General features: G+C 36.8%; 1 protein-coding gene across 1 annotated transcript; it reads right to left on the reverse strand.

The window, feature by feature from the left end:
* Positions 1–28,689: 28,689 nt before the first annotated feature.
* Positions 28,690–119,499, reverse strand: Snoo (Sno oncogene). Its single transcript, XM_090372223.1, has 5 exons — positions 118,112–119,499; positions 65,721–65,947; positions 58,358–58,569; positions 39,495–39,697; positions 28,690–29,160 (listed from the first exon to the last, which is right to left on the reverse strand). Exons 1-5 carry the CDS (start codon positions 119,057–119,059, stop codon positions 28,756–28,758), a joined length of 1,995 nt encoding a protein of 664 aa, XP_090228349.1. The 5' UTR covers positions 119,060–119,499; the 3' UTR covers positions 28,690–28,755.
* Positions 119,500–138,741: the final 19,242 nt, after the last annotated feature.

Below are 138,741 nucleotides of genomic sequence, written 5' to 3' on the forward strand. Positions count from 1 at the left end.
GTTTCATATTTCATTATTTTGTCCTAAACTTTTTATGGAACAAGATTTTCCCTTTTATTAATTGGCTAATCTTTTGAAATACAGGGTGTCTCAAAAATATTGGTACAAGCGTTTGGGGGAGGTAGGTAACATCTAAAGGAATGTGAATTGCATAGGAACCCATAACCGGAAACGTCACCGTAAGTCGGTAGATGGCACTGTTCATCAGTTCGCGCGAGAAAAAATTTCTGGTTTACTCATTCAAGCAGTAGTCACCGCACGAAGAGCATGCATCGATATACGAACTGTTAGCTTGCAGACATGCACCTAGTGTATGGATTAGCAGAGGGCAATGGACGAGCCGCTCAACGAATTTATGGAGAATGCGTCCCAGACAGACATGTACCGGACCACCGTTTGTTTCCGTGTGTGCATCAAAATTTGTGCGATTATGGGTCATTTAGAGGTAACAGGAGCAGTGCAGGCAGACCACGTTCGACATGAACTCCCGCCATTGAAGAAAGTGTGTTGAATGAATAATCCTACTACCAGCACACGTGCCGTTGCCTCTGCCCTAGGAGTGTCTCGTTGCAGTGTACAGCGTGTCTGGCACGATTCCTTACACCCCTTTCATCTCCAAAGGGTTCAGTTACTGATCCCCCAAGATCATCCTGCACGTGTGGCTTTTGCGCAGTGGTTTCTCCAAGAAAGTGTTCAAGACTTGAATTTTCCAGCCTATGTTTTGTTCACGGATGAGGCTTATTCAATCAGCACAATGCTCATGTGTAGGTTCACGACAACCCACACGGTGTGCACCCCCATGTGACACAACATCACTTCTCAATAAATGTGTGGGCAGGTATGGTCGGTGACTGCTTAGTTGACCATACCTGTTACCATCCCGCATGAACTCCGCTAAATATCGGATCTTTCTTGAACAAGTTCTACCAGGGTTATTTGATGATGTTCCAGCAAATGTGAGATGCAAAATTTGGTTTCAACATGACGGGGCACCTGCCCATTATGGAAAATGTGTTCGTGACTATTTGAACAGGCTTATGGGCGTCAATGGACCCGTTTCCTAGCCCCCACACTCACCTGATTTATCGAGCCTTGATTTCTTTCTGTGGGGGGCTCTCAAATCTATCGTGTATGAATCGCCTGTGGAGACAGAAATGGATCTCGTGGCGAGACTCGTCTGTCAAAGCTGCTGCTACTGTCAAAGAAGCTCCAGGTGTGTTCGACCGTGTCCGCCAATCCATGCTGCGTCGGTGTCACACATGCATCGCGTCTCGTGGTGGAACCTTCAAGCATCTGTTGTAACGTCATGAAATGCATCCATCTCATACTTCATTGTTAATATTATGTCAAATAAATGTTTGCCACTAATTACTGTCTTGTGTCATTTCTGCTTCTTGTGCCTCTGCTACTACTTTCTCGTGAAGTTTCCGGTTATGGGTTCCTATGCGATTCACATTCCTTTAGATGTTACCTACCTCCCCTAAATGTTTGTACCAATATTTTTGAGACATCCTGTATATTCAATATGTATACCAACTGATTGACCATTAATAAAAATTAAAAAAATTGTACTTATCACGTTGTTTTTATTTTTTAGAATCTTTACAACTAATTAAAAATTAACATGTGTCACAGTAGCAAAATGTGAAAAAAAAAAAAAAAACTATAGGGTACATTTACTGAGAAGTTCAAGTTAGTCAGTTTCATTCCTCCTAACTTGAACATTTACTTGGACAGTTTTGTAAAAAAAAATATATCAGTAGGTATTTTGAACATAAAAAATATAAATAAGGTAAGCTAGAGAGGTATTCTAGTTTTATCCATGGTTAGTATCAAAATTCATGCTCCTATCAGCATCATCAGACACCCACAAAAGACTGGAAATAAACTGCTAGGGAAAAAAAAGGCCATTTATATTAAAAAGCATTTTTCAGACTTCACAGTATTAATTTTAGCCACTGAATTTTTAAAATCCTATTAATGATCACATTTAGAGCCCTGGAACAGGTTGGGTAACCATGAGTCACCAGCAATGTGTGTTGGGTCTTCAGTAATTTTGTAGATCATGTATTGGGTGAGGTTTTTTGTGGGTGTGGTTCCAGTTTTTGAATAAATAATTTAATACAATAATATCCAAAATTAATATCTCCTTAATCATGACTTTAAATGAGCATTTAATATATTAAAAAAAATTAATATATTAACTCAAAGTAGCTATTTTTATTAGTTTTTTTTTTTTTTCCTAGGTAGTGTATCACAGGTTTATTGTGTAAACTGAATTACACACTATGCTACTACTGATATCATTACAAACTGCATACATTTGCCTGAAAGGCAAGCATTAGCATTAGCAGAAGTATATGACGCAAGAAAGCAAGCTTATGTAGCATCAGCCAAAAAAAAAAAAAAAAACCCTTCCCATTTCACCCCTCCATTCGTTCCAAATGCCTGTCCAGCTCAGACTTAAATTTATTTAGGCTATCAACTCCCACAACAAAAGATGGAAGTCTGTTCCACCCATCAACTACCCGCTGGCTAAAGGCAAATTTCCACACATCTATTCTACAACTGTCTTTCCTCAATTTGAATCTGTGCCCCCTCAGGTTCTTATTCTGAGCAAGAGGAAGAATCCCATCAGCATTCAGCTTGCTCAACCCATTCAAGGCTTTATACACCTCAATCAGATCACCTTGCAGGTGCCTACTCTCCAGGTGCTGCAATTTGCAGAACTTAAGCCTTTCTTGGTAAGAGCACCCCTTTGTTCCCCTCACCAATCTTGTTGCCCTTCTTTGTACTCGTTCTAGCAACTCTACATCCTTCCTAAAATGAGGCCTCCAGACCTGTACACAGTACTCTAGGTGTGGCCTGACCATTGCCTTGCATAACGGGATAACCACCTCCCTGTCCCTGCTAGCAAAATTCCTATATATCATTGACAAGGCTCCATGACCTGCCCTGGCAGCCCATCTGCACTACTCAGCAAACTTCGTATTTCACTGCACAATTAACCCCAGGTCTTTTTCACTTTCCACTTCCTGAGTGTAGAACCACACAGTTTGTACATTTCTCTTGGGTTATTGCTACCCATATGCAGTACTTTGCATTTGTCAACGTTGCCCAACTTATCTAGATCCAGTTGGAGTAGCATACTGTCTTTACTGTCTTTAACAACCCTACCAACCTTTGTATCATCTGCAAACGTGGACATTAAACCTGATATACCTTCATCAATATCACTGATAAATATACAAAACAACAATGGGCCCAACACTGAACCCTGGGGAACTCCAATAATAACATTAGTCCACGAAGAACAGTGTCCATTGATTACCACTCTCTGTCGTCTCCCACTCAACCATCCTTTTATCCATTGTTGTAACTTACCCTTAATGCTATACCTCTCCGATTAAGGTTAGACTTAAAACTATTATTCATCTCGCCCACTCCAACCCAATATGGCACTGACAGACATAAAAAGTAGAGGGGGGAAAAACCCTCTTTTGATTTCCAAATTTTCCAAATTACCTCTTATGATATTATTATTAACATTAACGTGCTAATAACAATAACATCATAATAAGATAACTAATGTACCATTGCCACCATATAAAGTCAGTGATGCAGAATTAGAAATTGAATCAACACTAAAAATGATATCTTTCAATACAAAACTGAAAGAAGAATATCACTGAAAGTTTCCTAAAAATTGCAGCTTAAAAGAACTCAACATTTTAGGATTGCATGCATTATGAGAATTCAGAATTACTGTACAATTTAAGAAGCATAGGGACATGTATGCAAAATCATCTGGAATTTAAATTTTTTACTGCTTATTAACATTATTTTTACAAAGTGTATATTCACATCCATACTACTTTGATGTAAATAAGGATATAAAGATTTGATTTGAATTTTTATGACACATGGATAACTTAGACCATGACGCACCAAGTCAAAGAATACAAATAAGTGAACTATATGAAGATATAAAATAATAATAATAATAATATAGTAAACAATTAAGAAAACAGAGTATGCAATTAAGAAAAATAATGGGTATTTAGTTTGAAATCGGGGCTGAAAACTGGGGGGGGGGATTTGGGTGACCATCCCACCCCATTGCGAACAATGATTGCAGTTTCGAGTGAGTGATTCAGCAATCTGCATAAAATTATACAGGTCATCAAGGCAGGTAACATTTTAGGGTATACAGTTTCATTAAGTCATTGTCGGTTACATTCCTCCTCTGATTTAATTCTTTCTATCTCTGACAACAGTGTAGCAAGTGAAAGTTTTCAGTATCTGGATTTCTAATTCAAGAAATAAGAATACAGCTGAACCCAGAAACCAATGATGTCCTGTTTCTGCACAGCAACTTACTAATTTGTAAAATTATATTATTCATCAGATTTCATTTTTCCCTCAATTTAATTATTTATTTTTTTTTTTGTATTATAATATACAAAAAAGTTAATATTACCAATTGATTTATTTTAATTTAAAGCTAACTATCGTATTATTAGAAACTGATGTATAGAAAATTTAATACAAATTTTCTTAATATTCCCCCACTGAGTGCAAGCAATGTGGGTCAGATGCAGGTACAGTTCCAATTACTGTGGGTACAGATCTAATATGGTGTATCTGCACAGGACTCTAATTGTACTGCAGGACTGCCACTAAGTATTAACATTATCTCTACACAAACAGCCATATAAAAAATTTCTTGTTCAATTATGTTAAACTTCAGATTTGAAGTATTTTTATGCAATAAAAGCATATTATTAAATGTTTGCCAATCAAATGAATGAGGAATAAGGCAACAAACATGTTACAGTATAAAATCTAATACATAATTTCCCTAATAAAAAATATTTCAAATTCATAAGTATTTAAAATAATTAAATCACTCTTGATTGTTTTAAGAAGTCTTTATGTGCTGTAATGTAATAACTAGATCTTATGTATAGCTTAGCTTAATTTTCAGCACTCACCTCATAGTAATCCGCTTAGCTGGTGGAGGGTTTTACCACATACATAGTGGTTATAGGATTCTAATACTTCATGGGGATTATGGGTTTAAATTAAGTTATGGGCTAAAAAAATTTTTTTAAGAATGGAGGGTGCACCTTCCATGGTTGCCTAATTAAATTAAATTAAATGAAGAGAAAAAAGGAAAGGAGAATATTTTCCACCAGCTAAGCGGATTACTATGAGGTGAGTGCTGAAAATTAAGCTAAGCTATACATAAGATCTAATAATTAAATCAATAATATTGCAATCTATTTTCATATGGTATTTAACATGACCTAAATTTGGAATGAAAAAACTGAAGCCTGGTGTTTGGCAATCCGTGGGTAGCTACGGAAAAAAAAATGAGAATCAACAAATGTAATTGGCCTCAATTTTTTTTTTTTTTTTTCCCTTTCCACAGTTTGTACAAATTTTGTTCACTTATCCAAAAACATGATAAACATATACAAAGATAACATATGTGCTAGCATATAAAGGCTCAACTGCAAATAAAAACATTTTAATCAGACCACATACAGTTGCTGTTAATTTTCAATATAGTAACAATTTAATATTTTAAATACAGAATTAGACTTCCAAATAAGTTAAAATGATTAGCTAAATATATTTTCCAGTGCAATTTATATTAGGAAAATATGTTGCATTATTTATAAATCTTATTTATGCACTTCGTTTCAAATGACTGAAAGAAACAAAACAGTAGCTAATAAGTATTCCAATTTAACAAGAAAACAACGACTGTGATACAAGCATCACTTGGCTATATCAGTTATCTTAAATTCATATGTTTATCACTTCTTTGCACTTCAAAAAATCCAAACAGTTCAATATTTATTCTTTTATACACAAAGGCAATATAATAAGATGAATAGAAAATATTTTAGTTTCAAAATCCAAATTTACCCACTCATACAACCTTCAGATGTGTTTTAACCAAGTCTATTCAATACTACAATTAAAAATAAGTTACAAAACACTATATATGAACATCAACTGCTTATGGTTTCAAATGCAAAACTTCTAGGTCATCATATTAGAACATGACCATGTTTAAGATGAACATGCTAATGAAACTGATGTGTTTTTATAATGAATATAATTATTAAAAATATCAAGAACAACAAGAATATAAGCAGAAAAACAATATTAATTTAATTACATATATGTTACAGAGTTCAGTACTTCAAAATCAGGCAGTGATAACATTTATGAAGCACCTTTTGAGCTTATTTGAAACATCCATTTTGTACAGAAAAACAAACAGCAACAGATCTTTATGACGTCCACAATGACATGCCTCGGAAAATGTTGAATGTATTTGAACAAACTACATCATGGAAGATTCAAAGTTTGATGATTTTTAAAACTCAGCACTTGTGCCCTGAACACCGTTGAAGAGTGTCAGTTTAACTTTTTTTAAGAATAGTTTTTACATAACATGTAACATGTGAATTCTAAAACATATTATGAAAAGCATTTAAAATTATTTAAAATCACATCTAATTTTATAATCTATATTAAATTAACTAAAAAAAAAAACAACTAGAGAAATGATTTTGGTAGTAAAATAATCCTGCTATATTGTGCGCTTGTAATTCAATGACCTAACTACCAAACATAAGTTAAATTGGGGGAATTCACTGGCAGATTCAAAACAATAGTTACTGACTTGCAGCTGCTATTGCCAGCTGAGCCACTGCCAAAAATACTCCAATTTGAACAAGAAAATTGCAATAATTTCTCAATAACAATTATCTGAATACAAATTATCACTTCATTTACCAAACAGTCTTCTATTTTTATTTTATTATTTAGGTCCAGTATCCTGTACTGAAATTTCATTTTGAAAAATTATTACAGGGCACTGAATTTTTGAGACCATAAAGCAACCTATCATTACATCTTCATTCTAAGACAGAAAACTTTTTTCAAATGCCTTACAAGTTTCATTAGAATTCTGTATGAAAAGTTTGTTTGTTAGTGATTCTTGGCTGATGCTTTGACTAAATTCTGGTGTTTCTTTTTTAATTTTATATAATTATATACAGTTTGTCAAGGTTATTCAAAATATTACACCACTGCTACAAGCAATAGTTTCCCTGCTGGCTGCCACTTACCATTAGAAGAGATTATTTCAGGGAAATAATAAAAAAAGAAAGGAAAAAGAAAAGCAATAAATCAAAGAAAATATACCCAATGGCATTTATCTGGTAGGAAAAAGAAAAGCAATAAATCAAAGAAAATATACCCAATGGCATTTATCTGGTAGTATCAGTGTTTGCACATAAAATGCCCTTGGTTCTCCAATTTTGAAGGATGCCCTAAGAGCAAAAGCTTAATTTTCTTTTACAGAGACTACTATACTCCCAAATCAAAATAATGGTAAGTTATGCATGAAAAGCTGCTTAGTGAAGAGTGTATGCTGCACTCTGCAATTTTTTGAAAGTAGTGAGCAAAAGGACAATGATCAAGATTTTGTTTCAAGCTCAGTAAAAAGCTCTGGAAACATGTTATGAACTGCTTCTGGAGAAGTTGCTTTATCAAAAGCTGAAAAGTTCCAGTAGTTTTCAAGATTCAACCTACTCATACCATCCTAGCAATGCATTTCCAAAGATGAAATTGAAGATTAAAGAAAGAGGTTTAACAACTTGGAGAATTTAGAAAAAATTGCACCTCATGGTATTATGGAAAGAACAGCTTCAGACATGTGTCCTTATCACATACTGATTTTTTTTAAATACATTTTCATAACTTTTAGGCAGCCGAATGTTGTCACGAGAGAGAGAAGTCAAAAGTTTTGCATTTTACACTGTGAAAATGTAGGTATGAATGAACTCTATTTTTACTCCTTAGTCAGAGAGTAAATTCTCCAAGGTGTAATGGACAGTCAGAAGATTGATGTTAAATGTTATCTTTATAAATTATTCAGTTCAAGAGTTGGAAGTTACAAAATCTTTACAAAAATACCCACCTTATAGTTTGCAGTTCAGCATTTAAAATATGACATTTCACAATGTAAATCTTAAAACTTGCATAAAATAAAATATGGATAATATAGGAGTGGTTTAAATATGAATGAGAATTTTTTATATAAAATTCTATTGGCACTAAGTGTCGATAATACAACTATTGTTACCTCAAAACAGTCTGCTGCTTTATCTAAATACTTTTGCCAAGTTCCAAGTGATATTTTTGAAGAATTTTGATTGTTGTATAAACCATAATGCAGTTTCGATGACTTTCTTGTTATTTTGAATTTTTTTAATGCCTAAACTCAATGGTAACTAATGAACAAATGATAATCAGAAAGTGCCAAAGTCTAGAATACGGAGTTGGGGGGGGGGATGAGAATGAATACCAAGGAATATGCAATCTTGTATTGTAGATTCCCCAAGGTATTCACTCACTGCAGCTGTGTGAGGTCTGATATCATCTTGGTGGGAATAATTTTTGTTTCAACAATATTAATGGCTTTACCTTATCCTTCCATAACTTGCAATAGCATATACTTTTGATGAACATTTATATGACCATGCTGACCTTTAAGTTTGGTATATATTTTGCAAAGTTTTATGCTTTTGGATAAAAAATTTTTTTATAACAATATGCACTGTGAAACAAACTTGTGATCAGCACTTCTTTTTCAGATATGATGGCGAGTACTGATTAAACTAGTCTCACATGCCTACTATAGTATAGTAGGAATTGTGAGATTAGTATTAATTTAGTATTAAAGACACATTCAAATGAACAAACATTTAATTATCTTCTGGAGGAGCACAACTTGGCTTCCAGTCATGTCAAAATTGTAAATCTTTATGATATTCTAATAATTAAATTTAGGAATACCATTAATTGTCAAATACGGTCTGTGTACTCCCATAACACACTACAATTATCAGAAATAATGATTATATATTATGTCCTTAAAACTATTGCCACATTTATAAAAAGATTCCATAATTTAGAAATCACTACGATCATTTTGTATGTTTACAGTACTGCACATCATATATATATATATATATGGCCACATTTACCTTTTTTCATTAATAATTATATATATTCAGCAGCAAGCGAAAATGACAATAATGCCATAATACTTAAATAGGGAGATAAAGTTTCATACTAATAAAATGAGATTATGATGTACCTCATCTCCAAATTGAGACAAAATGACTAATGGTTCTCAATGTCTTGTGATGACTGGGAGGTTCTCCACAAGATTCTGTTTGAAATCTAAGGTAATCAGTTATTTAAATACAAGGCTTGGCTAGAAAGTTCCAGGAATGACTAAGTAAATTAAAACCAAACTATCAAATAATTTGCTTTTGTCATCTTCAAAATAGTTCCCCTTCATAACTTCTACATGCAGTGATTCTCTTCTCCCATTAACTGGAAGTATATGTGGAATTCATTTACTGATATCAATTTTAGCACCTTGATGTATACTGTTGGACTTCCTATAACCTACTTTCTTAATCTGGTTCCATTTGACTTCTTTCTATTCCCAAGTTCAAAAATTTGCTGAAAAGGGATGCATTTTGGAATGGCAGAAAAGTCCAGCAACATATACTGTCACTAAAATTAACATCAGTGAATGAGTTCAAGAAAAGATTCTGGTTTGTGTACATCTGCCAAAGAGAACTACTCTGAGAGGGACAAAAGCAAATAATTCACAGGTTCAATCTGAAACTACTTATAAAGTCATTCTAGGAACTTTCTAACTATACTTCATATACAGCATAAGAACTGATTCACTGTTTGAAGTAGAATAAAAAAACAAAAAACATAACATTAAAGATAATATGGCATTGTGTGATAGTGATGCCAAGATGAAAAGACCATATTTCTAATTCCTATTTATGTTGGAATTGCTTTATTGTTAGATGGTGGAACAGTCATTAATTCAAGTTCTTTTGAAGTCCTCACTAAAGATTACATTAACATATTTAAACCATTAACATATTTAAACTGGATGTGACTAGAACATATTTCAATAATCCTTTCATTTTGATGCTTGAACGTTATATAGACTGCTTGAGATCCTTAACTATGTTTCTTATGCTGTAATAGCATGAAAATGATGAAAAAAAATTAGATATCTTTAGAATGTTTGAATTTTGTGTGTAATTCTAGTGGTTAGCATTTATTCTCTGGCTTTAAAATAAGAATATTTATTTATTGATGAGAGTATTTTCATGAAATCAGAGGGTTGTTTTCACTTTTAATAGTAATTTTAAAGTATATGGGTTGATGTATACAGTTCGTGTGTTGATGATTAATGATATCGTGAGAAAATGTTATTCAAAAGCATTACTATGAATTGAATCATCAATTATTATTTCAGTGCAACATTAACACTCAAAACATAATTTACTTAATTCTCTGAATTTGTAAGACTGTTTCAAGGCAAGGAAGTAGCAACAGACTTTTAATCTAACTTAAAATCTTGCTCTTACTGAAATAAAACAAATTTAAACTAAACTGCACTATATCTATCAGTATTGCATTACTAATAAATGGACTTTAGTAAATATGACTAGATCAAGTTACTGAATTAGACTTTTGTTTTGCATAATACACTTCAAGGTAATAAGATTTAGCATTTACAACATGGAGAAAACAAATTAATAAACTCTGTTAACAGAAATAAACTGATGGTGAATGCAATTGAAATGTATCAATTTTCATTAATATATTAGCTTTGAACATGGCAGTTTTTAAATCATTCACAAAAACTTTAAAGCATTTAAAAAAATAATGATATTCAGGTTATATTTTGAGTGTATCTAAAAAATTTTCTCTGTACAAAAAAATTTAATGAAAAATAAAGTACTGCAACATTAATATCTACATTTATAAAATTATACATTTATAACTATTGTATAAAATGAGAATGTAACTGTTGAAATTTGAATGTCACGATACAAAAAAAAAAAAAAAAAAAAAAAGACAACACATTACATACATTAGCTAAGTGGTTCCCAACCTTTTGACTGCAAGTTTCATATGAAATGACTTAACATTTTGTATCTCACTACTTGCTTGCTTCTTTCACACAGTAATGGTAGAACTGTTTTGAATAAGAACTAAATCAGCCAGGTCATCAGTATATATTTTATACTGTCTGCAAATTACATGCATTCTAGGGCCAGTATGCCTGTTTTGCAGGATGGGAAAATATGAGCTGATGGGAGAAAAACTCTACAAGTGGTCCCCAATGCAGTGCCTGTGGGCACCATGGCACCTGCCAAGGCTTTTTTGGGTGCCTACAAAAAAAAAGTCAATGAATAATGAAGGCTGTAATATGAGTAGGAAATGCACATAAAATTAAAAACTAGCAAGTACATCAATGCTATTCGTGTGCTAAGGCATATCAGGACGTTTGTAAGCAGTAGTTTACTTCCTGGTGAGATGCTGGTATCACATAACATGCACTACGGAATCCTGCTTATCAGTCATTACTAGTAAGTTTGTGAGATCATAGCATGACCGTGTGCAGAATGTGGGCTGTACTACCATATTGCGTGTTGCACTTTGTTGTTTATTATACTTGGTGTTCTCTTCACTAAATGTGCTACAATCTTCACTCAACTGAGCAGTTGAGTAGTAGTCTCATAAACTCTTAAATGTAACCACAGGCACAAAAAAGTTGGAGACCACTGATCTACAAACTCCACCTAAGACTTCTCTTGGTAATAGTAAAAAGCTTAAACTATTATTCTTAAATACACACTTACTGATAAGAATAAAAATAGTTTCCCATTGATTTTAACTTTAAAAAAGAATCATTTAAAATATGATGCACAATTAAAAAATAATGCATCGACTATGGAAATGCCGCTTATGGGCACAGTTTCCTTGTTTATGGAACCTCTACTTATCAATGAGTCAAGGTGACTACACCTTGGCTTTTCTAAAAGCAAGTTTCACAGTGAGACACACCTCATAGGTTGGGAATCACTGTATAAAATCAATTCTTAACTTATAATTAAACAATATATCTACTAAATTGGCAGTTCAGTAGCTTTTAATGGTTATGGGTATATTCAAAATTTTGGATAATCTTGAATAAAATACTTAAGTAGAGTTTCGCTATTTCATTTTGTACATCAGCATTAACATATTTTCCAAAAATATTCACACAAAAATCATGTTTGAGTTAAATCTGCTATTTGCACAATCATCAAATTAATCTTCACTGATTCAGGTTCTATTAATGAGGGATCAGAGTGAATGCTCTGCCCAACAAAAGATATAAACATAATACTAAGATATTCAAAAGATCCAAATATAGAATTAAAACTGTTTTATTTGCATTCAAAGTAGAATTAGTTTTATTTCTTAATTTTATGATTTCACGGTCAAAAACTATATGAAATAAATTAATGCTCTCAACAAACTTTTGAGGAAAAGTAGTATGGCAAAACAGCAAATAATTTTGGCCTTTATCTGATGGTTTATAAAAACACAACTTGTTTTTATCAATAATTAAGTTATTCATTTATGAAGCACACATCAAATTCTAGAGCCTGCCTGCCTACCGCTTGAGGAACAATACATACAAAATATCAAATTGAAATTAAATACTAGGAATTACAAAAAAGGATTAAAAAGCAAAAAACAAAGAAATCACAAGGCAATAAAAAACAAATTTAATGCATATTTCTCAATGTTGTATTACTGAGAATTCTATATGTTGAATATGGATTTATTGTAGGATTCTGAAGAGACATTTGATGATCAAATTCTGTGTCTGATCATCAGTACAGTAAATATCTTTTTATTTACTGAACTGATGAAAATCATTACAGAAAAATCAAAATGGAAAACCAAAAAAATATGAGCTCTGAATGAGAAGAAATTCCAAAAATTATGTAATAAAAATCTATACACGGGGCTGATTTATTATTTAAAAAAAAAATTTTTAAAAAACTAGCAAGTAATAAGGACTGGCTTGGGTCCTGGAACTAACACATACTGCCATAAAAAAGATGCCCACTGTCAATTTTTTGTTGGTATATCAGCAGAGATAAAACAGTAACAATGGAGTTGTAAACTCCTTTGGTCCTGGCCATATAGAATATAAATACAAATTTGTTTATTTGAAAAACAATCTATAAATTGATTAAACTGATTTAAAAAAATAAATAAATAAAATAAATAAAATAAATATATATATATATATATTTTTTTTTTTCCTCCCATTTTTCTTATTTATTTTTAAATGTGTCTATTTTGGATTAATTGGATTATATATATATATATATATATATCTGTTTTAAATAAATAAAATGGTCTAACCATGAAACAGAAAAGAGAGTTTTATATATAGGGAGAGATTAATCCTCCAAGCATTCTGCTTAAATATGGCACAGTGCATGCACATCAATACCACCAATTGCCACACGACATGTACGTATGTCATCCACAATAGCAATGCAGGATTTTCAAACTTATATTGAAATCTGCTCTTGGAAAAAATTCTATTATAAACACTTTTACTGAGTAATGACGTAAATTATTTAATTACTCATAGCAGATACTGCAAAATTTTTCCTGTGAAATAGATATTTCACCCATTGTTTTTTTTTTTTTTCCTGTCAAAAATCATCATCAGTACTTTACAAAGAAAAACAAAAATCTAGAAAGGAACACAAGTAAGGTATACAGATAAAGAACTTATCTTCCACCTTTCAACTACCACTTCTTTGAGTGGTCAGAGATTAGTGGCACTTTTTTGAACTTACTAAATGGTAAGCACAAATGCACATATGGTTGAAAACACTGGTGCATGAACTACACATTTATTTATCACCCCATGTTTACCAAAAAGGTGATGTACAAGTTTCCAATTATTAGTTTTAGTATTCAAAAATTTAGGGCAAAAGTCTCATGCTACAGGAGTTATAAAACATTACTGGAAGTAGGACATAAAAAAAAAAAAATCCATTATGGATGTATGTATTAATTGGTGGCAGACACTCTTCTACAATGTTCATCATCCATGTGGGCCCATATGAAACTCATAGGGCCATGTGGATGACAAACATAGTAGTAGCAGAGTGTCTGCCACCAATTAATACATACATCCTTAAAGTAGAGCATAGTTTCCTTTTGTATATGTCCTACAATATGAGATCGATGCACTAAGTAGTAAACCTTAGTAAATGTTGTTTGCCCATTGCATTTCAATGCCCTAGTCAAGAAATTTCAGGTACACTTGTATGAAATTTTTTCAACGGCAATTTTTCTACATGGTGTTCATAAATTAATTACATATAACCAGTTGTTTCAGGTAACATGAGTTTTCCTTCATAACTTTCTATCTATAATGCCAAATTTCATCTCTGAGTGATTCATGGCTTGTACCTTCAGATGGCTAACATGATGTACTTTAATCACAATCACTATTTTCTACAATAGTCTGTGTGCGCACAAACTACTACTACTATGTTATAATATTTAGTGCTATCTTTTATACTTAAAACATTGTCTAATTATAACTGCATAAGGAATTTGTATGCAGTATAATATCTCAAATCTACTGTTACACTAGTTAGTTATAAAATTATTTTCATTTTAACCATTCACTTTTTTATTACTTTCAAATAAGTTTAGTTAACTATACCTATGATAAAAATTTACAAAATTTGCTTAATTCTCTAGCAGTAGGAATATACAATGATAAATATATTCACTATGTAGGATAAAAATATTTGAAAGGAAATTGTGTTTTAGAGGAATGGAAAGTGCTTATTAATTAAATGTAGGAGAACTTTTCCACTGAAAAAAAAAAATAATAATCTTGTAAATCACTAAAATTTCTAATTAGATTTCTTTATCCTATACAGCAAAGTGTGTTTTAAAAGTGAATGTTTCTGACCATGTGCCAATTGAACCACGTGGAGAAATACCACGTGTGGAGGTACCGTGAGCCTGCTACTTAAGGAGATGTTGCAGGAAGTCATTTCACTGTTGAAGAAGGGAGCTGACGCTCCCGAAAGCTTCAGGTTTTTAGCGCTTTTAATGTTTTATATTTTAGCAAATTTTATTGTAAATGATCTTTTATTACAGTTTTTAGCATTCCGCAATAGTTTATTGTAAATATTTTTGTGTAAAGATTGTAGTCATATTAAATTTTAAATTTTATTCAATGGTCGGTGTATGAATTTATATATATTTTTAGACATGAATGTTTGCTTGCTTACAACAATGCCTTACTCAGATCACATTAAAAGTTCGTTTAAGGTCATTTAACAAAATGGTAATTCTAGATAAATCAATAATTCTCGATATTATAAGAAGGATAATAATAAATAACATGCACTGAAATTAAAAACTTTTGTAACTTAATTTTAAAATTAAAACCAAAAAACACAGGTAAAATAGACGGATTTCATTAATACTTTTTTACAAAAAAAAAAAACATGAGCATGCTTAACTCAAATTTTAAGGAGAATTTGGAAGCCAAATAAAAATTAGGAGAGGAAAAAAAAAAATCAAGAAATTAGAACCCAAACTGTCATTATAACTACATAAAGTTATATTCATCAGATATAAAAACTTAACATTTTTAATGTTTTCTTCCAAGATGAACGTCCTTGCACATTGAGTAGAAAAACAAAATGAAGAAATAATTTATACGAAAAACTTGAAAGAACCTCTGGTTTTTTTTTTTTTTAATCTCCTTTTGATTTAATTATACTATCAGTTAATATCTAACATAATACTACATGTGGTTTTACACAATGCTGAAATGCTCTGAGCTGTATAATGCAATCTTCAGCTACCAACATCTCTGTTTAGTATGCTAAAAGATAAAAACTTCTTTAAAATATTTAAATATTTCAGTTTTCACTTAAAAACAGTGTTCATTTTTACTGAGTTACGACATTTTAATACTGACATTTTTAACTTTTATACCTTTCGAAAATGTATTTAACATGTGAATTAGATTGATTGTGAAAGTCACTATTTAATCTCAAATTATGAGATTTGTTTATAAAGAAGTTCTGTTGGGTAATTTTGATCAACGTGATGAGCATTAGTCCTCTTGGAGTTAAATGGCAAATTTCTAAATTTGTTTTTGTATTTTAAAAACCAGTTTTTTTTTTTTTTTGATTAAGGAAACACTCTGAATTCCACTCTTCAGAAAATGTGTCTTGAAAAAACAATGAAATTCAAAAGAGTCTTGAAAAAGTCATTAGAAGTGTGGGGGAGAGATGAAAATACTTTATATCTTTGTGATGGGCATGAACTATAATTCAGAACTGGCAGCCAATGACAACTTAGGCGCCTCCGTAGCCAGGTGGGAAGGAGCAGCAGTGTGTAGCACACGCTTCTTGATTAGACCGGGGTTCGAGCCCGTCACCACCAAATACGGAGGATGCGGAAAGGTCAGGGAATGACCACCGCATATCCTGGAGTAATATGGCCTTAGTAGCTAATGCTCCTAAAAACCAAAATAACATAACAATGACAACTTCTTTATTCTGTGTGGCAAATGGTGAACTAAGATTTCACTTTATAAATTATATAAAAGTGGGCTCACATCAATTGTTTGAGATGGGACTCACCAAAAGAATACACGACTACTGTGTTCAAACCTAATGTTGATCAAACATTGATTATCCTTCAAGAAGGGCAATATTGACAAAAGCCATTTGATTTCCCTTCCTAATACTGTCTTAATTTATACCTATAGTGGGTTATTTTGGTTTTTTTTTAGGAGCATTAGCAACTAAGGCCATATTGCTCCGGGAATATGCGGTGGTCATTCCCTGACCTTTCCGCACCCTCCGTATTTGTTGGTGACAGGCTCGAACCCCGGTCTAATCAAGAAGCGTGTGCTATGCACTGCTGCTTCTTCCCACCTGCTATAGGTATACTCTGACACAGATAATACAATTTTGTGAATGTGAATACCAGAACTATCAAAAAACAAAACCAGAATCAAAAGTCAAAGTATGGTCCGCAACACAAAAATTGCAGTACTGGCTATCACTGGAAAGGCAGACAGCCCTAAGCAGTCCTAGTCAGACAGCCACTTACACACTGCTATGACAACTAGTTTCTAAATTTACTGGTCCCTCACTGGTAGCAAGTTGTCTCTTAAATACATGGCAAATTAACATTTTGATAATGCCATTTGTTTGAAAGTAATGCAACACAAGGGCAACTTATTGTGAAGGATTTTTTTTTTTTTTTTTTTTGCTATGAGGATAAGACCATTTCACTAACTAGGCAGTTTAAATCCTGGTGGCCACAAAAATACATTACAGGACAAGACAGTCCTCCCATCTTCATATAATTTGATGAAAATTCCTGCATTGATGTTGTTTACAAAACAGCAATCTACTGTGAAAGTTGTAAAAGTTTAGTGCTCAAGGAATGCACCCCAGGGGCTCACATCTGGTGAGCCCCTGGGGTGCATGGTGAGTATGGGCTTGGCATACCCAAGTTCCTGAGTTGAATATCATCATTCTCTTTCTTGGTGATTTATTTCTACTTTTGTCTCTCTCTCTTTCTCAGGGTAACTCGGGAATTTTTTTTTTTTTTTTTTGGCTGGTGCAGCATAAGCCTCAGGCTTCCTTGCACCATATAGCTAATAATAATAATTACATCAGCTTCATCCCTATGCCATAAATGTAATTACACATCATAAACATTAAGGTTACTGCAAGTTGACTTTAAAGTGGAGTATTTTTATGGTTCTGAGAAAAAGTCCCTACCATGTCAAAAAACATCCAAAGGAGAGGAAGTGGTTTGGTAATCTGGCTGCCACAGTTCCATGGATGTTAGATTATTGGACTCTGTACATTACTGGCTAGCCTGTATAGATGCCAGATTACTGAATTTTCCAGAAAATCAAATGACCAATAATAATCAGACTACTACTGTAAATAAATGCACAAATCTAGGTATTTGTCTTCAATAAGGATAATTTCAGAATCACACACACACACACACACACACACACACACACACACACACACACACACACACACACACACACACACACACACACACACACACACACAGTTTCAAAAGTGATGGTCAATAATTTAAAGGTGACCTGTACAGACTACAATATGCAAAAAAAAGCCCAGTAAACATGGGTCCTTAAGTGAATCATTTTCTAGATATTGCACATTTCTAGTTGGGATACACCACTGACTTGTTTGTTTAGATTAGGTTATGCTCATTCTCTCCGATTTCCCTCTCTCAATGCTCTGAGACATAGCAAGCATACTAGTACTTGTCAAAGGACAGTCAACATGGAAAGCGGTTACAGCAACAAAGAGTATGTGGTCATGCATTACATGTATGGTAAAGCCAACAGCAGTGCACTCGAGGCTGCACATCTGTACCAAGAAGCATTTCCCCGCCGAAGGTAGCCAACAGGCGCACATCATCGGAGTACATCAACGCCTTAGAGAACATGGGTGTTTTGCACATGGAGTAAGAGGGGGTAGGCCCAGAAGCATAACATCTGATGTTGAGGAAAGGGTGTTAGAAAGAATAGAACAAAATCCAGGAATTTTGACAAGGAGGGTTGCTTTGCAAGAGCATGTACTGAGTCACAGCAGTGTGTGGCAAATTTTACATCAACAATTACTGTACCCCTACCATATCCAGCGTGTACAAGGTCTCAGTAATACAGACTACCCTTCCAGAGTGAACTTCTGCCAGTGGAAGCAACAACAGCGTGTCCTGAATCACAAATTTTTAAACAACATTTTGTTCACTGATGAAGCTGGGTCTACTTGTGATGGTATTTTTAATTTTCAAAACTGTCATGTTTGGTCCGACGAAAATCCTAATGCAATTCACGAGTCACGACATCAGCAACGTTTCTCGTTGAATGTCTGGGAAGGACTACGAGGAGACCATCTAACTGGGCCACACTTTCTGCCAAACAGGCTAACAGGAGAGTTGTAACTTCAGTTCCTGCAGAATGTTCTTCCAGACCTCCGTGATGATGATAATGTTCCACTTCAGCAATGCCAGAACATGTTTCTGGCATTTCTGGTTTATGCATGATGGTGCACCGGCACATTTTGCTCGAGTTGTGACTCGGTATCTTACTAGAAGGTATGGTCAATGGTGGATAGGTAGAGGAGGGCCTGTAATCTGGCCTCCCAGATCACCAGACTTAAATCCTATGGATTTTTGTATCTGGGGTCATGTAAAAAGCTTGGTGTGCACTTCTGACATTAACACAGTTTAGGAATTGCAGTGTTGGGTTGGAGTCTTTCGGCAAATCAGAAATGATCCAGGAATGCCTGAGAGGATTCACAACTCAATGCAGAGAAGAACTACAAAGCTGCATATGGATGCAAGGAAAGAGGACAGCATTTTGATCACCTTCTGTAACATCCTATAACATCTGTAAAATCCTGTGGTGTTGAAACCAAAAATTAAAAATGTATTATCTTATGTTTAATAAAACCACCCTTAGCAAAGGATTCACAGCTTTTTGCTAAACTAGTGCTCCCATAGTAAGTGGCGGACCTTAACAGAAAATGTGCATTATCTCGAAAACAGTTCATTTACGGCCCGATGTTCACTGGGACTTTTTTTGCTTATTTTAGTTTGTACTTTTCACCTTTAAATTATTGGCCATCATTTTTGAAACACCCTGTGTGTGTGTGTGTGTGTGTGTGTGTGTGTGTGTGTGTGTGTGTGTGTGTGTGTGTGTGTGTGTGTGTGTGTGTGTGTGTACACGCACGAAGGGGTATTAAAAAGTTCGTACCCTGACCTAGATAAAACATCAGTAGCAAGATGTGATGCCGTTTTTAATATAAGTTGTCTACATGTTTAATAACTAGCGTGAAATTTCATTCCAGTAGGTGATTGTACACAAGAGGTGGAGTATCAAGCAGTGATCAAGTTCCTGCATTTGCAGGGAAAGAAAGCTCAGGAAATTGACGAAGAAATTAAAGCTGTGTATGGGCAAAATTGTCCATCCTATGACACTGTAAAAAAGTGGAAACAGGAGTTCCAGTGCGGTCGTACAAGTGTCTTTGACGAGCCAAGAGAAGGTAAGGCCATCAACATCCACAGACAGTTGCAAAGGTTGAGCAGCTGGTGCTGAGTGACAGACGTGTGACAATTCATTTCATCGCAAATGCAGTGGGAATTAGTTATGGGTCTGCCCACAGCATTTTACATGACCACCTGCACACGTCTAAGGTCTCCACACGATGGGTTCCAAGACTGCTAATGTCTTTGCAGAAGCCCCTGTGCATCACCAACTTTGTTGCCCAGTGCGGCTTTGAACTACTGCAGCACCCATCCTATTCTCCTGACCTAGCACCGCCAGACTTCTTGTTTCAAAAAAATGAAGAAACCACTGCATGGACATCACTTTGATTCATCTCAGGACATCATCAATGAAGTGGAATTGTGGTTTCAGGCAAAAGGTGCAGACTTCTATGATCAAGGCATTAAACAACTGATCCATAGATGGGAGAAATGTGTTGCTATATATGGAGAGTGCATAGGAAAAGGATTAAAGTTCCTGTAAAGTTTCACCTTTCTAGGGCTATTATTTCTAGCTAAGGGTATGAACTTTTTGATATCCCCCCTTGTGTATATATGTAATATTGATTTAGCATTGAACTAAAATTTAGCCTACTGGATCGTCAAGAAAAGATGCAGTTTTGAATGCCTATAACTTTAAGTACAATTTGGGTGCAATGAATGTTCGGAAAGATTAACAATTTTCAGATTAGTAAAGAAGCTTGAACACTCTGGTTATTTCTGCCAAGTATCCTGTTGGCAGAATGAAGTTTGTGAGGGCATCTGAAAATACTGAATGCATACAGAAAGCAATCATTTGTAGCCCAAGGAAATCTGTGAAATGATTATCATAACTGTAAAACATACATCCATTTCAAGCATTGTGAAACAAGGCATATTTTCCTTACAAAATGTAATAATCCTTGATCACTGTTGAAAAATGTTATTTGCCTTTTGTGATTCATTTTGGCAATATCTTGGAAACAATGCAACAGGTATTCACCTCATATGGCTCACCGATGAAGTGCACTTCCACCTTAAAGGTTATGTCAATAAACAAATTATGCATGTACAGGGCAGTGAGAATCCCCTGTGCAGCCTTCATATCCTAAAAAAAAAAAAAAAAGTTTTGCACAATTTCATCAGGTAGAATCATTGGACAGGTCTTAATGGACAACACAGTTAATGCAGAATACCAGTGAAAACACCTTTAAGACCACTTTGTTCCAACTGTTCAAAGCATGGAAGTGAATGAGGACAAGGACAAAACCTTTTTCCATCAGTTGAGGCAAGGTGACAAGGCAATAGGGTTCTTCATTTCCTGAAGCATTTTAATGAGACAATCATCTCTAATTGACATTGATCTAACCTGAACAACGTGGGGTTGAATGATCTTGACCAGAACATACTTGCCAGAAGTGAAATTTCTTATTATATCCTGTGGGATTCATGAAGAGCAAAGTGTCCATAGGAACAACCATGCTCCTATAGACACTTGGACTGTTTCAGCTTTAAACTCTTGGATGCACAGGAATCTCACATTAAATATATTTTTGCTCGAATAATTAACTTCTATGGCTTATATGTTTAACAACACCTAACTCACCCATGCCAGCACTATACATAAAAAACTATAAGCATTCAAAAGTGTTGTCATTTCTGATGACCATGTAATTTGATCAAGAGATAGGAAAAAAATTCATTCCACTAAAAATACATAATTCTTCATAATAATATGTTACATATGCCATTCATAAATGCTTTGTTTATTTTGTATGTGCTTTTTTTTGTTCTTTTCATGATAACTAGAGCTTTTCAAAAGTGGTTTGGATTTCAGTACCATAGTTTAAGAATATTGCATAAAATACAGTTTAAAGTTATCCTTAGCAAAGTAAAACTGAAAAATATAAAAATCTTATTATATCCTTATATCTATCCTATTAATAAAGCAGAATGCTTGTGTGTGTGTTTATTTATAAAATGATGAGATATCTAATCCTCAACAAATTTGGAAATAAGGTCAGGAATGGACAAGAATAGGATTTAGACAAAATTATTTTTACACCCAGCAAAAATATAGCAGACGAAATGTCAGCCAGGAATGAAACGAATTCTTATCCAATGGCAGCCACACTATGCCGTAATTAATCAGGTAATCAAGTAATGACTGATAAATACATTATGTAAATAAACAACGTAATATTGGGTGAACAATGCTTAAGGGACCAGCAAATACTTACTGGACAAATGACAAATTAAGAACTTTCCAGTTCTTAATTTGTCACTGTCATTTGTCAACTGGAAAGACACAAGAAAAAATATATACAGAAATAAGTTTTTTTTTTTTCATCCAAAATCTTGAAACATGTCACTGGTAGATTTAAGAAAAAGGATGGTTGGTTGACTAATACATATTATAAACCTAACAAACTGCTGAATATGGATATAAACTGCACAGAATATTAAACTGGCTTCAAATTGTTGGGTACCGAACCAGATATGAGAATTATAAACTTAGAAACATGAAATAGGATTTTCTATTTATTTATTTTTTCAAAATTTTACATTTTTATAGTTCCTATAAACACCTCTTTAAAGGTATTAATAGGAACTATAAATACCTCTTGGTTTTGCTGTACTTTTTATGTTGTTTCCAACAAAATGAAATGTTCAATGGTTGTTTGATTTGTCCCAACTTTGACTCCTAGCAATTCTCACATAAACAAGCTCGCCACTGTTACCTTCTATTTTCATGTAAAACTTAATTATTAACATACAGGTCAGATATCTATTATTCAGTTATTTTGCATGTACAGATAAGTTTAGTAGTCTCTTGAACTAAAGATGTTTCAAATCAACATTCAAAAGTTATCAGTTTCATGTGCTGAAACTGCATACAAATGCATCTAAAATTACAGGAAATTAAAGAATTGGTTCAATGTTATCTATCTGTAAATAGCCAAATAACCTTTAAATGCAGAACATTTTTAAACTTTTAAAAATGTTCTGCAATGTAAGGACTTTGACTTTTCACTATTCTGGAATGAATAACATTATTATATATTTATTTCCTCCCAGTGTGAATTTAAAAATTGATTTTGTCACTGTTTATCATTCTTCTCTTAGATTACTTAAATTATAAATTTATTTTCACTTTACATTACTGCTGAATTTTTCTTTCCTTCTGCAGCAGCAGGCAGCTTTAGAATTTGATTTTGAGAGGCACTATAAAATTCCACTGGGGTTCACACACCTAGGTGTCTAAATTTCATTTACTATAGATTTTCTGAATAAACATTGAGTACACTTTTTCATTCTTCACTTTTACCCAAGATGAATGAAACATTAGTGAAATTCTACCCCTTATTAATAACCACAACACTTAATTTTATTCAGGAAACTAAGAAAGAATTATACAATGGTATAAAAACAAATTTAAATATAATGTATCTCTTGAAGTGGTAAATGACTACAGAATACTGATTTTCTAAAATAATTTTAGAAAGTGAATTGCAATAAACTTGAAAAGTTATTCAAATTTTTATTTTGAATAACTTTGTTCTTAAAAAAATAATAATAAATTATTATTTTAAGAAATATTCTCCTTTAAAGACTACTCTGTTTTGTTAGTCTATGTAGATAAACATAAGCGTAAATAAGTAAAAACATAATTTTGCAGTTACTTGTTAAAATGAGCCAAAATCTTGGAGAAATGTTCTGTTTCACATGCAGTCTAGATTACTGAAGGCAAACCTGCATTCCATTTCTGGCCACTAGATGTTAACATGATTAACTTCTACTATGCATTCAATATGAGCAACACTGATATGATAACACATATATATAACATGTGCCCAAACAGTTCAAGGACTCAACTAATATTTAGGAAATTATGAAGCTTACTGGCTATTCAGATGGATCTCCTTTGTATATATACTGATTACAATACTTCTACAACTTCGGAAGCATTTCTGATAAGCTCCTTTTGGAATTGATAATAGTTCCTGTGTATTGTTCTGAATAGTTTCCTCAGTTGTTGCAAATCTGTGACCTTTCAAGAGGGCCTTAAGCTTTGGGCAGGGGTTGAATCACAGGGAGCTAAATACAGTAAGTGTGGTGGTTGGAGGGAACACAGTGATGGAGTGCTTTGTGAGGAATTCTTGAATGGAAAGTGGTGTGTGTGTGTGTGTGTGTGTGTGTGCGCGCACGCGCAGAGGGCATTGTCACAAAATGCAAGTGCTAATTCCATGGAGCCCACTTTTTCAATCATTTTCTCCAAACAGCACTGCACAATTGCTGTAGAACTGTTTTCTAGTATTCCTGGTTCACTGTTTGGCCATGCAGGATAAATTCATAATGAACAATGCCCTGTGAGTTAAAAAATGATACACACGATTGTCAAATTTGATAGAAATTCTCTTGTTTTTTTTTAGGCCTTGGAGAAGACAAAAGAGTTATCCATTGAGAGGATTGGGCCTTTGTTTCCAGGTTACAGCCATATACCCATGATTTGTCACTGGTAATGATGAAAGAAAGAAAGTGTGGGTCAGATGTGTTATGCATTGTTAACAACATATCACCTCATTGTGCAATAATAATGAACGTTTGTGGTCTTTCTTCTTTAAATACTAGCTTAAAAGCCCTTCAGCACTGATAGAGGGAAAAAAAGCACAGATAATGCTCTTATAAGATTTATTGTCACAGTTATTTTTTGAAGTCATGTGGCTGATCTTCTGGAACTGCAGTGATCTAAAATCAATGCAGTGAGAATTGCACAACTGATAAGAGCACACTGGGAAAGTATTAATCCTGGATTAACTATATAGGGCTTGCTTTTTAATGATGCACAAAAGTACTCGATGTTTATGTCATTAACTGTAAATGTTGCCCAGCACAAAAATCCTGATTGTGTAAAAAAATTTAAAAAGTAACTTTTTGTTGGAAAATTCATGTCATCAAAAAGTGAGCAATACTATATAAAAAAGCATAACTTTCTGTACACATGCTTTGATCCATTTAAGCTTTCAATAGTAGCATGATTTTTCATAACACCATTAGTCACTTGGATGACTATTGTTCTCCAATTTAAAAGCTCATTTTTGGTATTTGCAGATTTCTTTTTAATCTCATAATAGGTGCTTGGTAATCTATTCAGACATATATAGCTTTTAAGTTAATGGGAGAAATAGTACTGTCATAAATAATTAAGTCATCTCGTGTTCAACACCAACACAAAATTTCTTAGTATTTCACATACGTTGGACAAAACAAAAAGATGTTAAAGTGATGTGGATATGCATGTTAGGCATAGTGCATATACATTCTAAGGAAACATTTATATTGAAAAATAACTGCATGGATTTTATTAAAGAAAAAAAATAGAGAAACACCACCCCTAGGTAACAAAAGGGAGACTTAGAAAGAAGCTAATTTTTTGTTCAAGTACTACATCATAAAATACTACTATTATTATTACAGATCATGTTTATGAGATAAAGATTTAAAAGAAATTTAACCATTGAATGATATAAACAATCTTTCAATTGAATTTTTTTTCTTTTTTATATTGATGATGATAAAAAGATATTGATTCATTTGTGACCATTCAAAGAGCTTGCTGTTGTTGTTATTTGGTTTTTAGGAGCATTAGTAACTAAGGCCATATTGCTCCGGGGATATGCGGTGGTCATTCCCTGACCTTTCTGCATCCTCCATATTTGGTGGCTCACGGGCTCAAAATCCGGTCTAATCAAGAAGCGTGTGCTACGCACTGCTGCTTCTGCCCACCTGGCTACAGAGGCACCAACAAAGAGCCTGCACACACATCATTAGCATGGAGGAAAATTCACCAAAACAATTTTTTTGTCATGCTGTCTTGCTGTAGCAGAATCACTGTCACTATATCTAATACTGTCAGCTTCAACATAATTTTTCCATTTCCAGAATTCTTTCACTCAGTAGGGGGGGGGGGGGACAAGAAGCAGATACTCAATGTCAGGGCCCAGGATAGCTGACTCACCTGCCCCTCCCATCCCAATGCCCAATTTTGTTCATGATCTGTGCATTCAACAAATCAACACTAACAGCTGTTTCACTCTCAACATTAAAATCACCTACACTAATTCTTTCAGAAGGTAACAAGACAACATATATGCATTTACATATATATATAAAATAACCGTACAATTACACTGCAAACAGGAATGCTGGACTCTGAAATTGAAACCAATATCAAAATCATAACACGATCAGAATAAAATAACTGTATAATCACACAGTAAATATGAATGCCATACTCTGAAAATTGAAACTGGAATTTTAATGAGAATGGCTGCATGAATGACTGCTGTCTTCCAGATTAATTCGTGCACAAATTACTTACACTAGTGACCCACAGTTGATCTCAAGTCACAATGAAATTATGAATCAGGATAAGGTTGGAAGATACAAAGAGGAGATCCTTGCAAGTGCAAGTACCATTCATGGGCAACAATGTTAAATATTTGGTGGACTACTGTCATCCACACAATGACTGAAGGGTTAAGCTATTGCATGAAAAGCTCAAAACAACAATTAAAGTGCATAACTTTTTATATGGTGTGTGATTTTTTTTATCAATGGCCCAATAAAACAAAACAGATGATTTGTAAAACTTTCACAATAAAATGCAAAATAATTTGGGAGACAAGTGATTAATAACAAACCATAAACAATACAATGTGGTCAACAAACAATCAACTTTTGTATCTAAGTGATGTGGTGGATTCAAAGCTTATCGCTACTATGAAACCACAAACTGCACCCCATCATTACTTTATCTTGGGGGGGGGGATTTTCACATGCAATGTGCAATGCAGGTTCAATTATGTCTAAATGATGAAATTCTTATGTTCACATCTGATAGCATAAAATATTATTGAGCCAAAGCTCATTTCCTTCCAATAGTATGAAAAACTGTAGCACAACTCAAGACACATTGATTTACTTTCATGAAGAACTCCGAATTGATAATTAGTAAAGAAATATCTTTAGGTTTGCTAAACAGCTTCCTGCACCATGGACGTAAGGAAATTACATTTGGTATGCATACTACTGAATCTATTTGAACTGGTAATTTCTTTCTGAAATGTGCTTCTGCACTGATTCCTTCAGCATAAATAGTTTCACTCAACAGAAATTACTAAATGGGAAAGCAGCATAACGGTTAACCGTTTATACTGTTTCACTGTCACTAAAAATGGAAATGACATACTTAAAGCTTCCTTCAGAAATCTACAGAACATATAGAACAGACTGTACCATCAAGATTTCTGCTGTATAATAAGTAATTGCAGGTAAAACCTAGAAGAAATTTTTAATCACTCTGTATATTCCAGAGAAGATTAATGAATATTACTTTTAACCCTAAATAAATGAGTTTAACACCATAAGGCTTAAGCAGCAGTAGAAATACAAATTATGAATATTTTTGAAATCTACTTATAATGCATTTATTACTGTGAATATTGTGACTACAATTTAATAACCCATGTACAATTTGCCCACAAGCAAAAAACATCAAGTGACTAAGTTTTATTCTTCACCAAACCCTGAAAATAAGAGTAGCTTCACAAATATTTGTACTTGAGGACTAAAGAGGGAAGGTTAAGATTTAACATCTAACAGCTATAACTATCTTTTTGGACAAAGCAAATTTGCTCAGATGGCAGCCTGACTGCGAGGCAGTAGACAATATAAAACATAAATAATTCTTTGAAATAATGGCAATTCATTTTGTTGATCTGGTTGATGGCAAAATAAAAAATTAAGTTCTAAAATTGAATTCTGAGGAGAAATTTTTCAGAACATAACTTCCTGAATTTTAATTTAGTATATTAGGTCAATGATTTTACATGGATATTAATAAAAGATTAATAAATATTCAAGACCAGTTTTATGAAAGTTACTAAATCGGTCTGATATGAGAAACCAAATTTCTGTGTTTTAGTTGTTCCTTTCTGAAAATGATGATTACTTGCAAGTAATTATGAGTAACTGGTGCACTTCACCCTGTGTAGAGTCAAAATCTCTCTGTTTCTTGCTAGGAATAATTACAAATACTGCTCAGACATTTTGGAATACTTTCTGTACCAGTTCATCAATGCCTGGGTTGCTACCTTTGCAATACCAACAATTCTCTCTCTCTCTCTCTCTCTCTCTCTCCCCCCCCCCTCCCACACACACACACCATAAAACATCTGAGTGGAATCTATAATTATTATGGGCAAGGAAAAAAAACAAAAAAGAGAGAGAGATTTTTGATTCTACATAGGGATGCAGTGTTCCATTTCCTCATAATTTTAATCTGTATGTTTTGGTACTAATTTTGATAAGGGCATAAATTAACACATTTTAAAAAGCCAGTGCAGGGGCAAGAGGATAAAAACAGGGAGGGAAGGGAGCACCCTGAATGGCTTTTTCACAAGCTTTTGCTTTAACATAAACAGTTTTTATTTTGTAATGTCAGCACTCTACACAAAACACATGATGGAGTGAAGCAATTCTAAGCAGAAATACCACATGATTTCATATGCTGATATATATACCGTATCAAGTTCCTCTGGTTGACAATCAAAATAAGCACCATCAAGAGCTGTTGATTTTTATTTACAACTAGATCAACAGCATACAATCTAACTTTTTAAGCACCATTTAAGCATTTTCTTTTGTACTGGGAGAAGACGACAGCTCATGTGACATCTCTATTTTGATGTTGCCAATGGCTGTTTCTGAAGATAAGGTACAACCATTGTCAGGATGAATACTTTCCTCTGTCAATTTACCTTGGTCTTTCAATGTTACACCTTTCTGGAATTTCACAGTTTTATCTATCAACATAGCATAATTATCAAAGTCATCTTCATTAATTTCAGAATCCTTGCACTTATCTTGAATTCTGTCCAGTTCCTTTTTTAATGCCAGTTCTTTATCCTGCATCTCCAACATATGGCCCTCATAATCAGTCTTTAATTTTTCACCTTCTTTCTGAACAGGTTTTTTGATTTCATTAATTTTACTGTTTTTTTCACTCTGTGTAGAGTGCATTTTCTCTAGTTCCTGTTGAAGAAATTAAAATATGGTCATTACTGAACAAAATACAAAATAGCAAGACAGTATATAATTTTTATGGACAGAAAAATCTGAGTTAACTACATTATAGACATCTTAGCAACAATTACAGCAACAGCTCCAGCTGCTAGAACTGTTAAAGAGGTAACAGAATTAGTCTAAAGGTCAGAATGACAGCCTATCAAAAATTGAGGTGATAATAAATTCTATTAAACTAACTATCAAATAGAATCGGAAATAACAGAAATACACACAGTAAATGAGGATTGTCTTATCCTTCTATATGTTTGGCAGCCAGAAGACTTTTGACTGCTTTAATTTAATGGATACAGAACTGGCAAAACATTATCTTATTTTAAACAAACAGCAGAATAGCTGTTGTGATGCAATTTGTTTAAAAGTAGGGCATCTTAAGGAAACTCACAGATATATGAGTTTTATTTTATAACAAGAACTACATTATAGTAATTAGAGCAGTTGGAAGTACAGTGGCTGCCACAGACAGATGGGTAGGACAACATTAAGTAACAAAATTTCAAAAAGGGTTTATCTGCATTTCTTTGTGAATTTGGGTATGCTGATTCCAAACAGGACCTTGGTGTTTGTAAAGTAGAAATTGTTTGCCCGTAATGAAAGAAAAGTAAATGTGCAATAATTACACAGCATATCAGATTTATTAACAATGTTTAATAAAACAGAGACAATCTTTTCTATAAGTAAACAATTAGTGAAAGATTAAAAACTGGAAACCTTCCTAAGGATAATAAAAAAAAAAAAAAAAAATTCAAAATATAATTAAATGTTTTTGTCCATTGTGGTCAGTATGATCACCACTAGATATAGTCACCCACTATAGCTTCAACCTACCTGGACACAGCCAATGGATAAGAGGTGCCAAGTTTCCTTGGCACCTCTTATCCACTGACTATGTCCTGGTGGAATCTCTCTCAATGCTCTTCACTAACATCGTCTAAGTCCAAGTGAGGCTGAAGTAGCATTAGCATTAGTTGAGGCATATGATGCAAGAAAGCAAGCATATACAAAGCCAAAAAAAACAAAAAAACTTCCCATTTCATCCATCCAGTCACTCCAATTATGTCTAGTTCGGCCTTAAATTTATTTAAGCTATCAACTTCCACAACAGATGGAAGTCTGTTCCAGCAATCAACTACCCGCTGGCTAAAAGCAAAAAGTAACGGAGCTTGACTGACATTCCACATCTCCATAATTTTCAATCAACCTCTCAACTAGTTCTTTGTAATTTTCACTCTTAATATATTATTAAAATAGCCACTCATTACAGGGTGAAACAAATGCCAGGAATTTTGTTCGGCATGCCATTTTGTCTTCAAACACTTGTAAAGTCAATATCTGCTTAACTTGTGGAACAATAAATATGCCAACTTACACTTCTGCATCACAAAATTTTGGAAACAGATCGTATTTGCTTGAAAGTGTCATCTTGGAAATTAATAGATTAACAAATTGTATGACCATTGCCAGTTTGATATCGGACAGAAGAAGCAAGACTGTTTCTTGGAACAAAGGGAATTGTTTAGTTCACTATATGTGCCAGGATGCAACTCAATTCTGACAAACCCTTCTCTTCTCCTGTAGTGCTGACCTACCACTGCTACCTACTGTCAGAGGCAGAGAAAGCAAGGAATTTAGCAAAACCAACATGCAAGCACAGAAGGAACCACAGCATTTTAATGTGCCCACAAGCATCTCAATTTATGCTACTCATACTTGATCTTCTCTAAAATTTCTAGAGTAATCTTTAATACAAACAGTGTGCAACAAAAATTAATGGGTGTATATTATTAGCCATATGGTGCAAGGAAGCCTGAGACTTATGCTGCACCAGTCAAAAAAAAATTCCTGAGTTACCCTGTGAGAGAGAGAGATTTTGTTTTTGTTAAATGGGTTTTAGGAGCATTAGCAACTAAGGCCATATTGGTCCGGGGATATGCAGTGGTCATTCCCTGACCTTTCTGCATACTCCGTATTTGGTGGTCACGGGCTTGAACCCCGGTCTAATCAAGAAGCGTGTGCTATGCACTGCTGCTCCTGCCCACCTGGCTACGGAGGCACAGAGAGAGAGAGAGAGAGAGAGAGAGAGAGAGAGAGAGAGAGAGAGAGAGAGAGAGAGAGAGAGAGAGAGAGGAATCACCAAGAAAGAGAAGAATGATGATATCCAGCTAGCTCAGGGTGTGCCAAGCCCATACTCACTGGATGTGAGGCTCTGAGGTTGTATATATTCCCACTGTGAAGAAACACAGCTTTAAAAATTTTCCTAATGATTTGTCTATGAAAGATGCCACTATTCTGGAATATGATTCATAACAATAGCACAGGGCTATAATGGAAAAATAAACATTAATTACTTTGAAACAAATACAGCAAGTTAATCAAGTTAATACTACAATTAGGGTCATACTTGGCAATGTGTGATTCTGCTATATGTGTACCAAGATACCGTAATATTTCAAAATAAAATAATGAGAATAAAAAAAATTAAAAAAAAAAAGAGACAAAGCAATGCTCACCCTCAACATTGCAAATGCATGATTCCTAGCCCAAGAAGAATGCATCCTCACATCCATCAACAAAGCATGAGTGCCACTTTCATAATAAAAATAAATATGATCAAAGATAAGGAGTTTACATGCATTACATCTTCAAAGGGACATCAGCACTTGTGAACTTCAAAAAGGATCATATTTTGGTTGTGGTCAGACAGAGCCAAATGTCAACAGATGGCCCTATATAAGCTGAGCACTGAAAGAAAATAACCAAAATCAAAATAATAAAGTATGCCATAGACACGACCCTCTAGGTACCACACGTTGCATGCTTTATTATTCTGACATTAGTCCTTTTGCAAGTGGGCTTCCTCAAGCACATGGGCTCCCCACACACTTTCAGGAAAGTGAGTTTAGTGACTTTTAGTGAGTTTTCTATAGGGATGAGAAGTGTCATAAAAATAAAAACTTAAAATAAATGCATTTAAATATTAATTTCATCTTATTCAGTTGATTGCCCATCATTAAAGTAAAATTGTCAAAAATATGACAATAATACTTCAATGGAAGTTTAAAGAGCAGAAATCAAAATCATAATAAAAAAAACTTGTTACTCTTTATTTTGAAGCAATAATATCCTTTGTATCTTTCTGTCTATCACTTAATTCAATTTCATGAACTTCTGAATCTAAATTCCAGAAAATTTTAGCTTTTGTAAGTCAAAATCAGATAAGAATGGCCGACAGTTGTCACGTACTTTGATTTTCATGCTGTTATTTATTAAAACCATCTATTATTAGCTGAAAACAAATATGAGATGGCAGCATGTAATGGAAAAAGTTCAAGACAATTTGTACAATGATGGATGCTTTTTCTGAAATATCCTTAAATTTGACCTTCAAAATCATAGATCTATATAGGTAATCCCAGAGTTCACACATATATAATGTAGATCAGAGTTAATAACACTGTGAGAATACCTAGTTCTCACAGTTGTGGAGATATTTTGGTTGTTTAGGAAAATACAAAATTGAATGACAATATTTAATTTGGAGGCAAATCTATTGTCCAGTTATGAATGTCCACTGTGCTACATTTTAGTTAATGGATACATACAGAAATTCATTAATATTATAACTGGGACAGCAATATAAACTACCATTACTACAATATTCTAGATATAATATATCCAAAATATGAAATAACTGCATTACTGCATACTGGTACTGCTTCCATATAAATCAATGTCATTTTCCTTTAGTATCCTATAACTCTGCTATTTTTTTAATGGAAGTCCTTGAAGACTGTTCTTTCAATCCTTAGAGAGAAATGCAAACTCTGGGCGAGATTTTATAGTTATTAAAAACAAGCCACTTAGCATGTTCCCTGCTTCCTAATGCATATATGTGGCATCAGGTTTTTAATCCACTTAGAGGAAGGGGGGGACCAACCTACTTTCAGAACTTTCTTCCAATTTGACAGAAGAAAACCAGATATTTTTGTCAAGCAACCTTCACCAGAGCCCGACTAATTAGCATTAGCATTTTAGCATTAGTAGAGGCATATGATGTAAGAAAGCAAGCTTATGCAGCACAGCCAAAAAAAAACACTTCCATTTCACCCCTCCGTTTGTTCAAAATACCTGTCCAGCTGAACCTTAAGTTTATTTAGGCTATCAACTTCCACAATAAGGGATGGATGTCTGCTCCACCAACCAACTACCCGCTGGCTAAACGCAAATTTCCGCACATCTATCCTACATCTGTCTTTCCTCAATCTGAATTTACGCCCTCTCAGGTGATTATTCTGAGCAAAAGGAAGAATCCCATCGGCATTGAGTATGCTCAAACCATTCAAGGCTTTATACACCTCTATCAGATCACCTTGCCGGTGCCTAGTCTCCAGACACTGTAATTTGCAAAACTTAAGCCTTTCTTCATAATTCAGTCATAATGAGAAGAAAGCCCAAAAATGTCTGTCCTCTCCAATCCAGATTGAATCAATCCAGTTGTTTTCAATCCAGAGTCAAAAAAGGCTGCTGGAAAAGGCAGCAGTAAAAGTTTAACTACAGAGTAATATTACTGTATATGAGTTAACAAAATCTGATTTGTATATATAACTAAGCATGAAGAGACCCAGGGACCATTTTTTTTTATATAAAATTTTTTCATTGTCTATTTGAACTACCCCAATCTTCCTACCTCTACTATGCCAGATAGTGACTGGAAGGAGTCCGAGTAGTGTATATGCGGGAGGGGGGGGGCATTGTTGAGGCCACGTTATGTCAAGGATCTGGGTATATTCTTACCATGTGTGTGCCATAACTAAAAATTTCATTACTTAATACAGCATCCCCCCCCACCTTTTCTTACTATTGAATACACCATGAATTGTCAAACTAATAAGCTTGCAAAATAGGGATGACCTGGAAGATTTCTTTTCTTCTTTTACTTGTTTGGATTACTTTTTCAAAACTTCTGATGTCAACGTTTGCTCAGATCATGTTAGTGAAATTATTTGTGTAGGAATGGAATCCTTTATCCCACATTCCACTTTAAAATCTCATCCTTTATCTAAACCTTGGTTTTCCAATAACTGTGCTAAGGCTGTTCAAGAGAAGAATGTTGCATATCGTAATTGGCTTGTTTCCAGTTCTTCAGTTTCATTTTCTGCATACACCAAAGCTCACAACAATTGTAAAGCAGTTATTAATCAGTCTAAACTAGATTTTGAACAGGCTAAAATAGAAAACTTGCTTCTTGCCCTAATGGTAGCCGAGCATTCTGGTCTCTTGCCAAACCTATTGGCCGCAACTTTTGCCCATCTCTGCTCCCACCTTTGTCAAAACCAGATGGTTCTGTTGTCACTTCAGCCAATGATAAAGCTGACCTTCTAGCATCCCATTTTTCTTCCAACTCATGTATCAATGACCTTGGCAAAACACCTCCCACCATTCCCAACACACTCCATTCAATGCCTACTATGGTCTTCCGATTTCTCCACTTGTTCTCAAAACCTGTGCTCCTGAACTTACTCCTGTTCTTTGCCGCCTTTTTTCACTTTCTTATTCCAAAGGTGTTTTTCCTTCTGCTTGGAAATTTGCTCATATCCAGCCAGTTCCTAAAAAGGATAACAAATCCCTCCCATCCAATTATCGTCCCATTGCAATTACTTCTACTCTTTCTAAATAATGGAGTACTCAATTAACCGCCAACTCTTAAACTACCCAGAAACCTTCCGTCTGATCAACAATCACCAATATGGATTCCATCAGTGTCGATCCACTGGTGATATTCTGGCTTATGTTACCCATTTATGGACAAATTCAATGGAAAAGTTTGGTGAAACACAAGCAGTTTCTCTTGACATCTCATAGGCTTTCAATCGTGTTTGGCATAAAGGTTTTCTAAACAAGCTTCCATTTTATGGTTTGCCAACTGTTTTTTGTAATTGGTTATCCAGTTTTCTCTCTGATCGATCACTGAGGGTGATGATAGATGGCTCTCTGTTTTCTAACTTATCCACGAATGCTGGTGTCCCCCAAGGTTCAGTTCTTTTCCCCACACTTTTCCTCTTGTATATTAATGATCTTCTTCCATTGACTGGAAATACTATCCATAGTTTTGCCGACTAAGATCCAAGTATATGATATCAAAATTATTTTGTGCATCCAGTTCCTTTGTGACCACATCTCAATATCCAATCAAATTGGTCAGACAAAACTTCTCCTTAACAAACTCATGCTGTGTCCAAACTATAACCGAAGTGTTATTTAGATGATCCTGCAGTGCTTCTTTAATCAGTGCCTCCATTAATTTCCCCAGAACATAAATTAAACTAACAGGTCTGTAATTACTTGTGTCGCCATTTGGTCCTCCTTTGTGAACTGGAGGTCACATTTGCACATCTCCAGTCCATGAGTACTTCCCCTGAGTTCAAGGAAGCTCTCATAATTATGGCTAAGGGTTTGCTTGCTTCCTATGCCATCTCCTTTAATATAACTGGATAGATCCCATCCACCCCAGGTGCCTTTTTTATGTTTATCTTCAACAATTTCTCCTCCACTTTGCTCTTAGTTATTAAAAATCATTTAACTCATTACCACAGTTTAATAAATCTCTGGTATTCCCCTCCCTGAATAACTCCTCATGTGTAAATGTAGATTCAAAACACTCATTTAGTTTGTTAGCTACCTGAGCAGGTTCATCAACAGTTGAATCATCGATATCAAGTGGACCAATCTGATTCATCCCCTTCCTTCTAGAGTTTACATATGTAAAGAACTCTTTGCTGTTTTTCATTACATCCTTTGCCAAACATTTCTCATAATCTGCCTTGCCTTCCCTTCCCTTACCTAACCGCCTTTGTGACTTGATTACAGACCAGCTTATACCTTCCATAGGCTTCTGTGCCACCTGTTAATTTATATGCATCCCATGCATTTTTCTTTTCTGCCACATGTCTCATTAGTTCATCTGACATCCATTTAGGCCTAATATTTGCCTAAATGGATGTCAAGGCCTAAACCTTGAACAATATTTCTTAGTTGGTATGAAAAGCCTAGTAGCTTCCAAGATTAATTGAATGCTTCCTATTTAGAATTTGCTGTTGATAACATCATCAGTTGGTCCCACTGTATAGACTTTAAAAACTGTCTCAGACCTCCATAGTTACCTTTACGAAAGCAAAAACTCTTCCCACTACCTCTGATGGTAGTTACCTCTTTGAGTAAATCCCACATCAGCAAACTGTGATCACTGCCACCTAGTGGTTCCTTTACCTACAGATTCTTAATGCATGAAGAATCACTATTGATAATCAGATCAAGAGTATTACTCCCTCTAATTGCCTCCTGAACATGCTGCTGTAGAAAACAATCATCCAATAAATCCACAAAAGCCTTTCTAGTGTACGAATGACCAACTCAAGTTCCAGTCAATATCTGGGAAATTAAAATCCTCCATTATAAGACAATCTGATTTTCTGGCCCACTATTTCTCTGTACAGTTTTGTTATACTCATCAGAGTCATTAGGCCTATAGCACACTTCTACTCTCAATTTTTCTTTCCCAGTGTCACAGCAAATTGATTAAACACTGCACTGTCCACCCATGTCAACTGGATGCACTTCCTTAGATTTTATGTTTCTTAACTGATAGCACAACCCCTCCCTTCCTATCCTTCCTGTACACATTGTACTCCTCAAATTCCAATTCTGCATTCTTTATATCTGTGTGACACCACGTCTCTAATATCCCAACAATATCAGCTTTTGATGTTTTGACCAGCACCTCAAATTCATCAAATTTATTTACTACACTCCTAGCAATGGTGTACATGCAACTGTTCTTACTGTTAGCTACCCTAACATAGCCCATGCATTTACTTGTTCCACTATGACTCCCAGCAGTCCTGGAAATCCCCATTGCCTTGCTTTCCAGGCTGCTCCTTAATTGCATTTCAATAGAAGCAGTGCAAGAATCACTTTCACCTCAAACAGTGGCTACTGTTAATCTATTAGTCCGTGTATCCCCACCCCCAAGTTAGCAGTTTTCCAACCCACCTAACACTGCCTCGATAGCATCAGCAAATATTCTTGCACCCTTTCTATTTAAGTGTATCCCATCCCTGTAGAAGCAGTCTCTCCTGTTAACAAGCACAGACCAGGCTGAAAAAATTTCTACCCCATGAGCCTTGCACAATTTCTTCAGGGACAAATTGATTGACAAGGCTCTCGTCATATACTCCCTCCTATCGCGTCTGGGCAGAATTGCAGACACCTTCAAATTCAACCCTAACTCACGGCTTTTTTTCAACATTGACCTGCACTTGTTGATGTTGAGGATAATGATGAAGTCAGTAATGAATCTGAAGTTGAATAATACTAAAATAATAAGAGTATTAATCCTATACCTTTCTTTATAGGCTTTTGGGTTTTATTTTTATTGAATTTTAAATTTCCATTATATTAACAATAAATTTTTTTCAAAAGTTTTTTTTTTTTTCCTTAAATTTACCATTCGAAAATTAGGGCACATCTTCCACGCCTACAAATATGGTCTATATATAAACATATAACAAGGGGGGAAAAAAATCGCAAAAGATCTCTATCACTATGTTCACATCTGTTGATAAGTTGAAATTAGATAAACTCAATTACTCCCACATAAAACTTCTTATAACTGGTAAATAAAGAAAATGCTAAGTAAAGTGTTTAACAAATAAAAGTACAATTAAGAGAGAAAAAATATAAACATTAAAATTAAATTTAATAACAACATTTCAGAAGAAATTGGTAAACCACTGTCTACCTTTTGACTCTGAGACAAATTCTTGAGGGGAAAAAAAAAAAAAAAAAAGTGTGAAATAACAACGTAACACCCTCATAGAATTTTATGAAAATATGTAACAGCATATGTTAAAAAGCTTATGGAATATCCTATATGAATTTCAAAAAAAAAAAAAAAAAAAAACTAATTAACATCAACAAAATGTATGTTGAGGAAAACAGAAGGAGAATTCTTATTAACAATACTGTAATGGAACTTTTCAACACTGCTACTGGATTGAAATAAGGAGATGCTCTCACACATATTGTTCAGAAAAAGTGATAAGAAAGAGAGAGAAACTCAATTCTTATTTTGGGATATGCAGATGATTTTGATATCACAGGAGAAAGGAGGCAGCATTATAAAGCTTTTTCTGATCTATTCACTCAAAAGGCAGGATTGATTACAGTCAAAGATCTTTATTAACAATGTCCTACAAGTTATAATGTCCTATGTGGTTGGTCCTGCCAATTTTAACCAAATGCTATTTCATGAACAATCGATATAATGCCCATCCAATGTAAAGACCATTTTCTCATTCCCCTCGGGGGTCATTATATAGAACTTCGACTGTATTAATAAAAGAAAAAAAAAGAATTTTAAATCTCAGAAATAAGGAGAACATTCAAGTGCTTTATATCTCTTTCAATAACATGAAACCCAGACAATCTATTAAGTTCTAATATTTGGGGTCTGTAGTGATACTCTGAAATGATACTAGCATGAGCACAGAAATTAAGGCTACACCATAAGCTTGAAACCAATCCTATTTTGAAGTGCAACATCTCTTGTTTAGATTGCTATCACACATATCAGAACTTGATATCTACAGAACAATACCCAGACTGACCATCCTATACAATGCAGAGATATGGAGCACAACTAAATCTGACAATCACATACAGTTGCTTTGAAACAAAGTTCTAAGGAAGATTTTTGGCCCAATACAAGACTCTAGCAGCAATAATTGAGCAAGGAGAGCAAATAAAGATCTTTACAAACTCTACAAAAAACCACTGATTCTGGATAAAATTAGAGCAAGTTGATACAACTATATCTTTTTGGTTTCAGATGATTGAACCTAGAAAGAATGGCAGAAAAATGAGTGAAGAATGTTTTTCAGAAGCAATCAGAGGAACTAGCCCAGGAGAAGATATCACAGCAAATGGATGGACACCACTGAAAACGGCTTGGAAAAGATGGGATGAGAGAACTGGAAGGACATTGCCAATGACAGGAGAGAGTGGAGTCCAGAAGTTTTCCATGTTGCTATCATCAAATCCATAGATTTGATGATAATGACATTTCTCAACATTAAAATTGAGAAACCAGTATACTTTTTTTAATATAATATTTAAGCTGAAATTCAGTATAAAAAAGATATGGATAAAGAAGAAGCCCAAGAATAGTTTATTTAAATTAAAACATATTTGAGCCTAACTCTAAAATATAAAATTTTCATATTCACCTTTTTCAAAACTTTCCTACTATGTAATACTGTTTTCAGACATGTATGGTATTTTGAAACAATAGCTTCTACTTTTTTTAATATCTTGCTCTGCAAACTTAGCTCAACATTATTACTCTTCATTAAGGACTGTAAATCATGGAGCTCACCATCTACAGCAGATATTGATTCTTCTTCTCTGCCAACCACACTATCTTCCATTCCTTATAGATGGAAAGAGAAAAAATATATATACAAATAAATATATACATTAATTAAAATGATGATGAGGTAAATATATTTGTTATTTTTTTATATTAATGAGACAGTCCTGATGACTGCAATTAAACTGGCACAAGTCAAAAACTTCCAAAAATGATTGATAAGTACATATATGCAATATATGTAAAACACGAATAGGTAAGAAATTTTTTTTATTTGAACAAAAGAGCAATTTCCAATAATTGATGTTACTGGAGATTGCTTCATGTTGACCTAGTGATATCTGTGCAAGGAAGTTAAACTTCAGCTATCTTATTTAATGTGATAAAATACTCAAACACAAAGATGAATAACAATAATTAATTAGATAACTAGCAGACAGGTTAGTGCCACTGCATCATGTTTGTATGCAGTGAACTACCAGAGCAGATAAACTGGCATCGTTTTAATTATATCTCATATTGTGAAAACCTTCACAATGAGTTGCCGTGATATTGTACTACTTTGAATAAGTAACATTTCACCAATGGAGAAGACTAATGTTATTTATTCCTGGTGAATACCACCACCCAGATGGCACCATTTCAATGCTCATTGGCCTCTTTGTCTTTGGTGGGTGGGTAGGTACCCTGCTGTTGCAACAGTAACAACCCAGTTATGAAGTATAGCTTCACAATATGAGAGATGTTTGATGGTGTGCAATAGTATAGACTACGGCAATTTTTTGGGCTATAGCCTCAAACTACGTGGAAGTTTCACTAGCGGAAAAGTTAGTGCCATTGCATCATGTTTGTATGTAGCGAACTACTGAAGTAAAAAGATTAACAGCAGCCACAGGCAGGGGCTAGAGTGATTCTTGCACTGCTTCTATTGTAATGAGCAGCAGCCTAGAGAACAAGTTGCTGGGAGTCATCATGGAACAAGTAAATAGATGGGCTGTTTTAGGATAACTAAGAGTAAGAAGAGGTGCATGTATACTTGCATGTACACCAATGCTAGAAGTATAGTAAATAAATTTGATGAATTTGAAGTGCTGATCAAGATATCAAAGGTAGATATTGTTGGGATATCGAAGACATGGTGTCACACAGATAAGCAGTACAGAATATTGGAATTTGGGGAATACAATATGTACAGAAAGGATAGACAGGGTAAGAAGGAAGGAGGGGTTATGCTGTTAGTTAAGAAACACATAATCTAAGGATGGTTGGTTGGTTGTTGGGTTTTATTGGCGCATTAGCAAATAAGGCTATAATGCGCCAAAACCAGGTGATAATCTAAGGAAGTGTATCCAGTTGACATGGGAGGGCAGTGCAACATTGAGTCAGTTTCATGTGACATAAACACTAGGAAAGAAGAAAATGAGAGTAGGAGTGTGTTATAGGCGTAACGACTCTGATGAGTATAACGAACAATTGTGCAGAGAAATAGAATGGGCCAGTAAATCCGAATGTCTTGTAATGGGAGATTTTAACTTTCCAGATATTGACTGGAACTTGTGGGTTGGTCAGTCACACACTAGCAAGACTTTTGTCGATTTACTGGAGAACTGTTTTCTACAGCAACATGTTCGAGGGCAACCAGAGGGAGTAAATACTCTTGATCTGATTATCAGCAGTGATTATTCATGCATTAAGAATTTTCAGATAAAGGAACCACTAAGTGACAGTGATCACAGTGTACTGATGTGGGATTTACTTAAAGATGTAACTACCATCAAGGGTAAAGGGAAGGGTTTCTGTTTCCGTCAAGGTGACTACAGTGGTCTCAGAGTGTTTTTAAATTCTATACAGTGGGATCAACTGATGATGCTAAAAACAGCGAATTCTAAATGAGAAGCCTTCAAAGAATTAATCTTGGAAGCTACTAGGCTTTTCATAACAAATAAGAAACACTGTTCAAGATTTAGACCTAAATGGATGTCAGATGAACTAATGAGGTTCATGGCATAGAAGAAAAATGTGTGAGATGCATATAAATTATCAGGTGACACAGAAGCCTATGACAGATATAAGATGGTCTGTAATCAAGTCACAAAGGAGGTTAAGCAAGGCTGATTATGAGAAATCCTTGGCAAAGGATGCTAAGAAATACAACAAAGAATTCTTTACTTATGTAAACTGTAGAAAGAAGGGAATGAATCAGATTAGTCTACTTGATGTTGGTGGTTCGACTGTTGATGATCCTGCTCAGATAGCTAACAAACTGAATGAATATTTTGCATCTACAAAATACTCATTAAAAGATTTTGTAATAATGGAGAGCAAAGCGGCAGAAAAATTGTTGAAGTTAAACATAAAAAAGGCACCTGGGACAGATGGAATCTATCCAGTTATATTGAAGGAGGCAACGAGGGAAGTAAGCAAACCCTTAGCCATAATTATTAGAGCATCCTTAGATTCATGGGAGGTTCCCATGGACTGGCGACGTGCAAATGTATCCCAAATTCACAAAGGGGGTTCAGAGCGTGACACAAATCATTACAGACCTGTTAGTTTAACTTCTGTTCTGGAAAAATAATGGAGTCACTGGTTAAAGAAGTGATGCAGGATCACCTAAATAAGATTGCAGTAATAGTTCACACAGCATGGGTTTGCTAAGGGGAAGTCTTGTCTGACCAATTTGATTGGATACTGTGATGTCGTCACAAAGGAACTAGATGCAAAAAATAATTATGATATCATATACTTGGATTTCAGGGGACCTTTTAATACTGTTGCACATGGAAGACTGCTGTACAAATTGGAGAAGGTATGGCATTAAGGGCAAGTTGCTGCAATGGATAAAGGGATGGTTGAGTGGGAGACAGCAGAGTTTTAATAAATGGACACTGCTCTACGTGGACTAATGTTATTAGTGGAGTCCCCCAGGATTTGGTGCTGGGTCCATCATTCTTTTGTGTATTTATCAATGATATCTGGTGAGTATGGGCATGGCACACCCAGGGTCCTGAGCTGGATATTATCATTCTTCTCTTCCTTGGTGATTCCCTTCTACTCTTCTGTCTCTTGTGTAACTTCGAAATTTTCTTTTTTTTGGCTGGTGCGGCAAAAGCCTCAGGCTTCCACGCATCATATGGCTAATGATAATAATAATATTGATGAAGGTATATCAGGCTTAACGTCCAAGTTTTCAGATGATACAAAGGTTGGTAGGGTTGTTAATGACACTAAAGACAGTATGCAACTGCAAAAGGATCTAGAAAAGTTAGGCAGATGGGCTGACAAGTGGCAACTGAAGTTTAACATTGACAAATGCAAAGTACTGCATATGGGTAGCAGTAACCCACGAGAAACGTACCAACTATGTGGCACTACACTCGGAGTTGGAGAATGAAAAAGAACTGGGGGTAATTGTGCAGTCAGATATGAAGTTCTCTGGGCAGTGCAGACAGGCTGCCAGAGCAGGTCATGGAGTTTTGTCAATGAGATATGGGAATTTTGCTAGAAGAGACAAGGAGGTGATTATCCCTTTGTGTAAGGCAATGGTCAGGCCACACCTTGAGTAATGCGTACACATCTGGAGGCCTCATTTTAGGAAGGGTGTAGAGTTTCTAGAACGAGTACAGAGAAGGGCAACAAGATTGGCGAGAGGAACAAAGGGATGCTCTTACCAAGAGAGGCTTAAATTCTGCAAGTTGCAGCATCTGGTGACTAGGCACCTGCAAGGTAATCTGATTGAGGTGTATAAGGCTTTGAATTGTTGAGCAGGCTCAATGCTGATGGGATACTTCTGCTTGCTCATATTAAGAACCCGAGGGACATATATTCAAATTGAGGAAAGATAATTGTAGAATAGATGAGCGGAAGTTTGCCTTTAGCCAGTGGGTAGTTGATTGCTGGAATAGACTTCCATCCCATCTGTTGTTGTTGTGGAAGTTGATGGCTTAAATAATTTTAACACTGAACTAGACAAACATTTGGAGTGACCGGATGGATAAAATGGGAAGGTGTGTTTTTTTTTTTTTTTTTTTTTGGCTGATGCTGTATAAGCTTGCTTTCTTGCATCATATGCCTCAACTAATGCTAATGCTAAAATTGGTATCATTTTAATTATACCTCATTGTGAAAACCTTCACAACAAGTTGCCATGATATTACACTACCTATATTGTGGAGTTATACTTCATAACTGGGTTGTCACTATTAACAATACCAGGGTACCTATCCACCCACTGAAGAGAGGCCCAACGAGCCTTAAAACGGTACTATCTAGGTGGTGGTATCCGCTGAGAATAAGTAACATTAGTCCTCTCTATTGGTGAAGCGTTACTTATTTGAGGTAGTGCAATATCATGGCAACTTGTGGAGGTTTTCACAATATGAGATATAATTAAAACAATGCCAATTTATCTACTTCGGTAGTTCACTATGTACAAACATGATGCAATTGCACTAGCTTGTCCACTAGTGAAACATCAACATAGTTTACAGCTTTAGACCAAAAAATTGCTGTAGTTAATTAGATAACTTAAGAGGAAGACTTTTTTTTTTTTTTCTTTAGTTGTTGGCGCATCATCTTCTATGGCCATATTGCACCTCCCAAGGGTTTTTTTTTTTTGCATTTTCTACTCTGTAGTTTTGGAGTTTTGCATTTTCCACTCTGTAGAAAATGCAAAACTCCAAATCCAAGGCGGGATTCGAACCCACAACTTTTGGGTTGCCAGGCAGGCACTTTACCCACCAGGCTAGCCCAGTCGGCGGAAGGCTATCACAGATGACATCAAGTAAAGTAGCCTCCAATAACATCACCACACTAAATAATCTGTTCCCTATATAATCTTAAACCATCATTCAGCAAACAAAATGCTTGTTTTCCAGCAGTAGCCACCAGACCACATTAAAAGGACTCCCAATCATGCATGCCAAGTGCAATTTTAATTTAGCAATCCTGATTATTCCTGTTTTTCTTAGAGTTCCTTACTTCTGAACAAGAGAAAGAATTATTATCAAAACATCTGTTTTATCTGTAACAAAACAGTTTCTAAACTTTCTTACTAGATAATACTGTTTTCAGACATGTATGGTATTTTGAAACAATAGCTTCTACTTTTTTTAATATCTTTCTAAAGACGCTAAAGCAAGATACTAAAAACAAAAGTTTCAAAACTTTCCTACTATGTAATACTGTAGGAATTTGTCAAACAGACAAATTTTCATTTGTCAAACAGAGTCAGTGTTAATATTTATTAAGCTATGCTGGTGGGCTAAAGTTAAGATATAGTCAATTTTATATATTTAACCATTTGAAATCGAACTAAAATTGTGCGTGCATACATACAAGTTAAATGATGAAAATGCAAATGAGCACATGTGCATTGTTCTGACATGCATCATTCATTTTGTTGTGCAGAGATATCAACCACAAATGAGTAATATTTTATGGTTTAACAGTACAGATTTTGACCTCTTTGGAGACTGGAATCAGATAGCACATGACTGATTTGCTATGGTGAAGAGCATATGGCAAGATGGAAGAAGGCCAATCAAAGGTGGCACTAACACAGGTCCTGAATGTCCATCCAAATAAGAGCTGCATGAGGTAAACCCAGAGTCATAATAACAGCAGATGTCCAACGTCTGGAACTTCTGCCAGATGACGGGAAGATGAGACAGTGAAAGCACATTCCCCTCCCAAGTTCACAGCTACATTATGATAGAACAGCTTCTACCAAACTATACAACACAGGCTGTGTCAGTGGGAGTAAAAAGAGAGAGATCCATATGTAAGGCAATCCACAAATTTGTGTTCCTTTTGGCTATCACAAAGAAAAGCTAATTTAAACTGGTGTCATGATCATGTCAATTGGACTCAAGAGCAGAGATCCAATGTGATGCTTACTGACAAGTCCAAATTCAGTATATATCTACAGTCAATTCCAGATTATCATAAAGAGACATAAAACTAGTCCAAAAATATACAGGGAAAATAATCTGGGTAGAAGGTGCAATGTGCTTATAGAGCTGCCAACCTTCAAGAAACTACCTGCTATATAGTATGGGGGACAAAATCCTGGAATCAAGTGTCAGATTTTTTAATTGTGCAGTAGACTCCTCAGGCTCAATAAGCACATGCAATTGAATTCCTCTTGAATTCCCTCCCCTTTAACAGCAGGCCAACCTATTATTATAAGTATGCTCACAGGCTTTAGAAAAGACAGTAGTATGATTGTGAATTCAAGATGCCTCAAGTGATGGAGCTAGGAGACTTCCAAAGTTAAAGTTAATGGCACCAACAATCTGTTAAGTGAAAGTCAAATGGCACCAAAGATCTGTAGGTCAAAGATTGGTGATGTGATCTGCAAATGGAAACAGACTGTTGCTGAAACTGTCATGAAATTACCCAGAAAACTTCTGGAGCTGACACGTGTGACAGAAAAGAGCTACAAAAAATCATCTTCTCAGAATACGGGCTGACATTGCAGCACACTGCATGACATGGGTTACCATGGCTGTGCAGCTATCCATAACCCACTAACAGCCACGATTAATGCCATTGCTGTCCAGTTTGATGTAAGGCTTGCCATTCTTGGACCACAGACCAATGGAAAGCTGTTTTGGAGTGATGAGTCACAGTACATGATCTACCAGTCTGGTGACTATGCCTGTGTGTAGCAAGTGCCCAGAGAAAGCTACCTACCAGGGATGAGTCACAGTACATGGTCTACCATGTTTGGTGACTATGCCTGTGTGTAGCAAATGCCCAGAAAAGCTACCTACCAGACCACATTGTCCTGAAGTTAGGTAGGAGAAGCATGATGGTCTGGAGCTGTTTTTCATGGTTTGGCCTGAGACAATTAGCTGTTTTGGACAAACTATTAATGCTGGGGTTTATCTAGATGTCCTGGACAACAATGCATTATATACGTTGTGGCAGCATATCGGAGAAGGCCCATATCTGTATCAGCAGGATGATGCTCCACATCATATTTCTCGCATTGTGATGAATTGGATTGGACTGGCCAGCCCAGAATCTTAACCTCAATCCTATAGAGAACTTTTGGGCTGAACTGGATCATTGGGTACTTGTGAAGAAAGACTGAAAAAAAACAGATCTCAACTGTTCACCACTTTGAAGACCAAATGGCAGGGAAAAAAAAAAAAAAAAAAAAAAAAAAACCCAGGCAAAGATTGTTCCACAAATACTAGAGGCTGTCGTAAACGCTAAAGGTTAACACACTTATCACTTTTCCTGTAAATAAAAGTTATTTGAAGACAGCAGGTGTCTGAATTTTAATTAGCATTAGCAAAGGCACATGATGCAAGAAAACGAGCTTATACAGCATTAGCCAAAAAAAAAAAAAAAAACTTCTAATTCCGCACATCCACTTGCTCCAAATGTTTGTCTAGTTCTGCCTTGAATCTATTTAAGCTGTCAACTTCTACAACAACAGATGGAAGTTTGTTCCAGCAATCAACCACCTGTTGCTAAAGGCAAACTACCACACATCTATCCTACAACTGTCTAGACTCAATTTGAATTTATGCCCTCTCAGACGATTATTCTGAGAAAGAATCCCATCAGCATTTCACATGCTCAAACCATTCAAGGCTTTATACACCTCAATCAGATCACCTCACAGGTGCCTAGTCTCCAGACACTGTAATTTGCAAAACTTAAGCCTTTCTTTGTAAGAGCCACCCTTTGTTCCATTCACTAATCTTGTTGCCCTTCTCTGTACTCACTCCAACAGCTCTACATCCTTTTTAAAATGAGGCCTCCAGACCTGTATACAGTACTCAAAATGTGGCCTGACCATTGCCTTATACAAGGGAATAATCACCTCCTTATCCCTGCTAGAAAAATTCCTGTATATCATTGACAAGACACCATGAGCTACTCTTGCAGCCCATCTGCACTGCTCAGAAAACTTCATATCTGCCAGCACAATTACCCCCAGGTCCTTTTCATTCTCTACCACTGTCAGTGTAGTACCACAGAGTTGATACATTGCTCTGGGGTTACTATTTCCCATATGTAATACTTTACATTTGTCAATGTTAAACTTCATTTGCCACCTCTCAGGCCATCTGCTCAAACTTTCCAGATCCTTTTGCAGCAGCATAGTGTCAGTAGTGTTCTTGACAACCCTGCCAAACTTTGTATCGTCTGCAAACTTGGACATTAAGCTTGATATACCATCATCAATATCATTTATAAATACAGAAAATAACAATGGAGCCAACACTGAACCAAGGGACTCCACTAATAAAATTAGTCCACGAACAGCAGTGTCCATTGATTACCACTCTGTCTTCTCCCACTCAACCATCCCTTTATCCATAGCAGCAATTTGCCTCCAATGCCACACTGCTCCAATTTGTGCAGCAGTCTTCCATGTGCAACATAACAGTATCAAAAGCCTTCTTAAGATCCAAATATATGAAATCAAAATTATTCTTTGCATCCAGTTCCTTTGTGACTACATCATAGTATCCAGTCAAATTGGTCAGACAAGACCTTCCCTTAACAAACCCATGCTGTGTCCGAGCTATAACTGAAGTCTTGTCTAGATGATCCTGCAATGCTTCTTAAACCAGTGCCTCCATTAATTTCCATGGAACAGAAGTAAAACTAACAGGTCTGTAATTACCTGTGTCTCCCTTTGATACTCCTTTGTGGATTGGGGTCACATTTGCACATCTCCAGTCTGTGGGTACCTCCCCCTGAGACCAGGGAAACTCTCATAATTATGGCTAAGGGTTTGGCTTACTTCCTTTGCCGCCTCCTTTAATATAATTGGATAGATTCCATCCACCCCAGGTGCCTTTCTTATGTTTATCTTCAACAATTTCTTCTCCACTTTACTCTCAGTTATTACAAGATTATCTAGCTTATTGCCAGAGTTTAATACACAACTCTGACATTCCCCTCCCTGAATAACTCCTCATGTGTGAATGCAGATGCAAAATATTCATTTAGTTTGTTAGCTACCTGAGCAGGATCATCAACAGTTGAACAATCGATATCAAGTGGACCAATCTGATTCATCCCATTCCTTCTAGAGTTTACATAAGTAAAGAACTCTTTGCTGTTTTTCTTTGCATCCTCTGCCAAAGATTTCTCATAATCTGCCTTCACCTGCCTAGCCTCCTTTGTGACTTGGTTACAGACCAGCTTATATCTATCATAGGCTTCTGTGTCACCTGTTATTTTATATGTATCCCATGCATTTTTCTTCTCTGTCACATGTCTAATTAGTTCATCTGACATCCATTTAGGCCTAAATCTTGAACAATATTTCTTAGTTGGAATGAAAAGCCTAGTAGCTTCCAAGAATAATTCTTTGAATGCTTCACATTTTGAATTTTCTGTTGGTATCATCAGATGGTCTTACCGTATAGAATTTAAATACTGTCTCAGACCACCGTAGTCACCTTTACGAAAGCAAAATCCCTTCCCTTTACCCTTGATGGTAGTTACTTCTTTGAAGAAATCCCACTTCAGCACACTATGATCACTTCCATCTCATCATCATCATCAGCCATTTTCAATCCACTGCAGGATGAAGGCCTCTCCAGCAACTTTCCAGTTCCTTCTGTTTTGAGCACTGGCCATCCATTTACTACTCAAAAACTCATGAATTTCATCTATCCCTCTCCGCCTTTGTCTTCCAGGTTTTCTTCTAGCTCCTCTTGGGTACCATTCTGTTATTTTCTTAGTCCATCTGTCATCATGTCTTCGAGCTATGTGTCCTGCCCAAGACACTTCCATCTAGTGGTTCCCTTTATCTGCAGATTTTTAATGCATGAAAAATCACTACTGATAATCGGATCAAGAGTATTACTCCCTCTAGTTGCCTCCCGAACATCTGCTGTAGAAAACAATCATCCGATAAATCCACAAAAGCCTTGCTAGTGTGTGAGTGACCAACCCACAAATTCCAGTCAATCTTTTTTTTTTGTAGTTATTGGTGCATCGGCTTCTGTGGCCATAGTGCACCTCCCAAGGTTTTTTGCAGTACTTTGATCCAAGCCCGAGGCGGGATTCGAACCCGCGACCTTTGGGTTGCTAGGCAGGCGCTTTACCCACCCGGCTAGCCCGGTCGGCCCAGTCAATCTCTGGGAAATTAAAATACCCCATTATAAGACACTGATTTACTGGCCCACTCTATTTCTCCGCACAATTGCTCATTAGATTCATTAGGCCTATAACACACACACCTATTCTCATTTTGCCTTTCCCAGTGCTTATGTCACACCAAACAGACTCAACATTGCATTGTTCACCAACATCAATTGGATGCACTTCCTTAGATTTTATGTGTTTCTTAACTAACAGCATAACTCCTCCTCCCTTCCTGTTCTGTCTATCCTTTCTGTACAACTTGTACTCCCCAAATTCCAATTCTGCACTGCTTATGTCTGTGACACCACATCTCTGATATCCCAACAATATCTGCGTTTGATGTCTTGACTAGGAGTTCAAGCTCATCGAATTTATTAACTATACTCCTAGCATTGGTGTACATGCAAGAATACATGCACCTGTTTCTACTCTTAGTTATCCTAACACAGCCCATGTATTTACTTGTACCACTATGACTACCAGCAGTCCTGGAAATCCCCATTGCTTTGCTGTCCAGGCTGCTGCTGAATTGCATTTCACACTAGAAGCAGTGCAAGAATCACTTTCACCTCAAACAGCGGCTACTGTTAATCTACTAGTCCATGTATCCCCCCAAGGTAGCAGTTTTCCGACCCACCTAACTCTGCCTTGATAGCATCAGCAAATATTCTTGCACCCTTTCTATTTAAGTGTATCCCATCCCTGTAGAAGCAGTCTCTCCTGTTAACAAGCACAGACCAGGCTGCAAAAAATTCTACCCCTTGAGCCTTGCACAATCTCTCCAGAGCCAAATTGATCGACAAGACTCTCATCATATACTCCGTGCTATCGTGTCTGGGCAGAATTGCAGACACTTTCAAATTCAACCCTTTTCAGCATTGACTTGTACTTGTTAAGTAATTCCGCCGGTCTCCTACTCTTAATATCATTAGTGCCAACGTGTACAACAATACCACCCTTTGTACCATTAAAAGATGACATCTGCTCTACAATGTCATCAACCTTTGCCCCTGGCAGACATAACCGGTCCTGCTCCATCTATCCTTTTTGCACAATATGTTCCCTGTTCCCCTAACAATAGATCACCTACAACAAATAGTTCCTTTGGGGCCAGTGCATTCTGCATTGGGGGTTGCTGCTGTGTTGCTTGATGTCCAAGTGCAAGCTCGGCCAATGATGTGGGCAGCTGAGAGCTTGATAGGCCCCTCAATTTAAATCCTTTGAGGGCATCCATCCTGTCCTTCAAGCTCTGATATAAGCCCATAACATTGCTGAGTTGGCACCTGATTTCTTCACACTCCTTACATCGTGCACACACAAAGACATTCCCCTTGGCAATATCATGTCCCATTCCTGATTCATCCACAAACATCAAACAAGCAGTGCATTTCAATAGATTGTTATTCAGATGACAACCACCCCCCCTCAGTTCTCCCCTGAGCCACAGAACTTCCATTAGTTTGAGCCTTTTAATTTGCTGCTCTGGTGTGAATCATGATTTCTATTCAAGTTCAATAAAATTCTAATTCAGCATGTTCGGGAGGCAACTAGATGGAGTAATACTCTTGATTTGATTATCAGTAGTGATTCTTCATGCATTAAGAATCTGCAGATAAAGGAACCACTAGGTGGCAGTGATCACAGTGTGCTGAAGTGGGATTTACTTGAAGAGGTAACTACCATCAGGGGTAAAGGGAAGAGTTTTTGCTTTCATAAAGGCGACTACGATGGTCTGAGACAGTATTTAAATTCTATACAGTGAGACCAACTGATGATGTTACCAACAGCAAATTCAAAATGGGAAGCATTCAAAGAACTTATCTTGGAAGCTACTAGGCTTTACATACCAACTAAGAAATATTGTTCAAGGTTTAGACCTAAATGGATGTCAGATGAACTAATGAGACATATGGCAGAGAAGAAAAATGGGATACATATAAATTAATGGGTGACATGGAAGCCTATGATAGATATAAGCTGGTCTGTAACCAAGTCACAAAGGAGATTAGGCAGGAAAAGGCAGATTATGAGAAATCCTTGGCAAAGGATGCAAAGAAAAACAGAAAAGAGTTCTTTACCTATGTAAACTCTAGAAGGAAAGGGATGAATCAGATTTGTCCACTGGATATTGATGGTTCAACAGTTGAGGATCCTACTCAGGTGGCTAACAAACTAAATGAGTATTTTGCATCTACATTCACCCATGAGGAGTTATTCAGGAAGGGGAATGCCAGAGGTGAAGTAAACTTTGGCAGCGAGCTAGATGATTTTGTAATAACTGAGAGGAAAGTGGAGGAGAAATTGTTGAGGATAAACATAAAAAAGGCACATGGGTTGAATGGGATCTATCCATAAGGAGGCAGCAAAGGAAGTAAGCAAACCCTTAGCCATAATTATGAGAGCTTCTTTGGACTCAGGGGAGGTACCCATAGACTTTAGATGTGCAAATGTGACCCCAATTCACAGAGGAGGATCAAAGGCTGACACACAAGTAATTTTAGACCTGTGAGTTTAACTTCTGTTCCAGGAAAATTAATGGAGGCACTGGTTAAAGGAGCACTGCAGGATCATCTAGACAAGACTTCAGTTATAGCTCAGACACAGCATGGTTATGTTAAGGGAACGTCTTGCCTGACTAATCTGATTGGATACTATGATGCAGTCACAAAAGAACTGGATGCAGGGAATAACTTTGATATTATATATTTGGATCTTAGAAAGGCTTTTGATACTGTTGCAAATGGAAGCCTGCTGCACAAATTGGAGCAGTGTGGCATTGGAGGCAAATTGCTTCTACGGATAAAGGGATGGTTGAGGGGGAAAAGACAGAGAGTGGTAATCAATGGACACTGCTCACTGTGTACTAATGTTATTATTGGAGTCGCTCGGGGTTCAGTGTTGGGTCCATAGTTGTTTTCTGTATTTATAAACAGATATTGATGATGGTATATCAAGCTTAAAGTGCAAGTCTGCAGACGATACAAAGGTTGGCAGGGTTGTTAAGGACACTACTGATGCTATGCTGCTACAAACAGGATCTGGAAAGATTGAGCAGATGGGCTGAGAGGTGGCAAATGAAGTTTAACATTGACAAATGTAAAGTTCTACATATGGGAAACAGTAACCCCAGAGCAATGTATCAACTCTGTGGTACTACACTGACAGTGGTAGAGAATGAAAAGGACCTAGGGGTAATTGTGCAGGCAGATATGAAGTTCTCTGAGCAGTGCAGATGGGCTGCAAGAGTAGCTCATCGTGTCTTGTCAATGATATACAGGAATTTTTCTAGCAGGGATATGGAGGTAATTATTCCCTTGTATAAGGCAATGGTCAGGTCACATCTTGAGTACTCTATACAGGTCTGGAGGCCTCATTTCAAGAAGGATGTAGAGCTGCTGGAACGAGTACAGAGAAGGGCAACAAGATTAGTGAATGGAACAAAGGGTTGCTCTTACGAAGAAAGGCTAAAGTTTTGCAAATTACAGTGTCTGGAGACTAGGCACTGGCGAGGTGATCTGATAGAGGTGTATAAAGCCTTGAATGGTTTGAGCATGCTGAATGCCGATAGGATTCTTCCTCTTGCTCAGAATAATTACTTGAGAGGGCATAAATTCAAATTGAGGAAAGACAGATGTAGGATAGATGTGCAGAAATTTGCCTTTTAGCCAGTGGGTAGTTGGTTGGTTGAACAGACTTCTATCCCTTGTTGTGGAAGTTGATAGCCTAAATAAATTTAAGGCTCAGCTGGAAAGGTATTTCGAATAAACAGAGGGGTGAAATGGGAGTGGTTTTTTTTTTTTTGTTTTTGGGGCTGATGCTGCATAAGCTTGCTTTCTTGCATCAATATGCCTCTACTAAGGGTAATGCTAAAAATTCCAGTACAAAATATAAATAACCCTAAACCTATATCCCAATGCAGTTATAACACTATATGTATGTATTTTGGTAATGAATATTATCTCCGAGTTGTGTTATATGACTTTCTTATCCCCTGTCAACTTATACGTATTGATTTATGATGTTACGGTTGTAAAAACTAGGTGGCTATATTTATTTAGTTAAAAAAGTATAATTCAATTGACAATGAAATTTAATAAGATTACTAAATTTTACTGATTAATTGATACTACTATACTCGCTAACTAGTTTTCTGTTAAACCTTACGCTATCTAGTTCGGTGCACAAGTTGGATCGTATAAAAATGGCGGCAAGTTATGAATGGTTAATGTACGGACACGAGGTATAATTTAATTTCCAAATCGCACTATCTAAATTCAAAATAAACCACGGAGCTTGCTAGGTCTATAAGCTACTTATAGAAAATAATTTAATCTAACAATTAAGTCAATAAAGCGGCAAAATATAGTTAAAAACTTTGCGATAGCAGGAGCTGCCAAACTTGTCCAACACGTGAATTTGATACCCTTACCGATACTAAGTAATAATCTACAAAATCTCTATCTAAATTCAAATTAAATTAGAGTATTGTTACTAGGAATATAAAGCAGCTCTAAAAAATAAATTAATGTGCCAATTTAAGTCAATAAAAAAGCGAAAACTTCTCTATTTGCTGGAGCCATAAAATCTTCGCCTGTTCAAAGTGGTATGGTAGTGTATATATAAAAAAAAGTAATTAAATAAACACATATATATATATATATATATATATATATATTTTTTTTTTTTTTTTATTATTTATTTATTTTACGAAGTTAGATATTAAAATACATGTATCTTAACTTCTTGAAATTAACATATTTCCTTTGCTCAGAGAACATTATTTGCATGCAGTTGTCAAACCAAACACTAGTACTGCCACAATATGTACAACAGGGATTCTCAACAGTTCATCTCCCTTAGACACAAAACCTATTTTAGAACAAGCAAACAGGCAAAACAAACCATAAAAACATAAAATTTGCACATTCCAGAAATAACATGCTTTACGCATTATAACATAATATACTTCCATGCCAAATTTCATTAGTTTATATAAATTATTTACTTCTATCATTCTGTAATTTATAATTGCACTTTTGTCTTTTATACCCCCAATATATTTGTTGTAAGATATATCTGCATTATGAGAAGAGTAAAGTTATTTCCCTGAAAAAAAAAAAAAAAAAAAAAAGGAAAGGGCACCAACAATTATCAAAATCTTATTTTTGGGATCTTATCTGCACAGATTATTAAGTGAATTTTGTATTTGTTGCTTTTAATTAAGAAAAAGAAGGTTTTTTTTTTTTTGTGTTCAATTATTTGCATCATTTTCTTGGGATTAGAAAAGATTGGATGGATTATCCCATCTTTTCTAATCCCAAGAAATTCAAAAAGGTGAAAAATTTCTAGACTACAGGTGACCCCCGCTTAACGCTGATCATTCGTTTCAGAAAAACAGAGCGCTAAGTGAATCTGTGCTAAGCGAGCGCAGCTTTCCCATAAGGTAACATATGTATTTGTGAGCTGCGGTCGGTGCCACAGGATACTTCCTAATCAATAATAAACGGTAATGAAAAGATGCACAAATGTCGGTCAAAATATTTAATATTCAAATATTTGCACATATAAAATATTCTGCATTACATACGTATAATTATGTGGTAACTACTTGCGTATCAAAAGTAAACTTAAAATTCCAATTAAAATAATGAATTTAATTGATTTAATTTAATGGATGAATTTAATCATGAAAAATGTGTGGATTTTGAGTTGAACTCTGGCCTTCTTCCAAATAAACTAAAAGGGGTATTAATTTTAAATGGCCCGCAGCGTTACCACCCAACAATAAAGTCAACTGATCCTTCGCCGCTTTGAAACTTGGCATGTTTTTTCTTCTTTCAATATGAAACTTCTTTTAGGCATTCGTTTCCACAAAAGTCCTGCTTCATCTATGTTAAAAACTTGTTGAGAAGTATAACACATAATACCCCTCTTCAATAATTTTAACAAGTTCTTTTTTGAAAGTTTCGGCTCCTTGATCTGCACTAGCGGCTTCTCCCTGGATTTTAAATCTATTCTACCAGTCCTTACCAGTTTTAAATGGTTCCACATTTTTTTTTTTTTTTTTTTAGGCGAGTTTTCTTCAGATCATCATATTGGCTAATCTCTTTCTTTCTTTCTTTCTTTCTTTCTTTCTCTCTCTCGTTTTTTTTTTTTTTTTTTTTAATATTTAACTTAACTGAATTCTGCATTGGAATATTATCTTCAATAAAATTAAAGTGTTTCCATTTCAATCCTAATAGCCGGCCTAGTCCTAGTTGCTTGCAGTGGAACAGCTATCTTTCCCGCTGCTAAAATTAATTCTTTATTTTTTTATAATTGTTCTTACAGTTAAAGTTGCAAGTCCTAAATTAAGGCACACATCCGCTTGTCGTTGACCAGAATCGATTCGCTTCAAAACGTCTAATTTAATTTTCAAATTCAGTCTTTTTCTTACATTAATAGTCTTCATACTGCGCCCAGACGTCGTTGCTTTTTCATTCCTTATTAGCTCTTCAAAAATGTAACTGCATTGGTTGAATTAATTATGATACAATGTTCAAGTAAACTGTCCGTTACGCACAATGTCTAATACTGTACTGAGTGATGACTAGACTTCGGATAAATGCATATAACGCAAATATTACGAGAAATATACTTGATCATTTTTTAAAATGTTGATCTCGGAACTACGTAAGAAGTCACTGTACTGCAATTAAATTAGCGTGTGAGAAAATTTCACTGAGTGTGGGAAAATTTCTCAAGTCGGCGTGGGAAACGTTTTAATGCTGTTTTGCTATTCATTTTCAAGCTATCGACTCCATCAAATGAAACGATTTCGTTAAATACGTCAAAAATGTAATCTGTAAAAGAGCGTTATAGTGATCTGTGACAGCGTTATAGTCAGATACTGGTTTTAATATAAGAACGGAGGTATAGCGAATCAGCGTAAAGCAAACCGTGTTATAACGGGGGCCTGCTGTATTTATTCCCAAGTATTTTTTATGCCACTTGTGCACTTATACAAGAGGCATAATATACTTGAGAATTAATAGACTAATTAATTTAAAAAAATACCTGTTTGCTTGTTTCAAATTGTTGGTTTTTAAGTGAGGATATTTACAGAGAGCATAAGCAAGAAAACTTGGTCTTGAGTAGATTTTTTTATTTTATTTGTCAATGATATCTCTAAAATAGCACAGCATAACATACACTAACTGGACACCTGCATATTTCAAAGGACCTTTCACTGATACAATATTTAATAACATGTCAACCAAACTTTGATCTTAATTACACACTATCCTCGTTGGTATTTTTATCCATTCTACCTTCAACATGTCAGTCAATTCAGCTAATGATTTGTGGCCATGTTGGCTGGGCTTTATCTGTTAAGGCTGGGGAATCAGGGCAGGCCAACGAAGCTTTTGCATACTCTGTCTTTAAACGAAGTCTGTAGAAACAGAAAAAGGTTCCCCCTCTCCATAGTGCTGGCACAGCATAGGAAGAGCAGAATCATCCAGTTGTTTGTACAGTATGGCATTTGTTGTTCCAGAAACAACAACCAATGGCTCAAGCCCAAATTGCCAAGAAGAAACCTAAAACAGTGATGGCATCTCTGCTAAATGTCACAGTTTAGCCAATGCTTGGTAAATAATATTCTCCAGGCATCCACTAGACTCAAACATGGACAGCATATCAGAAAACTGTGTACCATGATTTGTCACTCCATAACACAGCTGTCCAATATTACAGGGGACAATCACAACAGGTGGTGCACCAAGCAAGTTGATACCGTGCATTGCATAATGTGATATTTGGTTTGTGTGCAGCAGCTATCTATGTATTGTCCTAATACCATTTCCTGTAGCCTTCCAAATATTGGTTGACAGTATTTGACAAGGACTGATGGGATCCATATATCACTCTTCTGAGTGTCATCTGGCCATCCCACCTCCATCAATTTCTGTGGCGTAATTACCACTGTTCAGGTGGTAATTACGCCAGCCACCATCGATCTAGAGTGCAGTTTTTCTGTAGTGGCATGAATAGACTGATTGCCAATTTGGCACCCTATATTGACCCCCCCACTGGAAGTCACACTAAGCTCAGTAACTTCCAACGGGAGTCAACCCATCTACTGTATTTCATTAATCTGCTTACTTCTAGCATGAACAGTTACTTTTTTTACCTATTCCGAACATTTTTATGGTTGATATGGTTCATTTCTCACAAATCCTTGGGTATGGTCCAGTTACTTTTAGCAATATAGTGTTCATCCTGCAATTGCCTGCATGCAGACAAACAAACTATGTGTATGCATGTGGGATGAATTTAATCTATCTATAGCCAGGCATTTTAGTAAACAAAGCACTTCCAATTCTTTCTTTTATGAATTGATACTAAATGTGTTTTCTGTTCCAGCCAATGAATGCTGAATGGTGGCTACACTCACAAAGAAAGAGCTATGAAATAACTTCCAGCTTTTATGTTACAGATGGAGACCATCCTGTAAATCAAAGTAAATCAAGGGAAAGTTTATAAACAGCTAAGAAGGTATTATGATTTTTATAAGTAAATATATAATAGCAAAAAATTAACTTAATTACAACTTACCAGATAGTGTACTGAAGCTTGAATCAGAAAGAATATCTTCAGAATCTAAAAAGGAAGAATGAGAATTGTCTTCCACATTTTGTTCATCTTTTTGTAAATCTACTATGTAATTACCATTATCTCGTTTAACCAATCTTTCAGTTACTAAAAACCTTTTTTGCCTTTGTATTGCACTAGTCCCAAAAACATTGTATTGAAGGTGACTGTCAAAACTGCAAAGAAGAAAAGCTAAAATAAGTCTGTGGTGAAATTTAGCAAAATGCATTTAAGTTAGTGTATTATAAATTTCATTTATGATATCATAATAATTTAAAATTAACTTATCAGGGTGAGCTAAGAGATAACAAAAATATTTAGAATGAATATAAAATAAAATTGCATTAACTTTAGATAACTACAACACTGAAACATATCATAAGATTACAGCACAGGAGTTACCAACACAGTCTACATTCCACAGGTCTAATGTCAAGAGACTCACTCATGCTCACATTTATTCTAACAGGTGCGACTTTGGATTTTGCTATATGTGTATTCCGCTCCTTGCTAAAAGTTCAAACCATAGAAATACATTCCCAACAACTACATTGAGAGTTCCTGGAATATGAAGCACAGCTTCAAAAAGACATCAAATTCAAAAGTTTGCTGTCATCCTCATGATAGTATAGTGGGCTTTGCTACTTGTTATTTGTTTGGAGAAGTCTGGATTTGAATCCCATTGGAGACTAGAGAAATTTTTAAAGGAATCTTCAACTAGGGCTATACTTTGCTGTCTCAGAAGGGAGAATTCTTGGTTTTCAGACTGTGAACTATATAGACATAATATGAAATAAAATGATCACATCTAGTACCATATGAAAAGGTGCATTATAACCAAAACAGATGATACATCAAGGAACCAAGATCAATGTTCAATTAGCTTTTCCATTGTCTCAGATTTAGTAAAATCAACCATGTATACTTTATAGTTCTTCCAGAAGACAGCTTCAGACCAATATTTCTCATTCATAATAAACAAATCATAATTATCTACTTTAAGCTTTCTAACATTACTAAACTGATAATAAATATCCATTTATTATATTTATTAATTTCTGTTGCTTTTCCTCACATTAGTCTTCTACATTATCGTCTGAGTCACTTTCTATGTCACTCACTGACCTTCTGTTTGTCGATTGTCTTCCCACTATTTACATAGGCTATGATTTCTTCCTAACTCAGGTAATGTGAAACTGGAGCTTCCACATCCACTTCAATTCAATCAGTCTCTGCTTCTTGTTCTGCTAATTCAAGGTAATCTCATGTAATTAGTGATCTCTTGTTTTCCAATACATTTTTTCCAGCAGTTTTCAATTGCGGTTGGGCTTACTTTCTCCCACGCTAATCCAATATTGCATGATACCTCTTTCAGTGATAATGTACCAAAGTGAAGTCACATGATTTCTCCATAAATCATTTCTCACTTCATGTATATTTTTGTCTTGTTTAGCTCTTAGTAGTTTTTGCTATCCTAAGTGTAACTTCTAGTTGAAGAAAGGATATCATACGCTTGTTGTTTACAAAAATTTACTCTGCAATTAATGTAATGAACAGTAGACATATGCCCCTTCAGCAGTAACTGTCTGTAATTAGCGTTTCACAAATATTCTTTTATTGCATTTTTAGCTGAGGGGAGAAACTGGATGGCTACAGTAATTATTGTGTGATGCATCCCATTGTTCACAAAAATTACTCTGAAACTGAATACAGCCACTCCCCGATTTATGTAAGGGTTGCATTCTGTGGAATACTACATAAGTCGAATTTTACGTAAGTTGGAATTTCCCTAAATGCTTATGCAGCACTCGCAACTATTTGTGCTGAATTTGATTGAAGCAAAAAAGAAATGTTCGACGAACATGTAAATAGAATTATTTATTCAATTTTTTTTATCTCATGTGCAGGAATAATTACAAAAGTGTACAAAATTACAAAAAGAGAGAGAGGAAACAGGCATAACATCAACAAGTTTTACCTTTTGAGCATTGTTGCCAGAATTAACTTTCCAGCTGATAAGCACACCACTGCAGCAGTTGAGGGCTGTGGAGATTTAGAAGAGGTTTTTTCCAACACATCAAAAAATTTCTATGCAGCTGCAGAGTCAGCACTACCGACCTCACCACATACTTTAATGTTTTGAAAACCAGCGTGATGCTTGAATCTATTAAACTTTTTGCTTTTGCTTGAATGGCTATTGGACTCAAGGGCACTTGCTTCTGAATCTGATTTTCCACCCATATTATTAATAGCTTTTCCATCTTTGATATAGCACCTGAATGCTGTTTTGTAATCATTGTTGATCTTAAATCATTAAATACGTCGATCCTTTTACACGTTCTTTTATGCGTTCACTGTCCTTTAAAATAGTATTCACTGTTGAAGCAGTGAGACCTAATTCCCGTGCAATAGATTAGCATTAGCAGAGGCATATGATGCAAGAAAGCAAGCTTATACAGCATCAGCAAAAAAAAAAAAAAATCACTTCCATTTCACCCTTCCGTTCACTCGAAATAACCGTCCAGCTGAGCCTTAAATTTATTTCAGCTATCAACTTCCACAACAAAGGATGGAAGTCTGTTCCACCAACCAACTACCCGCTGGCTAAAGGCAAACTTCCGTACATCTATCCTACATCTGTCTTTCCTCAATTTGAATTTATGAACTCTCAGGTGATTATTCTGAGCAAGATGAAAAATCTCATCGGCATTGAGCATGCTCAAACCATTCAAGTCTTTATACCCCTCTATGAGATCACCTTGCCGGTGCCTAGTCTCCAGACACTGTAATTTGCAAAACTTAAGCCTTTCTTCGTAAGAGCAACCCTTTGTTCCATTTACTAATCTTGTTGCCCTTCTCTGTACTCGTTCCAGCAGCTCTACGTCCTTCTTGAAATGAGGCCTCCAGATCTGTATAGAGTACTCAAGGTGTGACCTGACCATTGCCTTATACAAGGGAATAATTACCTCCTTATTCCTGCTAGAAAAATTCCTGTATATCACTGACAAGACACCATGAGCTACACTCGCAGCCTGCCTGCACTACTCAGAGAACTTCATATCTGCCTGCACAATTACCCCCAGGTCCTTTTCATTCTCTACCACTGTCAGTGTAGTACCACAGAGTTGATATGTTGCTCTGGGGTTGCTGTTTCTCATATGTAGTACTTTACATTTGTCAATGTTAAACTTCATTTGCCACCTCTCAGCCCATCTGTACAACTTTTCAGATCCTGTTGCAGCAGCATAGCATCAGTAGTGTCCTTAACAACCCTGCCAACCTTTGTATCGTCTGCAAACTTGGACATTAAGCTTGATATACCATCATCAATATCATTTATAAATACAGAAAACAATAATGGACCCAACACTGAACCCTGAGGGACTCTAATAATAATATTAGTCTACGATAAGCAGTGCCCATTGATTACCACTCTCTGTCTTCTCCCCCTCAACCACCCCTTTATCCATAGCAGCAATTTGCCTCCAATGCCACACTGCTCCAATTTGTACAGCAGTCTTCCATGTGCAACAGTATCAAAAGCCTTTCTAAGATCCAAATATATAATATCAAAGTTATTCCCTACATCCAGTTCTTTTGTGACTGCATCATAGTATCCAATCAAATTGGTCAGGCAGGACTTTCCTTTAACAAACCCATGCTGTTTGAGCTATAATTGAAGTCTTGTCTAGATGATCCTGCAGTGCTTCTTTAACCAGTGCCTCCATTAATTTTCCTGGAACAGAAGTTAAACTCACAGGTCTATAATTACTTGTGTCAGCCTTTGATCCTCCTTTGTGAATTTGGGTCACATTTGCACATCTCCGTTCTATGGGTACCTCCCCTGAGTCCAAGGAAGCTCTCATAATTATGGCTAAGGGTTTGCTTACTTCCTTTGCTGCCTCCTTTAATATAACTGGATAGATCCCATCCACCCCCGGGTGCCTTTCTTGTGTTTATCTTCAACAATTTCTCCTCCACTTTATTCTCAGTTATTACAAGGTTATCTAGCTTACTGCCAGAGTTGAAAACACCTCTGGCATTCCCTTCGCTGAATATCTCCTCATGTGTGAATGTCGATGCAAAATATTCATTCAGTTTGTTAGCTACCTGAGCAGGATCATCAACAGTTGAACCATCAATATCAAGTGGATCAATCTGATTCATCCCATTCCTTCTAGAGTTTACATAAGTAAAGAACTCTTTTCTGTTTTCCTTTGCATCCTTTGCCAAAGATTTCTCGTAATCTGCCTTCGCCTACCTAACCTCCTTTGTAACTTGGTTACAGATCAACTTATATCTATCATAGGCTTTTGTGTCACATGTTAATTTATATGTATCCCATGCATTTTTCTTCTCTGCCATATGTCTCATTAGTTCATCTCACATCCATTTAGGCCTAACCTTGAACAATATTTCTTAGTTGGTATGTAAAGCCTAGTAGCTTCCAAGATAAGTTCTTTGAATGCTTCCCATTTTGAATTTGCTGTTGGTAACATCATCAGTTGGTCCCACTGTATACAATTTAAATACTGTCTCAGACCATCATAGTCGCCTTTACGAAAGCAAAAACTCTTCCCTTTACCCCTGATGGTAGTTACCTCTTCGAGTAAATCCCACTTCAGCACACTGTGATCACTGCCACCTAGTGGTTCCTTTATCTGCAGATTCTTAATGCATGAAGAATCACTACTGATAATCAAATCAAGAGTATTACTCCATCTAGTTGCCTCCCGAACATGCTGATGTAGAAAACAATCATCCAATAAATCCACAAAAGCCTTGCTAGTGTGTGAGTGACCAACCCACAAATTCCAGTCAATATCTGGGAAATTAAAATCCCCCATTATAAGACTCTCTGATTTACTGGCCCTCTCTATTTCCCTGTACAGTTTCTTATTATACTCATCAGAGTCATTAGGCCTATAGCACACTCCTACTCTCAATTTTGATCTCCCAATGCTTATGTCACACCAAACTGACTCGACACTGCACTGTCCAGCGATGTCAACTGGTTTCACTTCCTTGGATTTTATGTGACAAACTTTCTTTGTCCTGCTTCGTATTTGTTAATCATTTTCATTTCTAAATCAATTTTGTTCCGTTTCCTAGCACTGCCACCACTTGCACTTTCCATTGGTCAATTTCCCTTCATCATTGTAATAAGTAAATAGGAATGAAGAGAAGATTCTGAAAATTTGTTTTTTATATGATTGAAGATTTCAGTGAAAGGGAACTCATTTCACCACAATACCGTAACATAAAAACACACAGAATCCCAGTTATTGGTATTATCACAAATGCAATAAGATTGAATTTACTATGTGTTTATAACAGATTGCGCTAACAGAAAAGCTCAATAAACCTTAAAGTGCAAATTGTTTTATGGTAGTGACCTCCAGAAATGTGTTTTAGAAAAATATCACTAAGGCATTCAAAATTGATTCTTATAATGGAACATATGATAACGATGAAAGTGTAGTGCAATTTACATTATAAAAATGACCTTTTAGAGATATAAATAGCTTAGTTATATAGTGAAATTTTCAACTTCTGAGGTCTTGGAACGAATTATTAAAAAAAAAAAAAAAAAAGTGTTATTGGGAGAACAAAATATAGATTATAACCCAGTTTAATGTAAAATATACTAATAAGTAACAGGCAGTAGCTTTCGAGACTAACGAGTCTCTTTATCAACTGAAATTCAAATACAAATACAAGTAAAATTCGTTACTATTCGTTACTAAAGTGTTATTGGGTTTATATTACGATATTTTCATGATACCTCCATTTATTCCTATGGGATGCAAAATACATTTCCACGATTTTTTTTAAGTTTGCATCGGCCAGCAAAAACTTATGTAAAGTCGAATTTCCGTAAGTCGAGTATTACATAAGATGGGGAGTGTCTGTTCTGAATATATTGAAGCAAATATAAACCCAAATTTTTGCTAATTTCCCCTCTAATATGGTAGTAGGACATACAGTAGATACAAGTATACACAGTATTCACTTTTTCTGGTTTCCAATATGAAATTGCTAGTTCTTTGAGCACATTACTTTTTTTTTTTTTCATAATTTGTTTTGGGAGGGAAAATATGATCATACCCATGGTATATCTGACACTATGGTATAAAGAGGTGTGTTATATCAAGGTTGCATATTAAAAAATAATTCCTGGAGGCTGTATATTAAAAAAATAATTGCACTTGAGGAGGTTTAGCTAAACCACTGGCCTCACGTAGTCAAGTGGTCAGTGCAGGGGTTCAGTAGCACATGTGTTTGAGTTGGCTGTGGTTTGAGACTGTGCCTGCTAAATAAAGTTAATGATTTTATTATTGTCAAAACATTATCACCAGCCATTTTTAATCCACTGCGGGATGGAAGCCTCTGCAGTTTCAGTTTACAACTAATTGTCAAAGCAGTTAGTTGTAAATTCCCGTGAACTATGTGTTAATGTAGAATATGAAACAGAACAGAACATAAGTGAATAAAATTGAAGGTATATTTAAAAAAAACTATTTCTTATAATGACTATAGTACAGCATTAAACTGGACAAAACTTGGGGGGAATATATATATATATATAAAACACACGCACACTCCAAACCTGCAAAAAAAAAAAAAAAAAAAAAGGAGAAACCAATTATTTTCGAAATGATTAAACAATATTCTTGTTATGGACTTTTTTCATCCCATATTTGAACTTAAGCATGAAAATAAAAATATACTGGAATGTAAACACAAAAATAATGTAAAATAAACCAAATGTTGTTGACCAGTGTTGTTATAAACATTAATAATATTATATCTGATACGTAAATGGTGAATGATAAAAATTTACATGATTAAAAGCCAATTTTGAATTTGATTGAACAAAATTATTTAAAACAATTCCTCAAAGAACAATAAGAAATACTGATAATCATTCAAAATGTCTTTAATGAGAGAATCATCATTACTAATTGAAATGCTGACAAAGTAAATCTACTAACTAATTGAAATGCTGACAAAGTAAATCTACTAACTAATTGAAATACTGACAAAGTAAATCTACTAACTAATTGTTCAGAACGTCCTTTGCAAAAGAATAATCATTACTAGCTGAGACATTGATGACACTGCTAATCATCCAAATTATTTAAATGTAATAAAGTGAATCATATTATGCAAGTAGATTATAACCTCTTATTTGTGCCACCTGTAATAATATCCAATTGAGCATGGGGGTGGGGAAGAACTTTACTACAGTTACAAAATTAACTGAAACTGTTGTTTGAAAGTATTATGAAAAACTGACTGCTAAAATTTGTTCCACAAATTTTACCTTTCTTTTACTAATGGAGACAACTCAGAAGCTGAAAGATATACAGGCTTTCCATCTTTGGTGACCCATGGAACTAATGGTTTAAAAGCTGACATTTTGCTCCAGGTAGTTGCTGCATGATGGTATAAGTATGCTAGCTGTGATGGGTCCCAAGCAAGACTGGCATAGGGATACTGATCTTCCACACCCAATCGCTTACAAGAGTCAGTGTCTTCGGTAGTAGTCATCTGAAATAAAAATATCAAAATACTATAATATACCAATTAAATAGGAATAAAACAATATATGGGTGGGAGGGACAAGCCTGTCATTTACTGCCAACTCAGCAGTATTCACATGCATGTCTTCGGTAGGCATATGGCATATGGGAGTGATTTTAGCCCTATTCAATACAGATTTCTTTTAATGAGCTGAAAAATAAAAGTAGGAGCCCCTCCACATAAATATCAATAAGCTGATCAAAATGCTGATCTTTCCATTAGATCAGTATTCTTATTTCATTGCTTTTGGTTGCAGAAAAGATCTAGGAAGATCAACAATTTCAAGGTTAGCAAGGAAGTAGAAAAATCTGATTCTGTGGATCTACAAAGAAGTTGGCAGAAAGAAGTTTGTGAGGATACCTAAAAATATTGCATGTGTATAGAAGTGTTTATTCCTAGCCAAAAGAATCTGTCAAATGATTGACACAACAGTTAAGTTTAAAACAAACATCCACTTTAAGCATTTCTCAACAAGATTTAAAACTATATCTTTAGAAAATGCAGATGCATCCCTGATAGATAGTGACAAAGAAAAGCAATTTGCTTTTTGAGATTCACTTTAGCAAAATATGGAAACAACACAACAGCTATTGACCATATACGGCCCACTGATGAGGTGCACTTCCACTGCTGTAGTTCTGTGTTCACTGCCCCATGTATATTCTGAGCCAACACAGTAGAATGTCAGTAGCCTACAGTGATATTCCAATAGCACAGATGGATTGTTTATGTGGCACTCCATTATTATTCCTCACTGGAAGTCTGCTGATTGTGGCATCTTGCATTTACAATCATACTACGGTCTCCTCAAAGGCCTACAAGAATATTTATAGTTGTGTCTGAAAAGTGGTGCTTGGGTAGGATGTGACCAATTATTAACAGAGTGCTGTCCAGATATTAACGGTAGGGGTGTGTGTGTGTGTGTGTGTGTAGCATGAAAGAGACTTAAAAAAAAAAGAATATTAGTAGTGGCATATGATATAAGTAAGCTTATACAGCATTAGCCAAACAGAAAAAAAAACCCACTTCCCATTCACTACAAAAGTCTGTCCACTTCTTCCTTGAATTTATTTAAGCTATCAACTTCTACAATGGCAGATGGAAGCTTGTTCCAGTAATCAACCACTCATTGGCTAAATGCAAATTTCTGCACATCTATTCTGCAACTCCCTTTCCTCAATTTGAATTTATGCCCCTCTCGAGTGCGTAATCTGAGCAAGAGGAAGAATCCCATTGGCATTGAGCTTGCACAAACCATTCAAGGCCTTATACACCTCAATCAGATGACCTCACAAGTGCCTAGTCTCCAGATGCTGCTTTTGCAGAACATAATCCTTTCTTGGTAAGAGCAGCCCTTTGTCCTCCTCACCAGTCTCATTCCAGCAGCTCTACAACCTTCCAAAGATGAAGCTTCCAGACCTGTATGCAGTACCCAAGGTGAAGCCTGACTATTGCCTTATAAAAAGAGATAATCACCTCCTTATCCCAGCTAGCAAAGTTCCTGTATATCATTGGCAAGACAATGAACTGCTCTGGAAGCCTGTCTACAATGCTCTGAAAACTTCATATCTGACTGCTAAATTACCCCAAGGTCTTTTTCATTCTCCACTACCATGAGTGTAGCACTGCAGAGTTTATATATTACTCTGAGTTACTGCTACCTATATGCAATACTTTACATTTGTCAATGTTAAACTTTAGTTGCCACCTCTCAGGCCCATCTGCACAACTTTTTCAGATCCTATTGCAGCAGAATACCATCATTACTGTCATTAGCCACCCTGCCCACCATCCATCATCATCTATCATCCATCTGCAAACTTCGACATTAAACTGTTAGATCTTCATCAATATTATTGATAAATATAGAAAACAACAATGGTCCTAGTATATGATATCAAAATTATTTTTTACATCCAGTTCCTTTGAGACCACATCATAGCATCCAATCAAATTGGTCAGACAAGACTTCCCCTTAACAAACCCATGCTGTGTCTGAACTATAACTGGAGTATTGTCTAGATTATCCTGCAATGCTTCTTTAACCATTGACTCCATTATTTTCCCTGGTACAGAAGTCAAACTAATAGATCTGTAATTACTCCTGTCACTCTTTGATCCACTTTGTGAATTAGGGATACATTTGCACATCTCCAGTCTGTGGGGCCATCCCCTGAATCCAAGGATTCTCTCATAATTATGGGCTAAGGTTTGCTTTCTTTCTTTGCTACCTCCTTTAATATAACTGGATAGATCCCATCCACACCAGGTACCTTCTTATTTTTAACTTCAACAATTTCTCCTCCACTTTCCTCACAGTTATTACAAAATCATTTAGCTCCCTGTTAGAGTTTGATAAACTTCTGTCCCCCACTTCCCTACATAATTCCTCATTTGCGAATTTAGCTGCAAAATACTCATTTAGTTTGTCAGTAACCTGAGCAGATCATCAACAGTCGAACCATCAATATCAAGTGGACTAATCTGATCCATCCCCCTTCCTTCTAGAATTTACATAAGTTAAGAACTCTTTGCTGTTTTTCTTTACATCCTTTGCCAAACATTTCTCATAATCTGTCTTCATCTGCCTAACTATTTGAGTTAATGTAAGAAGTGGGGTTCCCCAAAGATCAGTATTAGGACCACTGTTGTTTTAATTTTCATAAACGACATTGATGAAGGGATAGAGGGCGTGATGTCTAAATTTGCAGATGATGTTAAAATTGGTAGAGTAGTTAATGATCACTGTCAAGCTGAGCTTCTTCAGAGAGACCTAGATAGACTTCAAGAATGGTCAGAAAAATGGCAGCTGTGCTTTAATCCAACAAAGTGTAAGGTATTACACCTGGGAAACAGTAATCCCAAAAAAACTTATTCACTTGGTGGAGTTCAACTAAACCCAGTACTGGAGGAAAGGGACTTGGGTGTTACGATACGGTCAGACATGAAATTCTCTGAACATTGTAAACAGGTTGCAAGGAAGGCCCATGGTGTCCTATCGATGATCTATCGAACTTTTGCAAGTAGAGATAGGGACGTGATAATCCCATTATATAAGGCTTATGTTAGACCACACTTGGAATACTGTGTTCAAGTATGGAGACCGCACCTAAAAAAAGACATCGAGCTTCTTGAAAGGGTGCAAAGAAGAGTAACTCACCTGGTGAGATCGGCAAAAGGGCGTCCTTATGAAGAAAGACTTCGAATATGTGGGTTGCAGAGTTTGGAAACTAGACACCTTAGAGGAGATTTGATTGAGGTGTTTAAGGCTCTGAGAGGCATCAGTAAAATGAATGAGGACGAAATTTTCAAGATTATAAATGATGCTACAACTAGGGGACATAAATTCAAGTTACAGGGGGAAATGTTTAGATTGGACTGCAGGAAGTTTTATTTTAGCCAGCGAGTTATAAATTACTGGAATAAGTTGCCTTCATGGGTGGTAGAGGCCGACAGTTTGGGGAAATTCAAAGGTCATCTGGATAGTACTTTCGGGTAAGGGAAGCGCATAGGATGATAGGTTTAATTTCCTTTTTATTTTATTTTTTTTTATTTATTAATTATTATTATTTAGTTATTTATTTATTTTTTTTTTGTTTTTATCATTGTTTTGTTCGGATTTTTTTTTTTTTTTTTGGCTGGTGCAGCATAAGCCATAGGCTTTCTTGCACCATGCAGCCATTACTAATACTAATACTAACTACTATTATGACTTGATTACAGACTAGCTTATATCTACCATAGGCTTCTGTGTTGCCTGATAATTGATATGTATACCAAGCATTTTTCTTCTCTGCCATTAGTCTCATTAGTTCATCTGACATCTATTTAGGCCTAAACCTTGAGCAGTATTTCTTAGTTGGTATGAAAAGCCTAGTGGCTTCAATGATTATTTTCCAGAATATTTCCCATTTAGAATTTGTTGTTGGTAACATCATTATTTGGTCCCACTGTAGAGAATTTAAAAAAAATGTCTGAGATCACCATAGTCATCTTTGTGAAAGCATAAACTCTTCCCTTTATCCCTGATGATAGTTACATCTTTAGGTAAATCCCACATCAGTACAATGTGATCACTGCCACTTAGTGGTTCTTTTATCTGCAGATTCTAAATGCATTAATAATCACTGCTGATAATGAAACCAAGATGTAACCAGAGGGAGTATTACTCCCTCTGGCTGTGTCGAGCATTCTGCTGTAGAAAACAATCATCCAATAAATTGACAAAAGTCTTGCTAGTGTGCGAGTGACTAACCCACAAGTTCCAGTCAATATCTGGGAAGTTAAAATCCTCCATTATAAAACATTCTGATTTACTGGCCTACCCATTAGTCCTATAACAAACTCATACTCTCATTTTTGCTTTCCCACTGCTTATGTCACGTGAAACTGACCAAGCATTGCATTATAAGACATTCTGTAGTTCTGTGGCCATCCATGTCAACTAGGTGCACTGCCTTAGATTTTATGAGTTTCCTAACTAACAGTATAATCCCTCTTCTCTTCCTATCTGTACACATTGTACTCCACAAATTCAAATTCTGCATTCCTTATTCTGTTACAGGATGCTATATACTTTTGTTGACATTAGTTAATTAAACCAAATGGCTGCTGTACTTGAAATATAGAAAAATGAAAAAGAACATGCAGTGTTTACATTTCTGCATGATATTCAACAATGATGTTCAAGAAGCAAGTCTGTGTGTGTCACCATTTCTCTGATATAACAACAACATCAGCCTTTGATGGCTTGAACAGCACTTCAAATTTATTTACTATACTCCTAGTTGCTGTACATACAAGTATACATGCACCTGTTCTTATTCTTAGTTACCCGAACACAGCCCATGTATTTACTTCTTCATCGATGACTCCCAGCAGTTCTAGAAATCCTCAGCAACTTGCATTCCAGGCTGCTGCTTATTCTAATAGAAGAAGTGCAAAAATCACTTTCACCTCTAGTTGCAGCTATTGTTAATCAATTAGTCTGTGTATCCCTCTAGCTAGCAGTTTTCCAACCCACCTAACACTGCTTCGATAGCATCAGAAAATATTCTTGGGCTCTTTATATTTAAGTGTATCTCACCTCTGTAGAAGCTGTTTCTCACCTGTTAACAAGCACACACGATGCCAAGAAAGCAAGCTTATATAGCATTAGCAAAGGCACATGATACAAGAAAGCAAGCTTATAGAGCATTGCAGGATCATCTAGACAAGACTGCAGCAATAATTCAGATACAGCATGGGTTTGTTAATGGAAAGTCCTGTCTGACAAATTTGATAGGATATTATGATGTGGTTACAAAGGAACTGGATGCAAAAAATAATTTTGATATCATATATTTGGATTTCAGGAAAGCTTTTGACACTGTTGCGCATGGAAGACTATTGTACAAATTGGAGCACAATGGTATTAAGGGTAAGTTGCTACAATGGATAAAAGGATGGTTAAGTGGGAGAAGACAGAGGGTGGTAATCAATGGGTGCTGCTCTTCTTGGACTAATGTTATTAGTGGAGTCCCACACAGTTCGGTGTTAGGTCCACTGTTGTTTTGTATATTTATCAATGATATTGATAAAGGTATATCAGGCTTAATGTCAAAGTTTGCAGATGATACAAAGGTTGGCAGAGTTGTTAATGACAATAATGGCAGTGTGCTACTGCAACAGGATCTAGATAATTTGGGCAGATGGGCTAAGAAGTGGCAACTGAAGTTTAACCTTGACAAATGCAAAGTACTGCATATGGGTAGAAGTAACCCCAGAGAAACGTACCAACTGTGTGGTACTACACTGAAGGTGGTAGAAAATGAAAAAGACATGGGAGTAATTGTGCAGTCAGACATGAAGTTCTCTGAGCAATGTAGACAGGCTGCCAGGGCAGGTCATGGGGTTTTGTCAATGATATATAGGAATTTTGCTAGCAGGGAAAAGGAGGTGATTATCCCTCTGTATAAGGCAATGGTCAGGCCACGCATTGAGTACTGCATACAGGTCTGGAGGCCTCATTTTAGGAAGGATGTAGATTTACTTGAGCGTGTACAGAGAAGGGCAACAAGATTGGTGAGAGGAATGAAGGGATCCTCTTACCAAGAGAGGCTTAAGTTCTGCAAATTGCAGTGGCTGGAGACTAGGCACCTGCGCGGTGATCTGATTGAGGTATATAAGGCCTTGAATGGGTTGAGCACGCTGAATTCTGATGGGATCCTTCCACTTGTTCAGATTACGAACCTAAGGGGGCATAAATTCAAATTAAGAAAGGACAGATGTAGAATAGATGTGCGGAAATTTGCCTTTAGCCAGCGGGTGGTTAATTGCTGGAACAAACTTCCATCTGTCGTGGAAGTTGATAGGTTGAATAAATTTAAGGAGGAACTGGACAGGTATTTGGAGGGAATGGTGTGATTTTTTTTTTTTTTTTTTTTTGCTGATGCTGCATAAGCTCATACATTTGCTTTCTTGCATCACATGCCACTACTACTATTACTACTACTACTACTATTAGCCAAAAAAAAAACAAAAAAAAACCTTCTAATTCCACACATCCACTTGCTCCAAATGTTTGTCTAGTTCTGCCTTGAATCTATTTAAGTGTCAACTTCTGCAACAACAGACGGAAGTTTGTTCCAGCAATTAACCACTTGCTGGCTAAACGCAAGCTTCCACACATCTATCCTACAACTGACTTGACTCAATTTGAATTTATGCCCTCTCAGACGATTATTCTGAGCAAGAGGAAGAATCCCATCAGCATTGCGCATGCTCAAACCATTCTAGGCTTTATACACCTCAATCAGATCACTTCGCCGGTGCCTAGCCTGCAGACACTAATTTGCAAAACTTAAGCCTTTCTTCGTAAGAGCAACCCGTTGTTCCATTCACTAATCCTGTTGCCCTTCTCTGTACTTGGTCCACCAGCTCTACATCCTTCTTAAAATGAGGCCTCCAGACCAGTATACAGTACTCAAGGTGTAGCCTGACCATTGTCTTATACAAGGGGATAATCACCTCCTTATCCCTGCTAGAAAAATTCCTGTATATCAATTGAAAAGACACCATAAGCTACTCTTGAAGACCATCGGCACTGCTCAGAAAACTTCATATCTGACTGCACAATTACCCCCCGGTCCTTTTCAGTCTCTATCACTGTCAGTGTAGTACCACACAGTTGATACGTTACTCCGGGGTTACTGCTTCCCATATGCAGTACTTTACATTTGTCAATGTTAAACTTCAGTTGCCACCTCTCAGCCCATCTGCTCAACTTTTCTAGATCCTGTTGCAGCAGCGTACTGTCGTTAGTGTCATTAACAACCTTGCCGACCATCGTATCATCTGCAAACTTGGACATTAAGCCATGATATACCATCATCAATATCACTAATGAATACAGAAAACAACAATGGTTACGACACTAAACCTTGGAGGACTCCACTAATAACGTTAGTCCACGAAGAGCAGTGTCCATTGATTACCACTCTGTCTTCTCCTACTCAACTATCCCTTTATCCATAGCAGCAATTTTCCTCCAATGCCACACTGCTCCAATTTGTGCAGCAGTCTTCCATGTGCAACAGTATCAAAAGCCTTCTTAAGATCCAAATATATGAAATCAAAATTATTCTTTGTATCCAGTTCCTTTGTGACTACATCATAGTATCCAGTCAAATTGGTCAGACAAGACCTTCCCTTAACAAACCCATGCTGTGTCCGAGCAATAACTGAAATCTTGTCTATATGATCCTGCAATGCACCTTTAACCAGTGCCTCCATTAATTTCCCTGAAACAGAAGTTAAACGAACAGGTCTGTGATTACCTATATCTCTCTTTGATTCTCTTTTGTGGATTGGGGTCACATTTGCACTTCTCCAGTCCAATGGTACCTCCCCTGAGTCCAGGAAGCTCTCATAATTATGGCTAAGGGTTCGCTTACTTCCTCTGCTGCTTCCTTTAATATAACTGGATAGATTCCATCCAACTCAGGTACCTTTCTTATCAATTTCTCCTCCATTCAAAAATGGAGGAGAAATTGATATCTTCAACAGAAGAAATAAATATCTTCAACAATTTCTCCTCCACTTTATTCTCAGTTATTGCAAGATTATCTAGCCTACTGCCAGAGTTTAATACACATTGGCATTCCCCTTCCTAAATAACTCCTCATGTGTGAATGTAAATACAAAATATTCATTTAGTTTGTTAGCTACCTGAGCAGGATCATCAACAGTTGAACCATCAATATCAAGTGGACCAATCTGATTCATCCCTTCCTTCTAGAGTTTACATAAGTAAAGAACTCTTTGTTGTTTTTCTTTGCGTCCTTTGCCAAAGATTTCTCGTAATCTGCCTTTGCCTGCCTAACCTCCTTTGTGACTTGGTTACAGACCAGCTTATATCTATCATAGGCTTCTGTGTCATCTGTTAATTTATATGTATCCCATGCATTTTTCTTCTCTGCCACATGTCTAATTAATTCATCTGACATCCATTTAGGCCTAAATCTTGAACAATATTTCTTAGTTGGTATGAAAAGCCTAGTAGTTTCCAAGATTAATTATCAGAATGCTTCCCATTTTGAATTCGCTGTTGGTAACATCATCAGTTCGTCCCACCGTATAGAATGTAAATACTGTCTCAGACCACCATAATCACCTTTACGAAAGCAAAAACCCTTCCCTTTATCCTTGATGGTAGTTACCTCTTTGAAGAAATCCCACTTCAGCACACTATGATCACTGCCACCTAGTGGTTCCTTTATCAGCAGATTTTTAATGCATGAAGAATCACTAATATGCTGATTTAGAAAAAAATCATCCAATAAATCCACAAAAGCCTGCTAGTGTGTGAGTGACCAACCCACAAATTCCAGTCAATCTCTGGGGAATTAAAATCCCCCATTATAAGACAAACTGATTTACTGGCCCACTCTATTTCTCTGCACAATAGCTCATTATACTCATCAGCTTCATTAGACCTATAACACACGCCTACTCTCATTTTTTTTTTTCCCCAGTCACCAAACAAGAATCAACATTGCATTGACCACCAACATCAATTGGATGCACTCCCTTAGATTTTATGTTTCTTAACTAACAGCATAGCCCCTCCTCCCTTCCTGTACACTTTGTACTCCACAAATTCTAATTCTGCACTGCTTACGTCTGTGTGACACAATGTCTCTGATATCCCAACAATATCTACCTTTGATGTCTTGACTAGCAGTTCAAGCTCATCAAATTTATTAACTATACTCCTAGCATTGGCGTACATGGAAGTATACATGCACCTGTTTCTACTCTTAGTTACCCTCACACAGCCCATATATTTACTTGTTTCACTACGACTCCCAGCAGTCCTGGAAATCCCCTTGCCTTGCTTTCCAGGCTGTTCCTCAATTGCATTTCAATAGAAGCAGTGCAAGAATCACTTTCATCTCTGCCAGCAGCTACTGTTAATCTATTAGTCCGTGTATCCCCCCCCAAGCTAGCAGTTTTCTGACCCACCTAACTCTGCCTCGATAGCATCAGCAAATATTCTTGCACCCTTTCTATTTAAGTGTATCTCATCCCTCTAGAAGCAGTCTCTCCTGTTAACAAGCACAGACCAAGGCTGAGAAAAATTCTACTCCTTGAGCCTGGCACAATCTCACAAATTCTAAGTAACGAGCCTTGCATAATCTCTCAAGGGCTGAATTGGCTGCAAGGCTCTCATCATACACCCCCTCTTATCGTGCCTGTGCAGAATTGCAGACACTCAAATTTAACCTTAACTTGAGACTTTTTTTCTACATTGATCTGTACTTGTTACGCAAGTCCACTGATCTCCCACTCTTAATATCATTAGTGCCAATGTGTACAACAATATCACCTTTTACTCCTGGCAGACATGCCTTCATCCTATTCCACCTATCCTAGGTGCAGTTAGACCTCTCGTTTTCTTTTATTATCTTCTTTTAAGTTGATGACTGTTATTTATTTAATCAGTATTAATTGATATCAATGAAGCTATTTCATATCTTTTTCTATTATAGATTTTACTGTTCTATTGAACTATACAAAAAAAAAATTGCATTAATTGTGCAATTTTAACTGTAAAATAAACTAAACCAGAGGTATTGTTAAAATATGTATTATGGCTATGCAATTAACTGTTTTATTCATCTAGTGTAACCGAAGTCTTACAGCCTTTTATAATATAAATTTCATTATAATGCAAGGGTATTTCCCCCCTCTGAACAATTTCTCAACAAGCTCTCCAGTGGCCAAACAGCCAAACATGGGACATAAGCACACTTGCTATACACACACAGCTGACCAAGAATTCACCACAAAAAAAAATCATATCTTGCATTTCAACTTCCTCCTGCACTTGTATTTTGGTTCTACATAACTGTTTTTTGAACATACATTTACAATATCTTTCAGTATAATTATAATATATTTAAATAGAATTTCTCTTCTAGTATAGTGTATTCATTGTCCTCCTCTGATTAGAAGATACTTGATCAGTGTTGCCTTGGCCATAGACCAGTTCATTTTATTAGCAGGTAAGTTTGGTCATACATGCTATGTCCAAAATTATCTGGAAGTTCCTCCACAGGTATTGTGTTGTGCCAGAAGTCTCCTGTGTATGCATTTAGCTCAGATATACCAATACAAATATTGTGAATATGCCTGTGTAGTAGCATGTTAGGAACCGGTATGGGTTATGGATCAGAACCTTTTCAATGAGGGATTGTGATTGAATGTCAGGTCGGTAATCTTTCTATTTGCACAACTGCAACTCGCCTGAACTTCCCAAAATCCAGTGAGGTAAATGTTATGCAAAGATGATATCGAAGAAAGGTCTGAGTGACATCACAAACTCACAGAATGTGTCTAACAAACTATAAAGAGGGCAGTTCATGTCTCGTGCATATCGTCAATAGAACTCATCACTGAAAAGGTTCAAGAAGCCACAGGGACAGGACATCATTGGTAGGTTAGCTGAACGTAAGTTCGATATCGTGGTCAACAACGAGAAATGGTGTTTGAAGTAATGTCATTGCTGATATTCATGGATTCTAGAAGCATGGCTTAAGATGATATGTCATAATGATTCTTTGCTATGCAATATTTTGTTTTGATATGTGTTTGAGTGTGGAGATTCCTTGGAAAGTGTTTCTGGTCTTAGTGTATCCTTTCAGCCAAAGTTTGGGATTCTCTTGTATGGGGCTGTTTCAGCTTGTTTGGAATTAGTCCATTGTTGATAGTGCCGAAAACCACAAAAGTCCATGCCCACCTCAAATTTTCCCCGATCCTGTTGCAGTAGTGTACTATCATTACTGTCATTAACAACCCTGCCAACCTTCATATCGTCGGCAAATTTAGACATTAATCCTGATATACCTTCATCAATATCATTGATAAATACAGAAAACAACAATGGGCCCAACACCGAACCCTGGGGACTCCACTAATAACATTAGTCCACGAAGAGCAGTGTCCACGGATTACCACTCTCTCTCTTCTCCCACTCAACCATCCTTTTATCCACTGGTATAAAAGGCCTAGTAGCTTCCAAGATTAATTCCTTGGATGCTTCCCATTTAGAATTTGCTGTTGGTAACATCATCAGTTGGACCTACTGTATAGAATTTAAAAAATCTCTGAGACCACTGTAGTCACCTTTACAAAAGCAAAAACCCTTTACCCCTAGTGGTAGTTACATCATTAAGTAAATCATATATCAGTACACTGTGATCACTGCCACTTAGTGGTTCCTTCATCTGATGGTTTTTAATGCATGAAGAATCACTGCTGATAATCAGATCAAGAGTATTACTCCCTCTAGTTGCTTCTAGAACATGCTGCTGTAGAAAACAATCATCCAGTAAATCCACAAAAGTCTTGCTAGTGTTCTATTGATGATATGCACAAGACATGAACTACCCTCTTTATAGTTTGTCAGACACATTGTCAGTTTGTGAAGAAAGATCATTCAGACCTTTCTTCATTGATATATCACCTTTGCATAACATTTACCTCAGCAAATTTTGGATAGTTCAGATGAGTTGCAGTTGTGCAGATAAAACGATTATTGACCTAACATTCAACCACAATCCTACATTGAAAAAGTTCTGATCCATAACGCATACTGGTTCCTAACATGCTGCTACACAATATTTCTACTGGTATATCTGAGCTGAATGCATACATAGGAGATTTCTGGCACAACACATTACCTGTGGAGGAACTACCAGGTAATTTTGGTCATAGCGTGTATTGCCAAGGCAACACTGATCAATTATCTTCTAATCAGAGGAGAACAATGGATAACACTATATTAGAAGAGAAATTCTATTTAAATATATTATAATACTGGAAGATACTGTAAATGTATGTTCAAAAAACAGTTATGTAAGACCAAAATACAAGTGCAAGGGGAAGTTGAAATGCAAGACATGATTCTTGGTCAGTTGTATGTGTATAGCAAGTGTGCTTATGTTCCATGTTTGGCCACTGGAGAGTTTGTTGGGGAAGGTGGGGAATAACCCCTGCATTATAATGTAATTTATACTATAAAAGTCTGTTAGACTTAAGTTACATTAGATGAATAAAACAGTTAATTGCATAGCCAAACACATCTTTTAACAATACCATTGGTTTAGTTTATTTTACAGTTAAATTTCTTTAATTGTTCTTTTTTTTTTTATAGTTCAATAGAACAGTAAAATCTATAATAGAAAAAGATATGAAAGTCTCATTAATATCAATTAATACTGATTAAATAAATAAGTCATCAACTTAAAAGAAGATAATAAAAGAAAACGGGAGGTCTAACTGAACCGAGGATCATGTAAAAAGTAAAAAGGGAGGGAAGATAAGAGGAAAGAAAAAAGAATAATAATATATTCAGATAAAAACAGAAAAAGAAGAAAACTTACATGGTATATTTAAAAAAAGAAACAAACTGTTCAATTGAATTAATCACTCCTAAACCATGTGAAAGTAATACTGCCAAAACTCAAGGGCATTAACTATTTAGGTAACTATTACCGTTACCATAACAAAAAAACACTAATTAATGAAACAACCAAATTAATTAAACAACAGAAACCTACTTTCACCATAGAAAGAACCACTTAGACCTTTTCAAGGTTGGTGCGATGCAGCAGATTTTTTGTTTTTGTTATGGTTGGTTGGTTGTTGGGTTTTATTGGCGCATTAGCAACTAAGGCTATAATGTGCCAAAACCATGTGATATATAAAAATTTAAATTTCACTGACCTAATTACTTAGGTCACCATGTCAAGATAAAAATAACAAAGGTATAAAATAAGATAAATCAATAAAGAAATAACAATAACATGTAAATTTTAAATACAAGTAAAAACCTTTATTGATTTAAAATAGCTAAAAACAGCAGACACATTGTCATTGTCGGATAAAATCTGACTGAGTGTATATGGCTCAGTCAGATGATTAAAAGCGGTAAAATGGATATTGCTAAAATCTGGACAGTCAATTAAAATGTGTCTCATTGATAAAATTGTGCCACAGGACTCACGCATAGGAGGATCATCAGCCCTCAGCAAAAATGAATGAGTCAAATGACTGTCCTATGCTGGTCCGGGCAAGAACAACTTCCTCCTTACGATTCCTGCGCAGACTAGACTGCCATGGTTCAATTTACAGGCTTTATACAATATAATTTATTCGCAGTCTGTCTATTCCACGAATCCTGCCATTGGGAGTGTATCTTTTGGTGTATTATTTGCCTGTAGTCTGTATAGGGGACTGACAGGCAGCGATTATTATTGGGAATTGCTGATTTGGCTGCAGCATCAGCCAAATCATTTCCCCTAATCCCAATGTGGCTGGGAATCCAGCAGAGGCGGATATCATAATCACGTTCATGGAGAAAGTGAATCTTCTGCTGAATGCAAGACAGAACTGGATGAGAATTATATCTCACAGTTATTGAAGCCTGTAACACGCTGAGAGAGTCTGAATATAAAATGAACCGTTGGTATTGGCATTTACTAATGTGATCCAAGGCTAACTCTATAGTGTGCAGCTCTGCAGTAAATACGCTGCAGTCAGAGGGAATCTGCTCCAATGTAGTGGTGTCTGTAAAGACAGCAGCAGATCCCACATATGATTCCGACTTCGAACCGTCTGTGTAAACTGGCACGAAGTCAGAATGTTCAGCTCGGAGTGCTGAATACAGCTGCAGGTAGACAGATGGAGTGTCTGACTTTCCCCAATTCCTAAGGGACAAGTCACATGCTGGGACATGAGCATGCCAGGGTGGAAGGGGTTGCTTTGGTGTTTGGGCAACCTTGTCTACCTTGATATTAAGTTCTTTGAGTAGCTCTTGGAGACGAATACCAAAAGGACGATTGGCCGTCTTACGGGTGTTGTACAAATTTTCCCATTGTGGCTCAAAAACGAATGGCCACGTAGGATGGTCTGGCAGGGATTTCAGTTTTAAAGCATACATTAGAGACAACTGTTTACATCGAAGCGATAACGGTGGTTCATTTGCTTCGACGTATAAGCTCTGGACAGGAGATGTTCGATATGCTCCAATAGCGATACGGAGAGACTGATGATGGACAGGATCCAGCCAACAAAGTACACTGTCTCTGGCTGAATTGTATACCAGGGACCCGTAATCTAGTCTGGATCGTACAAGCGCACGGTAAATGCATAGTAGGGTGCATCGATCCACACCCCAAGATGTAGAGGAGAGAGAGAGAGCACAAAATATTCAAACCTCTTGTGCACTTTGTGCAGAGTTGATGGATGTGATCCAGAAAGGTCAGCTTTTTATCAAATACGAGTCCCAAGAATTTTGTGTCCACTGCTACTGGAATAGCATTTTGTCCGAGCCTTAATTCAGGTTCAGGATGAAGATAACGCTTACGACAAAAGTGTATGCAAACGGTCTTCTCCGGCGAGAACCTGAAGCCATTAGCAAGTGCCCAGGAATTAAGGCGATCAATGTCTTTTTGCAGTTGTCTTTCAATAACCCTCATGTTGCATGACTGACAAAATATGTTGATGACTAAAGTCATCAACATAGAGGGCACTGTTTACAGTTGGAAGTTGTTCTGTGATGGAATTTACTTTGACAGCGAAAAGCGTGACACTTAATACTGATCCTTGTGGTACTCCCTCCTCTTGGCTGAAGGAACGAGAGAGTGAGGATCCCACACGAACTTCGAAAGATCGATTGGCTAAAAAGTTTTTAATAAAAATGGGGAGATGCCCTCTAAGACCAAGACTATGCACTCTTTTAAGATGCCAAATCTCCAAGTTGTGTCATACGCTTTCTCCATGTCAAAGAATACCGACACCAAATGTTCACGTTTTAGGAAAGCATCCTGGATGGATGTTTCCAGTCTAATAAGATGGTCCAAAGTGGACCGGTTCCTTCGGAAGCCGCACTGGATGTTGGAGAGAAGGTCATTTGATTCTAAATATCATATTAAACGAAAATTAACCATTCTCTCCAGGATTTTGCACAGACAGCTAGTCAGAGCAATACAACGATAATTAGTAGTGACTTTTGGATCCTTTCCTGGCTTAGCAAAGGCAAGAACAATTGCCTTGCATCAGGAATCCGGAAACTGCCCTTCAATAAAGATTCTGTTATATAGAGGGAGCAGATAATCCATAGATTTTGGTGAAAGATGCTTAATCATTTCATAATGGATGCCATCTGGTCCAACAGCACTTGCTTTGGAGAGAATAAGAGCTCTTTTCAGTTCCTGTAAAGTGAATGACCCATTGTAGGGATAGACGCTCTTAGACTTAAAATTAAGTGCCAGTTTTTCGATTTTATGTTTCAGGACCAGGAACTCTGGGGAATACGAAGATGTTGCAGAGATGTTAGAGAATGTTTCCCCAAGAGAATTGGCTATTGCAGTTGGATCTGCAACAGTGCATCCATTATAATCTAGGATTGAGGAAGGATGGGATGTATATTTTCCCTTCATTTTCCGGATTTTATCCCAGACCAACTTAGAGTGGACTGAGTAATTGATGAAGTAAAACGGATCCACGATTCCTTTTGACTCTGATGGCGGATGTAGCGTGCTTTGGCTCGTGCACGTTTAAAGGCTACAAGGTTGGTCATGGTAGGATATCGGCAGAATACCCCCCACGCTTTGTTTTGAGCCTTTTTTGCTGCTGTGCATTGTGAATTCCACCAAGGTTTGGGAACTGGTGGAAACCGGGCAGATGTTTTTGGAACAGCAGTCTGGACGATAATTTTTGTGATGTACGATATTGCATCATTGATAGGCTCCTGACTGACGGTACTGAGGTCAAAATTTGCCTGATGTTGGAAGGTAGTCCAGTCAGCCTGATCAGTCTTCCATTGTGGTAACCTGAAAGGAAGACACGGTCTCCCACTGTGTAACGAGGTTATCACGGGGAAGTGATCACTTCGGTATGGGTTCTCCTCCACTTCCCAAGTGAGTGAAGGGAGTAGAGAAGTGGAGCAGATAGAGAGATCAATGGCAGAAAACATACGGGTAGGCATGTGGAAGAAGGTATTTGTTCCAGTATTTAGAAGGGAAAGGTCATTGTCATTTAGCATATGCTCTATGACTCGTCCCCTTCCATTGATGTTAGCACTACCCCACAGGGTGTTATGTCCATTAAAATCCCCGAGAAGTAAGAAAGGGGGAGGCAACTACGTTACAAGATCATCAAGGTCTTCCTGGAAGATGTCAGTCCCAGGTGGCAAATAAATAGAGCAGACGGTTAACAAAAATCCCACTGTAAGGCGAATTGCAACAGACTCTATGCTAGTTGTAATTAGCAAGGGCTGAACTGGGGTCTGGTTGCCCACAAGGATAGCCACTCCTCCATGAGCAGGACCATCTGCAATTCTGTCCTTACAAAAAAAAAAATGTTATGTTATGCATGGTAGGGTTATCATTTGCCTTTAGATAAGTCTCCTGCAAGCAAAAGCAAACTGGCTCGTGCTTTTGCAGGAGGGCCTCAATGTTATCTGTATTTCGCCGGAATCCACAACAATTCCATTGTAGGAATTTAGCCATTATTTTGGCTTGGTGGGTCCATCAGGCGGCTTCCAAGGTGCTGAGGACTTACTTTTGTCAGTCTTGGATTTATCTTTTTTGAGGAAGAATGGACGCTGTCCCGTGTCCATTTCTTCCTCCGCAAAGAGTTCCAAGACTGATTCATCCGGTACCTCCTTGTTCTCTACATCCATTGTTTCTGTTATTACTGGAGGCTCTTTACCACTTGGTTTTGGTAGTGGTGGAGCACTAGGAGGTACGGATATAGAAGTGGCAGCTGACTGTGTTTTTTTGGTGGGCTTTTGTGAACTCAATAAATAGCATGCAATCGGGGTGAATGACTCTCATGGTGGTATAGTCATCTCGTTTGTGTACCGATAGTGCACTTAGCAGAAACCTTCTGGCATATGAAGGTTTCTCACTATTTATTGGTTGGATACGTTTTCTGGCCTCTGGGTAGGAGATATTCAGCTCTGCTTTCAGTTTTTGGATTTCTTTTTCATCCTTCCACCGCTGGCATGCTCTAGAGTAGGCAGGGTGCTCTCCTTGGCAATTGACACAGATCAGTTTTGGAGCTGAACATTCCTTGCTCTCATGGTCTTTAACACCACATCGAGCAAAGGCACGGTTACCAAGACAAGATGTTTGTGAATGGCTGTATTTTTGGCATCTAAAACACCGCAGTGGGTTTGGGATATAAATCCTCACTGGGCAGTTTAGATAGCCTGCCTTGATGGAACTTGGAGGCTGTGTGGTGTTAAATGTTAGGATGAGAACTCGGGTAGGGACGAGATTCCCATCCTTTCTCATTGATATTCTTTTGACAGCCGTCACTCCTTGTTCTTTCAATTCAGAGCAGATCTCTTCTTCAGAAACATGAAGAACGTTCCACTCTGAAATGACACCTCGTGAAGAGTTCAAAGTTTTGTGGGGGGGGGTTACGGTGATAGGTATTCCCCCTATTGATGTGGCTTTCGGGATTTTTTCTGCCTGTTTCATAGTTGTAGCTTCGACCAAAAGGTCGCCAGAACGTAGTCGTTTTACAGATTTGGGTGATCCTGGCAACCCTTCTAATCCTTTCTGGATAAAGAAGGGTGACATCTTCCCAATTGACTGCTCTCCGGTCGAATGGAGAATGAGGAAAAGCGGTGTTACAGATGGTGTTTTATCCTCAGTTCTGGCTCTTTTGACAGAGGTGTTGTCTGTGTTATCGTCTCGGTTAGGTAGGGGCCTTGTTAGGGCCCCAGAAGAAGTAGAATTTAAATTACTCATATGAGTAAGATAAAAATTTCAGATGCCCTAAGTACCTCGCCCACCACGGAGCCCTACGAGGGGACGCCTACTCGTGAACTAGCAGGTACTGCGTACACGAATGGGATGCCAAGTTAGCTTAGGAGCACCATACCCACGTTTCCAATAAGCCTTGATCCCGTCCCAGGACCAAAGGGAGGGAGACTTATTGGAACGCAGTTGACCCTAGCAGTAAGAACCACCCGCCAATTGATCCCAGTCGGGCTGGTCCGGGACCTCCCATCTTGTCAAAGCAGGGGCCAAAGTGGTGTATTAAAGCTGGGCCCCTCAACCACCAGGATCCCCCTTTCCGAATTCCACGGGTCGAGGCGCACGGCTGCACATGCCAGATTCCAAAGACGTAACCCTGGAACCAAGGTATGGGTGTTAGATCCCAGTGATGCTAATCTGGAAAACCAGCAGCATCACTAGGAGGCCCCCTTACCACGTACAGGTGCCCACGTCGAGGGGTTTTGTTATGGTAACAGCAGTAGTTAACTAAATACGTGATGTGCTGGAGTTTCAGTGCTATTACTTTCACAGTTTAAGAGTCATTGATTCGATTAAACTGTTTGTTTATTTGGTTAAATATAGCATGTAAGTTTTCTTTTTCTTCTTATATGAATAAAAAAAAAAAAATACATTATTTTACAATTGTCATAGAATTATATGCAACAAATATAAACTCTGATGTCAAAATAAAATGAGATAAAAGTACTCTGTAACAACAATTATTCAAACATAGGAAAAAAATAAAAAATAAAAAAATCACTTATCATTATTTGTATGATATTATCCCCACTACGCATAACCTATACACCTATGCTTTCCCAAAATATGTAGGCTGGAGGGAACCAAAAAAACATTAACTCAAAGCAAAACAACAATCTTCTTTCTTCCTATTCTCAATTTTGCAAATTACTTTAACTTTGTCCAACAGACTGAAAACTGTTCTTTTAACTCTCTCTACATGACAACAAAAAAGAACAAATAACTGTTTTAGCTGGAATCAGACAAAAATATGCCCTTACCACACTACTATCACTTTGATATGAAAGTTGTATTCACTTTGAAGAATTAAAGTAAGATTATACATTTGTAATTAATTTATAGCATAAACGGATTAATTATGTGATGGAATTGCTGTTTCTTTATTAATTTGGATATGCTGATTATGAATGAAATTAGTTCATTCACCGCATCCCTGATTATCATAGAAATTAAAATAATCAAATTTGTATTATTATTAGTAGTAGCAGTAATGTAAGGAAGCAAGCATACACAGCATCAACAAAAATAATAGGTCCAATTCTTCTTGAAATTTATTCAAACTGCCCAATTTCACAACACCAGATGGTGTTTTTCTCCAACAATCAATTAATCTCTGGCTGAAAGATTATTTCTGCACATCTATCCTGCAGCCATCCATTTTTGATTTATATCTCCTTATGTGTGCTGTCCAAGGGAGAGTAAAAATACTAACATAAGTTTATTCAATCCATTTAAAGCCTTAAACACTATAATCAATCTCCTCATAAGTACCTAGTTTCCAAGAACTGCAATTTTCAGAACTGAATTTTTTTGTGGTAAGACTACCCCTTTGTATTCTAGTCTAGTTGCTCTTTTCTGCACCCATTCCAAAATATTGCCATCTTTCTTAAAATGAGGTTACCAGAAATGTTTGCAGTACTCAAGATGAAGACTAACTATTGCCTTATACAATGAGATATCACCTCCTTGTCACTGCTAGCAAAATTCTGTATATCATTAACAGAGCCCACATGAACTGTTCTAGTAGCCTGTCTGCACTGTTCAGAGAACTTCATATTGGACTACACAATTACCCCTAGGTCTCTTTTGTTCTCCGCCATCTGAGTGTGTTACCCCCCCCCCCCCTAATTGGTATGTTATTCTGGGATTACTGCTGCCCATATGCAGTATCTTGCATTTACCAATTTTACACCTCAATTGCCATTTCTCAGCCCACCTGTGTAATTTTTCTAGGTCTTGCTGCAATAGTATGCATTGATTTTTGTCATTAACAATCATTCCAACCTTTGTATCATCTGCAGACTTAGACATCAAACCTGATATACCTTCATCAATATCATCAATAAATATAGAAAACAACAAATGGACCCAGCATTGTACTTTACTTATTTTAGGAATTAACATAGGATTAAATTTTCTGAATACTATAATCATGCAGGATAGGCTAAAATGATGCATTTCAATACTAAAGCAGTGTTCAATATTTCTCCTCAAATTTTAACATTTGTTACCTATGTAATGTACACAATGAATATGAATAATATTCAATAGATCACATTACATTATTCATGTGATGTATAATACATGTACATCACATGAATAATGGAGGACACAATGATCTTTAGTATAACTACCTTGTAACCCAAGAAGGAATGCTACTATTCTAAAGTTTCCACTGACATCTGCTTTGTATCATTCATAATTAAAAATTCCTCACATTTCAACATCTTCTTTCATACCGAGTGATGCACAAATGTTGTTATTTGGTTTTTAGGAGCATTAGCAACTAAGGCCATATTGCTCCAGGGAAATTGCAATGGTCATTCCCTGACCTTTCCGCATCCTCCGTATTTGTGGTCACGGGCTCGAACCCTGGTCTAATCAAGAAGCGTGTGCTATGCACTGCTGCTCCTGCCCACCTGGCTACGGAAGCGCCATGCATAAATGTTGCCAGTTTGTATCATCAATCAATCCATAACTGATCACACCAATGTTTTTTTTTAATTTTCACACATGCACATGGTTAAATAGGGTAAAAGGTTACCTCATTTAAAATCTTAAAATCTGGCAAGAAATAATTCAGAATTGCTCACTTTTTAATGCCATCTTTATTTTCATTCTATTATAAACACAAATGTGAAAAATTCATTTTTTATATTAAAAATATATAAAAATATAAAAACATAAAGGGTGCATGTTTTGATTATTATATTATGAAAGATACTGTAATTTGAAATCAGTGACAAAATCAAAGAAAACGCTTTTGTTAAAAAGTATTGGGAGTTTCAGCTGTGTGGACTGAGTAGACAAAGAGCACAAAACCTGCATTAAGTCAAGGCACTTGAAGTGTTTATAAATCTCACATGCTCCCAAAGTTAAAAAGTTATGCTAAAACAAAGTACTGCAATGCAGAGATTTTGGACTTTTTCTCGAAAATCATTAGGCACATGCAAAAAACAATACTTTGTTTATTCCAGCAGGCTAAAGAGGATGGCTACGTAAAGGAATGAAAACCAGTTTTCATTCTCCAAAAAAAAATTTACAATACAGCATAGCTCAGGAAAGTCAACAAGAAAAGCAGCCTGTGAAATTTGAACATCTCAGCAATCTGTCAGAAAAGCGCTGATACAATCAACGAATGCATGAAGTGGATTTCAAAATGTTCCCATGCAAGTTACAGTGCCGCATAAACTTTTTGAAAATGATACAGAGAAGAATTCAATTCAGCACAAGTAAATTCAAAGTAAAAGAAACCGTTAATCTAAGAACTAGTCATTATTCTATTTAACCTATTTTCACAAAGAAAATTACAATATGTTTACTACATAAATAGAGAAGACAACAAACACAAAGCAAGATAGAAACTTATGATTGTTAAAATGTTCCCTTTCCCCAGAGGATGGTGGCATTCCTTTTCAGAAATTATTAACTTAATCGAATCAAACAAAAAAAAAAAAACATGAAAAATGCAGGAATATGCCTGGAATACTTGTCTGGGAAATAAAATTTCCAAACAGGTATCCTAATTTATACCATCAAAGGATCCTGGTAGTAGAGGAAAATACAGCACCAAAAGAGAAAAGATTTGAGGCATTCAATATCCAAACCAACCCAGCAAACATAAACACCAGCAAAGTAGTAGTGGCATGTGATGCAAGAAAGCAAGTGTATGAGCTTATGCAGCATCAGCCAAAAAAAAAAAAAAAAAAAATTACAAAACAAATCCCTCTAAATGTTTGTCCAGTTCCTCCTTAAATTTATTTAACTTATCAACTTCCACAACAGATAGAAGTTTGTTCCAGCAATTAACCACCCGCTGGCTAAAGGCAAATTTCCACACATCTATTTTACATCTGTCTTTCCTTAATTTGAATTTATGCCCCCTTAGGTTCGTAATCTGAACAAGTGGAAGAATCCCATCAGAATTCATCGTGCTCAACACAATCAAGGCCTTATACACCTCAATCAGATCACCTTGCAGGTGCCTAGTCTCCAGCCACTGCAATTTGCAGAACTTAAGCCTCTCTTGGTAAGAGGATCCCTTCAATCCCCTCACCAATCTTGTTGCCCTTCTCTGTACACACTCAAGCAAATCTACATCCTTCCTAAGGCGCTTCCGTAGCCAGGTGGGCAGGAGCAGCAGTGCGTAGCACACGCTTCTTGATAGACCAGGGTTCGAGCCTGTGACTACCAAATACGGAGGGTGCGGAAAGGTCAGGGAATGACCACCGCATATCCCGGAGCAATATGGCCTTAGTTGCTAATGTGCCTAAAAACCAAATAACAAACAAACAAACATCCTTCCTAAAATGAGGCCCCCAGACCTGTACGCAGTACTCAAGGTGTGGCCTGACCATTGCCTTATACAGAGGGACAATCACCTTTTCCTTGCTAGCAAAATTCCTATATATCATTGAGAAAACCCCATGACCTGCCCTGGCAGCCTGTCTGCATTGCTCAGAAAACTTCATATCTGACTGCACAATTACTTCCAGGTCTTTTTCATTTTCTACCACCTTAAGTGTAGTACCACATGGTTGGTATGTTTCTCTGGGGTTACTTCTATGCATATGCAGTACTTTGCATTTGTCAAGGTTAAACTTCAGTTGCCACTTCTCAGTCAATCTAACCAAATTTTCTAGATCCTGTTACAGTAGCAGACTGTCATTACTGTCATTAAAAACCCAGCCAGCCTTTGTATCATCTGCAAACTTCGACATTAAGCATGATATACCTACATCAATACCATTTTTGATAAATATAGAAAACAACGGTGGGCCCAGTACAGAACCCTGGGGAACTCCAATAATAACATTTGTCCACGAAGAGCAGTGTCCATTGATTACCACTCTCTGTCTTCTCTCACTCAACCACTCTTTTATCCATTGTAGCAACTTACCCTTAATACTATACTGCTCCAATTTGTACAGTAGTCTTCCATGTACAACAGGGTCAAAAGCTTTCCTGAAATCGAAGTATATGATATCAAAATTATTTTTTGCATCCAGTTCCTTTGTAACCACATCATAGTATCCAATCAAATTTGTCAGACAAGACTTTCCCTTAACAAACCCATGCTGTGTCTGAATTATTACTACAGTCTTGTCTAGGTGATTCTGCAATGCATCTTTAACCAGCGATTCCATTATTTTACCTGGAACAGAAGTTAAACTAACCGGTCTGTAATTACTTCTGTCACTATTCGATCCCCCTTTGTGAATTGGGGATACATTTCACATCTCCAGTCCGTGGGGACCTCCCATAAGTCCAAGGATGCTCTCATAATTATGACTAAGGGTTTGCTTAAGTCCTTTGCCACCTCCTTTAACATAACTGGGTAGATCCCATCCACCCCAGGTGCCTTTATTATGTTTAACTTCAACAATTTCTCCTCCACTTTGCTCTCAGTTATTACAAAATCATTAAGCACCCTGCTACAATTTGATAACCTTCTGGCATTTTCAGACCTTAATAATTCCTCATGTTTGAATGTAGATGCAAAATACTCATTCAGTTTGTTTGCTATCTGAGCAGGATCATCAACAGTCGAACCATTGATATCAAGTGAACCAATCAGATTCATCCCCTTCCTTTTAGAGCTTATATAAGTAAAGAAATCCTTGCTATTTTTCTTAGCATCCTTTGCGAAAGATTTCTCGTAATCTTCCTTCGCCTGTCTAACCTCCTTTGTGACTTGATTAAGTCACAAAACCCCACCCCATCGAATATACCTTCTCTCACATCAGAACTTCCAGTAATTCAGTACCATGCCCCATCACTCAGGAGTGCAATACTCCCTTCAGTTACATAACCATTATCACCCACTCCATTAATCTACATATTTAGTCTAACATCATGAGGGTGGTCACCACTGCACGACAGATGAAGGCCAGTATAAGCATACAAAAACTTAAATCAAGCACACCCTCAAAACGTACCATTTCTCAATAAAATCACAAAAAAGACCATTCATTTATTTTAAATTTGATTTCGTTTGTGAATGATACTGATATAAGCTTTTAGAGTTTAATATATAAGTTTGCTGATGATACAAAAGGTGGGCAAGTGGTTAGTTACATTAATATGTTAACACTGTAATGTTAATAAAAGATGATTCCTAAGGACTTCCAATTTTTTTTAAATATGATCATACCATGATTTATTCAAAAATGTTGAAACCAAAACCATCTACATTAATTTTACATTACATAATATGTTGCCTGTGGTACTATAGTAGAATCGTGCTGCTCATACTGTAAAGTGAACTGTGACATAATGATGTGTTGCATGGCCTAAAGCTTAAAAAATAAAGCCACAAATGCTGTGTCATGGCGATTAATGTATTGATAAATGCACAGTCAATCCATTGTATTTATTACTATTATATCTCTTGCAAAAGAGTATCACTAATCCTAGAATAACATGACATTTTGGTGGCACCAAACTCAAGCTGATAATAAAAAAAGAACTGGAGTAATTGTGCAGTATGATCATGAAGTCCTCTGAGTACTGCTAAGGCAGCTTCTTGTAAATGCTACATCATTGACAACACTTTGTCAGCAGGGACAAAGAGGTGAGTATCCCATTTGTATAAATAAATAGGTAGGCCACATCTTGAATACTACATACAGATTTAGGAATCTCATTTTTGGAAGGATATAGATCTGTTGAGAAGGGTGCAGAGACGAGGAGCAACAAGGTTAGTAAAAAGAACAAAAAGCCTGAGTTCTGTAAATTTAACACATCTGGAAAATAGGCATCTATTGGGGACTTCAATGAGGTTTTAAAAGCTTTAAAAATGCTGAAGGAATCTTTAAACTTTCTCAATTTACACACAAAAGGGGACAAAATTAAACTGAAAAAGAATGGCTGCAAAATAGATATGCAGAAATTTGTCTTCAGTCAGAGAGTAACTGATTGTTGAAATAAATTTAAACAAAGGTTAATTAGAAGATAAGCAAATGAAGTGGATTTTTTTTTTTTTGTTTGCTGATGCTGTAAAAAAGGTAAAGATAAACTGTAGCCATTATCAACCCACTGCAGGATGTAAGTCTCCTCAACAAGTCATGCTGAGGGAAATGGACCATAATCTGCCATGTGGATCTAGTGCGGGTTGGTAGATCGACCATATTTAGCAGTCAGGGGGTTGAACCCCGGTCACCTCAAGGAGCGTGTGCTACTGCACTCCTGTTCATGACCACTTGGCGACGGAGGCCTCCCATATATACAGATGATGCTGTATATAACCCTAATTCTTTGCTTCATTTTTCTAATATCAATAACATTAACAGATTTTTTTTTAATTTTTTATGAAACCCCAAGCATAAGAGGTATTAGAACCTATAGCACTTAGCAACATGCATGGGTTGAAGGTTGAGAAGATGAAAGATACTTGTTGATTAGACTTGAATTTCTGTAGAATATAATTGTCAGGAAATACATACGAAGGGAGATTGTTCCCAAAAAAGGAAGTTGAAGGAATAGATGAGGAAGAAAGGTTGATTCTGTGAGTTTGAAGTTGGACAGTAAAAGGATGCTGACTGGTTGCAGCAAGTGTTTAGACTGGTTTGGAAGAGAGAGGGAATTACAGAAGCCAATTCAGAAGAACAGTGTCCATGGAAGTATCTCTAGAAAAGGCATGTAGCAGAAACAGAGTGTCTATGAGACAGGGAATGGAAAGACTTTGTTAGAGATGAGTCATTAATTAACCTAACTGCCCTCTTCTGAATGGAATCTAAAAGCCTGAGAGGTTTTGGAAACACTGCCCCAGATGTGGGAACAATATTCCATGGTAGGGCAGATTTGCGATTTATAAAGAGTGAACAGCTGTTTGGAAGAAAAGTAACACAGAGCGAAAGAGAAAACCAAGTTTTTTAGATGCAGTGGAAGCAATATTTGTAATGTGCTTATGCCAAGAGATATTAGAAGTCAGAGTAATCCCCAAAAGGAATACTTGATCATGTCTAGAAAGTGTCATCAAAGATAAGCATAGGACCAGAAGAATTATTTTTGTAAGATATAAGACAGGACTAAGTTTTAGAAGGATTGAAATCAACTAAGCTAGCTGCCCCACTGGAGAAATTACCTGCAGATCAGCATTTAAGGTATAAGATAATTACTTATTAAATTTACTAAAATAACTACCCTAGCTATTTACATTCTATTCCATTGGTTATATAACTATGAAAAAGCTTCTTCAAAGTCTCTCTTTTTTTAAAGTTCCTAAACTGTTTGTCATGGCTGTAAAAACTTCCCTTAATCAGAAAATCAGTCTCTTTAATGAGTTCTTTTGTTCAGTAAAAAGAATAAATAAAATTACATAGTACAAGGCTAGATGAATAAGGATGTTGTCACAATACAGTTACAGAGGTATTTAGAGAGGAATTCAGAAACTGTTGCATCATGAATAGGAGATTGTCATCAATTTTTATTTGCCCCATGATGAGGTCTCTTCCTTCTGAGAGCATCTCTTAAGTGCTTAATGAGTTCTAAGAACATAATCTTATTAACAGTATGACCTCTTGTTATAAATTCATAATAAATTATAGTTTGAGTCAAAATTGAAGCCATAATGGTAAAGTTGTAGCATAATGCCTTTTGACTATAAATAGTCAGAAATCATTCCAGCGTAACTTAAACTTTAGACAAAGCAATTTTTTTTTTTTTTTTTTGAAGACTTCTATTCAGGACTGATCTTTTGCTTGCAGGTTGCAAAAATAACACATTTCATCTTCTGTCAATATTGTCTTTAGAAATCCTGGATCATAATCACAAATTTCAAATAGTTCTTTTCAGTTTGACCCTAGTTTCCATCTGATTTTCTATTAAAAACTTGGAAACAAACAAATTGCATAATCTTTTGGTGTTTAACATATCCATTACAATGGCTTGGTAACTACCACACAATATTCCAACTTGTCTTTAATTCTTATTTGATGATTGGCCTAAATAATGCTTCTAACATACAAAACTGGTTCATTTATTGATGTGCAAGGTCTCCCACACCTTGCACCATCCTCAATATTATCATACCCATCTTAAGCACTTGTACCATTAAAATATCCACATCTTCATGACAGTATAGACTAAGAAGCCCTAAAACCTTATTAGTCTATACTGTCACACACCATTTGGCATCTCTATGATAGGGGCACAGGGAACACCCGGGCCCAGGGGCCAAAGTATTAACTGTAACCTATATTACACATTATTGCAACAGTTCATAGCTTATCTATAGAACTTTGGTGGCCTAATGATGATAACTATGATCGCCAGCTTGGTTAAGCCTATTCAAAAGATCAGGCATCACATATTGTACATTCTGATAAGCCAATGATTTTATGCTACAGAGAAACTTAAGTATGCAATTTGTATGTGAATCACGAAAAAGTAAAGTCCATATTAATATACCATATTAAAAATCATCAGAATGGCTTTTATCGTTGGCTGATGGATGTTGACATTGCTTGAACTTAGCTGCAGTAGCATGTTCTCTTAAATGACAATGTATGTTACATTAATTATAGCAGTACTACTATTACTACTAATTAATACTAGTCTACTATCACTGCTACCACTACGTTTACTAAATTATTAGTATATAATATTTTTTGTCTTATTGTCTTTTTTTTTACTTTTTTCAGATATAAAAGTATAAATTATAAATCATCTCGCCAAAATGTATTCTCACAAATCAGGAGCCCAGAAAAGAAAAGGCAAGAAAGAACGAGAGGAAAATGAAAAAAGGGGTCAACAAACACACTTTTAATTTGGATTAAGTGCGGCTTCAAAAAATTTTTCATTGAACTCGCCTATAGAATTTTAGCAAAAAGAAACTGTTGGTAACCTCATCTCCAAACAAGGAGCAGTTGATTTGGGTAATCATGCACAGGATTTTGATGAGAGGCAGATGCAGAAAATGAAAAACAGAAAGAAACAGACATACAGGCACATGTGGAAGTGAATTTGGAAAACGAGAGGAGTAATCATAATGTAGGCCTTGACATTGGATGTATCACAACCGAGTTTCCATCTCAAAAGGAAATAGAAAAGTATGTTACAAATGGTCACATCTCCCTACCTAAAACATTCCCAAAAGATACCTGCAATCAAGTTTTCCCAGAAAGCATACTGAAATTTCAAAGCACCAATGGAGAACTACATGTAAGAGACTGGCTTGTCTGGAGTCAACAGAAACAAGCATTATATTGCTTTCCATATCGATTATTTTGGCACAAGACAGTCAATAGTCTCAAGACTAGCACTTCTGCATCTAAATCTGTGCTGGTATCTGCTGAAGGCTGGGATTCTAATAGGAAGTGATGGAAACTTTCCTAGAGGATCCCAAAACATGAAAAAGGCAATAGTCATAGAGAATTTTACCTAGCTTGGCGAGAACTAGAAAGGCACCTGCTATCTGGAACAGGAGTTGACACCATCTTAGAAGCGTCAATCAAAACTGAAGCTGTGAAATGGTACAATCTTTTAAAGCACATCATCGATGTTGTACTCTTCTTGGGAGAACGTGGTTTGGCATTTACTGGTTCATCCCATCAAACTGGTGATTCAAACAATGGACACTTTTTACAACTTGTTGAACTGCTCTCCAGGTGGGACCCCATCCTTCAGGAACATGTGCTAAGTGTAGATCACAGAAAAGGCTTCAAGTTCATTATCTGTCCCCTGACTCACACAATGAATTTATTGCAGAATGCTTGAATCTTGTGAAACAACACATTTTGCTGGAAAGGCAATCTGCAAAGTACTTTGCAGTACTAGTAGATGCCACACCAGATTCCTCTCATATTGAACAAACAACATTTCTTTTGAGATATGTACTTTTAAAAGAAACAGTATGAGATTCAAAAAAGATTTCTCAATTTTGCAGAATGCAGCAACAAAAGAGGGGAAGAAATTGCTCAGTTGATAACTGATACGTTGAAAGAACATGCTATTCCTCTCAGTGATTGTAGAGCTCAAACCTATACAATAATGGGGCAAATATGGGTGGAAAATACAATGGCGCACAAGCAAAAATACAAGAATATTGCTCAACAGCAATTTTTTTTCACCTTGTGATTGTCACACACTCAACTTATGTGGAAATGATGCTGCTGGATGCATACCTGAAGCAATAACCTTTTTCGGAACAATTCAAACTGTGTACCACCTGTTCAGTTCCAGTCCTAAGCTGAAATAAGATGGTCAGATCGTGTTGGATGTGTAAAGCCTTTTGCAACTAACTTGCCTGGGATTAAATTAGCACTGGAAGACCTCCTACAACTAAATTGACAGCCAAAACAAGAAATGAAGTCCATGGAGTTTTATTATATGTGACATCTTTTACCTGTGTGTTAATGTCAGTTGTGTGGTACAAAATATTAGCCAGCATAGATATTTGCAACAAGGTCATCCAAGCTAGAGATGCCACACTGGATGTTGAAGTAGCAAACATAGAAACTCTCCTCACAGATCTGACAAAACTTCAAAACAACTGTAAATGCATGTGGAATGAAGCCAAATTGGTTGCGTCAAACCTAAAGATAAAACTCTCCCATAGATGTGGTGGAGTTAGGTGCAAGAGGGCAAGGCCGCATAATGACAGCACACCTGATGCTAACTTGGAGGAAATGAATGACACAGGTGATACGCCAAAAGAGGACTACTTCAGAAAGTGTGTGTTTTACGTTTTGGTAGACAATGCTATAGCAGGATTAACTGTCCGCTTCAATGCTATTAAGCAGTTGGCAGAAAAATATGATTTCTTGTGGAAATATCTCACCATGTCTGAAAGTGACGGGGAGAGAAAAGCTTTATCTTTATCAGAGCAATATCCTGCTAACCTTAATGGTGATGATTTTGGAAAAGAAATGTAACATTTACCCTCAGTACATAAAGCAAATTTTATAAATGCACAGTTAAAGTCATTAGATCTGTTGAACTTGTTAACAGAGTACAGACTTGGTGACCTGTTTCCAAATGTTCGTGTTAGCTTAAGAATACTATTAACAATTCCAGCAACAGAAGCTTCTGCGAGAGGTCATTTAGCATACTCAAGCTGATTAAGAATTATTTAAGGTCTACAATGTCTCGGGAACATCTTGTGGATTTGGCCAGGCTAAGTATTGAATCACACATTTCCAGAACAATTAATTTTCATGCTGTGATTCGAAATTTTTCACAAAAAAAAGCCAGGAAAGCTCTTTTTTAGTAAATATTAAGCCTATCTACCTTTTTTTTTTTTTTTTTTTTTTTTACTAATAACTGTCTTCTGATGATCTGATCTGCACTGCAATATAAAAGGATGTTTCAATGTGATTTCTTTCTCCTTATCTGTATTGTAGCATAAACAAAGATGTTCAAATCAAATGTGCTTTCTTCTCTCTGGTCCTCTTTTCTTTTATTTTATTTTATTTATAATGGAGGGATTATAGGAGCATATGGCCTCAAATGCAGAAAATCAACAGAGCACTCCATTTCACCCCTCTTTCGTCTTCCATATCCTTTTTGGCCTTACAGGCTACAGCTCATGGCATAAAACCGTAATGGATAAAAACAGGCCGACTAATGGAGAAGGGAAGGGGGCCCAAAAGAAACTTTGTACCCCCTGAAAAATTCCTCTCAGAGGCTCTGTCTCATATTGTGGAGTTATACCTCATAACTAGGTTGTCACTTATTGTAACATTAGGGTACCGACCTGCCCACCAATGAGAGGCCAAAAACCCTTGAAACGGTGGCATCTGGACAGTGGTATCCACCTAGAATAAGTAACATTAGTCTTCTCTACTAGCAGAGCATTGCTTATTCGAGGTAGTGCAATGTCAGGGCAATTCGTTGTGAAGGCATTTCGCTGCGTGGTTTAAAAATCATTTGTACATAACTGAAATAAATAATTGGAATAAATTTCAATTATTTATTTCAAGTTATCTGTACATAATTGAAATACATTTCAATTATGTAGAAATAACAATCATTTGTACATAACTGAAATAAATCTGAGGATGATTTCTTCAACAAAAAGCAAAATTTTATAGAAATCTTTGTTCAAAAAGCAACAAGCTAAAAAAGATACGAAATAATTCACATCAACAACAGATAAGAATAAACCTTTGCACATATATAACCAAGAGCCACCTACTATAATAAATTCTAGTTTATAAAATGAAATACACCCTACCCTCCATATTCATGGTGGATACATTCTTGGAATGACTGCAAATAGTGAAATTCACAAATAAGGTCATGGACTGAAACAAAATCCTTTTAATGATATATATATATATATATATTATTTTTTTTTAAATTTTTTACTGCATCAGGACCACCGCTATTCAAATCTTCTTCATTGGTGGTTTGATCTGAGGATCGGATGGCGGACTGATCTTTCGATCAACTCTCCTTTGCGCCAATTTGTCCAGCAATCGAAATGCAGCGATTCCCTGACCATTATTGGCCTCTGTCGAGATAGGGCATAATGGTCAGTCTATTTTTGTTTTATTTTTGTTTTATTTTATTGTAGTGGTTAACACCTCTGTTGGTGATATTTCACATAAATTTGGACCTGGTACCCATCAGAGGGGGTACCGCTAAATTTCTATTTAATTAGCTTTCAAAATTCAATGAATTATTATTCTTTCATTTAGATTTTCTAAATTATTTTAGAGTTACTTCATATACCAAGAATTTCTGTAGATAAAAATGTGACAATAATAACATGATTCTTTCATGTACAAAATGTTAATGTGAATATAAAAGTCAGCAGGATGACTAATAACAATAATCAATGTATATTACTGCAACAAGATCTAGAATAATCAAGCAGATTGGCTGAGAAGTGGTAATTGAAGTTTAACATTAAAAAACAAGGTACTGTATATGGTAAGCAATAATTCCAGAACATACCAATTGATTAGCTCCTCACTGAAGGTAGTGGAGAAAGAAAATAACCTTACAGTAATTATACAGTCTAACATTAAGTTTACTGAGCAGCGAGGCTAGCCTTTTAGAATAGCTCATGAGATTTTGTCAATTATATACAGAAATTTTGCCAGCAGGGACAAGAGGTGAGTGACCTGTTGTACAAGACAATGGCTAGGCTACATATTGAATACTGCAACAGCATACAGGTCTCGAAACCTCGTTTTAAGAAGGATATGGATCTGTGGTTTGTTATTTGGTTTTTAGGAGCATTAGCAACTAAGGCCATATTGCTCCAGGGATATACGGTGGTCATTCCTTGATCTTTCCGCATCTTCCGTATTTGGTGATCATGGGCTCGAACCTCAGTCTAATCAAGAAGCATGTGCTACGCACTGCTGCTCCTGCCCACGGAGGCGCCATGGATCTGTGGGAATGGATGCAGAGAAGAGTAACAGATTAGTCAGGGACACAAAGGAGTACTCATACCCTAAAATACAAGTTCTGAAAGTTCCAGCACTTAGAAACTAGGCATCTAAGAGGGGAAGGAGATCAAATTGGGGTGTTTAAAGCTTTGAGTGGATCGAGTAAAAGCTGAATGTTCATGGCATCCTTATTCTTTCTCAGGCAACACACATAAGGGGGCATAAAATTAAATTGAGGAAGGATGGTTGCAGGCTAATTTGCTTTCAGGCAGAAGATAGTTAATTGTTGAAACACAATTCGAACTGGTGTTGTGGAAGTGGATAGTTGGGATAAATTTAAGAATTAGACAAATTACACCAGCTAAAAAAAATTTTTTTTTCATACATCCAGAACAAAAGTTGCCAATTCTAAAAGAAACTGAAGGTACCACAATATTAATACTAAGAAAACACCAAAATTGTCTCTATCATGTCTCCATTCAAAGATATTAAATTTTAGTAATTTAATGAATGACCAGTTTTAAATATCATACAAGTATACCTATACTATCTTAAAAATAGTAGTAGTAGTGGCATGTGATGCAAGAAAGCAAGTGTATGAGCTTATGCAGCATCGGCCAAAAAAAAAAAAAAAAAATTACAAAACAAATCCCTCTAAATGTTTGTCCAGTTCCTCCTTAAATTTATTTAACTTATCAACTTCCACAACAGATAGAAGTTTGTTCCAGCAATTAACCACCTGCTGGCTAAAGGCAAATTTCCACACATCTATTCTACATCTGTCTTTCCTTAATTTGAATTTATGCCCCCTTAGGTTCGTAATCTGAACAAGTGGAAGAATCCCATCAGAATTCATCGTGCTCAACACGATCAAGGCCTTATACACCTCAATCAGATCACCTTGCAGGTGCCTAGTCTCCAGCCACTGCAATTTGCAGAACTTAAGCCTCTCTTGGTAAGAGGATCCCTTCAATCCCCTCACCAATCTTGTTGCCCTTCTCTGTACACGAAAATGAGTCTTATTCATTTCAAAATACATTATATTTCCTTAGAAATGTTTGCCACTCAGTTTTTCTTATATTTCATTTTGCTTTCCCTCTTAAAAAGCTAGTGATAATCTTCCAAATCATAGCAGTGTCCCAGCAAGCTTCGTACAATTTTTCCATCATAGATATTAGCATTAGTAGAAGCACATGATGCAGGAAAGCAAGCTTATACAGCATCAGCCAAAAAAAAAAAAAAAAACTCTTCCTGTTTCACCCATCCATTCACCACAAAAGTTTGTTCAGTTCTTCCTTGAACTTATTTAAGCTATCAACTTCCACAGCAACCAATGGAAGTTTGTTCCAGCAATCAACCACCCTCTGGCTAAAGGAAAATTTCCGCACATCTATTCTACAACTGTCTTCTCAATTTCAGTTTATGCCCCTTCAGGTGTACAATCTGGGCATGAGGAACGATTGCATCAGCATTAATCTTGCTCAAACCATTCAAGCTGTATACACCTCAAACAGATCACCTTGCAGGTGCCTAGTCTCCAGACATTGCAATTTGCAGAACTTAAGTCATTCTTGATTAGAGCAACCCTTTGTTCCCTTTACCAACCTCGTTGCCCTAATGAAAGCATTCCCCTTGCTTATCACTAACATCTCCCAAATTTCAAAAGAAAAACTGAGATGGGAATAAAGAAAACAAATTTTCAAAGACGTTCAGCAGCTCATATCCTTGACATACGGAAGTAAAGTTTAAATTATCACCAAGCTACTGGCTTAGTATCCTGTAGCTATCTTTCAAATACATCAACTTTGAGGGGTTACTTTATTTGAGAACCAATGAAAATTCCTTCTTTCAGTTTTGCATCTGTTAAATTAGGAAACACTTCCTAATTTAACCCATTTAAGGAGCAGAACCCACTTCTTATCCAGAGCCTTAACAAATTCTTTCATTAATCCAAGCTTAATATGCAAAGGTAGAATTTTTGATTCAACCAGTACCAGTGGAACATATTTAATATTATTTCCCACTGGTAAAATTTTCCTCTCTTTTCTCACTGCTACACAACCATGTTTTGCTGTTGTATGCCTGTCCCACAAACATAGGAAATAACAGTATTTTGTGAAACTTCCCTGTAAGACCAATGAGTAATCCAATTAACTTAAGATCACCATACACATTCCAAATAAAATCATGGTAGTTTACTGCACTCTGGATTTAGGACAGTACTTTCAAATTTTTCTTTCAAACCAACAGCATGAAGAAGAGGAACTGATGGGAAAGCACATCCATTTTAAGAGCAGTTGCAGCAACTGCTTTTAAACTAATTTTATGGCATCAATAAATACATGCCATCATTAAAATTGTATTCAATGCCCAATTCATTCAGAAGACCACTAATATCTTTGCACAGGGGTGGGGAACCTCCGGCCCACGGTCATTTTCAAAAAATAAAAAATAAATGGCCTGCCATTTATTATATATATTTTTGAATTAATGGAATTTCTGACGTAAATTTTGAATATACTCTGCGCATTGCTATAACAAATATCCATCCAGATATCGATTCACTGATAAAAATAAACAGTATCAAGTCTCTCATTAAATATTATAAAAATAAAATATTGCAATTTTTATGTAATTTTATCTTGAATTTCTTTTTTGTTTCTCATATTAATAAAATTAATTATATGTGTATGTATAAATATTACTATAAATAATATAAAATTGTTTGACAATTTTTTTCATTATACACTATTTTAATAATCCTAAAAATCATGAAAAGCTAAAAAAAAAAAAAAAGTGGATATTGCTATGAGCAAACAGTTTGCTCACAGCTATGTGCAGAGAGAGGCCAGACTACATCACAGTAATTTACCAAATTGGTCAGGCATGCCCTCCCCTTAGTTCCAAGCCCATCACACAAGAGGAGATAAGATCCCAGACAATATTTCAGCAACACAGCTGAACTATTGTCTGGGCAATACTTCATCCACACAGCACAACACTCCTAATAGCTGTTTGTGAAAACATTTTGATTTCTCCACAGAAAATTCCAGAAATCTTTTAATTATTGCACAATTAATAAAAATTCAGGAATTAATATGCATGTGTGAATGGCATCTGTCACATGCAATTATCAACAGGGAGCTGGTTTTATTGATGAATGCTTTCCTTCAATTGGTAATGCCCTCTAGCTTTATTATACTGAAGTGTCAGCTGGTATCAAACTGCTGAAGTGTGCACTTCACATTTCATGCAGCAATACTCTTGTTATTAACAGGCTGGAGTCCATCTGCATGTGTTTGTTGAAGTCCACGGCTTTTTTGATTGATTTTCATTTCACTTACTGACAGGTCTAAAGAGAGCTTTAATTTCAAGAATTAATTAAATGTATATGTTTTTAAAATAAAAAAATAATTTTTCTGAACACAACTTGAACAATTGTGTTCAGAAAAGTTGAAAGTAAAGGTAGTTTCAAAAAAAGTGAACAATTTTGAATTACTTCTTGATGATTTTTAAAACTGTGTGCCTGCATGGCCACACAGTGGTTTTGGAAGTGCTACATAAAATTTTTTTGAGCATGCACTATTTTGGAATGCAGCCAAACATGGACACACCCAGGTCCTAACTTGCCATGGATCCCTTTCATGAAGGTTCGAACATTTCTATTACTGGCATACGTGTCTTACATCCATCAAGAATCGTATGTACAAGAAAACTTGGAAGAAATACAACATATACAATTCAAAGAAATTTTATGAGGAAAATATACTGCCTAACCCTCAACAACAGGGGATCACATTATTTTAATGTCAGTATAGGATGTATTGGAGGCATATAAGGATTATTTTCTGGGTATTCACTCTGTAGTTTATAAAATTTTGTTAAAACTGTCAACAATGGTTTTCATAAAGCTAATTTTATACAGCATTTGTAAAATCTATTTAATCTAACAGTTATAATTATCTGTTATTAAATTATGGGTTGGTCACTTGCATACTAGCAAGACATTTCTCTTGATTTGGTTATCAGCAGTGATCCTTCATGCAATAAGAATCTGCAGATAAAAGAACCACTAGGTGAAAGTGAACACAGTGTATTTATGTGGGATTTACTTAAAAATATAAGTCAAGGGAAAAAAGAAAGCATTTTTGCTTTTGTAAAGGAGACTACAGCATCTCAGACAGTTTTTAAATTTTATACCAAATAATGATGTTATCAACAACAAATTCTAAATGGGAAACATTCAGGAAAATAATCATAGAAGCTACTAGGTTTTTCATAGCAACTAAGAAATACTGTTCAAGGCTTACACCTAATGGAAGTCATGTGAACTGTTGAGATACATGGAAGAGAAGAAAAATTCATGAGATGTATATAAATTATCAGGTGATGCAGAAGCCTAAAGTAGACAAACTAGTCTGCAATCAAGTCACAAAGGAGGTTAGGCAAACCAAAGCAGATTACAAGAAGACTTTGGCAAAGAATGCCAAGAAAAGCATCAAACACTTTACTTATATTAAGAGTAGAAGGAAGGGGGTTGAATCACATTGGTCCACTTGACGTCGATGGTTTCAGTGTTGATGAATTTGCTCATGTTGCTGACAGGCTGAATGGGTATTTTGCGTCTACATTCCCACATGAGGAATTCTTTAGGGAGGCAGATGCTAGAAGTTCATCAGGTTCTAACAGAGAGATGAATAATTTTCTGATAAATGAGGAAAGTGAAGAGAATTGTTGAAGTTACACATAAAAAAGGCACCTGTGATGGATAGGATCTATCCAATCATATTAAAGGAAGCAGCAAAGAAGGTAAACAAAAACTCAACCATAATTATGGGAGCAACTTTGGATTCAGGGGAGGTCCCTGTGGACTGGAAAGGTGCAAATGTATCCCCAATTCACAACGAGGGATTAAAAGGGTGACAAGTAATTACAGACCTGTTAGCCTAAATTCTGTTTCAGAGAAAATAATGAAGTCACTGGTTAAAAAAGTAATGCAGCATTGTCTAGACAGGAGTGTAGTTATACTTCAGACATAGCATGGGTTTGTTAAGGAGAGATCTTGTCTGACCAATTTTATTGGACACTATGGTGCAGTGACAAAGGAACTGGATGCAAAATATAATTTTCCCATTATATACTTAACATTTCAGGAAAGCTCTTGATACTATTGCACATAAGGGACTATTGTACAAATTGGAGCAGTGTGGCATTAAGGGAATGTTGCTGCTGTGGATAAAGGGATGGTTGAGTGGGAGAAGACAGAGTGGTAATCAATGGACACTGTTCTTCGTAGACAAATGTTAATAGTGGAGTCCCCCAGGATTCGGTGTTGGGCCCATTGTTGTTTTCTGTATTTATTAATGATATTGATGAAGGTATATCAGGCTTAATGTCTGTTTGCAAATGATACAAATCACAATAGTAATTAACAATAGTTAACAATAGTAATGAATGTATGCTGCTGCAACAAGATCTAGAAAAATTAGGCAGATGGGCTGAGAAATGGTAATTGAAGTTTAACATTGACAAATGCAAGGTACTGCATATGGGTAGCAGTAATCCCAGAATAACCTATCAACTGTGTGGTACTACACTCAGAGTAGTGGAAAATGAAAGGACCTGGGAGTCACTGTGCAGTCTGATATCAAGCTCTCTGAGCAGTGCTGACATGCTGCCATGACAGCTCATGGGGCTTTGTCAATGATATATAAGAATTTTGCTATCTGGAATAAGGAGGTGATTATCTCATTGTATAAGGCAATGGCAAGGTCACATCTTGCATACAGATCTGGAGACCTCATTTTAGGAACGATGTAGAGCTGCTGGACTGGGTACAGAAGAAGGGCAATAGGATTGATGAACGGATTTAAGGTATTTAAGGCTCAATCCATCCAAAGCCTTAAATACCTGGGATTCTTCCTCTTGCTCAGACTGCACACATGAGGGGGGGCATAAATTCAAACTGAGGAAGGATGGTTGCAGAATAGATGTGCAGAAGTGTGCCTTCAGCCAAGATGTCAAGATGCTCCTGAATCACCTCAGCCACAGACTCTGTGATCTTCTCTGTCATAGGAGCCAAACTCACTGGCATATAGTTATGCAACTCCCCTTTAGCATCACCTTTGTGATTGGGAAGACATCAGCACTTCTGTTGTCCAAGAGAATCATCCTGGAACCTAAAGGCATTCCTAGTTGTTTAAATTCATTCACTTGTAGCTTTTATTAATCATAATTTGTTAATCATAATTTGGGGGCTGGTTACTCACACACTAGCAGGACTTTTGTGGATTTATTGGATGATTGTTTTCTACATCAGCATGTTCGGGAGGCAACTAGAGGGAGTAATACTCTTGATTTGATTATCAGCAGTGATTCTTCATGCATTAAGAATCTGCAGATAAATGAACCACTAGGTGGCAGTGATCACAGTGTGCTGAAGTGGGATTTACTCGAAGAGGTAACTACCATTAGGGGTAAAGGGAAGGGTTATTGCTTCCGTAAAGGCGACTACGATGGACTGAGACAGTATTTAAATTCTATACAGTGGGACCAACTGATGATGTTACCAACAGCAAATTCAAAATGGGAAGCATTCAAAGAACTTATCTTGGAAGCTACTAGGCTTTACATACCAACTAAGAAATATTGTTCAAGGTTTAGGCCAAAATGGATGTCGGATGAACTAATGAGGCATATGGCAGAGAAGAAAAATGCATGGGATACATACAAATTAACACATGACACAGAAGCCTATGATAGATACAAGTTGATATGCAACCAAGTTACAAAGGAGGTTAGGCAGGCGAAGGCAGATTACGAGAAATCCTTGGCAAGGGATGCAAAGAAAAACAGCAAAGAGTTCTTTACTTATGTAAACTCTAGAAGGAAGGGGGTGAATCAGATTGGTCCACTTGATATTGATGGGTCAAGTGTTGATGATCCTGCTCAGGTAGCTAACAAACTAAATGAATATTTTGCATCGACATTCACACATGAGGAGTTATTCAGCGAGGGGAATGCCAGAGGTGTATTCAACTCTAGCAGTAAGCTACAGAATCTTGAAATAACTGGGAGTAAAGTGGAGGAGAAACTGTTGAAGATAAACACAAGAAAGGCACCCGGGGTGGATGGGATCTATCCAGTTATATTAAAGGAGGCAGCAAAGGAAGTAAGCAAACCCTTAGCCATAATTATGAGAGCTTCCTTGGACTCAGGGGAGGTACCCATAGACTGGAAATGTGCAAATGTGACCCCAATTCACAAAGGAGGATCAAAGGCTGACACAAGTAATTATAGACCTGTGAGCTTAACTTCTGTTCCAGGAAAATTAATGGAGGCACTGGTTAAAGAAGCACTGCAGGATCATTTAGACAAGACTTCAGTTATAGCTCAGACACAGCATGGTTTTGTTAAGGGGAAGTCTTGCCTGACCAACTTGATTGGATACTATGATGCAGTCACAAAAGAACTGGATGCAGGGAATAACTTTGATATTATATACTTGGATCTTAGAAAGGCTTTTGATACTGTTGCACATGGAAGACTGCTACACAAATTGGAGCAGTGTGACATTGGAGGCAAATTGCTGCTATGGATAAAGGGGTGGTTGAGGGGGAGAAGACAGAGAGTGGTAATCAATGGACACTGCTCATCGTGGACTGATGTTATTAGTGGAGTCCCTCAGGGCTCAGTGTTGGGTCCATTATTGTTTTCTGTATTTATAAATGATATTGATGATGGTATATCGGGCTTAATGTCCAAGTTTGCAGACGATACAAAGGTTGGCAGGGTTGTCAAGGACACTACTGACACTATGCTGCTGCAACAGGATTTGGAAAGGTTGAGCAGATGGGCTGAGAGGTGGCAAATGAAGTTTAACATTGATAAATGTAAAGTACTACACATGGGAAACAGCAACCCCAGAGCAACGTATCAACTCTGTGGTACTACACTGACAGTGGTAGAGAATGAAAGGGACTTGGGGGTGGTTGTGCAGGCAGATATGAAGTTCTCTGAGCAGTGCAGAAGGGCTGCAAGAGTAGCTCATGGAGTATTGTCAATGATATACAGGAATTTTTCCAGCAGGGATAAGGAGGTGATTATTCCATTGTATAAGGCGATGGTCAGGCCACACCTAGAGTACTGTATACAGGTCTGGAGGCCTCATTTCAAGAAGGATGTAGAGCTGCTGGAACGAGTACAGAGAAGGGCAACAAGATTAGTGAATGGAACAAAAGGGTGCTCTTACGAAGAAAGGCTCAAGTTTTGCAAATTACAGTGTCTGGAGACTAGGCACCAGCGAGGTGATCTGATAGAGGTGTATAAAGCCTTGAATGGTTTAAGCATGCTCAATGCTGATGGGATTCTTCCTCTAGCTCAGAAAAATCACCTGAGAGGGCATAAATTCAAATTGAGGAAAGACAGATGTAGGATAGACGTGCGGAAATTTGCCTTTAGCCAGCGGGTGGTTGGTTGGTGGAACAGACTTCCATCCCTTGTGGTGGAGGTTGATAGCCTAAATAAGTTTAAGGCTCAGCTGGACAGGTATTTTGAACGAACAGAGGGGTGAAGTGGAAGTGGGTTTTTTTTTTTTTTTTTTTTTGGCTGATGCTGCATAAGCTTGCTTTCTTGCATCAAATGCCTCTACTAATGCAAATTTATTCATATTCATAACTGAATATATACCATCAACTCGGGGGCTCACATCTGGTGAGTATGGGCTTGGCAAACCCAGGGTCCTGAGCTGGATATCATCATTCTTCTCTTTCTTGGTGATTCCTTTGTATCTCTCTCTCTCTCTCTCTCTCTCTCTCTCTCTCTCTCTCTCTCTCTCTCTCTCTCTTCTTTCTTTCTTTCTCAGGGGGTAACTCGGGATTTTTTTTTTTTTTTTTTTTTGGCTGGTGCAGTATAAGCCTCAAGCTTCCTTGTACCATATGGCTAATAATAATAATAATAATAATAATAATAACTCCTGGGGCCTTGCCATTCTTTAACCTCAAATAGGTTTTATAAAAAAATCCTTATCTGAGATAATTATATTACTTATTTTCAGTGCCATCATGGTATGGTAGGCATCCAGGCAAATTCCTAGGATGCCACTTGGGTAGGGACTGTTTTAAAAAGGGTGCCAAATGATTGATTTGCCTAGGGCGCAAAAATATATCACGACAGCACTGTTTATCTTTGAACAGACCAATTCCTAAATATTTCCTAGAATTTTTAACTGGAAACGTTGATAAGAAGTATTTGTTCAACACAACTACCATTTCTGCTCTGATTCCGATAGACCTTCCAGAGCAACCATTTAAGGTACCTATTGGATTTACTCTCCTCTTTATGGTTAATGTGCAGAAATGAAATGTTCTTGGTTTGTGCATAATACCATTGCTTTTCACTCATTTTTCTATCAGTTTATTAAACACAAAAATCACAAATTATTAGTATATTAATCACAACAGAAACATTAAATACATATTTCAATTGTTATTAAAATCCAGGAAGAAATAAGTAAAATTGCATTATAAACCACTGATAGTATATTTCAATTATTTAATTTTTTAAATCACGGAGCCTGAAATGTATCATACTTCACATGTTGTTGGTTACAAAGTATTAAAAAACACAAAGTGACTATTATACTGGGAAGTACGTGCACTGAAATGGACACAATTATTTCTATATATTTTTAGTTAATCAATAAATAATAAATAACGAAAAGTTATTTACTTTTCGCTTCCATTATTTACAGAAAAAGAAAAAAATTTAATTACTTTAAGAAATAAAAATCTAACACACCTGAAATATAACATATTGTATGCATTATTTTTTTTCTAAATCTGTTTGCTCTTTTTACATCATTATTTTCCCCATTTGTATATTCAGTGTCCTTTCATTTTCTGCAAGAATTTATACAAATATATTTGGCGGATTTCTATCATAAATTCCTTAAAATACTCTACTCATCTTTGCACATGCTTTTCTTTCTGCTTTAACTTCCCTCCTTGTTTATACTTAATGGGTTTTTTTAATCTTTTCTATTGGCTGGCCAATTTTTTATCACAATTATGTAATGTCCTTTATGTTTATATTCCCTTTTCCTTATACTCATTATCTTGTTTCATGTCTCTTCTGGGTACTTCCTTAATTTCTCTTTCATTTCAGTGTTTGTTTCTTCTGTTATCCATTCTCTGTCTTTATTTTTGGTGTATATTTTCTGTTTTGAAAAAACTAAATATCTCTTTTAGTTTTCCTCATTTTTGAGTTAGGCACTCTTTTTCAAAAGAAAGTTTTACATATTCTTTCTTGATTGATTTGCCAAATTTATGTCATTTTTCTTCATGCTTTTTTTTACATGGTATTTTTTCATGTCAATATTTCTTATCTTTCCAGGTAATTTCAAGTTTTAATTTAATATTTCCTTCCACATGCTATTTGCATGTGGAAGGAAATATTTAGAAGAATATTTAGTTCGATTTAGAATCTGCATCACTTCATAATGATTCTTGACATAGGTTGAACATACACCTGGTCTTTCACAAATTCCCTGAAAGTAAAATCTAAATGAGTCAGATCAGGGGATCTGGGAGCCACAAAATAGGTCCACTTCTTCCAATCCATTTGCCAGGAAACATTGTTTTCAAGTATGCATGAACTTCTCTGTATTAATATGGTAGAGCTCCATCTTGGAAAATCAAGTTGCCATCGTTGTTATCCTGCATTTAGGGCATACGGATATTCTGTTAGAAGTCTGGATACGTGATGCCCGTGACAGTAGTTTCTGCAAAGAAGAAAGATCTGCACACTTTGCAGCAACTTACTGTGCAAAATGCAATTATCTTTGGACTGACATGCTGGTATTGCAAAATTTCCTAGAGCTTTTCTGCACTCCATATTCTTGCATTTTGCTTGTTTACTTTCCCACTGGTGTGAAATATGCACTGATTCCTAAAGATGATTCATTCCAGGAAATTGTCACCATCTTCCATAAGCTGAAACATTTACAAACAAAATTCCCATCCTCTTGATTTGCAGCTTCTGTATGAGCTGTAACTTGCATGGTTTCATCCGCAGACAGTGACACAACACATTACTGACCTTCATATGTTAAGCTCACAACTGGCATATCAATGGATTTCCCAGAGCTTCACATAAAACTTCCTTGAACCATCTCCACTGCATCCTGAGACTTTTGTTCACCCACCACAGCCAAAATGACCACATAAACAGGTGTCCTTTTATGAATTTTCTGTAACACTGCAAAACTGTAGGTCTACTTGGTGGTTTCTTGTTAAACCATGTTTGAAATTTATGCATAACAGTGGTGGCAAATTACAGCTCATTGAACTGCAGAAATGCTCAAAAGTAAGCACTATGATTTCTCAGGGTTGGTAAATTCCACCATGATTACAGCTTTGAGATTATGCTGCCATATACTGCAACATAGACATTTTTTGGCTGGCAATTAAAGCTTGAAGATATCCTCTATCACCTGTAAGTGGTTTTAGGTTTGTATCACATGCTTTCATGCAATAATGCTTTAGTTCTGTAAAAGTTTTTGGCTACTCATACTTGTTTGTTGGAAGTTTCTTTCACCATTCTCAAAGGAGGAGCAAAAAAGTACAAAAATTCAAAAAGAATAAATGAAATTCTTTCATTTTAGTGTTTGAAGGAATACCAAACTCATAGAAAATACTAACCTACTACAAAATAAACCAGACAAATAGTTTACATCACAGTACATTACATTATATGTTGTAAAAACAAACAAGAGAAAAACTAAGATTACACTATAATCTGTCCAGGACCTTTACAAAATGAAACATCAGTTTTAAATTTATTTAGCAATAGCAGTGGCAAATGATGCAAGAAATCAAATATTTTACTGAATCAGCAAAAAAAAAAACACAAAAAAACTATTCATTCCCTCCAGTGGTTTGTCTAGTTCTTCCCTGAATTTATTTAAGCCATCAACTTCCAAAACAATACACGGAAGTTTGTTCCAGCAATCAACCACCCATTGGGTAAAGGCAAACTTCCACATATCTATTCTGCAACCTTCCTTCCTCAATTTGACTTTGTGTTTCTGTGTGTAGGCTGAGCTAGAGGAAGAATCCCATCAGTGCTGAGTTTGCTCAATCCATTCAAACCTTTAAATACCTTAATCAGATCACCTTACAGGTTCCTAGTCTCCAGAAGCTGCAATTTGCAGAACTTAAGCCTTTCTTGGTAAGAGGACCCCCTTCGTTCCCCTCACCAATCTTGTTGTTCATCTCTGTACTCATTCTAGCAACTCTACATCCTTCCTAAAATGAGGCCTCCAGACCTGTACACAGTACTTAAGGTGTGGCCTAACCATTGCCTTATACAATGGGATAATCACATCATTATTTCTGCTAGCAGAATTCCTGAATATCATCAACAAAGGCCCATGAGCTGTCCTGGCAGCCTGTCTACATTCCTTTTTGATGAGGGCTGATGACCCTCCTATGTGCAAGCAATGCGACACCATTTTATCCAATTGTACCACTTTTAGAAATGCTCGTTTTACTGCTTTTACCCATCTGACTGGGCCATATACACTCAGTCAGATTTTAAATGACAATGTGTCAGCAGTTTTTAAATTCAATTAATATGTATACACTCATATGAAATATACAATTTATTTTTACTCTTATACTGATTTTTGTTTATTGACAGGTATTTATATACATGTACTTTTGTGAGGTAACCTTTTTAGAGGTTAACAATAATCTTTTTTGAATTTTAACATTTTCATGGCACACTATAACCTTTCTGTTTTTGTGCCACAAAAAATCAAATCAAAACCCATATACAGTACTTCAGATTCGTCAATGTTCAACTTCAATTGCCATTTCTCGGCCCATTCAACTAACTTTTCTAGATCCTGTTTCAGTAGCATATAGTCATTCCTGTCATTAACCACCCTACAAACCTTTGTATCATCTTCAAATTTGGAAATTAAGCCTTCATCAATATCATTGATATATATAGAAAGCAATAATGGACCCAACGCCAAACCCTGGGTGACTCCACTAACAACATTAGCTGATGAAGAGCAGTATTCATTGATTACCACTCTGTCTTCTTCCACTTCATCCTTTTATCCATAGCAGCAACTTGCACTTAATGCCACACTGCTCCAATTTGTACAGCAGTCTTTTATGTGCAATAGTATCAAAAGCTTTCCTGAAATTCAAGTATATGATATCAAAATTATTTTTTGCATTCAGTTCCTTTGTGACCACGTTAGACTACCCAATCAAATTGGTCTGACAAGATTTCCCTTTAACAAACCCATGCTGTGTCTGAAGAATAATTGCAACCTTGTTAACAAGGGAGGCTGTTTTAACAAGGATGGAATACACTTGAATAGAAGGGATGAAAGAATATTTCCTGATACTATCGAGACAGTGATAGGTGGGTTGGAAAACTGCTAGCTTGGAAGGATACACAGACTAATAGCTTAACTAGAGCTGCAGGCAAAAGTGATTCCTGCACTGCTACATGCGGCAGTCTGGAAAGCAAGATGTCTACGACTTCAGGCCCTGCTTTGAGTCATCATGGAACAAATAAATACATGGGTTGTGTTAGGGTAACCAACAGTTAAAACATGTGCATGTATATTTGTATGTACACTAATGCTAGGAGCATTGTAAATAAATTTGATGAATTTAAAGTATTGATTAAGTCATCAAATGCAGGCATTGTAGGGATAATAGAGGCACAGTGTCACTCAGACATAAATGATGCTCAATTTGAATATGGGCTAGTACAATGTATACAGGAGAGATGGATGAGTTATGCTTAGTTAAGAAGCATATTAAATCTAAGGCAGTGTATCCAGTTGACATGGGTGATAAGTGCAATGTTGAGACAGTTTGGTATGATATAAGCACTGGGAAAATGAAATTGAGAGTAGGAATGTGTTATAGGCCTAATGACTGTGATGAGTACAATGAACAATTGTACAGAGAAATAATTAAAGACATAGCTACTGTCAAGGGTAAGGCTAAAGGATTTTGCTTTTGTAAAGGTGACAACAGTGATCACAGAAAGTTTTTAAATTCTGGAATGGGACCAACTGATGATGTTACCAATGGCGAATTCTAAACGCAAAGCATTCAGGGAAGTAATCAAAGAAGCTACTAGACTTTTCATACCATCAAAGAAATACTCTTCAAGGCTTAGACCTAAACGGATGTTAGATGAACTATTGAGACATGTAGCAGAGAAGAAAAATGCATGGGATGCATATAAATTATCAGGTAATATAGAAGCCTGTGGTAGGTATAAATTAATCTGTAATCAAGTCACAAAGGAGGTTAGGCAAGTTAAGGCAGATTTTGAGAAGTCTCTGGCTAAGAATGTCAAGAAAAACAGCAAAGATTTTTATGCTTATATTAACAGTAGAAGGAAGGGGTTAAATCATAGTGGGCCACCTGATGTCAATAGGTTAACTGTTGATGACCCTGCTCAGGTTGCTAACAAATTGAATATATATTTTTCATCTACATTCAAAGGTAGATGATGGCAGAAGTTTATCAAACTCCAATGGGGAGCTAAATGGTGTTGCGATAACTGAAAGAAAAGTAGAAGAGAAATAGTTGAAACTGAATGTAAGAAAGGCACCTGGTGTGGATGGGATATATCCAATCATATTAAGGGAGGCAGCAAAGGAGGTGAGCAAACCCTCAGTCATAATTATGAGAGTATCCGTGGATTCAGATGAGGCCATTTGGACTGGATATGTCCAAATGTATCCCCAGTTCATAAAAGGCGATCAAAAAGTAACATGAATAATTACAGACCTGTCAACTTAACATCTGTTTCAGGGAAAATAATGGAGTCACTGGTTAAAGAAATAATGCTGGACAATCTGGACAGGCATGCAATTATACTGCAAACACAGCATGGATTTGTCAAGGGATAGCTTGTCTAAGCAATCTGATAGGTTACTATGATGCAGTGGGCAAGGAACTGGATGCAAAAAATAATTCTGACATCATATGCTTGGATTCCGGGAAGGCTTTTGATACTGTTACACATGAAAGACTACTGTACAAACTGGAGCAATGTGGCATTAAGGGCAAGTTACTGCTTTGGACAAAGGGATGGTTAAGTGGAAGAAGAGAGAGAGAGTAGTTTTCAATGGGTACTGCTCTTCTCAGACTAATGTCATTCGTGGAGTTCTCCAGGATTCAGTGCTGGCCCATTGTTGTTTTCAATATTTATCAATGTGCAGATGATACAAAAGTTAGCAGGATGGTTAACAATAGTCATCAGGGTGAGCTACTGCAAAAAAAAAAAACTAGGAAAATTGGTTGATTGGCTGATAAATGGCAGTTGAAGTTTTAACATGACAAATGCAAGGTACAACATATTCTTTCAATCTTGTGAACTCCTCTGACTGTGTAGTTGTCCCGGAGTATAGACAGGATATTTATTTATTAAATATTACACTGATTATTTTGCAGATCTACTAGCAAATGTTACATTAGGGGTTAGATTTTCTCTCCTGACTTAGATATAGAACAAACTTTCCACTTATCCTTAGTTAAAAATGTTTCATGTGAGAAAGATTTATTTCTTAATAAGCTAATACCGACATTTCAGTGGGATTACATAAGTGTTAGCAGAGTCATACGATGCAAAAAAGCAAGCTAATATAGCATCAACCAAGAAAAAACCTTCTCACATGAAACAGTTAAAAATGTTTCATGTGAGAAAGATTTATTTCTTAATAAGCTAATACCGACATTTCAGTGGGATTACATAAGTGTTAGCAGAGTCATACGATGCAAAAAAGCAAGCTAATATAGCATCAACCAAGAAAAAACCTTACCATTTCCACCCATCCATTCACTGCAAATGCTTGTCCAGTTTTGCCATGAAATTATTTAAGTTTTCGACCTCCACTACAACAGATGGAAGTTTCTTCCAACTATCAACCACCCACTGGATAAAGACAAATTTTTGCACATCTATTCTACAATTGTCTTTCCTCAATTTGAATTTGTTTCCTCAGATGAGTAATCTGAGCAAGAGGAAGAATGCCATCAGCATTGGGCTTGCTCAAACCATTCAAGACCTTATATACCTCAATCAGATCACCTCGCAGGTGCAGCGTCTCCAGACGCTGCAATTTGCAGAACTTAAATCTTTCTTGGTAAGAGCAACCCTTTGTTCCACTCAGAAATCTTGTTGCCCTTTTCTGTACTTGTTCCACCAGCTCTACATCCTTCCTAAAATGAGGCCTCCAGACCTGTATGCAGCACTCAAAGTGTTGGTGGCCATTGCCTTATACAAGGGGCCAATCGTCTCCTTATCCCTGAGGGTAAAATTTTTGTATATCATTGACAAGACATCATGAGATACTCTTGCACCATATGCTACACTGCTCAAAAAAATTTATATCATTGACTGAACAATTACCCCCAGGTCCTTTTCATTCTCTACTACTCTGAGTGTAGTACCACACACTTGGTACATTACTCTGGGGTTACTGTTACTCATATGCAGTACCTTACATTTGTCAATGTTAAACTTCAGTTTCCACCTCTCGGCCCATCTGCTCAACTTTTCTAGATCTAGAAAAGTTGAGCAGATGGGCTGAGAGGTGGAAACTGAAGTTGAGCAGATGGGCTGAGAGGTGGAAACTGAAGTTGAGCAGATGGGCTGAGAGGTGGAAACAACACGATCTAGAAAAGTTAAACCTGATATACCTTCATCAATATCATTGATAAATACAGAAAACAACACTAGTCCCAACATCGAACACTCCACTAAACATTAATCCACGAAGAGCAGTGTCCATTGATTTCCACTCTCTCTCTCTCTTCTACCACTCAACCATCCTTTTTTCCATTGCAGCAACTTTCCTTTAATGCCACACTGCTCCAATTTGTACAGTAGTCTTCCATAATCCCAGGTGCTCACATCTGTTGAGTATGGGCTTGGCACACCCACAGTCCTGAGCTGGATATCACCATTCTTCTCTTTCTTGGTGATTCCCTTCCCTTCTACTTCTGACATATTCTCTCTCAGGGTAATTCAGAAATTTTTTTTTTGGCTGGTGCAGCATAAACCTCAGGTTTCCTTGCACCATATGGCTAATAATAGTAATAACAATGTGCAACAGTATCAAAAGCTTTCCTAAAATCCAAGTATATGATATCAAAATTATTTTTTTCCTCCAATTCCTTTGTGACCACATCATAGTATCTAATCAAATTTGTCATACAATACTTCCCCTTAACAAATGCATGCTATGTCTGAACAATAAATGCAGTCTTGTCTAGATCCTGCAGTGCTTCTTTAACTAGTGACTCCATTATTTTTCCTAGAACAGAAGTTAAACTAACAGGTCTGTAATTAATCATGTCACTCTTTGTCCCCTTTTGTGAACTGGGATACATTTGCACATCTCCAGTCCATGAGGACCTCTGCTGAGCCCAAGGAAGCTTTCATAATTATAGTTAAGGGTTTGCTTACTTCCTTTGATATAACTGGATAGATCCCATCCACCCCAGGTGCCTTTTTTATGTTCAATTTGCTCTCAGTTATTACAAAATCATTTAGCTCCCTGCTAGAGTTTGATAAGCTTCTGGCCTCCACTTCCCTACAGATTTCCTCATGTGTGAATGTAGATGCAAAATACTCATTAAGTTTGTCAGCTACCTCAGCAGGTTCATAAACAAATGAACCGTCAATATCAAGCGGACCAATCTGATTCATCCCCTACCTTCGGGAGTTTACATAAGTAAAGAAGTTTTTACTGTTTTTCTTTGCATCCTTTGTCAAAGATTTCTCATAATCTGACTTTGCTTGCCTGACCTCCTTTGTGACTTGATTACAGACTAGTTTATATCAACAATAGCCTTCTGTGTTACCTGATAATTTATATGCATCCCACACATTTTTCTTCTCTGCCATGAGTCTCGTTAGTTCATCTGCCATCCATTGAGGTCTAAACCTTGAACGGTATTCCTTAGTTGGGACAAAAAAGCATAGTAGCTTCCCAAATTACTTCCTTGAATGCTTCCCATTTAGAATTTGCTGTTAGTATCATCAGTTGGTCCCACTGTATAGAATTTAAAAACTGTCTGAGACCACTGTAGCCACCTTTATGAAAGCAAAATCCTTACATTTAACAGTAGTTACATTTTTAATTAAATCCCACATCAATACACTGTGGTCACTGCCACCTAGTGGTTCCTTTATCTGCAGATTCTTAATGCATTACAAATCGCTTCTGTTAATTAGATGAAGGGTATTACTCCTTCTAGTTGCCTCCCGAGCATGCTGCAATCCCAATGTCCATTACAATGGACAAGTTACAACTAGGGGAAGAGGGGCAAACTTTCTTGTGCTGTTGTCCATTACAATGGACAACAAGATATGATTGGGGGAAGAGTGGTAAATTTTCTCTGGAAAGCTACCCTTCCTCATCCAATGATTTCGAGTTGCCAAGCTCCCAAAAACATGAATCAAAAGAAAATAAATAAATAATAAATAGTTGCAAATATACACTTTTTTTAGGACAGCAAGGGAAACAGTTTCTTGCAAGTATACAGCCAGAATTATAATTTTTGGGCAAAAAAATAAAAATGAAATGAAATATACAATAGGAATTTTCTACCACACGCTTGAAAGTGATTCTGAAGTATTATTTACAGCAAATCGCTAAAGTTTATAAAAATTTCCTGTTTCCAGGAAATAAATGTCACAGAATTATTCATAAATAACTTTAATAAGTATGTACCAAGTATTGAATGTAAATAACGTTAAGAAATTGAACTGCTGTTAGCTTAAACAGATTGTTTCAGAGTTCATATTTTTCATATTTAATGCATGCTAAAATTTTTAGGGTGTTGAAAATGTGTCATGTTTTAACATTCGATATATATCATGATTTTTGTTTGTTTGGTTGGGTTTTTTTTTTTTTGTTTGTTTCTTTTTTAATGATTAGTGTTTGTTTCTATACACAGACTTTTGTTCACTAAATAAGATTTAAAATAATACTGGGTAGAATGAACAGTAACTCACAAAATAACTCTGAACTACTTCAAATAGCAATCTTGAGGAACATGATTTCAGTGGTATCTGTTAAATATACACATCATATAAATGCATATGTCACGCTGGGATTTCCAAAAGAAACACGGACTTACCCGTTTTCTTTTATAATGTTGTGCGTAATTGTGTCTACATTTCATTTCCGTCAAATGTTCCTGTAGCTGTTCTACATTTTCTTGATACTTATCTAACAACACATAAGATCGCCAGTTAAAGGAATCGAATCCCCAATGACACGTACGGTTTTCTTTTGCACGATGAACATGGCAGACGAATTTTTGTGGTGTAAGCATGCTATGGCATTCTAAACACTCAATACACTGAGAAAATACACCCGTGTATAGTTCAGGTGTATAAATACCAGTACATCGACCAAAGCACTCGTGGTAAACTTTGAAATGGAAGAGTTGCTTTTTTTCAGTTACGGGGCATGCTTTTGGGACACAGTTTTGAAGCAATGCCGAACACAGTCGTTCAGCATCTGTTTTTGTAATAAGACCACAACTAGGAGCAGTCATTGGCAAGATACCCGTCACTTTTAGCACTTCAAGTTGTTCTGAATTACAACGTGAGCAGAAAATATGTAAATCATCACAAACACTGTTAATCTGTTGGAGACTAAACTCTCGAAGTACAGTATTTAATATTTGGGGTAAACACAAACGTTTTTCGCCACCAACAACAAAGCACGAAATTGTTTCCCCTTCAAGTATGGTTTCTGATCTTTCGCATCGACTTTGATCAGGAGGGGTGAAAAGGGGTGGCTGCTGTATCGGGAAAGGCGGAGGAGCAAGAAAGGGGTCATAGTCTACGTACTTGTTACTAAGCTTTTTTACTTCGGTACTGCCAGGCACTCTCGGTACTATATTCGCTTTCTCTTTCGTTGTAACGTCCGTTACCATTTTGTCTGACGTTGACTCCCAAACGCCTATAAAGCTGTTAGGGCCATGCAAACTGGTGGTAGCCGCCGCCTGGTAGCTCTTTAACACCTTCTTCAAATGAGGCGTATACACTTGAGTCGACGTCTGATCCATACTGGTCATCTACAGTTTGCATATCTCGTAAAAAAAAACTTAATCTCCTACATCGATTTTCATTATTTTTGTAACTGGCCAATCTTCCTAAACATCTCCTACATCTGCCAGACTGAACCTCGTCTAGAGTGTCTGGCTGGTAAGGTCACGTACACACTCCCTCCACATTCCAATGACTGTCGCTGCATAAAAGGTATATAATTCCTGCACTCACTGTCTCCGTCTCCTGGAAATTGCGCGATTCACCACACAACAGTAACGATGGCACTTCGTTATTGGTAACAAGAAGTTGATATTACGACGAACGTATCCTACATTTGTAAGGCGAAATCCTTCGAAAACATGTCCTCTCAATTGCACCAGTTCACTTAACGCGTCTCTAGTTAGCTCTTGTTTATTGATCACGTGATTACCAGACCGGTAAGCATGCAACCAGGCGACGGAGACAAGTCGACCTTGGAAGTGTCTGCAGTGCGACTGCGTATACATAATACATAACATGATAGGAGCTTTGCGTTCGTATTTACAGTCAGCGTAAACAGTTCAAGGTATTAGTAGGAGAAGACTATGGACTGCCTTTTGCTATTTTTAAAACTTGCACCGAAATTATATTTCCCTACTTCTTTATAAGATCATTATGGATAAATTATTAACACTTTCGTTAGCGATTTGTAAGCTGCAAAGATAATGTGAGAGTGTATTTTATTTACTCCTGCATGCTCCTTTAAACAATGCGTAGCAGTTCAAGGTTCGTTTACAGTCGTTGTATATCTGTTGTGTCTATAGACCACATAAACACAAGCAAAGCAACTTTGTTGCGTAACTGGCAAGTGCGTGGGATTTGTATTGAAATATGAATGCTATGAAATTAAATGTAAATCAGATTATTTCCGTGTTTGTTATGATGTCAGAAAAAAAAAGCACACCTTATCCTGCTTCGGGACGGAAGTAGGAGGAGCAAAAGAAAATACGTGTCTAAATTAATCTTACTTGGTTATCTGGGTCTTGTTAATCTTTGGAGATACTTTTTATACTAACGTTTTGACATAAGGAAAGATTGTTGAATATATTAATGGTCAGTAGCGATGCTAATTCAACAGAAGCTAAAATTTACTTTCTTGATGTCGTATAACATATCGAGTCGGTAGTTCATTGTGTGTGTCTCATTTATTTCTTCATGGTAATACAAGTTACTCATCAATTCCTAGACCAGCTTCCCTTTGAGGGCAATAGTACTTGTCTTTTTTTTTTTTTTTTTTTTTTCTTTTGCAATAAACTTTTCTAATTATCAAACCTTCTAAAAGAGTTAACCTTTTGGCCAGGCCTGAGGGAGCCAGCTCTCTGTTTGGATGAAGAGAACACAAACTGTGCTGGAAAGAAGCATTATTAGCAATATAACAGCAAGTGTCTTTCCAGATGAGATGCGAATGGTTCTTAAGATTGCTGGAGACAAGAGTAATAATAAAGTGAAGTACAGAGAATCGTTTTATTCGTAAGGGTTGGAGTAGACAACAGAAGTAAGTTTTGTTGCCTAGTGCAAGTTTGACTAGTGAAATGGCTTTTATTGCGTAGTGAAACTAGACTTGGACTTGTTCCTCAGGCATCCGCCCATAAAAAACATTCGTAGCATTCTAAAAATTTTTTTATATACAAATAAAGGTAACAGAAGATTCCACATCACTAAAGAAACAAGATAATTAGGAATAAAAAAAAATAAATAGTAATTTTTCAAAATGCTTGACACAACCGAGTAGCCAAAAGTATAGCAGTGTCAATTGACCGTAATTCGAATACGTGTGAAGACAAAATACGAATTCTGATAATATTCATTGTCAAATCACTGGTTGTAAACTATTCTGATCTATGTGATCATGGCGAAATACTCGTATAAACAGAACATGAAATACGATTCTTCTAATATAGTATGTAAATTGATGTGTGTTAATCTGGAGACGAAGTCAGGTACAATCTTGTAATAGTAGTGGCAAATGATGCAAGTAAGCAAACTTTTATAAGATCAGAAAAAAAAAAAACCAAAAAAACCTACACACTTCACTCATCTATACCCTTCAAGAATGTCTAGTTCTTCCTTGAATTTATTCAAACCATCCACTTCCACAACAACTAATGAAAGCCTGTTTCAACAAGCAACCACCTGCTGGCCGAAGACAAACTTTAGCACATCTTTCCTGCGACCTTCAACTTGAATTTATGCCCCCTCATGTGTGTAGTCTCAGTAAGAGGAAGAAAGCCATTAACATTCAGCTTACTCATTCCATTCAAGGCTTTAAACACCTCAAGCCTTTCTAGAAACGAGCTGAAGCCTTTCTAAGAACGAGCACTCTTTTGTTCCTTTCACCAATCTGGTTGCCCTTCTCTGCACCCTTTCCACTGGATCTAAATCCTTCCTAAAGCAAGACCACCAGACCTGTATACAGTGCTCAAGATGTGGTCTAACCATGGCTTTATACATATGAATAATCATATTATACTGTATTAGTATTAACCATATACACTGAGTGATCACTGAATTATGACCATCTACCTATAGTACAGCAGCTATCCGACGTGGCATTGATTCAACAAAATGTCGGAAGCGTTCTGGAGGTATGGCCAACCAAGCTGTGTGCAATGCGGTCAGCAATTCAGGTATGGAGGTGATTAGTGTATCCAGACGCTTGATATGCCTTTCCATAGAGTCCCACAAGTGCTCTATGGGACTGATATCGGGAGAGTTCGCAGGCAAAGCGATATGCTAGAAGTCAGAACTGTGTTCCTCAAACCATTCCTGCACAACAAGTGCCCAATGGCTCGGCGCACTGTCATCTTGTAAGACACCATCGCCATTCGGGAAAAAGCATAACATAGCGGAGTGTACACAAGCTCAAGGTGTGTTTGTTTCATTTGCGGTCTCCAGGGTTTCCCCTATATGCCGCTGTAGCATCTGAAAAGGTGAAGGCCGGCAAGTGGACGTATGTAGGTGTGTAAGTATGTGTCTTGTTATGATGAGTGTTGAGTGCCGGCACTGGCGACTTTGCAGCCAGGGGGCAGGGGACACCTGGTCCCCTGCCCTCTGACTCCCAACCTTGGCCACGAGGAGGCGCACCAGGTTCACTTTCTAGTTGAGACCCTTACTGGGGCTATCAGGCAAGCCTGGGAGCCCCAAGGGAAAGGAAGTGGGGATAAGAATTGAGGTATGGGGAGGTTGCATAGAAGATAAGGGGGGATAGACCTCACATGAAATAGAAGAGAGAAGTTTACAATAGTGGATAGAGTAAAAAAAAAAACACACACACACATATATATATATATATATATATAAATAAATAAAATAAATAATAATAAAAAAAAAAAAAAACTATATACAATGTTTACTATTAGCTAAGTGAGTACGATCACCACTCCTGGGGGACTTAATCAGACAACCAAAACTATGAATAACACTTCATTACATTAATTAACACCATTTGAAAAGTATTAGGCCACAGCAACTAGACACACTTGTCCAGTCGTTGTACAGGACTCAACCACTTTACCTCAACTTTTTTTTTTTTTTTGTTCTGGCTGGTGCTATGATTATCTGATCCGACACTACCAGATTTCACCGTTAAACTCAGAAGGCAAATAGCGAGGCGCTATCCATGAACAAACATAAGTAGCACCCTGTCAGCGTTTTACAATTCAATATCATATATTTACAACATGCACAGCCAGCTTTTCCACTGTATACAAAATCGCTATTAATATCGTGGTAGTCTTTACAAGTCACATTTTGGCAGAAACCACACTGCTCAAGATCACTAACACAACCAACAGACAACCTCTCTTAATTCTACTAAATCCAATTTTATATTTATGGCAAATAATCTACAAAACACAACACCATTACCAATTACCATCGTGGAATCAACATAGTTACTTAAGAAAAGAGAACTAAGGACTTATTTACAGAAAACATATTTTAAGAAAAAAAAAAAAAAAAAGTTCTTTTCCTTGAACACAGACTCTGGATTACTTGGCATCACTGTTTACAGATCGACTCCAATTAGTCTCTTCCTACGTGCAAACAATTTACCTGCAAAATTACAAAAAGCTAGGAAATTTTCTTTATCATTGACAAAACATGGTAGGTCATCTTCATTGTACACTTCTGTAAGAAGCTGTAGATTATTTCTTAAGTCTGTATAGAGATAGCAGTTAAATATTAAATGCTCCATGGTCTCAGGAGCACCACACTTACATAATGGAGAGGCAGCCAACCCCAGAGAGAACAATTTAGAGTTCAAGCTGGCATGCCCTGTAAGAAGAAAAGATACATTCAGACCTGGGCAGAACCAGGCCAACCGTTGCTTAGTAAATTCTAATATGTTGAGAAGGTATCTAAAAGTAACTCTACCAACTTCTGCATTGGACCAAGTTAATTGCCAACTATTAACAAACTCTCTTCTAATTCTACAATTATCATCCTTAGTTGGTATGTCTAAATTAATTGAATAATTGCTCACCCTTGCAGGCAGAGCTTTCCGACGATAATATTGTAAGTAGTGATAAATAACTTCATATTGAATGGGAAGTTTTCCACTCAGTACTTGGAGTGCCATTGTTAACACTGTTCTGCAATTTCTTGTGATTGCAAGAAGAAAGAAACGTTGTGCTTGAGTCAAATACTTCAAGACTAAACAGTTATTAACACGATAACCCCATGCATCTGCAGCATAACAAATTATTGGTATAAAAATACACTCGTAGTATAACTTTAAAGTTGCGGGTTTAATTCCCCAGACATTTTTAGTTATTCTAATGATTTTACCAGTTAAGACTTTTATTTTGTTCAGCATATTTTTTGCGTGGGCTACGAAACTAAATCTATCGTCCATCGTTATTCCAAGATATTTATACGTTCTTACAATTTTAATGGATTGATTATTAATTTTTATACTGGGGGGTTTATTCAAGTTCAAATAGCCTTTCAAAAGCATTTGTTTAGTTTTGTCAATAGAAATCTGTAGTTTGTGCATACTACACCAACCATCAAGGTCTCCCAAGATTTCGTTCGCACGTTCTTCAAGTTCCCTACGAGACTCTCCAAAAAGCAATATGGTCAAGTCATCTGCATATGCCGCTTTCAAAATTTTGTCGCGCTGTACCCCAAGCCACCCATCAAGAACCACATTCCAGCAGATCGGTCCTAGGACTGATCCCTGAGGGCAACCCCGAGTAACAGCACGAGTAAGCAAACAGACACCAGAATACACCACTAGGCTACGACCATGGAAATAATCAGAAACTAGTCGATAAAGGGGAGCAGACACCTCGGCCTCCCGGAACCTCGCCAGGACACTTTGCCACCATAAGGTGTCAAAGGCCCCTTTGAAGTCCACAAAAAGGCCGAGGACATACTTGGAATCCGCATTCGAGACCGAATCCATTACAAACTTTATAGCATCAACAGTTGAACAGCCTTTTGTAAAGCCAAATTGAGTGTTTACTTGTAGATTTTTAGCCTTATAATATTTCATAAATCTAGTTACAATAACATTTTCTTAAACCTTGCCTAGCACTGGTGGTAATGCAATAGGACGATAGGTGGATGGAACATTGAGGGGTTTGTTAGGATTTTTAACCAGAATTTTAAGTTTGGCTTGCTTCCAGGGAGTTGGAAAACGCCCGTCAGCCAAACAAGAATTAAGAAGATTAACAATTAGTTGTGGTTTGATTGTCCAGATTCTTTTTAATATTGCAACTTCAAGTAAATCTAAGCCTGGACATTTGTTATCCTTCAAAGAGTCAATGGCTGCGCCAATTTCAAGATTAGTAAACGGGTCCTCATCAGTTAATGCAAAATACATCAAGTGCTCCATCCTTAAATTTGTTTGTTCCGTACTCTCTGGTACACAAATGTCTTGGCAAATAATGCCATCCAGTATTGAATTCATCGACTCTGTCCAAAAAAGAGTCTCTTGCCCATCAGCCACGATAGACGAAACGATCTCACCAGGGTGCAATTTCTCCGCCACAATTTTGTAAGCAAGTCCCCACGGTTCATCCTTTAGTGTCGATTTAACCAGTTGTTCCCAAGCATTCTTCTTTTCTCTATAAATTTGATTAAAGTAGGTCCGCCTGGCCAGCTTGTAAAGGTCGCCCAGACGGTCCACCTCAACCCTTGCCCTATTATTTCTCTTGGCACGCTGATAGTTACGCCGAGCACTTTTCAGTTCATTTCTCAGATTTGTGAGATCCTGAGACCACCAGGGCACATGATTCTGTTTTCTCTTTTTCTTTGCGAGAGAGGCATCACAGACCAACCTTATTAGGTCGTTTACGGCTCCCACCTGCTCCATTGCCGGCAGTTGCCCAATTCTCTCAATGTTATCAGCCGTGGCTTCTGCGCACAGCCTGTTCTCAAAAGTTTCCCAATTTGCACCCTGAGTCCTGTACCTTGGAAAATCGTATGAGTTCCTTCTTGCCATACAGCCTGAGTCCATAACAACTTCAAACGTTATGGGGTTATGGTCACTTGCTGACCATGCAGTTCTAACTTGCCAGTTTCTTATGTTTTGTCCAAATGTAGAGTTGGACACCGTAATATCTATGAAGGATTGACCAGATGCTGAGACAAAAGTAGGGGGGTGCCCTACGGTGTTCCAAAGATGTAAGTTCTTAGTTAGGATTAACTCCTCTAATAACTCGCCTTTGTGATCTGTGAAGTGACTGTTCCATAATGTAGATGCAGCATTTGCATCCATACACATAATAACTCTTCTACCCGCCAATCTGTGGAGAATATCCTCTACATAATTTAGGTAAGGCTCGATCTGTTGATGTTGTTGAGAGCATTGAAAATACAATGAAACAAAATACACCTGCCCAAACGTACCCTCCAGACAGGCACAGGCAGAATGGGTGGAGCACAAGCTTGTTATCTTGGTGACAATAATGCCTGGATCAACTATAACCACGGCTGCCCAAACCCTGGCCACAGCGTTCCTGCCACTTCCAGTAGTTTCAGTATTAGATTGTACAATTTTTGATGATGATGGTAATCCCTTTACAACTCCTTTATATGAATACACTTCCTGAAGGGCTAAGATTTGGATATCGTGGTCAGAGATTATTCTAGTTAAATCATTAGAGACCGCGTTCGACCTTTGACAGTTTAATTGCAAAACTTTAATTGGTTCGCTAGTATTATGATTTATATTACGATTGAATGTAGTTAGTACGCGACTTGGTCACCTCTTGCGCGCGTATATACTCAGGACAGCCGTTGTCACGGTTGGAATGATCAGCTTTCTTCTTGCGCATTTTACAGTTGGGACAAGTTGCAGGAGAAGCCTTGTCAGGACAGGACTCAATCTGGTGCCCCTGATTGCCACAGTGCCCACAAGTATATTCAGTTTGATGGCAAATACGTGCAGAGTGCCCGTAGCCGAGGCATTTGAAGCATCGTGATGCTATAATAAAATCCTTTACTCCATGTGATGCCCATCCAATGTATACACGATTACCAGTATTCAATAGAATTTTCCTATGTTGGCAGGGGTTTCAATGACCCAATGAAAGTTATTCTTAATTTTACTTAATTTTAAATCTAACCTTGACACATTTTTTGAATTCGTCACCAGTTATACTGTAATCGGCAAGGTTCTTATCGTATAAATCCTCAAGAAGATCATTATCAGTGATCTCTTTATTAACGTCATATATTATAAGAGTGGGATTCAATTTCTTAGGAAGGTCCACATTTAAATTGTGATCCTTAAACTTACTACACTTCTTTAGTTTCTCAAGATCATTGTTAGAGGCAGCCTCAATTACAATACCTCTATCTCTAACCTTTCTTATTGATTTTATCTTAATTCTCTTCAATTCTGATTTAAACTCTTTTGTCATCATTTGTTTTATCTCGTCACTTGTTTTGAGTTCACTTTTGTCATCAGCACGCACTAATACCGAGTTTCTGGTTTGTGTCCCAGAGGGGATCGCACTCACATTAACCTGTTTGCCTACACCATAAGCAGCTACACCAGCATAGCCAGCTGCTGAAATTTGAGCAGGCAATGTTTTACATGCAATTTCAGTTTTTAGCTTTCCATTCTCAATGGTTAGTTCAAGTAACATGCGTTCCATGGAATTCCATACTTTGCCAACCTCGGCAATCATGGAAGGGGTAACCTTAGTCCCATTCTTAAGAAAGTCAAATAAACTATTCTTCAGAGCAAAAACGTAATCAAGAACAGCAGAGTCATCTAAATGGACTGTCTCATTATTCTGACCATTATCGGTTAATTTTGTCCTTTCTTGGACCAGTGCAAGTGGGGAAAAATGTTGCCCTAAAATATCAACAATATTGATAGAAGGGTCCTGGAGATCGGCCAGTCCAGCCTCCGCCAGTTCCGGGGCAACGGTCAAGTCCCCTGGCATGGAAGATGAGCAATTTTCGTCAGACATAATTACCAAAGTTATTGAGATATACAGTAATTATACATAAGTTAGACAACTCTTAATACATCTTCAATAGACAATAATACAGCTCATTCCAATTATATATCATTTGAGACATTTATGCTATAATTATTGTATTTATGATGCCATTAGTTAGATCACAACAATATTGTATCCAATTGTTATTTGAGATTAGAGTTAGTAATAAAGTGGCTTACTGCATCAAGGCCGGTGTCACCAATCAGAGACAGTCGCGAGTGTACACAGTCAGTAAGCAGCTGATGATAGTGGAGACCACTGATACGTGGTCCAAGTTCCTGCCAGTGAAACATGCCCCACACGATACAACCGCCTCCACAGGCCTGCACTTTTCATACCATGCATGATGGATCAAGAGCCTCATGTTGTAGATGCCAAATCCGTACACGACCATCCATGGTGTGGAGTAAATAACGTGACTCATCAGACTAGCACACCTTCTTCCAGTCTTCTAACGTCCAACTTGCATGCTCTTTGCATCAGGCGAGTCTTTTACGCAGATGAAACTTGGTTAGGAGAGGATGCCGTAGGGGTCGTCTGCTGGTGGTAGCCCATACGTGCGACTCATGGTCATGCCATTTATTGTTCCGGGTGGTCCGTGTTGTATTGGATAGTCAACTCTTCAACAGTGCTGCGCCTGTTCTCCTGTACGAGTCGTCGGATCTGGCGTTCATCTCTAACTTCAACCTTTCGCTAACATTTGCAGTTTTCATAGGGGTGGTCATAATTCAGTGATCACTCAGTGTACAGTACAGTAGTACAAGGAAATCACAGGCTTTTGCTTCACAGATAAAACCGTAATAAATAAATAAAATACAGTATATAATAATAAAAAGAAAATAAACAATGTATGTGCTTCCCTCCTCACGTAAGCAACTGTCCAGCTGGCCTCTGAACATCTTCAAGCAGTAAGCCCTGAACTACGCAGGGCGTAACTTGTTCTGCAAATTAACAACTCATTGATAAAGGAAAATTTCTACAATCCAGTCTAAATTTATTTACCGTAATTTAAATTCACGCCTTCTAGCGCTCCAGATTCATTAATAACAGTGACAATTCCGTCTTCATTCATTTTATTATCCTCTCTCAGAGCCTTACAGACCTCAACCAGGTAGGTCCCTTCCAAGTAGCCCACGTAATAGAAGTCTCTCCTCATAGGAATGCCCTGTTGCAGATTTCACCAAGTGAGTTGTCTGCCTTTGAACAATTTCAAGGGGGCCGATATCTTTTTAGGTGCTGTCTCCATACATGAACAAATAATCCAAATGCAGTCCTACAACTGCCTTATAGAGTGGGATTATGACTTACCTCTCTACAAGTAACGTTCAATAAATCGTCAATGGGATACCACGGGCATTCCTTTCCACCTGTCTACACAATTAAACATAGTTGCTACTTTTATGATCATCTATGAAGCCTGTCCAAATCATCCTAAAGGTGAGCAGCTTAGGGCTGATCATTAACCACTCTCCCGATGTTCACATCGGGAGAGTGGTTAATGATCCTCTATCCTTTCCTCCCTCTATCCTTTCATCAACGTCATTTGCGAAACTCAGAAACAACAGTGATTCTAGACCCACTCCTTGGGTCGCCTCCACTTCTAATGCTGGAAAAAATTTACTGAGTAACTCTATTATTCACAATCAACTCTCTGTTTTCTGCTCTGCAACCACCTACAATCCATCTTAAAATCTTACCCATGTTTTCAACATGTTCCAGTTTATATAGGTAACCCCTTAGAGGAACTGAGTCAAACGCTTTGCTAAAATGTAAACAAACAATGCCGAAAATATTTCTTACCTCTAGCTCATGAGTAACTGTGTAAAAATATCCAATCATTTGCCCTTAACAAAACCAATCGTGTTGTGTGAACTTCAGAAACCATCACATGATGTGATCACAAAGGAACTGGATGCCGGGAATAACTTTGATATCATATATTTGGATCTTAAAAAGGCTTTTGATACTGTTCCACAGGGACGACTGCTGAACAAATTGGAGCAGTGTGACATTGGAGACAAATTGCTACTATGGATAAAGGGATGGTTGAGTGGGAGAAGACAGCGTCTTAGTCCAATTGCGCTGTATACACGATGAGCCAAAACATTATGACCAGCGAGTCGTTATGCAAATCGAAGCAACTGCAGGTGAATTACGGCGCGTGTGCTGGTCTGGACACGCGCCGTAATTCACCATATAAAAACACCTGATACTGAGCTCCGTTAATCGGTGTTACTCTTATTCTTAGCATTAGCATTAGTAGATGCATACGATGCAAGAAAGCAAGCTTATAGAGCACCAGCCGAAAACAGAACAAAACAAAAACTTCTTCAGATGGGAAAGGCAGCGGACTTAAACGAGTTAGACGAAGGCCAAATTGTAATGGCCAGACGACTGGGTCAGAGCATATCTGAAACGGCATGGCTGGTGGTACGCACACGGTCAGCCGTGGTTAGTACCTATCGAAAGTGGTCAGAAGAGGGAAACCCACGAACCGCCGGCGAGGTGTTAGACAACCACGACTCATCGATCCTCCAGGTGAACGAAGGCTCTCCCACATGGTACGCAGCAACAGAAGGGCGACTGTGATGCAACTAGCCGGTAATTGGAATGCTGGTCACGGGAGCAATGTGTCACAACACACAGTACATCGAACCTTCCTAAAAATGGGGCTGCGTAGCCGCAGGCTGATCCAAGTGCACATGCTAACCACAGTTCACTGGGGACAGCGCTTACATTGGGAATGCGAGCATCGAATCTAGACCTTGACTGATTGGAAGAAAGTCGTCATCTGGTCCGATTAATCACGTTTCACAGGACCAGATGACGGTGAAACGTGATTCATCTGTTTCACCGTCATCAGCTGCACCATGTGGACAGCCAGGTATGTGTGCGTCGTTTACCTGGGGAAGTGATGGTGCCTGGATCCACCATGGGACGAAAACATGACGATGGGACGAAAACTAGGATACCCTGGGTCCAATCATCCATGTGCAGGGCATTCTGTTATATAGCACCCATCTAAACATCACTGCTGATTAGGTACACCCATTCAGGGCAATCCCATCGAGCATATGTGGTTTCTGTTGGAATAGCAACTCTGACCTGCAGCGTCTCAACCACGGACCTTACAGGAGTTAAAGGATCTGCTGGCTTACGTGTTGGTACCAGATACCACAGACACAGTTTGAAATCTTGTAGCATCCATGCCTCGCCGGGTACAAGCTGTTTAGGCTGCACGTGGAGGACCATCATATAATAGGTAGGTGGTCATAATGTTTAGGCTCATTGGTGTATATCATGTCTGTAAAAATTGTGTGTGTTCTGTGGTAGATTTGTCTGTTTGCTGGAATTAAAATCATGTTACTCTTGCCTAAGACCAACTACATTGGTGTGCAAAACTCAAGGACCAACACTATTTCTAAAGGTTACACCACAAAATCTTTACTTAAGGTACTATTTACTGATGAGAATAGATTCAGTTTCAGTAGCACTTCTGGACGTCAGCTAATCTGACGAGAGGTTGACACACGGTATCACCCCGCAAACATCAGTGAAAGGGATCGATAATGGCGGTCGGGGTGTTCTCGTCTGGGGAGGTGTTACCTTGGATTGACGTACACAACTCCAGAAGGCAGTGCTGTAACCGGTGCATGCTACTGTACTGAGGTAATCCTTCCCCATGTGCGTCTCTTCCGAGGTGCCATTGGCCCCGAGTTCGTGTTTATGGATGATAATGCCACATCCCATCGCATTATCATTCATTGGCCCCGAGTTCGTGTTTATGGATGATAATGCCACATCCCATCGCATTATCATTCATTGGCCCCGAGTTCGTGTTTATGGATGATAATGCCACATCCCATCGCACTGAAGCTGTTGATATGCTTTTGGAAAGTGAGGATATTGTTCGTATGGATTGGCCTGCCCGTTCAGCGATATAAATCCCATCGAACATATATGGGACGCTCTGGGGAGATGCCTAGAGGCACATCCACACCCACCAGTAAATGTACACCAGCTGAAGATGGCGCTGACAGAGGAATGGACAATGTACCCCGAGAACTTATCAACATTGTTCAAGTATTGACAGGCGGTGCACAGCCTGCATCGACATTAGGGGTGGCCATATCTCCTACTGAGGACCACCTCTTCCCTTTGTTCCATCTTTGGCAGTGATGCATCTGTATCATGGCAGCCAGTGCTGTGTTGTCATTTTTGAATAAAGTCCCTCTGTACTGTTTTGTTTCCGTTGTTGTGTCGGTGTTGTTTCCGTCATCAGTTCTGTACCTCACGAAGTTCCTTTGGTATGCTTTTCCCGTAACCAAGCCATTTCTATGAGAAGCTACAGGTGAAAACCTGACTAGTCCTTAACTTTTGCACACCAGTGTAACTCAGCCAGGTCGTGAAAAATTCCTCATGCCATCGACAGGATTTGAATTGAGACGTTTTCCACCCGGTGTGAAAAGAACGGCGATTCTACAACTGTGTTACCCCAAGAGCTTTGAAGAACTTAATATGTCGGGAAGCAGTGGACATTCCATTGAAAATTTTGAAATGGATATGGTTTACATGGAAGCATATTGTCAATAAGTATTGGTGAAAATTTTAACTTTGTGTTATTTTTTAATTAATCGCTTCGCACGATCTCGGTGGTTAAATTCCTATCTATTTTTATTGTTAAAATAAGACGCTTGAGCTTGTTTTTAAGCACGTCTGCCTTATTGATTCCACAGAAGAAATATATTCATAAATTCTGTCACAAACTTCATAAACATTAGTCATAATGTTTATGAAGTATGTGAATCACATTTATTGAGGTATTTTGACTTTAAGGCATAAGCTGAAAATGCTTTCTCAACTATGTAAGTGAAGAGTGAGCAGGATATTTAACTAGTTTTCCAGAAAGCAACAACATTCCTGCTTCTTGCCCAACCAAACCAAAAACAACAAAGAAGTCAGTTAATGAACGTATTGAATTAAATTTGAGGTATATTCGATTATTAAATACGCATTACGTACCTTAGGCACTAAAAATTTCTATGCTGTATGCTGTATTTACGAAGTATTTACCAAAATTTTACCACATGACTCTCAAGACATGGGTCGCTGTGAGGTGAGGTTTGTGTATTTTTTTATTTTAGGGGAGGCAAGTATACAATGGATAAATGTTAACTGATTAATATGTCATTTGTTACAAAGATCAAGTTGTATATTTTTAATAATTGCTGAAATTATGAAAAGGAACAACGGTACTGTACCAGATTTTTCGTAAAATTGATGTGGGGTAGAATATGAAATCGGAATTCGTCTTGAAACTACCTTCATGTTTTATTCCTCCACAGGGACCAACGAAACATATGATGAATATGTAGTGTCTATCCGTCTGTTCTTTCTCGAGTGATGTCCAAAATATGCCTTCATTTCCTTCAATAATATAGGCGATATTTCGATTTCTGTGGGAGGAGAGAACCAGGGAATTATGGAATCAATTGGTCTTAAATGTTTCTTAGGGACCAACGAAACATTCGCTGAGAACTGGATATCGATCCGACTTTTCATTCTTGAGTAATGCTCGAAATGCTGTTTTTTTAGGGAGAGAGGACTGGAGGATAATTGAACCGGAATTCATCATAAAACCATTCGAAAAACCAACAGAACATAAGCTGAAATTCTGGTATCGACTTGACATTTCCTTGTTGAGTAACGGACAAACATCTGAAACATACTTTGATACAAATAACTCAAAATTTTATGAAAAAATTAATACCGAATTTCCATAGGTCCGATTTCAATGGAATTTGCTGACTCGACAAATCTTTCAGCAATACCTAAATACAAAATTTGGTCGAACTCCATCCCCTGGGAGTAGTCGCATTGTTACTGAAGGACAGGTGGACGTGGTGAAGATATCTGGCGCTTTACGCATTTGCGAACGCTCTTTGGAAGGTCTCATTACAAAGTTTTCAACTCATAACCAAGTTTAAATATCTTTAAGTTTTCTCTGTTTAATTATGGATGAAAAGGTAAACAGTATTTCCAGTTCCTTTTGTTCTGAGCAAAAACATATATCATTGTGATCAATTTTGACTTATTACCTTCACAGAGATTATTGTGTATCATAATTAATACACAATCCTAAAAAGTTTAAATTAAATGATAAATTTAATTACAGTACTTTTAAATTTAAATCAATTGAAAGAATTAACAAGTTAATTAATGTAAGCAGTGAGTTACACTTCAGGAGAGTTCGATTTTTTTAATTAAATTAATTTTTTTTTCTGTAATTAATAGAAGTGAATAGTAAATATCGTTATCTCCTTATCATTTAATTACTAAGATTATAAGTTGATAGAGAGAACGATGTAGGTTTACAATCTCTAAACTTAGCGATTCAGTTTAATTACAACTGTATAATATTTATTGCACTTCTCCGATATACACTTTTATGTCTCATTCCTCTGTATATATGTATCTCTTCACAAGTGATACCACGTTCACGACTCTTACATAATAATACACGCGAAGCGTGCTAGGACTGTATAAATCTAATAATACTGCATTAAAACTACATTTAATCTATGAATTTATTTTTCCCATACAATTTGCATGAAAAAAAAAATTAATTGATGGATTTCTATTGGTCCGATTTTAATGAAACTTGCAATTTGTCGACAAATATTTTTAAAAGGCTCAAATATAAAATTGTGGCATGCGGATGGACGGACAGACAAACGAACATGATGAAGACAAAGCAAATTATAAGTTACTGGTTAAGACACCCAGCTTCGCACGTCATGTCCCTCTCGAAATGACACATTGCTAAACTTTCGGCCATTAATCATAATGGCACCCTCTTTCATTTATAATATTGAATTGATTAATATCGTAAATATAAAAACTTAAATTTGCTAAAAGAAATTGACTTAAAAAGTCTTTCTAATTCACTTTTACAGTATAATCTCATACCTTGCGATAAAAGTTTACTGTCTTACGTCATCTGTCAATCGATAATGGCGCTCCCTTACGGATTGTACTAATTGGAAATTATAAATAAACACATTTCAAAAACAAAATAAAATTATTGCATAAAACGAAACGCGTAATGCAAAATAACGTCATATGGAAAATTATAATTTTATACAGGGTGTCTGAAAAATATTGGTACAAACGTTTAGGGGAGGTAGGTAACATCTAAAGGAATGTGAATCGCATAGGAACTCATAACCGGAAACGTCATGGGAAAGTAGTAGCAGAGGCACAAGAAGCAGAAATGACAGAAGACAGTAATTAGTGGCAAACATTTATTTGACATAATATTAACAATGGAGTACGAGATGGATGCATTGCATGATGTTACAACAGATGCTCGAAGATTCCACCATGAGACGCGATGCATGCGTGACTGACACCGACGCAGCATGGATTGGCGGACACGGTCGAACACACCTGGAGTTTCTTTGACAGTAGCAGCAGCACAGACGAGTCTTGCCACGAGATCCATTTCCATCTCCACAGGCGATTCATACACGATAGATTTGAGGGCCCCACAGAAAGAAATCAAGGCTCGATAAATCAGGTGAGCGTAGGGGTCAGGCAACGGGTCCACCCCGGCCAATCCATCGACGCCCAAAACGCCTGTTCAAATTGTCACGAACACACCCTTCCATAATGGGCAAGCGCCCCGTCATGTTGAAACCAAACGTTGCGTCTCACATTTGCTGGAACATCGTCAAGTAACCCTGGTAGAACTTGTTCAAGAAATATCCGATATTTAGCGGAGTTCATGCGGGATGGTAACAGGTATGGGCCGACTAAGCAGTCACCGACCATACCTGCCCATACATTTATTGCGAAGCGATGTTGCCCCGCATGGGGGGTTCACCCCGTGTGGGTTGTCGTGAGTCCACACATGAGCATTGTGCTGATTGAATAAGCCTTCCCGAGTGAAATAAGCCTCCTCCGTGAACAAAACATAGGCTGGAAAATTCAAGTCTAGAACACTTTCTTGGAGAAAAACCACTGCGCAAAAGCCACACGTGCAGGATGATCTTGGGAGAGTAGTAACTGAACCCTTTGGAGATGAAAGGGGTGTAAGAAATCGTCGTGCCAAACACGCTGTACACTGCAACGAGACACTCCTAAGGCAGAGGCAACGGCACGTGTGCTGGTAGTAGGATTATTCTGGACGGCATTCAACACACTTTCTTCCATGGCGGGAGTTCGCGTCGAACGTGGTCTGCCCGCACTACTCCTGTTACCTCTAAATGACCCATAATCGCACAAATTTTGATGCACATGCGCAAACAAACCGTGGTCTGGTACATGTCTGTATGGGAAGGGTTCTACATAAATTCGTTGAGCGGCTCGTCCATTTCCCTCTGCTAATCCATACACTAGGTGCATGTCTTCCAGCTCACAGTTCGTATATCGATGCATGCTCTTCGTGCGGCGACTACCGCGCCGTCTACTGACTTACGGTGACGTTTCCGGTTATGGGTTCCTATGCGATTCACATTCCTTTAGATGTGACCTACCTCCCCTAAACGTTTGTACCAAAACTTTTGAAACACCCTGTATAAAAACAAAATACTGTATGTGTAAACACGCATAGGCTAATTATAAACTGAGGACGCTATTTTTATTTGTTATCTTTCTCAATTAATTCACTGGAGGAATGGAATTTGGCGATGGAAAACAACATATGTTATTAATTATTATGTTATATATGTCATAAATTGTCATTAATAATTCATATCATTTTAACTACTTTTATGTAAAAAAAAATTCTCCATACAGATGAAGAATTTCATTTCAAACTTTCCCTCTACGTAAGAAAACCCATTAAAAAATATATATCGTCACCAGGCGGAAAACATGTCGATGCACGATATCAAATAGAGTGGAATTAGTACCCAAAACAGGTTGTAACCAGATTAAAAAACATGATAAAGAACCACTGCATAAGCAATTGAGACTAGTTTTAAATGGAAATGTTCCACCGCAGTGAAAACATGAACTACGATAAACTCGGTTAACATCTGGATCAAATTACATTTTGTGCTCCTGATAAACATTCGCTGGCTATGGAGCAACCTTTTTTGTTCTCGTTATTGCAATAAAGAAACGAAGATAAGACCCAATTACTTTCTAATAAGTTAGTTTAAAATTAAATAATAATAATAATAATAATAATCATAATCAGGGAGAAATAATATAAGAGCAATAATAATAATGATAATAAGAATAACTGGACACAACCAACAACCCCATGACTTGGTACCAGTACCATGTGTTGTCAAAAAGGACCATAGAAGTGAAGAGCGTTTATTTTATAGGAATTCCTTTTTGTTGCAAAAATTCTTTTTTTTTTTTTTAATATATTTTTGTTTGAATATTTGTTAATTCTGTTAACGATAACATGTACAATACATGTCGAAAATAAATATTTATAAAATGTGTCAAGATTATTTACGAGTATTTGTGAAATTTCAATATCCCAATTTGTCTGAAATGTAAAATAATGAACCAGTGTATACTTTCCACGATGACTTATGGAAGTGAAACTTGGGCACTCACCAAAAGAATGGAAGAGAAGCCGAGAACTGTACAGCGAAGAATGGAACGAATTATATTGGGAATAAGACTGTTAGATAAGAAGAAAAACACATGGATTAGGCAGCAAACTCAAGTAAAGGACATTCTTATCAAACTAAAGAATTAAAATGGTCGTGTGCAGGACACATAGCTCGAAGACATGTGTCGATGACAGATGAACTAAGAAAATAACAGAATGGTACCCAAGAGGAGCTAGAAGAAAATCTGGAAGACAACAACGGAGATGGACAGATGAAATTCATGAGTTTGTGGGTAGTAAATGGATGGTCATTGCACAAATCAGAGGGAACTGGAAAGTTGCTGGAGAGGCCTTCATCCTGCAGTGGATTGAAAATGGCTGATGATGATGTGAAATGTCAACTTTCTAATTTCGTTAACGGGTGGCACAGTGGTTTGGCCTTCTCACATCCTGTGGATAAGGTGTGCCTGAGATTTCGGTTGAGGTCCATAGTTGACGTGATGAAATTTTATGGGCAGTTTTTTGCATCGCCGATTGCTCCAGGGCAAGGTTAGCATGTATTCTTCTCTTAATAGGTTTAATTGACTTTCTTCCAAATAATCCAACCAACCCAAACCTTTATGCAAATTGTGTAATACCTTCTTTCCGGCTACTATTTATATTTATATTTATTGAATCTGTTTATTAGCCGTAGATTCATCACCTGTAGGCAGGGGCGTATTCAGGGGTGGGCAGAGGATATTAAATGCACAGGATCTATAAAATTTGAAATTAAAGAAACAGAACGCAGCAGACATTCTCAAAAAAAAAAAAAAAAAAATCAAAAGTCTGGTTGCCATGCCCCCCTTACGATGATACCTGGATACGCCACTGCCTGAAGGATGTACAGACACCTAATTCTACACTGCATACAAAACGGAAGAAACCCTGGGGTCTGCACAAACTTTAACACGCGAAAAATAAACTGCGTACAAAATAACTAATTTAGAACACATTTAACTCATTAATGATATTAAATACTTTGAAATTCGTGTTTAAACTTTAAATGGAATATGAGAATATGCATGGATCTATAAACATAAAAATTCAGAGATTATTTTCATAAATATTTATATTAATACTTAGATTTAATAATATAAATACGTTCAGGCTATTACGATTATTAAGTTTACTGACTTATTGGTAAAGGTGACTTGATAATTATGGCCAGGGTCTTGCTTGTGGTGTGGAGGTCTTCAGTAGAGATTCTTCTAGAGATCAGTGATGATTTCAGAGGTACATATTTTCCAAAATTTTGCTTATGTAGTCTTTATCGTCATTGAACTTATTTGGATCAATGGATAAAGTGTTTAAATGCTGAATTCTTCATTAAAATGTTCGTAATATGAGATAATACCCAAAAGTTATGAAAATAATGCGGATTTTTCTCCAAGATGGGGTAATAGAGTTCAGTTTCTCAGTAATTTTCTCGCAGTACGCAGTTTCATGTTGCATTAGTCACATATGTGATGCTGTTTAGCGAAGACGTATACAACATGTTCTGCGATTTTTTGAGCGGACGCAACAAAAGAACAGAAAATTTACATCAAGTTTTTTCAAGTTTAATAAAAGTTTTAGAAATCGACAGTGT

This window comes from Mastigoproctus giganteus, chromosome 4 (genome assembly GCF_048544385.1).
Source record: "Mastigoproctus giganteus isolate SK-2022 chromosome 4, ASM4854438v1, whole genome shotgun sequence".
NCBI lineage: Eukaryota > Metazoa > Arthropoda > Arachnida > Uropygi > Thelyphonidae > Mastigoproctus > Mastigoproctus giganteus.

What these genes read in the sequence shown, in the direction of transcription:
- Snoo (XM_090372223.1), bottom strand. Translation starts at nt 119,059, where the DNA reads ATGACCAGTATGGATCAGACGTCGACTCAAGTGTATACGCCTCATTTG. An exon ending in TCTCCATTAGTAAAAGAAAG is followed by an intron (nt 58,570 to 65,720) that starts GTAAAATTTGTG and finishes TCTTCTTTGCAG; the next exon opens with TTTTGACAGTCACCTTCAAT. An exon ending in GTAGGAAAGTTTTGAAAAAG is followed by an intron (nt 29,161 to 39,494) that starts GTGAATATGAAA and finishes TTTCTTCAACAG; the next exon opens with GAACTAGAGAAAATGCACTC.